The 144,179-nt window shown below is 48.5% G+C and overlaps 3 protein-coding genes across 3 annotated transcripts; all 3 read left to right on the top strand.

Annotated features, from left to right (window-relative positions):
• The first annotated feature begins 72,953 nt into the window (after positions 1-72,953).
• Positions 72,954-73,695, top strand: LOC146756944 (olfactory receptor 14C36-like). Its single transcript, XM_085523276.1, has one exon. It carries the CDS (start codon positions 72,997-72,999, stop codon positions 73,693-73,695), a length of 699 nt encoding a protein of 232 aa, XP_085379402.1. The 5' UTR covers positions 72,954-72,996.
• Positions 73,696-90,869: 17,174 nt separating this feature from the next.
• LOC146756943 (olfactory receptor 14J1-like) lies at positions 90,870-91,460 on the top strand. Its single transcript, XM_085523275.1, has one exon. The coding sequence runs from the start codon at positions 90,870-90,872 to the stop codon at positions 91,458-91,460; it is 591 nt and encodes a 196-aa protein (XP_085379401.1).
• A 16,160-nt stretch (positions 91,461-107,620) lies between these two features.
• LOC146756942 (olfactory receptor 14A16-like) lies at positions 107,621-137,851 on the top strand. Its single transcript, XM_085523274.1, has 3 exons — positions 107,621-108,378; positions 137,396-137,524; positions 137,592-137,851. Exons 1-3 carry the CDS (start codon positions 107,634-107,636, stop codon positions 137,849-137,851), a joined length of 1,134 nt encoding a protein of 377 aa, XP_085379400.1. The 5' UTR covers positions 107,621-107,633.
• Positions 137,852-144,179: the final 6,328 nt, after the last annotated feature.

The following is a 144,179-nucleotide window of genomic DNA, read 5'->3' as shown; positions in this document are numbered from 1 at the left end:
GCATCTTCTAAGGGCTTGTTCTTCAGGTCCAACTGACCAGCTGCAATGTGCAGCTTCAGTTGTTTCAAAGCAGACAGGAGATACTGATTCTCCAGGAGTTCCGCTAAGGAAAGATACTGGGTTGACAATATTAGTTACAATTATTTCTACATCATCCTGCTCTATCAGGATGGCCTGGTATTTTTGGGAATCTTTGGGCAGAGATCCAATGTCCCCCTTTTGCCTCCAATACAATAAACACTGTCTGAGATATTAAAACTGGTATCTTTTGGCCCAATGTAGATTTACAGGCTTCTAGAATATTGAGCACCAGTGCAGCCACCGCCCTCAGGCACCCTGGCCAACCCTTACTCACTTTATCAAGTTGTTTGGAGCTTTACGATCAGTCCATAGCTGTGTATCCAAAGTCAGCATCATCCTGTCATTCCTGGGAACGTATGGAGTTCCTTGGCAGTTTGCGGCTCAGGGGTTTGGCAGATGGCTTCTTTCCTGGCAGTCCTTAAGTTCCAAAGTCCAGCTGTAATCTCCCAAATATGTCACTTGCTGTTAGAGTTATTTGTGCTTTTCTGTAAACCAAGAAACTCAGCAAACTCACAGTCCATTATACAGTTCTCTTTTGTTGCCGTGGCATTCATGTGCTGCAGTAAAGTTCCACCCTGGGATGGAGGATCCCAGGTCTCAGTCTCACGAGTTGACCAGTTCTCAAAAATCATTAAGCTGTTCTCACAACCCTGGGTAATGCTGTCCTGGTTAACTGAGTCTCTTCTCCCAGTATTTGCCAAACCAGATAGAAGAAACATCCTTCAAATCCAGAAAGTAAACTCCACCTATTCATTCCTTAACTGGGTTAATAAAGTGCATGGATTTGCCACCACTGAGTGTATGCATTCAACAATTCTATTACTTGCCCTCAAGTCTTGTACCAAACTATTGCACTTGCTATCAAAAATTTTGCAAAATTGGAGTCCAAACTCCAAAAAGTTATCTATTATTTCTTCTATCCTTCTACAGTTACATATCCTTATGTTACAGGGCACCGCTTTATCCTGATTGGGCAATCTCTTGTTTTTAACTTCTATTCAGGGCTTCATGGGTGGCCCTGATGCCCACACCCCTAAGAGCATCATATTTGATATTGCTGTGACTCCTGGGGTACAACACTGTTTTTCCCCATTTGTGCTAAAGTCTGACTTACAGTTTTTAATCAGTCAATATTGTTGTACCCTTAGCTCCAGTTTTATTAAATTTCTTGCCAGAGCAACCTGGCAGGTACAAGAATTTCTGTATTCCTACTTAGTTTATATTTAATTAATCCAAAAAAAAAACGTAAACCTTTTCTTGTACTGTTACAAAACCATCTATGAGTAGTAAGAAGCACCCATATCCACCAGAAAATAAACCTCTTTATCCTGCTTCCCTAGATGCAATTTCCCGTTGCAGTTTGCACACTGCTTTCCTTCCAGTGGGGCGGAGCCCTCCCTGGGCACTTCAAGCCCCCACTCCCCCCACCTCTCTCTGAGGGGATCTCTGGGTCCTACGGCCCTATTCTGGCACCACAACAGTAACAGCTGTTATTATCACCAATTCCCTTACTATCTGTTTGTAAATCAGTTTTGTTTTGTTTTCATATCATTCACCTCTTTTCAGTCCTGACATCAATGTTATACCTTGACAGTCCTTCCTCCTCCAGCCTGTGTCTGTCCCAAACTTTCTCACTTTCCAAACTCTCATCATTACATAAACTACTAACATCCTATTTCAGTTTCACCTCCTTCTCTCCAGGTGTCCAGTGCTAACACTGGGATTTCAGGTTTCCTACATCTCTGCACATGAAGGCTATTCTCACTTCCATTGTCCCCTCCTCCCCACCTCCCCCCTTTTGCTTACAGCAACAGTCTCCATACCGGCTCTCTCTCACTCCAAGAGTTCTTGCAAGGGGGGGAAACAATACAGGGGGTTGCTCTCATACCAGCACAGATAAATTCACTTTCTCTTTAACCCTTTTTCCTTTGTACACGATTTCACTATTTGTACCGTCAGTTACACTTTGACACACCCTCAATTATACTTTTGTATACCAATAGCAATTACACTTTCTTATACCATCAAAGCAGTTTGTCCCATTCCCTTCAAACCCCACATATCAAACAGTACAATTTTTCAGTTTCCACAAACACCCCTAATACCATATAACTTTCCCTTAGCAATCCATATCATTCAATTCCTTGGGCTGTTCCACCCTTATCTTTATGGCCTTATTTCATGTTTTTCTTGATTCCCGATTTCATCTTTATCCCCTAGTTTTAATACAGTATTCTCAAAAAGTGGTACTGTCATCCTGGTTCTCTCTACCCCTGTCATCTTTAAGGCCTCATTTGTTAATTTGAGTCCTTACACCTTATGGGCCAGTGATGAATGAACTGTCCCAGTATCAACTAAATCCACAACTTCTTCCCCCTCAGGTCCCACTTTTATATTTACCAGGAGCTCCTGGTGGGACCAAAGTTTTGAAAGCCCCAGAAATTGATCTAATTGTTCTGCTTATAGGATCTTCAATTAAAGATTTCATTTCCTTCTTAAAATTTCTAATTTCTCCACTAGTGAGTGGGGAGTTTACATAGCATATTTGTCCTTGTCCCAGTGGGACCTCCCATAAGGGGTACACCGAAATGCTGGTACAGCTAGTGTCTGGGAAAGGAGAAATTTTTATGTCCCTTTTACATTGCTTTAATTCTCTCCTGAGCCCAGCATTCCCCCCCTTTTCTGTGAAATGTCCCTGTGTGCTTTACCATTTCCTCTTACTGGGGCACTGCCTGTCTCCCTTTGTGCTACATTGGGGTTATATGGGGGGGGAGATTCTCAGGAGGGTCCCATTTATTAGTTCCTTTTTCTAATTCCTCTCCTTCCTGGTCCGGGCCTTTTTCTTTTTACTAATAACAGGCTGATTTCTTGTATCCAACAGGCAGCATATTCTGATTCCTCCTTTGAAAAGAGGTTTTGTTCTTTACATATAAATTCGAGATCTGACAAACCCAACCTTCATCAGATCCGTATTTTGGCCAAATATTGATATTCCCTGTAGTGGCTCTCTAGGCCTTATCTGACACAATATTTAAACATCTTTTCCTTATCCTTTTTCCTGGTTTTGGGATCATTTTAACCCGTCCTCCAACTCATACACTAACCACCAATGATTACATTATTTGATGAGGGTGTTCTTGCTTAGAGTCCCTCCCGGTTCCCCAGAAATATCCCTCCAACATGCCAATATACATCCTAAGAGACTTTCTTAGGTATCTCTTTCCCTTATGTTCGTACAAACACGAGGAGGGGGAACAATGGTTCAAAAACAAATTTCGTAAAGTTAACATGTTAATGCGGAGGTAACACAACCCTACTGTTTCTCTAATCTGGATCATTATCACATTTAAACCGCGGTATTTTCTACAACAAAAGCAACAGGTTCTCGATAATAATTGTGGTTTGCCTTTTGTGGGCTTTTTCCCCCACCCGACTGCATATGCACTTCACTAATATGTGCGTTACAATTGCCACAATACTAACAACAATTAATAAGACAAAAACATCGTAACAAATACAAAAACATCGCAACATATAGAACATAGAGGTGTTTCGCTTCGTCCGTCCCCGGCCGTTTCCCTCGCGGGAGGACGGAACCGCGGGTCGGGACTCCGCACTCGCCCCGTAGCTGTGCTGCGTCTCACTCACAACCACACTCACACAGATTGCACAAGACCGGTCTAGTATCTTTCCCAAGGGGCTATCTTTGGGCACAGTGTTAGGGACCCTTTTACCCTGTTATATGGAGCTCCTATTACCCATCCCTCCAGAGTGCTACTGTGAACTACCCAGCTCACAGGCTCCCACACTCCGATTCTCGGATTTTTGGGCCCAATCCCTCGGGAGCACCCGCTCCGTCTCTGGGATTAAATAGGGGTGTACTGCTGGCACTTCGTCAAGTGCCAGCAGGGTACCGTACACCAACAGCTCCCACCCGAGACTCTCGCTTTCAGCACCGCAGCCGCTTCGTCCGTCTCCGGCTGAGCCCCTTGCGGGACAACGGAACCGCGGATTGGGACTCCGCACTCAATTCGCACTAGAAGTGCGTCTCAGTCACACACACTCAAGAGTCTCAACCCAAGATAAGAATTTAATTCCCTTACCTTGATCCGTGCACGAATTTTCCGGGTCTGCAAGGGTTAACACCTGTGCCTGCCTAGCCCCTTGGCTTTCACAGAGTCCGTCCTTTATGTAACAATCTCGGCTTCCTATCGGCTGTCCTGAGAAGTCACCGCACCACCCAGATTGGACCGCTAAAATCAGCGGAGTGCACTTATCCTGTCCAGTGCAGTGGGGAACACCCCAAGAAGCGATAATGACTCCGGACGAGCCCCCAAATTGTTGGAAATATCCTCAATAAATTTTGGTCAGGACGGTATCTCTGATAAAAAGCAGTTTTTATTTGCGATTGCAATGGCGGGCGCTCTGATTGCAGAAGCGCCCCTATGGACATGATGTTACAGTTTTTATACCTTTTCTCCCATATGTTTTCCCCTCCCCTCTCCCCTTTGGTTGGGTATTACAGGTTACAATTTTACCCGAGGTTTGCATTTGTTAATTACATTCTGAAATTTGTTAGTTCACTTGATATCTTGTCAGTCGCCATCCTGCTGTTTCTGTCTCCAAGATGTCTCGGTACTCTTATCGTATTGATATGTTGATTCCCTTCAAAGCTTCTTCCATTCTGTCCCAGACGCCTTTGTTAAACAAAGAGCCGGGGGGAGGTGGGGGTGGTGGTGATTCCAGTCCTTCCCGATATCTCTTCAGGCACATCCTTAGGTATTTTCACAACTTGTATATTTTTACAATGCGTACAACAAAACACTAAAACATACATTGTTGCTAGTTTATACAGGCATATTGTTAGTTCTATTTCAGACAGCTGGACAGACAGGAGCTGCAGTCTTTGTACCTAATAACTTCTACCTAATAACTACAAACTGCTTCACTTATATAATGAGACCTTGAAATAAAATATTCTCATCTTATTCTAAATGCAGAAACAACATTTGATTCCCTCAGTGCAAAACCGCAGAAGTAAACATCCTAATTGAAAATCATCACTGGACATAGCTGGACTGGATAGCTCATCTATGGTATCAGTGTGCAGAAGGTGGCACACAGATATTAGACCGATCGTGGGTCTTGGAGGTGACGTAGCAGCACGGACACACCATAGGCATGGCTTTGCTGAAGGCCCTGTGCTGCATTTGCAGCTGCATGTGAATTCACCAGACAGCCAGGGCTATCGCCTCTCTGGCCCTCAGCTGATGCCCAGGAAAGAGGTGTCTATCTCAGGGATTTCCCACACGGTTTACAAGCACTGGCACACATCAGGAGCAGCCCAGGCATGGTGGGCATCACACAGTGTCTGTGTGTGAGCAGCTGCCTCTCCGCTGAAGGACCGAGGACTCAGAGCAGGAGCTCACATGCAGGCAACTCCTTGTGCACTTCTGAACTCAACCAGAGGAATCCCAGGTACTGAGATTCTTTGGGGAGCTGAATCCCATTTCAGCTCCAGGATTTCTGTCAAGGGATGAGACTCCTGCATTGCCTCAGCTGGATCACTGTCCTGCACAGGGAAAGTCCAAACCTCACCTCCCTTGTCTGGGTGCCCTCATCAAATGATCTGTGGGAGCACTCCCTATATGTCTCCAATCAGTCACTGACCACTGGACATGTGGTGGTTAATTGAGAGAATTTCATCACACAGTCATGATGCTGTTGTCTTTCAGGAGCTGTTGGCCGTGAGGACCCAGGGACATGTCAGGGGAGATGAGTGGGAAGGATAAAAATGACATAATCTGTTGGTGAGCTGGGCCGGGCTCCTGGGGCACAGGGAGCTCATAAAAGTGGGCAGAGCTGCAGAGAGACAGCTGTGCCCAGGAGCAGCTCTTGTGCACAGCACAGCCTGCAGCTGACAGAAGCAGAGGAGAGAAACTGGAGAGAGCTTCCAGGATGTGTGTGATGTGAGAGGGCTGCGTGCTGTCTGCAGGAGAGACCATGACAAGGTAAGTCTCACTGCAGACCGTGAGCTGCTTTTCAAAAGGGTTAACTTAATTTGGGATATCCCATAGCAGAACTGGATGTAGGCACTGCATGTTTCTTTACTGTAGAAAAAGTCTTCTGCTACAGCTGATGGAATCTATACTGCAGTGTCAGAGCACAGCCCTGATGGCTGCATGTCCCAGCAGGGCTGCAGGCTGTGCAGCCGGGGCTGCAGGCGGGTGCCCAGGGCTGTCCTGCAGAGCAGGGTCCCTGCTGTGCCCCAGGGGCTGTGTGCCGGGTATGGGACTCTGCCGCCTGCCAGGCTCAGCACTCAGCCTGCCCGTGGAGCTGCCCAGGGCGCTGCGGGGAGATGTGTGGGGGGAAGGAGCCCCCCCGCAGGGCTTGTGCTGCCACAGCTGCTGCCTGGGGCAGGGGAACACAGCTCCACTGCACAACTGAATGTTTATGATGGTGTTTCGTTTGAGTATAGCCAAGGCAGGGGGTTTCCTTTTCCTGTTCTGAGGGAATCTTAATTTTCAGTAGACATGGATAATTCACTTAATCTGCAAACAGGCAGTTTTTTAGGATTCACACTGAATGGCACAGAGGCTGCTTTTGGGGCTCTAAGAGCAGTTGGGTTAAAGATATGAGACATGAAGCACGTGAAAATATCCAGGGAGGAGGGATAAGAAAAGAAGATGAAGGTTAGAGCTCCATATGCTGCTTCTACTTAAGGAATGCTGTAATATATGAAATTTAATGCAAGTAATGGTACTAAATGTACACTGTTGTAGGAGAATGAAAACATTTCATACTATAGCAGGAGGAGTGTCTCTGAGAATGGTCTGGACTTGTCATTATCTTCTGCACTCTGAACAGGACTCCAAGCCCAACAACAGCAGATGCCCAACAGCAGCTCCATCAGCGAGTTACTCCTGCTGCCTTTGGGAGACACGCGGCAGCTGCAGCTCCTGCACTTCTGGCTCTTCCTGGGCATCTACCTGGCTGCCCTCCTGTGCAACGGCCTCATCAGCACAGCCGTAGCCTGCGACCGTCGCCTGCACACCCCCATGTACTTCTTCCTCCTCAACCTTGCCCTCCTCGACCTGGGCTGCATCTCCACCACTCTCCCCAAAGCCATGGCCAACGCCCTCTGGCACACCAGGGCCATCTCCTACGCAGGATGTGCTGCACAGCTCTTTTTCTTTACCTTCTTCATGTCAGCAGAGTATTCCCTTCTCACCATCATGTCCTATGACCGCTACGTTGCCATCTGCAAGCCCCTGCACTACGGGACCTTGATGGACAGCAGAGCTTGTGCCACCATGGCAGCAGCTGCCTGGGGCACTGGTATTCTCAATTCTCTGCTGCACACTGCCAGTACATTTTCACTGCCTCTCTGCCAAGGCAATGTTGTCAACCAGTTTTTCTGTGAAATCCCCCAGATCCTCATACTCTCCTGCTCAGAATCAAATCTCAGGGAAACTGTGTTTCTCAATTTTAGTATCAGTTTAGTATTTGGCTGCTTTGTTTTCATAGTGGTGTCGTATGTGCAGATCTTCATGGCCGTGCTGAGGATGCCCTGTGAGCAGGGATGGCACAAAGCCTTCTCCACATGCCTCCCTCACCTGGCCGTGGTCTCCCTCTTTCTCAGCACTGGCTTTTTTGCCTACCTGAAGCCCCCGTCCATTTCCTCCCCACTCCTGGATCTGACAGTGGCACTTCTGTACGCAGTGGTTCCTCCAACACTGAACCCTGTTATCTACAGCATGAGGAACAGGGAGATCAAGCACGCTCTCAGGAAGGTGTTGCAATATGCACTATTCCAGCTTCCATAAAATGCACAATTTCCTCATAGGATTCCCAGTGATGGTTTTTTATGTTCTATGCATCTTTGGTTGTTTGATTACGTGAGATATAGCAATTTAAAAAAAAAAAATAAATAAATAAAAAAATAAAAAAATTTATCTCATAAATAAAAATGTATTCCACTTCTTTCTAACCTAATTTCCATTTTTTCACTCCAAGAGCGCATGTAAACATGTAACCGGATTCCCTGAATACGTTTGAAGATACCTAAAATGTTTCCAAAAAAAAACATTTGCTTAGCTTTTCTATTTTCCTACTTTGTCTGGATTTGGGGAGGTACAGCCACAGACAGTAGCTCAACATGGTCTTTTCATTTTTGATCTCTTTACACCACCACAGTGCTCTCGAGCCCTCTCATTTGTGCAGTCCTGAAGGTCTTGTGTGTCTCACGACTGTCCTGTTGCCTCTATAGCAGAAATCGAGGGCTGCAGTCAGTAGCCGGCAATATGAACAGGTCTGTCAGAGCTGGTCTCCTTGCTGGCACTGCCATAACAAGAGGGCCCCTTTAGAGCAGGACCAGAGAACTGGAGGCCTCTTCCAAAGCTGGTGTAAGGAATATACCTCAGGAGCTGCTCCCTGAGAAAACTTCAAGATCTTATTTTGCTCTTCAGTGTGTGATTGAATAGTCAGAGGATCAGATTGAATAGTCCCAAGGAGATCAGTAAGTGACTCGGGGCAGTGCTGTGGTTTAAAGTTTATGGGTTGAGACAAATAGAAAAAGAAAAGGATAATAATTATGACAAATGTATTAATAGATATATAATATATTTATTATATTTTCACACATATACAACGTACGCAGTTGCAAATATATATGCACAGATACTAATACACATGCATATCTGTTTGCAAGTCCAGGACTAGTTGCAGGGGTTTTAACAGCCACAGGGTTCACTGTAGGAGCTGAAGTGGCTGTTGGGCTGTTGCAGGAGTTGAAGTGACCTCAGAGTTCATTGCCAGAGCTGGATTCACCACAGGACCTGTGACTAAGTTGGAGCAGCCACTGGGCTCATTGGAAAGGTTGGAGCCACTGCAGCGCAGTACTTCCTCCCTTGGGAGGAATTTGTTGCATTTTCTTATTACCATACTTGGAACAGCTGCAGGACCCGTAGCAGGAGCTCATTATGAGGGGTGGCGTGACAGCGAGATCTGTTCCAGAGCATGGAACAACTGCAGGATGTGTAGCAAAACCTTGGAGCTGCAGCAGGGTCTGTGACTGGAGTTGCAGAGGCTGCAGCACTGTCAGCATTTCCAGCTCTCTGGATCTGGCACACTGCAGTCATGTGTGCCTCTTAGGGGTTACCAAAGCCACAGCAGACCTGCCCCCAATATTCTACCAGTTTCTCAGGATCCTGCAGTTGCTCGGAGATGAGGTTCCAAAGCCCTGGGGGTTCCCACCGCTCCAGGCATCTGCCGAGACCGTCCCACACCCCCTGCCATGCAGAGCCTTCTCACCTTGGCGCAGATCTCTCACTGATATTCCTGAATAATTGTTTAACCTCAATCATAGATTCATAAAATCACCAAGGTTGGAAAAGGCCTAAAAGATCATCCAGTCCAACCGTTCACCTATTACCTATAGCTCCCACTAAACCATGTCCCTCAACACAACATCCAGTCACTCCTTGAACACCCCCGGACTCACAGAGGCGACAATGTAAATTGTGTAATTCCTACACAGCAGCCTTTCCTCATCTTCCTTGCCCATCCATCATGAAGTGTCAGTGAATAGTGAAAAGGGACCCCATAGTAGATGAAAAGAGAACACTTTGCTACAGAAAGGGAAAGGGGGCCTCACTAAGGCAAAGGGTAGTTACAGATAGATAGTTTATGTTAAGGTGGAGCAGAGAGAGGGGGAATTGCAGACGCTACGCTTGAGAAAACAAGGGGATGAAGGCCATGAAGATCAGGGTGGAACAGCCCGAGAACAGTGTGGTGATTAGATGTCCACAGAGCAACTGGAACCAGGTTGGGGGGTGCCCCTCCTGAAGGGTCGAAAGTTTACGGGGAGGAAGATGATGAGCTTTCATCCCACAACCACCCCCACAACTCACTACACATGCACAAGGGGGGAGGGACTGCATGCTAATGGGGTCTGAGGAATGTAATGAATATGTATCCCAATTCCTGCCAACTACTGATGATGTATTAGTTCAGCCTGTATCTGTTGCACGCTTTCTCCTGACGGTGTGCAAGTGAGGTGGAGCTACCCCCCTTGCACCAGGGTGTGTGTGCATCACTCATTAAACATACCTGCTTTATAACTACTTGGTGGTTATGGGGTTTGATTCCGCAAGTCACCATCTCTAGGGCCATCCTGCTCTATTGCCTGCTCCATTATCGGGGTGATAAGTGCATCAAGGCCTTTATATGGGACCTCATTCATCCCAATGACAACGGGAAGGCCGGCAAGCAACAAGGTATGTGCGACCCATAAGTGTGACCCCATAGGGGCCAATGGGGACCCCAGCCCCATAAGTGGGAACACAGACCCATAAGTGAGGATCCAGACCCATAAGTCTGTCCCCAGAATCAAAAGTGTGACCCAAAACCACATAACTATGATTCTAGCCCTGTAAGTGTGACCCCATAGGGGCCAATGTGGGCCCCAGACCCATAAGTGTGACCCGTAAGTGAGGCTCCAGCCCCATAAGTGGGTCCTCAGACCCATAAGTGTGGCCACAGCCCCATAACTATAGACTTGGAGATGTCCCCAGCCCCATAGGTGGGTCTCCAGACACATAAGTGTGAACACAGACCCATAAGTCTGGCCCCAACCCCATAACTATAGATTTGGAGAGGTCTCCAGACCCATAAGTGAGGCTCCAGACCCATAAGTGGGTCCCTAGACCCATAAGTGTGAAGACAGACCTGTAAGTGTGACCACAAACCCCATTTATATGGGGCCTCATTCACCCCAATGACAACGGGAAGGTCGGCAAGCAACAAGGTGAGTGCGACCCATAAGTGGGACCCCATAGGGGTCAATGGGGACCCCAGCCCCATAAGTGGGAACACAGACCCATAAGTGTGACCCCAAACCCCATAAGTATGATTCTAGCCCCATAAGTGATACCCCAAACCCCATAAGTGCCTCTGCAGCCCCATAAGTGTGACCCATAAGAGAGGCTCCAAACCCATAAGTGTGACCCCATAGGGGTCAATGGGGACCCCAGCCCCATAAGTGTCACCCAAAGCCCCCTAAATGAGACCCTATGAAACTTTGAGATGTCCCCAGCCTCATAAATGTGACCCATAAGTGTGGCTCCAGCCCCATAACTTCATCCCCAGCCCCATAAGTGTGACCCCATAAAGGCCAGTTGGGACCCCAGCCCCATAAGTGGGAACACAGGCCCATAAGTGTGACCCAAAACACCATAACTATAGACTTGGAGATGTCCCCAGACCCATAAGTGGGTCTCCAGACACATAAGTGTGACCCCATAGGGGCCAATGGGGACACCAGCCCCATAAGTGGGAACACAGACCCATAAGTATGACCCAAAACACCATAACTATAGACTTGAGATGGCCCCAGCCCCATAAGTGGCTGTCCAGATCCATAAGTGGGACCCAAAACCCCATAACTGAGTTCCTAAATGTGAATCCATAAGTGGGACTCCAGCCCCATAAGTGAGGCTCCAGACCCATAAGTGAGGCTCCAGACCCATAAGTGTGACCCCATAGGGGCCAGTGGGGACCCCAGCCCCATAACTGCATCCCCAGCCCCATAACTGTAACCCAAACCCAATAACTGAGACCCTAAAGACTTGGAGATGTCCCCAGCCTCATAAGTGTGACCCCATAGGTGCCAATGGGGACCCCAGCCCCATAACTGGGAACACAGACCCATAAGTGTGACCCATAAGTGCCTCCCCAGCCCCATAAGTGCGTCCCCAACCCCATCAGTGTGACCTCATAGAAGCCAATGGAGACCCCAGCCCCATAAGTCCATCCCTAGCCACATAAGTGTGACCAAAAACCCCATAACTGAATCTTCAGCCTGATAACTGTGTCCCCAGCCCCATAACTATAGACTTAGAGATGTTCCCAGCCCCATAAGTGTGACCCATAAGTGCATCCCCAGGCCCAAAATGGGTACCCAGCCCCATAAGTGTTACCCATAACTGAGTCCCCAGCCCCATAAGTGGGAACACAGCCCCATAAGTGCCTCCTCAGCCCCATAAGTGTGACCCACAAGTGAGGCTCCAGCCCCATAAGTGTGACCCATAACTACATCCCCATCCCCATAACTGAGTCCCCAGCACCATAAGTGGGTCCCCAGCCCCATAAGTGTGACACCATAGGGGCCAAATGGGGACCCCAGCCCCATAAGTGGTTCCCCAGCCCCATAATTGTGTCCCCAGCCCTGTAAGTGTGACCCCATAACTACATCCCCAGCCCCATAAGTGGGAACACAGCCCCATAAGTGCCTCCCCAGCCCCATAAGTGTATCACCAGACCCAAAAGTGTGTTCCATAAGTGAGGCTCCAGCCCCATAAGTGTGACCCCAACCCCATAATCGTGTTCCTAAGTACCTCCCCAGCCACATAAGTGGGAACACAGCCCCATAGCTGCGTCCCCAGCCCAATAAGTGGGTCTCCAGCCCCATAATTGTGACCTATAACTGCATCCCTAGCCCCACATCTGAGTCCGCAGCTCCATAAGTGTGACCCGGGCCCCATAAGTGTGACCCATAAGTGAGGCTCCAGCCCCATAATTGGGTCCTCAGACCCATAAGTGGAACCCCAGACCCCTAACTGCGTCTTCAGCCCCATAAGTGTGGCCCATAACTACATCCCCAGCCCCTTAAGTGTGACCCATATCTGCATTCCCAGCCCCATAAGTGTGACCCGTAACTGCATCTCCAGCCCCATAACTGAGTCCCCAGCCCCATAAGTGTGTCCCCAGCCCCATAAGTGCATCCTCAGCCCCAGAAGTGTGACCAGTAAGTGTAGCCCCATAGGGACAAAGGGGGACCCAAGCCCCATAAGTGTGACCCCAGCCCCAAAAGTGTGACCCATAAGTGCCTCCCCAGCCCCATAAGTGCCTCCCCAGCCTCTGCAACTCTTGGCACAGACCCTGCAGCAGCTCCAAGGTTTTGCTACACGTTCTGCACTTACTCCACACTCTGGACAGATCCCACTGTCACTCCACCCCTCATAATGAGCTCTGCAGTCACTCCTGCTACAGGTCCTGTAGCTGTTCCATGTATTGATATAAGAAAATGAAACAAATTCCTCCCAAGGGAGGTGCACTGTGCCAGGAGGTTCAGCCCTGTGGTCACTCCTACCCCTCCAATGAGCCTAGTGGCTGCTCCAAATTCGTCACATGTCCTGTGGTGGTTCCAGCTCTGGCAATGAACTCTGGGGTCGGTACAACTCCAGCAACAGCCTGAAAGTCAGTACAGCTCCTACAGTGAACCCTCTGTCTGTTAAAACCCCTGCAACTAGTCCTGGACTTGTAAACAGATAAACATAGTGATTAGTTCATATATGATTGCAACTGCATATGTTGTATATGTGTGAAAATACACTAAATATATTATATATGTATAAATACATTTGTCATAATTATTAGCTTTTTCTCTTTATCTCAACCCATAAAATTTAAACCACAGCACTGCCCCAAGTCTCTTACTGATCTTTTTGGGACTATTCAGTCTGATCCGGTCACGCACTGAAGAGCACCAGAATATCTTGAGGATTTCTCAGAGAGCAGCTCCTCAGGTATATTCCTTACACCAGCTTTGGAAGAGGACTCCAGTTCTCTGGCCCTGCTCTAAAGGGGCCCTCTTGTTATGGCAGTGCCAGCAAGGAGACCAGCTCTGACAGACCTGTTCATATTGCCGGCTACTGACTGCAGCACTGGATTTCTGCTGTAGAGGCAACAGGACAGTCGTGAGACACACAAGACCTTCAGGACTGCACAAATGAGAGGGCTCGAGAGCACTGTGGTGGTGTAAAGAGATCAGAAATGAGAAGAGCACGTTGAGCTGCTGTCTATGGCTGTACATCCCCAAATCCAGACAAAGTAGGAAAACAGAAAACCTAAGCAAATGTCTTTTTTGAAAAGATTTTAGGTATCTTCAAACGTATTCAGGGAATCCGGTTACATGTTTACATGAGCTCTTGGAGTGAAAAAATGGAAATTAGGTAGGAAAGAATTGTAATACATTTTTATTTATGAGTTCAATTTTTATTATTTTTTTTTTACGTTGCTATATCTCACGTAATCAAACAACCAAAGATGCACAGAACATAAAGAACCATCACTGGGAATCCTATGAGGAAGTTGTGCATTTTATGGAAGCTGGAATAGTTTGTACTGCAACACCTTCCTGAGAGCATGCTTGATCTCCCTGTTCCTCATGCTGTAGATAATAGGGTTCAGTGTTGGAGGAACCACTGTGTACAGAAGTGCCACTGTCAGATCCAGGAGTGGGGAGGAAATGGTCGGCGGCTTCAGGTAGGCAAAAGCGCCAGTGCTGACAAGTAGGGAGACCACGGCCAGGTGAGGAAGGCATGTGGAGAAGGCTTTGGTCCGTCCCTGCTCAGAGGGCATCCTCAGCACTGCCAGGAAGATCTGCACATAGGACACCACTATGAAAACAAAGCAGCCAAAGGCTAAAATGACACTAAAAATGAGAAACACAATTTCCCTGAGATTTGAGTCTGAGCAGGAGAGCTTGAGGATCTGGGGGATTTCACAGAAAAACTGGTTGACAACATTGCCTTGGCAGAGAGGCAGTGAAAAAGTACTGGCAGTGTGCAGCAGGGAATAGAGAACCCCAGTGCCCCAGGCAGCTGCTGCCATGGTGGCACAAGCTCTGCTGTCCATCAAGGTCCCGTAGTGCAGGGGCTTGCAGATGGCAACATAGCGGTCATAGGACATGATGGTGAGAAGGGAATACTCTGCTGACATGAAGAAGGTAAAGAAAAAGAGCTGTGCAGCACATCCTGTGTAGGAGATGGCCCTGGTGTCCCAGAGGGCGTTGGCCATGGCTTTGGGGAGAGTGGTGGAGATGCAGCCCAGGTCGAGGAGGGCCAGGCTCAGGAGGAAGAAGTACATGGGGGTGTGCAGGCGGCGGTCGCAGGCTACGGCTGTGCTGATGAGGCCGTTGCCCAGGAGGGCAGCCAGGTAGATGCCCAGCAAGAGCCAGAAGTGCAGGAGCTGCAGCTGCCGCGTGTCTGCCAACGGCAGCAGGAGGAACTCGCTGATGGAGCTGCTGTTGGACATCTGCTGTTGTTGGGCTTGGAGTCCTGTTCAGAGTGCAGAAGATAATGACAAGTCCAGACAATTCTCAGAGACACTCCTCCTGCTATACTATGAAATGTTTTTATTCTCCTACAACAGTGTACATTTAGCACTTCTGTACGCAGTGGTTCCTCCAACACTGAACCCCCTCGTCTACAGCATGAGAAACAGTGAGATCAAGCACGCTCTCAGGAAGGTGTTGCAATACGCACTATTCCAGCTTCCATAAAATGCACAATTTCCTCATAGGATTCCCAGTGATGGTTCTTTATGTTCTATGCATCTTTGGTTGTTTGATTACGTGAGATATAGCAACGTAAAAAAAAAAATAAATAAATAAAAAATTAAAAAATTGATCTCATAAATAAAAATGTATTACAATTCTTTCCTACATAATTTCCATTTTTTCACTCCAAGAGCTCATGTAAACATGTACCCGGATACCCTGAATACGTTTGAAGATACCTAAAATGTTTCCAAAAAAAAAATTTGCATAGGTTTTCATTCTTCATACTTTGTCTGGATTTGGGGAGGTACAGCCACAGACAGCAGCTCAATGTGCTCTTTTCATTTCTGATCTCTTTACACCACCACAGTGCTCTCGAGCCCTCTCATTTGTGCAGTCCTGAAGGTCTTGTGTGTCTCACGACTGTCCTGTTGCCTCTACATCAGCAATCCAGTGCTGCAGTCAGTAGCCGGCAATATGAACAGGTCTGTCAGAGCTGGTCTCCTTGCTGGCACTGCCATAACAAGAGGGCCCCTTTAGAGCAGGACCAGAAAACTGGAGGCCTCTTCCAAAGCTGGTGTAAGGAATATACCTCAGGAGCTGCTCCCTGAGAAAACTTCAAGATCTTATTTTGCTCTTCAGTGTGTGACCGGATCAGATTGAATAGTCCCAAGGAGATCACTATGTGACTCGGGGCAGTGCTGTGGTTTAAAGTTTATGGGTTGAGACAAAGAGAAAAAGAAAAGGATAATAATTATGACAATTGTATTAATAGATATATATTTATTATATTTTCACACATATACAACATACGCAGTTGCAAACATATATGCACAGATACTAATACACATGCATATCTGTTTGCAAGTCCAGGACTAGTTGCAGGGGTTTTAACAGCCTCAGGGTTCACTGTAGGAGCTGAAGTGGCTGTCGGGCTGTTGCAGGAGTTGAAGTGACCTCAGAGTTCATTGCCAGAGCTGGATTCACCACCGGACCTGTGACTAAGTTCGAGCAGCCACTGGGCTCATTGGAAAGGTTGGAGCCACTGCAGCGCAGTACTTCCTCCCTTGGGAGGAATTTTTTGCATTTTCTTATTACCATACTTGGAACAGCTACAGGACCCGTAGCAGGAGTGACTGCAGAGCTCATTATGAGGGGTGGAGTGACAGCGGGATCTGTCCCAGAGCATGGAGCAACTGCAGGATGTGTAGCGAAACCTTGGAGCTGCTGCAGGGTCTGTGCCAGGAGTTGCAGAGGCTGCAGCACTGTCAGCATTTCCAGCTCTCTGGATCTGGCACACTGCAGTCATGTGTGCCTCTTAGGGGTTACCAAAGCAACAGCAGACCTGTCCCCAATATTCTACCAGTTTCTAAGGATCCTGCAGTTGCTCGGAGATGAGGTTCCAAAGCCCTGGGGGTTCCCACCGCTCCAGGCATCTGCCGAGACCGTCCCACACCCCCTGCCATGCAGAGCCTTCTCACCTTGGCGCAGATCTCTCACTGATATTCCTGAATAATTGTTTAACCTCAATCATAGATTCATAAAATCACCAAGGTTGGAAAAGGCCTAAAAGATCATCCAGTCCAACCGTTCACCTATTACCTATAGCTCCCACAAAACCATGTCCCTCAACACAACATCCAGTCACTCCTTGAACACCCCCGGACTCACAGAGGCGACAATGTAAATTGTGTAATTCCTACACAGCAGCCTTTCCTCATCTTCCTTGCCCATCCATCATGAAGTGTCAGTGAATAGTGAAAAGGGACCCCATAATAGATGAAAAGAGAACACTTTGCTACAGAAAGGGAAAGGGGGCCTCACTAATGCAAAGGGTAGTTACAAATAGATAGTTTATGTTAAAAGGGTCAGAGAGAGGGGGAATAGCAGACGCTAAGCTTGAGAAAACAAGGGGATGAAGGCCATGAAGATCAGGGTGGAACAGCCCGAGAACAGTGTGGTGATTAGATGTCCACAGAGCAACTGGAACCAGGTTGGGTGGTGCCCATCCTGAAGGGTCGAATGTTTACGGTGAGGAAGATGATGAGCCTTCATCCCACCACCACCCCCACAACTCACTACACATGCACAAGGGGGGAGGGACTGCATGCTAATGGGGTCTGAGGAATGTAATGAATATGTATCCCAATTCCTGCCAACTACTGATGATGTATTAGTTCAGCCTGTATCTGTTGCACGCTTTCTCCTGATGTTTTACAAGTGAAGTGGAGCTACCCCCCTTGCACCAGGGTGTGTGTGCATCACTCATTAAACATACCTGCTTTAGAACTACTTGGTGGTTATGGGGTTTGATTCCGCAAGTCACCATCTCTAGGGCCATCCTGCTCTATTGCCTGCTCCATTATCGGGTGATGAGTCCATCAAGGCCTTTATATGGGACCTCATTCATCCCAATGACAACAGGAAGGCCGGCAAGCAACAAGGTATGTGCGACCCATAAGTGTGACCCCATAGGGGCCAATGGAGACCCCAGACCCATAAGTGTGACCCATAAGTGAGGCTCCAGCCCCATAAGTGGGTCCTCAGACCCATAAGTGTGGCCACAGCCCCATAACTATAGACTTGGAGATGTCCCCAGCCCCATAAGTGGGTCTCCAGCCCCATAAGTGTGAACACAGACCCGTAAGTGTTGCCCCAACCCCATAACTATAGATTTGGAGAGGTCTCCAGACCCATAAGTGAGGCTCCAGACCCATAAGTGGGTCTCTAGACCCATAAGTGTGAACACAGACCCATAAGTGTGACCACAAACCCCATTTATATGGGGCCTCATTCACCCCAATGACAACGGGAAGGCTGGCAAGCAACAAGGTGAGTGCGACCCATAAGTGGGACCCCATAGGGGTCAACGGGGACCCCAGCCCCATAAGTGGGAACACAGACCCATAAGTGTGACCACAAACCCCATAAGTACGATTCTAGCCCCATAAGTGATACCCCAAACCCCATAAGTGCCTCCGCAGCCCCATAAGTGTGACCCATAAGAGAGGCTCCAAACCCATAAGTGTGACCCCATAGGGGCCAATGGGGACCCTAGCCCCATAAGTGTCACCCAAAGCCCCCTAACTGAGACCCTATGAAACTTTGAGATGTCCCCAGCCTCATAAATGTGACCCATAAGTGTGGCTCCAGCCCCATAACTTCATCCCCAGCCCCATAAGTGTGACCCCATAAAGGCCAGTGGGGACCCCAGCCCCATAAGTGGGAACACAGACCCATAAGTATGACCCAAAACACCATAACAATAGACTTGGAGATGTCCCCAGCCCCATAAGTGGGTCTCCAGACCCATAAGTGTGACCCCATAGGGGCCAATGGGGACCCCAGCCCCATAAGTGGGAACACAGACCCATAAGTATGACCCAAAACACCATAACTATAGACTTGCAGATGGCCCCAGCCCCATAAATGGGTGTCCAGACCCATAAGTGGGACCCAAAACCCCATAACTGAGTTCCTAAGTGTGAATCCAGCCCCATAAGTGGGACTCCAGCCCCATAAGTGAGGCTCCAGACCCATAAGTGAGGCTCCAGACCCATAAGTGTGACCCCATAGGGGCCAATGGGGACCCCAGCCCCATAACTGCATCCCCAGCCCCATAACTGTAACCCCAACCGCATAACTGAGACCCTAAAGACTTGGAGATGTCCCCAGCCTCATAAGTGGGACCCCATAGGGGTCAATGGGGACCCCAGCCCCATAACTGCATCCCCAGCCCCATAACTGTAACCCCAGCCCCATAACTGAGACCCTAAAGACTTGGAGATGTCCCCAGCCTCATATGTGTGACCCCATAGGGGCCAATGGGGACCCCAGCCCCATAACTGGGAACACAGACCCATAAGTGTGACCCATAAGTGCCTCCCCAGCCCCATAAGTGCGTCCCCAACCCCATCAGTGTGACCTCATAGAAGCCAATGGGGACCCCAGCCCCATAAGTCCATCCCTAGCCACATAAGTGAGACCCAAAACCCCATAACTGAATCTTCAGCCTGATAACTGTGTCCCCAGCCCCATAACTATAGACTTAGAGATGTTCCCAGCCCCATAAGTGTGACCCATAAGTGCATCCCCAGGCCCATAAGTGGGTCCCCAGCCCCATGAGTGTGACCCACAAGTGAGGCTCCAGCGCCATAAGTGTGACCCATTACTACATCCCCATCCCCATAACTGAGTCCCCAGCCCCATAAGTGGGTCCCCAGCCCCATAAGTGTGACCCATAAGTGTGACCCCATAGGGGCCAAATGGGGACCCGAGCCCCATTAGTGGTTCCCCAGCCGCATAAATGTGTCCTCAGCCCCGTAAGTGTGAACCCATAACTACATCCCCAGCCCCATAAGTGGAAACAGAGCCCCATAAGTGTATCACCAGCCCCATAAGTGTGTTCCATAAGTGAGGCTCCAGCCCAATAAGTGTGACCCCAACCCCATAACTGTGTTCTTAAGTGCCTCCCCAGCCCCATAAGTGTTACCCATAACTGAGTCCCCATCCCAATAAGTGGGTCTCCAGCCCCATAAATGTGACCTATAACTGCATCCCTAGCCCCATATCTGAGTCCCCAGCCCCATAAGTGTGACCCGGGCTTCATAAGTGTGACCCATAAGTGAGGCTCCAGCCCCATAAGTGGGTCCTCAGACCCATAAGTGGGACCCCAGACCCATAACTGCGTCTTCAGCCCCATAAGTGTGGCCCATAACTACATCCCCAGCGCCCTAAGTGTGACCCATATCTGCATTCCCAGCCCCATAAGTGTGACCCATAACTGCATTCCCAGCCCCATAACTGAGTCCCCAGCCCCATAAGTGTGTCCCCAGCCCCATAAGTGCATCCTCAGCCCCATAAGTGTGATCAATAAGTGTAAACCCATAGGGACCAATGAGGACCCCAGCCCCATAAGTGCATCCCCAGCCCCACCAGTGAGACCCCAAACTTCATAACTGCATCTCCAGCCCTATAAGTGTGACCCATAAGTGGTTCCCCAGCCCCATAGGTTCATCTCCAGCCCCATAAGTGCACCCCCAGCCCCATACCTGCATCCCCAATCCCATAACTGCCTCTCCAGCCCCATAAGTGGGAACACAGACCCATATCTGAGTACCCAGCCCCATAACTGCATCCCCAGCCCCATTAGTGTGTCTTCAGCATCCTCAAGGGGAAGAGAGCTGGATCTGCTGACAGTGCTGCAGCCTCTGCAACTCTTGGCACAGACCCTGCAGCAGCTCCAAGGTTTTGCTACACGTTCTGCACTTACTCCACACTCTGGACAGATCCCGCTGTCACTCCACCCCTCATAATGAGCTCTGCAGTCACTCCTGCTACAGGTCCTGTAGCTGTTCCATGTATTGCTATAAGAAAATGAAACAAATTCCTCCCAAGGGAGGAAGTACAGCCCTGTAGTGGCTCCAGCCCCTCCAATGAGCCCAGTGGCTGCTCCAATTTAGTCACAGGTCCTGTGGTGATTCCAGCTCTGGCAATGAACTCTGAGGTCGCTTCAACTCCTGCAACAGCCAGACAGCCACTTCAGCTCCTATAATGAACCCTCTGGCTGTTAAAACCCCTGCAACTAGTCCTGGACTTGCAAACAGATATGCATGTGTATTAGTACCTGTGCATATATGCTTGCAACTGCATATGTTGTATATGTGTGAAAATATGCTAAATATATTATATATGTATAAATACATTTCTCATAATTATTATCCTTTTCTTTTTCTCTTTGTCTCAACCAATAAAATTTAAACCACAGCACTGCCCTGAGACGCTTACGGGTCTCCTTGGGACTATTCAATTTGATCTGGTCACACACTGAAGAGCACCATAAGATCTCGAGGTTTTCTCATGGAGCAGCTCCTCAGGTATATTCCTTACACCAGCTTTGGAAGAGGCCTCCCTCCAGTTCTCTGGACCTGCTCTAAAGGGGCCCTCTTGTTATGGCAGTGCCAGCAAGGAGACCAGCTCTGACAGACCTGTTCATATTGCCGGCTACTGACTGCAGCACTGGATTGCTGCTGTAGAGGCAACAGGACTGTCGTGAGACACACAAGACCTTCAGGACTGCACAAATGAGAGGGCTCGAGAGCACTGTGGTGGTGTAAAGAGATCAGAAATGAAAAGAGCACGTTGAGCTGCTGTCTGTGGCTGTACATCCCCGAATTCAGACAAAGTAGGAAAAAAGAAAAGCTAAGTAAAAGTCTACTTTGAAACCTTTTTAGGTATCTTTTAACATATTCGTGGAATCTGGATACATGTTTACATGAGCTCTTGGGGTGAAAAAATGGAAATTAGGTAGGAAAAAAGTGTAATACATTTTTATTTATAAGTTCAATAACATTTTTTTTTGCACGTTCCTATATCTCACACAATCAAACAATCAAAGATGCATAAAACATGAAGAACCATCACTGGGAATCCTATGAGGAAGCTGTACATTTTATGGAAGCTGGAATAGTGTGTATTGCAACATCTTCCTGAGAGCGTGCTTGATCTCCCTGTTCCTCATGCTGTAGATGAGGGGGTTCACTGCTGGAGGAACCACTGCGTACAGAAGTGCCACTGTCAGATCCAGGAGTGGGGAGGAAATGGAGGGGGGCTTCAGGTAGGCAAAAGCGCCAGTGCTGACAACTAGGGAGACCACAGCCAGGTGAGGAAGGCATGTGGAAAAGGCTTTGTGCCGTCCCTGCTCACAGGGCATCCTCAGCACGGCCATGAAGATCTGCACGTAGGACACCACTATGAAAACAAAGCAGCCAATGCCTAAACTCACACCAAAAAAGAGAAACACAACTTCCCTGAGATTTGATTCTGAGCAGGAGAGTTTGAGGATCTGGGGGATTTCACAGAAAAACTGGTTGACAACATTGCCTTGGCAGAGAGGCAGTGAAAACGTACTGGCAGTGTGCAGCAGAGAATTGAGAACCCCAGCGCCCCAGGCAGCTGCTGCCATGGTGGCACAAGCTCTGCTGTCCATCAAGGTCCCGTAGTGCAGGGGCTTGCAGATGGCAACGTAGCGGTCATAGGACATGATGGTGAGAAGGGACAACTCTGCTGAGATGAAGAAGAAAATGAAAAAGAGCTGTGCAGCACATCCTGTGTAGGAGATGGCCCTGGTGTCCCAGAGGGCGTTGGCCATGGCTTTGGGGAGAGTGGTGGAGATGCTGCCCAGGTCGAGGAGGGCCAGGTTGAGGAGGAAGAAGTACATGGGGGTGTGCAGGCGGCGGTCGCAGGCTACGGCTGTGCTGATGAGGCCGTTGCCCAGGAGGGCAGCCAGGTAGATGCCCAGGAAGAGCCAGAAGTGCAGGAGCTGCAGCTGCCGCGTGTCTGCCAACGGCAGCAGGAGGAACTCGCTGATGGAGCTGCTGTTGGGCATCTGCTGCTCCTGGGCTTGGAGTCCTGTTCAGAGCGCAGATGATAATGACAAGTCACGACCATTCTCTGAGGCATTCCTCTTGCTATACTATGAAATGTTTTTATTCTCCTACAACAGTGCACATTTAGCACCATTACTTGCATTTAATTTCCTGTCGTTCAGCATTCCTTAAGCAGAAGCAGCATATGGAGCTCTGACCTTCCTCTTATTTTCTTATCCCTTCTCCCTGGATATTTTCATCTGTTTCATGTCTCATATATTTACCCCAAGTGCTCTTAGAGCCCCCTACCCCAGCTTCTGTGGCATTCAGTTTCAGTTAGAAAATGCTGCCTGTTTGTAGGATACGTGAATTATTCATGCCTACAGAAAATGATGATAATTCCATCCTTTGAGAAAGGGGAGACTGAAAGCGCATCATGTGTGACTGTTCACAAAATAAGCAATTGATCGACAAAAAATTCTCAGAACTCCTATTGCCCCTTTTAGATTTCTGACTCCAAACCTCTTTGCCTCAGAACAGGAAATGAAAACCCCCTGCCTTGGCTCTCCTCTTGCAAAGGGCCCTCACAAACATACTGTTGTGCAGTGGAGCTGTGATCCCCTGCCCCAGGCAGCAGCTGTGGCAGCACAAGCCCTGCCGGGGGGCTCCTTCCCCCCACACCACACGTCTCCCCGCAGCGCCCTGGGCAGCTCCCCGGGCAGGCTGAGTGCTGAGCCTGGCAGGCGGCAGAGTCCCATACCCGGCACACAGCCCCTGGGGCACAGCAGGGACCCTGCTCTGCAGGACAGCCCTGGGCACCCGCCTGCAGCCCCGGCTGCACAGCCTGCAGCCGTGCTGGGACACGCAGCCCTCAGGGCTGTGCTCTGACACTGCAGCACAGAAGCCCTCAGCTGGAGCAGAAGACTTTTCCCACAGTAAAGAAACATGCAGTGCCTGCAGACGGATCTGCTATGGGATATCCCAAATTAAGTTAACCCTCTATGAAAAGCAGCTCATGGTCTGCAGTGAGACTTACCTTGTCATGGTCTCTGAGCAATGCTCCTGCGGAGAGCACGCAGCCCTCTCACACCACACACATCCTGGAAGCTCTCTCCAGTTTCTCTCCTCTGCTTCTGTCACCTGCAGGCTGTGCTGTGCACAAGAGCTGCTCCTGGGCACAGCTGTCTCTCTGCAGCTCTGCCCACTTTTATGAGCTCCCTGTGTCCCAGGAGCCCAGCCCAGCTCAGCAACAGATTATGTCATTTTTATCCTTCCCACTCATCTCCCCTGACACGTCCCTGGGTCCTCACGGCCAACAGCTCCTGAAAGACAACAGCATCATGAATTTCTCTCAATTAACCACCACATGTCCAGTGGTCAGTGACTGATTGGAGACATATGGGAGTGCTCCCACAGATCGTTTGATGAGGGCACCCAGACAAGGGAGGTGAGGTTTGGACTTTTTCTGTGCTGGACAGTGATCCAGCTGAGGCAGTGCAGGAGTCTCATCCCTTGACAGAAATCCTGGAGCTGAAATTGGATTCAGCTCCCCAAAGAACCACAGGACCTGGGTTTCCTCTGGTTCAGTTCAGAAGTGCACAAGGAGTTGCCTGCATGTGAGCTCCTGCTCTGAGTCCTCGGTCCTTCAGCAGGGAGGCAGCTACTTACACACAGACACTGGGTGATGCCCAAGTGCCTGGGCTGCTCCTGATGTGTGCCAGTGCTTGTAAACTGTGTGGGAAATCCCTGAGATAGACACCTCTTTCCTGGGCATCAGCTGAGGGCCAGAGAGGGGATAGCACTGGCTGTCTGGTGAATTCACATGCAGCTGCAAAAGCAGCACAGGGCCTTCAGCAAAGCCATGCCTATGGTGTGTCCGTGCTCCTACATCACCTCCAAGACCCACGATCGGTCTAATGTCTGTGTGCCACCTTCTGCACACTGATACCATAGATGAGCTGCAGGCCTGAGCTCCTGTTTGGACCACAGGAACACAGTTTAATGGCTTCCACAACTGCACTGTATTGCAAGGGGATACAGAGTCTTTACAATGGTTGGACTAGGAGGTGGACTAGGAGTCAAGGAAGAGCGACAGCCCTCTGTGAGAGTGCACTGAGCTCTGCCTGGGGATGGAAGAGCAGCCAGGTCAGAGCTAATGGAAATGTCAAAGAGAGGATTCCTGCAGTGTCTGTTTTTGGCTTCTTGATCATGGAGAGCAAGTGGAAGTTGCCCTCTGCAGACACATGGGAGTCTCATGTTGTCTAACCTGTGTCCTGTTTGGGAGAGTTTTGCACTGCAGTATCAACTGCAGGGACAGCACAGCAGGGCATGTGCCATCCAGCAGATCCACGGAGAGCACAGATGGCAGCTTCTTGACCAAGCCATGGAGGAACCAAAGAGGAGAGGTTCTCTGCTGGATCTCATACTCTCCGGCAATGAAGGTCTGGTGGGAACTGTGAAGGTCAAAGGGGCATCAGGCCAAGTTCAAGACGCAAACAGATCTCTTTTCATTTATTTATTTATTTATTTATTTATTTATATTTTGGCCATAAGCTTAAAAGATATTCATATATGTCAATAAAATTGAGACAAATAATTGAAAACAAAGATTGAAATCAATGAAAATGTGTTAACCCTTCTTAACATGAGAAAATCTCATGAGTCTTGTTCCATTTTAAGTTGTAAATATGAATCTTTGAGCTTATTTGATGTCTTCTTTTTTATTATTATCTTTTTTTTTTTTTTTTTTTTTTCTGAAACTACTATGTTTTTCCAGAACTGTGTTTGCTGGACACAAATGCCTTCAGGTTCAGGGACACAGACAGCAGTGCCAGTGCCAATGCCCTGTGACTAAATCCTGGCGTCACCACTGCTCTTCCCTGCTGCCTATTTGATGTCCCTCATCCTCCAGGTGTCTCCAGTTTTCCTCAATAAATGGCCGTGGTTCAGGGCATGTTTTCAGCAGGCCATTTAGACACACGCTCCTGCCACAGCCTGCCAGATTTCCCTATCCCTTGCTCTTTGTTCAGTCAGATACCTCCCAATTATCTGTCTGATTTCTGACTTTTTGTGGGATGACACAAATTTGCTCCATCTCGCCAAAGTCTGATGGACTGTGTTGTCAACTCCTTCACCATGATTCTATCAATCCCTTCCTGCCTTTTCTTTTTCTCTTTCTTTATCTTTTTCTATGCCGTTTTCTTCTCCATTTCCTTTTCCTTCTCCTTTTCAATTTCCATATCCTTTTTATTATTTTCCTTTTCTTTTTAGTATTTCACTTTTTTTTTCTTTTTCACTTTCTCTTTATTTTCATGCTTTAAAAAATCGTTAATTCTGAAAGATGTTCATTAAGTCAGTAAAAGTGAAAAAAAGATTTGAAGACATAGATAGAAATCAGTAAGAATGTGTTAACCCATCTCAGTGTGTGAAATACTCACGAGTCCTGTTCAGTTTTAAGTTGATACCTCCCAGCTCCCTGGCTGATCTATCCCAGAGAGATTACTGGAATTTGCTCCATTCCTCAAAAGTCTGTTGTCAAGTCCTTCACTGTGATTCTATCTATCCCATCCTATCTGTGTCTAACTCATTTCTTGAGGAAATAGTCCCTGTGAAACATAAACCTCAATAGAAGCAGCTTGGACATGGCATGCAGTTGATCACTGTGTTTTACTGTTCATTCAATTGCATCACCTTTCCTTCTGTTTGTTGGCCATAAATGAAGAGAAATCTTTCTTTTTCTGTGTGCAGCTGGTTCTCTGTGGAAAGCCAGTGGGAGTTGGTACAAAGGAGGTTTAACACTGAGCGGGTGATGGCGGAGGAGAAGAGTGATGTGAGGAAAAGTGATGCAAGTCCCATGGGGCCAATGAGAGTAGAAGAGGGGTGGGGAGGTTGAGGAGGAACTTTGTCCACACAGCAACAGAATAGAACTCATTGGGAACATCCTGGATTGGCATCCGTTGCAAAGTGCTTCTTTAACTTCTTGTATAAAACAAACTATAAATAAACAGACATTAAATGCATTTTGGATTCTTGCTCTTTAAGCTCTTTCCATTTTGCTGAACACATTCTGAAAACCTGAAGAAGAGAACAGGAAGGCACAAGGCACAAGAGGCTCTTTAGTTTATAATGGGCCCCAGGGTGCATTTGGTGCTGAGTCCATCAACCTCCAGTGCAGAGAGAAGTTTGCACAAAGAACTCAGCACGACAAAGACAGAAGTACCAGTGAAGTTTCTTGGAGTATTAATGGGCCCACTGAGGAACATTAACAAGCAAGCTTCCCAACGGACTTGTTAGAGCAGATGATTGGAAGCCATGACTATAGGCAAAGGCACTGGCATGGTGGCTCTGATGCTTAGAAAATCCTCCTTTGTCTTAACAAGAAAACAGAACAAGCCCTGATTCCCAGACTCTTGGCAGGGAGATCCTGTCTCTCATGTTGGTTCAGGGCCCATCCTGGAGCAGTGGGATGGAGGTTCTGGAGTTAAATGAACATTTTCCAAAGGGAAAGGAGAACTTTATATATAGTTAGCATGTATGTAGTATATCAGGACAAGTTTCTATGAGAATGGTCGTGACTTGTCATTACCTTCTGCGCTCTGAACAGGACTCCAAGCACAACAACAGCAGATGCCCAACAGCAGCTCCATCAGCGAGTTCCCCCTGCTGCCGTTGGTAGACACGCGGCAGCTGCAGCTCCTGCACTTCTGGCTCTTGCTGGGCATCTACCTAGCTGCCCTCCTGGGCAACGGCCTCATCAGCAAAGGAGCAGCCACAGGACGTGTAGCAAAACTTTGGATCTACTGCAGGGTCTGTGCCAGGAGTTGCAGAGGCAGCAGCACTGTCAGCAGATCCAGCTCTCTGGATCTGGCACACTGCAGCCATGTGTGCCTCTTAGGGGTTACCAGAACCACAGCAGACCTGCCCCAAATATTCTACCAGATTATCAGGATCCTGCAGTTTCTCAGAGATGAAGTTTCAAAGCACTGGGGGTGCCCACCACTCCAGGCAGCTGCCCAGACGGTCCCACACCACCTGCCATGCAGAGCCTTCTCACCTTGGGGCAGATCTCTCACTGATCTTCCTGAATAATGTTTAACCTCAATCATAGATTCATAGAATCACCAAGGTTGGAAAAGGCCTAAAAGATCATCCAGTCCAACCGTTCACCTATTACCTATAGCTCCCACTAAACCATGTCCCTCAACACAACATCCAGTCACTCCTTGAACAACCCCGGACTCACAGAGGCGACAATGTAAATTGTGTAATTCCAACACAGCAGCCTTTCCTCATCTTCCTTGCCCATCCATCATGAAGTGTCAGTGAATAGTGAAAAGGGACCCCATAGTAGATGAAAAGAGAACACTTTGCTACAGAAAGGGAAAGGGGGCCTCACTAATGCAAAGGGTAGTTACAGATAGATAGTTTATGTTAAAAAGGTCAGAGAGAGGGGGAATAGCAGACGCTAAGCTTGAGAAAACAAGGGGATGAAGGCCATGAAGATCAGGGTGGAACAGCCCGAGAACAGTGTGGTGATTAGATGTCCACAGAGCAACTGGAACCAGGTTGCGGGGTGCCCCTCCTGAAGGGTCGAAAGTTTACGGTGAGGAAGATGATGAGCCTTCATCCCATGACCACCCCCACAACTCACTACACATGCACAAGGGGGGAGGGACTGCATGCTAATGGGGTCTGAGGAATGTAATGAATATGTATCCCAATTCCTGCAAACTATTGATTATGTATTAGTTCAGCCTATATCTATTGCACGCTTTCTCCTGACGTTGTGCAAGTGAGGTGGAGCAACCCCCCTTGCACCAGGGTGTGTGTGCATCACTCATTAAACATACCTGCTTTAGAACTACTTGGTGGTTATGGGGTTTGATTCCGCAAGTCACCATCTCTAGGGCCATCCTGCTCTATTGCCTGCTCCATTATCGGGGTGATGAGTCCATCAAGGCCTTTATATGGGACCTCATTCATCCCAATGACAACGCGAAGGCCGGCAAGCAACAAGGTAAGTGCGACCCATAAGTGTGACCCCATAGGGGCCAATGGGGACCCCAGACCTATAAGTGTGACCCATAAGTGAGGCTCCAGCCCCATAAGTGGGTCCTCAGACCCATAAGTGTGGCCACAGCCCCATAACTATAGACTTGGAGATGTCCCCAGCCCCATAAGTGGGTCTCCAGCCTCATAAGTGTGAACACAGACCCATAAGTGTGGCCCCAACCCCATAACTATAGATTTGGAGAGGTCTCCAGACCCATAAGTGAGGCTCCAGACCCATAAGTGGGTCCCTAGACCCATAAGTGTGAACACAGACCCATAAGTGTGACCACAAACCCCATTTATATGGGGCCTCATTCACCCCAATGACAACGGGAAGGCTGGCAAGCAACAAGGTGAGTGCGACCCATAAGTGGGACCCCATAGGGGTCAACGGGGACCCCAGCCCCATAAGTGGGAACACAGACCCATAAGTGTGACCCCAAACCCCATAAGTACGATTCTAGCCCCATAAGTGATATCCCAAACCCCATAAGTGCCTCCGCAGCCCCATATGTGTGACCCATAAGAGAGGCTCCAAACCCATAAGTGTGACCCCATAGGGGCCAATGGGGACCCTAGCCCCATAAGTGTCACCCAAAGCCCCCTAACTGAGACCCTATGAAACTTTGAGATGTCCCCAGCCTCATAAAGTGACCCATAAGTTTGGCTCCAGCCCCATAACTTCATCCCCAGCCCCATAAGTGTGACCCCATAAAGGCCAGTGGGGACCCCAGCCCCATAAGTGGGTCTCCAGACCCATAAGTGTGACCCCATAGGGGCCAATGGGGACCCCAGCCCCAGAAGTGGGAACACAGACCCATAAGTATGACCCAAAACACCATAACAATAGACTTGGAGATGTCCCCAGCCCCATAAGTGGGTGTCCAGACCCATAAGTGGGACCCAAAACCCCATAACTGAGTTCCTAAGTGTGAATCCAGCCCCATAAGTGGGACTCCAGCCCCATAAGTGAGGCTCCAGACCCATAAGTGAGGCTCCAGACCCATAAGTGTGACCCCATAGGGGCCAATGGGGACCCCAGCCCCATAACTGCATCCCCAGCCCCATAACTGTAACCCCAACCGCATAACTGAGACCCTAAAGACTTGGAGATGTCCCCAGCCTCATAAGTGTGACCCCATAGGGGCCAATGGGGACCCCAGCCCCATAACTGGGAACACAGACCCATAAGTGTGACCCATAAGTGCCTCCCCAGCCCCATAAGTGCGTCCCCAACCCCATCAGTGTGACCTCATAGAAGCCAATGGAGACCCCAGCCCCATAAGTCCATCCCTAGCCGCATAAGTGTGACCCAAAACCCCATAACTGAATCTTCAGCCTGATAACTGTGTCCCCAGCCCCATAACTATAGACTTAGAGATGTTCCCAGCCCCATAAGTGTGACCCATAAGTGCATCCCCAGGCCCATAAGTGGGTCCCCAGCCCCATGAGTGTGACCCACAAGTGAGGCTCCAGCCCCATAAGTGTGACCCATAACTACATCCCCATCCCCATAACTGAGTCCCCAGCCCCATAAGTGGGTCCCCAGCCCCATAAGTGTGACCCATAAGTGTGACCCCATAGGGGCCAAATGGGGATCCGAGCCCCATTAGTGGTTCCCCAGCCCCATAAATGTGTCCTCAGCCCCGTAAGTGTGAACCCATAAGTACATCCCCAGCCCCATAAGTGGAAACACAGCCCCATAAGTGTATCACCAGCCCCATAAGTGTGTTCCATAAGTGAGGCTCCAGCCCCATAAGTGTGACCCCAACCCCATAACTGTGTTCCTAAGTGCCTCCCCAGTCCCATAAGTGTTACCCATAACTGAGTCCCCAGCCCAATAAGTGGGTCTCCAGCCCCATAAGTGTGACCTATAACTGCATCCCTAGCCCCATATCTGAGTCCCCAGCCCCATACGTGTGACCCGGGCCCCATAAGTGTGACCCATAAGTGAGGCTCCAGCCCCATAAGTGGGTCCTCAGACCCATAAGTGGGACCCCAGACCCATAACTGCATCTTCAGCCCCATAAGTGTGGCCCATAGCTACATCCCCAGCCCCTTAAGTGTGACCCATATCTGCATTCCCAGCCCCATAAGTGTGACCCGTAACTGCATCTCCAGCCTCATAACCGAGTCCCCAGCCCCATAAGTGTGTCCACAGCCCCATAAGTGCATCCTCAGCCCCATATGTGTGACCAGTAAGTGTAACCCCATAGGGATCAATGAGGACATCAGCCCCATAAGTGTGACCCCAGCCCCAAAAGTGTGACCCATAAGTGCCTCCCCAGCCCCATAAGCGCATCCCCAGCCCCACAAGTGAGACCCCAAACTTCATAACTGCATCTCCAGCCCCTTAAGTGTGACCCATAAGTGGTTCCCCAGCCCCATAGGTTCATCTCCAGCCCCATAAGTGCACCCCCAGCCCCATACCTGCATCCCCAATCCCATAACTGCCTCTCCAGCCCCATAAGTGGGAACACAGACCCATATCTGAGTACCCAGCCCCATAACTGCATCCTCAGCCCCATAAGTGTGTCTTCAGCATCCTCAAGGGGAAGAGAGCTGGATCTGCTGACAGTGCTGCAGCCTCTGCAACTCTTGGCACAGACCCTGCAGCAGCTCCAAGGTTTTGCTACACGTTCTGCACTTACTCCACACTCTGGACAGATCCCGCTGTCACTCCACCCCTCATAATGAGCTCTGCAGTCACTCCTGCTACAGGTCCTGTAGCTGTTCCATGTATTGCTATAAGAAAATGAAACAAATTCCTCCCAAGGGAGGAAGTACAGCCCTGTAGTGGCTCCAGCCCCTCCAATGAGCCCAGTGGCTGCTCCAATTTAGTCACAGGTCCTGTGGTGATTCCAGCTCTGGCAATGAACTCTGAGGTCGCTTCAACTCCTGCAACAGCCAGACAGCCACTTCAGCTCCTATAATGAACCCTCTGGCTGTTAAAACCCCTGCAACTAGTCCTGGACTTGCAAACAGATATGCATGTGTATTAGTACCTGTGCATATATGCTTGCAACTGCATATGTTGTATATGTGTGAAAATATGCTAAATATATTATATATGTATAAATACATTTCTCATAATTATTATCCTTTTCTTTTTCTCTTTGTCTCAACCGATAAAATTTAAACCACAGCACTGCCCTGAGACGCTTACGGGTCTCCTTGGGACTATTCAATTTGATCTGGTCACACACTGAAGAGCACCAGAAGATCTCGAGGTATTCCCATGGAGCAGCTCCTCAGGTATATTCCTTACACCAGCAATGGAAGAGGCCTCCCTCCAGTTCTCTGGACCTGCTCTAAAGGGGCCCTCTTGTTATGGCAGTGCCAGCAAGGAGACCAGCTCTGACAGACCTGTTTATGTTGCCGGCTACTGACAGCAGCCCTGGATTGCTGATGTAGAGGCAACAGGACTGTCGTGAGACACACAAGACCTTCATGACTGCACAAATGAGAGGGCTCGAGAGCACTGTGGTGGTGTAAAGAGATCAGAAATGAAAAGAGCACGTTGAGCTGCTGTCTGTGGCTGTACATCCCCGAATTCAGACAAAGTAGGAAAAAAGAAAAGCTAAGTAAAAGTCTATTTTGAAACCTTCTTAGGTATCTTTTAACATATTCGTGGAATCTGGATACATGTTTACATGAGCTCTTGGAGTGAAAAAATGGAAATTAGGTAGGAAAAAAGTGTAATACATTTTTATTTATAAGTTCAATAACTTTTTTTTTTTTGCACGTTCCTATATCTCACGTAATCAAACAATCTAACATGCATAAAACATGAAGAACCATCACTGGGAATCCTATGAGGAAGTTGTGCATTTTATGGAAGCTGGAATAGTGTGTATTGCAACATCTTCCTGAGAGCGTGCTTGATCTCCCTGTTCCTCATGCTGTAGATAACAGGGTTCACTGCTGGAGGAACCACTGCGTACAGAAGTGCCACTGCCAGATCTAGGAGTGGGGATAAAATGGACGGGGGCTTCAGGTAGGCAAAAGCGCCAGTGCTGACAACTAGGGAGACCACGGCCAGGTGAGGGAGGCACGTGGAGAAGGCTTTGTGCCGTCCCTGCTCAGAGGGCATCCTCAGCACAGCCATGAAGATCTGCACGTAGGACACCACTATGAAAACAAAGCAGCCAATGCCTAAACTCACACCAAAAAAGAGAAACACAACTTCCCTGAGATTTGATTCTGAGCAGGAGAGCTTGAGGATCTGGGGGATTTCACAGAAAAACTGGTTCACAACATTGCCTTGGCAGAGAGGCAGTGAAAACGTACTGGCAGTGTGCAGCAGGGAATTGAGAACCCCAGTGCCCCAGGCAGCTGCTGCCATGGTGGCACAAGCTCTGCTGTCCATCAAGGTCCCGTAGTGCAGGGGCTTGCAGATGGCAACATAGCGGTCATAGGACATGATGGTGAGAAGGGAATACTCTGCTGAGATGAAGAAGAGAAAGAAAAAGAGCTGTGCAGCACATCCTGTGTAGGAGATGGCCCTGGTGTCCCAGAGGGCGTTGGCCATGGCTTTGGGGAGAGTGGTGGAGATGCAGCCCAGGTCGAGGAGGGACAGGTTGAGGAGGAAGAAGTACATGGGGGTGTGCAGGCGGCGGTCGCAGGTTACGGCTGTGCTGATGAGGCCGTTGCCCAGGAGGGCAGCCAGGTAGATGCCCAGGAAGAGCCAGAAGTGCAGGAGCTGCAGCTGCCGCGTGTCTGCCAACGGCAGCAGGAGGAACTCGCTGATGGAGCTGCTGTTGGGCATCTGCTGTTGTTGGGCTTGGAGTCCTGCTCAGAGTGAAGAAGGTAATGACAAGTCCAGACCACTCTCAGAGACACTCCTCCTGCTATACTATGAAATGTTTTTATTCTCCTTCAACAGTGTACATTTAGCACCATTACTTGCATTTAATTTCATATATTTCAGCATTCCTTAAGCAGAAGCAACATATGGAGCTCTGACCTTCCTCTTATTTTCTTATCCCTTCTCCCTGGATATTTTCATCTGTTTCATGTCTCATATATTTACCCCAAATGCTCTTAGAGCCCCCTACCCCAGCTTCTGTGGCATTCAGTTTCAGTTAGAAAATGCTGCCTGTTTGTAGGATAAGTGAATTATTCATGCCTACAGAAAATGATGATAATTCCATCCTTCGAGAAAGGGGAGACTGAAAGCAAATAATGTGTGACTGTTCACAAAACAAGCAATTGATCGACAAAAAATTCTCATAACTCCTATTGATCCTTTTAGATTTCTGACTCCAAACCTCTTTGCCTCAGAACAGGAAATGGAAACCCCTTGCCTTCGCTATCCTCTTGCAAAGGGCCCTCAGAAACATTCAGTTGTGCAATGGAGCTGTGATCCCCCTGCCCCATGCAGCAGCTGTGGCAGCACAAGCCCTGCCGGGGGGCTCCTTCCCCCCACACGTCTCCCTGCAGCGCCCTGGGCAGCTCCCCGGGCAGGCTGAGTGCTGAGCCTGGCAGGCGGCAGAGTCCCATACCCGGCACACAGCCCCTGGGACACAACAGGGACCCTGCTCTGCAGGACAGCCCTGGGCACCCGCCTGCAGCCCCGGCTGCACAGCCTGCAGCCGTGCTGGGACATGCAGCCCTCAGGGCTGTGTTCTGACACTGCAGTACAGATGCCATCAGCTTGAGCAGAAGACTTTTTCTACAGTAAAGAAACATGCAGTGCCTACATCCAGATCTGCTATGGGATATCCCGAATTAAATTAACCCTCTATGAAAAGCAGCTCACGGTCTGCAGTGAGACTTACCTTGTCATGGTCTCTCCTGCAGAGAGCACGCAGCCCGCTCACACCACACACATCCTGGAAGCTCTCTCCAGTTTCTCTCCTCTGCTTCTGTCAGCTGCAGGCTGTGCTGTGAACAAGAGCTGCTCCTGGGCACAGCTGTCTCTCTGCATCTCTGCCCACTTTTATGAGCTCCCTGTGTCCCAGGAGCCCGGCCCAGCTCAGCAACAGTTGATGTCATTTTTATCCTTCCCACTCGTGTCCCCTGACACGTCTCTGGGTCCTCATGGTAAACAGCTCCTGAAAGACAACAGTATCATGACTGTGCGTTGAAATTCGCTCAATTAACCACCACATGTCCAGTGGTCAGTGACTGATTGGAGACATATGGGAAGTGCTACCAGAGTTCGTTTGATGAAGCACAAAGGGCACCCATACAAGGAAGGCGAGGTTTGGACTTTCCCTGTGCAGGACAGTGATCCAGCTGAGGCAGTGCAGGAGTCTCATCCCTTGACAGAAATCCTGGAGCTGAAATGGGATTCAGCTCCCCACAGAACCACAGGACCTGGGATTCCTCTGGTTCAGTTCAGAAGTGCACAAGGAGTTGCCTGCATGTGAGCTCCTGCTCTGAGTCCTCGGCACTTCAGCGGGGACGCAGTTGCTTACACACAGACACTGGGTGATGCCCACCATGCCTGGGCTGCTCCTGATGTGTGCCAGTGCTTGTAAACCATGTGGGAAGTCCCTGTGATAGACACCTCTTTCCTGGGCATCAGCTGAGGGCCAGAGAGGGGATAGCACTGGCTGTCTGGTGAATTCACATGCAGCTGCAAGAGCAGCACAGGGCCTTCAGGAAAGCCATGCCTATGGTGTGTCCGTGCTGCTACGTCACCTGCAAGACCCACGATCGGTCTAATGTCTGTGTACCACCTTCTGCACACTGATACCATAGATGAGCTATCCAGTCCAGCTATGTCCAGTGATGCTTTTCAATTAGGATATTTACTTCTGCGGTTTTGCACTAATGCAAATACAGACACATAAGAAACTACAAATCTTGGTAGAGCTGCAGGCCTGAGCTCCTGTTTGGACCATGGGCACACAGTTTAATGGCTTCCACAACTTAACTGTAGCGCAAGGGGGATACAGAGTCTTTAGGATGGATGGGCGAGGAGTCAAGGAAGGGCGACTGCCCTCTGTGAGAGTGCACTGAGCTCTGCCTTGGGAAGGAAGAGCAGCCAGGTTGGAGCTAATGGAAATGGCCAACAGAGGAGACCATCAGTGTCTGTTCCTGGCTTCTTGATTATAGAGAGCAATTGGAAGGTGCCCTCTGCAGACAGATGGGTTTAACATGTTGTCAGGCCATTTTCCTCTTTGGGAGCTGTGAAGAGTGTTTATGCAGAATGGCTTCATGAGAAAGGACATGAAGAGATTCCACTAGTTAAATTGTAAAAGAATGAACGTGATTAAAGACAAAGACGGTCTATTCTAGGGCCGATCACGGGCTAGGCAGCTGAGAAGAAATCAGGATGTAAAAAGACAGGGTATGTAGCTAATGACGAAATATGTATCTAGAGGCAAGGACGGCCTGAGGGAAAAGCAAGATGTGTAGCAAGGTGTAGACAGAGCTGCAAAGAAAATGTATCTATAAGACTAACCACAAAGGTCAGATGAAGTAATGTCTAATTCACCAATCCTGAGCTTAACTTTTGCAATATGCATGAACTTATTACTGATTGTATAAATGAGATGCTGTAATACCTAATAAACGAGACTTGTTGACTATGATAGCATGAGACTTGTCTCCCGCGGTTACTTCCAACAAATGGTGACCCTCGACGTGATAAGGAAAAAAGGGCTGCCACGGGTGAAGAACTGCGTTGGGTTCGGGTCCCGCAGCTAGACGGACGACGAAAGAGCTAAAATTGGAGCTCCGCGTCTCGAGTGACCACACAGGTGGGCTCGACCGATACGTGCTGCCGAAGCCTGGAGGGCTGCAACGGTACCGACGTGAGTAAATATGGACAGGCAAGCAGCATATGATTTATTTTCCGCTTTTCTTAGGCGGAGACAGTTTAAGGGGGTAGACTTGGAAAAGGAACTCCCTAAGTTATTAGTGTATGGGTATGCTAAAGGGTTATTTCAGAATCCGCATTTAGTGCATGATCTTGCTGAGTGGCGTAAATTTGGAGATGCAATTTTTCAGGGAATGATCGATGGGGAGAAAATGGCTAAAAAATGCGGGAAGTGGTGGCGTGTGGTTTATAATGATTTGTTGCAATATCAGGCAGAAAAGGAAGCGGAAGAGCAAGCTAGTGCTGTGCAGGGGAGGAATAAGAATTATAATGAATGGTCAGATTGCCCGGGGCCCCCTGCTGTGTCCACCGTAAAGTTTCCGCCGGCCGCCGAGCCTGCATTGCCAGCGGCTGCGGAGCCGAGTGCCCCGTCTCCGTCTCCCTGCACGTCTGTATCAGACGAGCCGCCTGCATCGACCATGGCGCTACAGCCGGCCCCCTCGACCCCCCTTTGCAATGAGCCGCTCCCTGGGGCACAGAGTGACCTGGCGGCCGTCGCGCGGGAGCAGGGGGATGCTTGGGCTGCGCTGGCGCGGGATTGTTTAGAGGCGGGAGACGGTGAGGGGTTGGAAGCGGTGCCACAGATGGTGCTGTCGGTGGGGTATTCGCCTAATGCTGCAGGTGGGACACAGGCTGCTATCAGTGCTTTAGATTGGAAGTTGTTGTCACAATTGCGGTCTACGGTCAGTCAGTTTGGAGTAAAAAGTGAGCCAGCGAGACGGATACTGGATTATATCTGGAGTACTCAGGTTTTGTTGCCATCTTGATTGTGGGGCTATAGCTAGGTTGATTTTTTCGCAGCACCAACAACTGCTATTTAATGCTTATTGGGAAGAGATGTGCCAACAGAGAGTTGTGATAGTTAGGCAGCCTGGAGATCCCTTCTATAATGTCACCGTTGAAGAACTTCTAAGGGTGGGTCCTTTCATCCGGACGGAGGCCCAGGCTTTATTAGGACCAGCTAAATGTAGGGAGTCAATGTATCTGGCCAGGCAGGCTATGGATAAGATCAAAGCACCAGGTGGGCTGCCGTCTTATATGGGAATCCGGCAGGGAAGAAATGAGGAATTTGGAGCGTTTCTAGATAAGGTAGCCGGAGCCATAGAGAAGGCTGGAGTACCAGAGTACATGAGGGAAATAATGCTAAAACATTGTGCACTTCAAAATTGTAATGCTACAGCTCATGGCATTCTAAGTACTTTGAGGAGTAACTGGACAATAGAGGAGGCGTTAGACAGACTATCGAGCGTGCCCACGGGGGCTCAGGCTTTCATAGTTGAGGCTATTAAAGAGCTAGGGGCAGGATTAAAGGCACAGGCTGAGGCTTCTCAGAATCAAGTGTTAGCAGCCCTTGCACCCCTCCAAGCTGCAGTCGCTACAAGCCCACGCTTGCAGAACAGCTTCCTCATGAAATGTTTCCGTTGTGAACAAACTGGCCACATCCCTCACGAGTGCCAAGCCACTGGAATTTGGTGCAGCAAGTGTCAATCCAACACCCACAACGCTGCTGTATGCTATAGGAAGTCGGGAAACGTGAGAAGCAGCGCACGAAAGAACAGCGGCCGCGCTCCGACACAAGCTGCCGTTCCCAGCCAGCGGCCGCCTGCCCCCCCGCACACGTCGCTCGCCGCGTTGTCGGTCTCTACAGCACCCCCGCCCTCTGCTTCGCCCACGTCGTTCTCTACACCTCGCCATGCCGCCCCTCCCTCGTCCTGCGCGGCTGTGTCTCTGCAGCCCGTGTGTAACGTGGTTAAAGACACGGATGGACTGAAACCAGGGGATTGTTGTGACCCAGGTCCAGTAGATCCAGAAAGAGAATCGGACGCATTTCCTCCTGATGATACTTTGAAGGCAGCAGGAATGACAAATTTCCCTACAGCGTACTGTGATGTCTTAGAGCAATGCAGAGAAGAAACAATATTAAGGGGTGATGCTGACACGTTGCAAACCTTTCCTAATCAGGTCCCCCATTTGGAATCCCTGCCTTATGAGGCAGTGAAGGAGCTAAGGGAGTCAGTGAGAACATACAGAGTTCAGTCAGCCTTTACATACAATCTTTTGGTTACAAACAGTGACACTTACGCTATGACCCCTCACGATTGGAAAATTGCGTTAAGAATGATCCTCTCTCCTATGCAATACACCGTGTTTGTGACAGAATATCAGCTACATAATTTGACTGATACCTCTTTGCCTCAGACTCGGACAAATCCATGTGGCACAGCACCTCTTCAACTGTGTCAGACAAATGTCACTCACATTCCTGAATTTGGCCGTCTAAAATATGCACATGTAACAATAGATATTCATTCTTCTTACATATTTGCCACAGCACATACAGGTGAACTCAGTCATGACACCCGTAAATACTGGTTATCTGCTTATGCTGCTATGGGAATCCCACATACTACAAAAACAGATAATAGGCCTGCGTATACCTCTAAGGCCACTCAAACTTTCCTCCAAGAAGGGTGTGTTAAACATACTACAGCCATTGCTCATTCTCCCACTGGACAAGCTATCACTGAGCACATTTATCAAACATTGAAATCCATTCTTATTATTAAACAAAAAAGGGGGAATATGGGAGACACACTACAAGAAATATTATGCAAGGTTTTGCTTGTTTTGTTTGTGCTGAATTTTTTGAATCGTGTTCATAGAGATACAGATTATGTGGATCGTCATTTTGAGGCTTCCCCGGTGCTAAAAGAACAGCCTATGGTTAATGTTTGGAATATGGCCACAGGACTTTGGGACTGTCCTCTACCACTGACAACTTGGGGTTGTGAATATGCTCATATTTCCACAAGGACTGGCCCTACGTGGGTTCCAGCATGATATCTTCGGTCTCATCTGAAGGCAGAAAATAGCATCCAGCCTTTATAGTAATTGTAATTGTGTGTTTCTTACTTAGTGGTATTGCTTTGTAACTTGCTGTGTTATAGATAATATTAGTAGTAGTTTGACATAGTGTGTGATTTTCTGTTTTACCAATGCAGTCTCAAGATTTAGAGTTTAAGGCATTAGCTAGGATGTTGTGTGCTTCTTCTATTTTAGTAATAGATCAGATGTGTATTAAACAGGATTTGATGTAATCAATGCTAGAATCTACAGGAATAGATCTTTTAATATTTTAGTACTGTTTGGTTATGATGTTATTAGCCTATTAATTAGCTTTTCTTAATTTGCAAAGACAAAACCTGGAAAGGAATTCTAGTCAAGGAGATGACCCTGTATCATAGAATAGATACCTCTTTTACATCCAATTAATTGGGATCTGAAAACATAACCATGCATCATTTTAGACAAAAGTGCACGTTAATAGAACTAAATTTGATAGTTTATTCTGTTTTCCAAGCAGGTGTTCCACTTGGGCTCTATATCACGCAATGGCCATGCAGATGTGGTGTACAACTGGAAGAAATCCTTCAGACCCTGAATGCAGGAGAGAATCTGTGATGGGTGAGAGAGGAAATGTGCACCTTGAAGCAGGGGACGCCCTGCTGGCACTACCTGTCACATCCACCAACAACATGGCTTGCTGTTTCTCAAGGGTCAATAAGTATTAATGCCCCTAGTGATACTCTAGTACATTTGTCCTCTAAAATTGGTTCTATTTGACATGCTACTTCATAAAATTGCACAATCATTAATCAATTATTAGCCCGGATAACTCAGTTGGTAGAGCATGGTTATGAGCATCTTAAAAGCATTTATTGCACAAATTTTAGTGGTCATTAAAATCAATATATCAGAGTATATAAAAATTGAAGACTTTTCCTGATCAGTTACAGATTAACACAATGGGACCCTCACGGATTTATTTTCAGGTTGCAGAAACTTAGGTTGCAGTACAAACATGTTTGTTCTTTTTAGTAGGTTTAACAGTAATGTTGTTGTGTTGTATTTGACTTGTCTCTTTTTTCACTTTTAGAGTATTGTCAATCAAGGTCTTGATTGAGTTATAATAGTTACGTTATTAATTTAAGTAGTGTTTTTACTCTATAGGCAGAATCTTGGAATTGTTGTAATACAAGAAGAATTTTATGGATCAGCAGCCATGGATCGAGATAAGGAGTTCACAGAGCAGCAGCTATGGAGCAGGATAAAACTACATGAGAACTAATTGAACAATTGAACTGAACTGCTTATTAAATATGATTAATCGGTCGTTAAACTGAGCCTTTTCATTTTAAAAGAAAACGGGGGAAATGTGGAGAGTGTTTATGCAGAATGGCTTCATGAGAAAGGACATGAAGAGATTCCACTAGTTAAATTGTAAAAGAATGAACGTGATTAAAGACAAAGACGGTCTATTCTAGGGCCGATCATGGGCTAGGCAGCTGAGAAGAAATCAGGATGTAAAAAGACAGGGTATGTAGCTAAAGATGAAATATGTATCTAGAAGCAAGGACGGTCTAAGGGAAAAGCAAGATGTGTAGCAAGGTGTAGACAGAGCTGCAAAGAAAAAGTATCTATAAGACTAACCACAAAGGTCAGATGAAGTAATGTCTAATTCACCAATCCTGAGCTTAACTTTTGCAATATGCATGAACTTATTACTGATTGTATAAATGAGATGCTGTAACACCTAATAAACGAGACTTGTTGACCATGATAGCATGAGGATTGAAGACAAAGATCAAGAACAAATGGGTTTAACATGTTGTCAGGCCATTGTCCTCTTTGGGAGCCTTTTTCACTCCAGTATCTGCTGCAGGGACAGCACAGCAGGGCATGTGCCATCCAGCAGATCCCCGGAGAGCACAGATGGGAGATTCTTGACCAAGCTGTGGAGGAACCAAAGTGGAGAGATTCTCTGCTGGATCTCATGCTATCCAGCATGGAAGGTCTGGTGGGAATTATAAAGGTCAAAGGAGCATCAGGCCAAGTGCAAGATGCTAATGTATCTCTTTTTATTTATCTATTTATTTATTTATTTTGAGGGTGTAAGCTTAGAAGATGTTCATAAATGTCAATAAAATTGAGACAAAGGATTGAAGACAAAGATCAAAATCAGTGAGAACGTGTTAACCCTTCTCAACATGAGAAATTCTCATGAGTCTTCTTCCATTTTAAGTTGTAAATATGAATCTTTGAGGTGATTTGATGTCCTTTTTTCCTTTTTTTTTTTTTCTTGTTCTTTTTCTGAAACTACGATGTTTTCCAGAACTGTTTTTGCTGGGCACAAATGCCTTCAGGTTCAGAGACACAGACAGCGGTGCCAGTGCCAATGACCTGTGACTATAGCCTGGCGCCCTCCGCTGATTTTCCCTGCTGCCTATTTGATGTCCCTCATCCTCCAGGTGTCTCCAGCTCTGTTGGAAGTAACCGCGGGAGACAAGTCTCATGCTATCATGGTCAACAAGCCTCGTTTATTAGGTGTTACAGAATCTCATTTATACAGTCAGTAATAAGTTCATGCATATTGCAAAAGTTAAGCTCAGGATTGGTGAATTAGACATTACTTCATCTGACCTTTGTGGTTAGTCTTATAGATACTTTTTCTTTGCAGCTCTGTCTACACCTTGCTACACATCTTGCTTTTCCCTCAGGCCGTCCTTGCCTCTAGATACATATTTCGTCATTAGCTACATACCCTGTCTTTTCACATCCTGATTTCTTCTCAGCTGCCTAGCCCGTGATCGGCCCTAGAATAGACCATCTTTGTCTTCAGTCACGTTCATTCTTTCACAATTTAACTAGTGGAATCTCTTCATGTCCTTTCTCATGAAGCCATTCTGCATAAACATTATCCACACAGATCTCCTAAATAAATGGCCGTGGTTAAGGGCATGTTTTCAGCAGGCCATTTAGACACACGCTCCTGTCACAGCCTGCCAGATTTCCCCATCCCTTGTCTTTGTTCAGTCAGATACCTCCCAATTATCGGTCTGATTTCTGACTTTTAGGGGGATGACTCAAATTTGCTCCATCTCACCAAAGTCTGATGGACTGTGTTGTCAACTCCTTCACCGTGATTCTATCCCTTCCTATCTTTTCATTTTCTCTTTCTTTTTCTTTTGTTATGTCGTTTTCTTCTCCTTTTCCTTTTAATTTTCCTTTTCCTTTCATCCTTTATCTTTCTTTTTTTTTTTTTTTCTTTTTCTCTTTCTCTTTCTCTCTTTTTAATTTATCATGCTCAGTGTGTGAAATACTCACAAGTCCTGTTCAGTTTTAAGTTGATACGTCCCAGCTCCCTGGCTGATCTATCCCAGGGGGATTACTGGAATTTGCTCCATTCCTCAAAAGTCTGTTGTCAACTCTTTCACCGTGATTCTATCTATCCCATCCTATCTGTGTCTAACTCATTTCTTGAGGAAATAGTCCCTGTGAAACATAAACCTCAATAGAAGCAGTTTGGACATGGCATGCAATTGATCACTGTGTTTTACTGTTCATTCAATTGCATCACCTTTCCTTCTGTTTGTTGGCCATAAATAAAGAGAATTCTTTCTTTTTCTGTGTGCAGCTGGTTCTCTGTGGAAAGCCAGTGGGAGTTGGTACAAAGGAGGTTTAACACTGAGCAGGTGACAACAGAGAAGAGTGATGTGAGGAAAAGTGATGCAAGTCCCATGGGGCCAATGAGAGTAGAAGAGGGGTGGGGAGGTTGAGGAGGAACTTTGTCCACACAGCAACAGAATAGAACTCATTGGGGACATCCTGCATTGACATCAGTTGCAAAGTGCTTCTTTAACTTCTTATATAAAACAAACTATAAATAAACAGACATTAAATGCATTTTGGATTCTTGCTCTTTAAGCTCTTTCCATTTTGCTGAACACGTTCTGAAAACCTGAAGAAGAGAACAGGAAGGCACAAGGCACAAGAGGCTCTTTAGTTTATAATGGGCCCCAGGGTGCATTTGGTGCTGAGTCCATCAACCTCCAGTGCAGAGAGAAGTTTGCATAAAGTACTTGGCAAGACAAAGTCAGAAGTAACAGTGAAGTTTCTTGGAGTATTAATGGGCCCACTGAGGGCCATTAGCAAGCAAGCTTCCCAAGGGACTAGTTAGAGCAGATAATTGGAAGCCATGACTCCAGTCAGGCAAAGGCACTGGCATGGTGGCTCTGATGCTAAGAAAATCCTCCTTTGTCATAAAAAGCAAACAGGACAAGACCTGATTCCCAGACCCTTGGCATGGAGATCCTGTCTCTCTTGTTAGCTCAGGGCACTTCTAGGGGCAGTGGGATGGAGGTCTATATGATGTCAAGTGAAAGACATGGGAAGGGAAGATCCCAGGCTCTGCATGTGTTGCAGAAATGCTGTCGAGTTCATAACCCACATGTGCCCTGTGTCTCATCACAGGATGTGGGATGTGAGAAGGGCCCCGTCTGAACAAGCAGTCAATCCCAATGTAACTCTGAATCTACTGATTAAGTATTACGTAAATAGGCTGACACTCATTAAATAGGATAATAAAAAAGGCTTTTGAAATTACGTTAAGAATAATATGAAGACTAGTGAGACTGTGAGTCCCTACTAAGAGAGGGAGGTGTTCTGGTAACAATGGGGGTTGTTGAAAAGGTGGAGATACTGAAGGCCTACTTTGCTTCTGTCTTCAGTGTAAAAGCTCTCCTTCAGGAATCCCAGACCCTGGAGCTTAGTGAGAGGGTATGGGGAATGGAGGACTTGCCTTTAGTCAAGGTAGAGTTGGCCCATGAGCGCCTAGGCCACAACAATGTTCAGAAATCCATGTGTGCTGAGAGAGCTGGCAGAGATGACTGCAGAACCACTCTCTATCATCTTTGAGAGGTCTTGGAGAATGGGGGAGGTTCCTGAAGACTGGAGGATAGCCAGTGTCAATCCTGTCTTCAAAAATGTGTATGAAGGAAGATCTGGGTAACTACAGGCCAGAGAGCCTCACCTCTGTCCCTGGAAAGGCGATGGAACAGCTTGTGCTGAATGCCATCTTCAGACAGTTGGAAGAAAAGGAGGTTATCAGGAGTTGTCAGCATGGGTTTACCAAGTGGAGGTCATGTGTGACCAACCTGGTAGCCTTCTATAACACTGTTGCTGGCTGGGTGGATGGGGAGAGAGCGGTAGATGTTGTCTACCTTGATTTCAGCAAGGCTTTTGATACTGTCTCCCACAATATCCTTATCACAAAGATAAGGAAATGTGGGAAAGATGAGTGAACAGTGAGGTGGGCTGAGGACTGTCTGACTGACAGAGCACAGAGGGTGGTCGTTGTCAAAGCAGAGTCCATTTGGAGACCTGTAAGGAGCGGTGTTCCCCAGGTGTTGGTGCTGAGCCTGGTCTTGTTCAGCTTCTTCATAAGTGACCTTGACAAGGGGATAGTGGCCACCCTCAGCAAGTTTGCTGATGATTGGCTGACACGCCTGAAGGCTGTGCTGCCATTCAGCGAGACCTGGACAGGCTGGATAGATGTGCAGCAAGAAACCAGACGAGGTTCAATGAAAGCAAGTGTAGAGTGTTGCACTTAGGAAGGAATAATTGCACACACCAGGACAGTTTGGGGATGAGCTGCTGGAGAGGAGCTCTGTAGAGAGGGACCTGGGTGTCGTGATGTCAGTGTGTGGAAATATGAGTAGGGGAACTGAACAGAAACTGGAGCATAGGAAGTTCTGCACGAATTTGTGCAAGAACTTCTTTATGGTGAGGGTGATGGAGCACTGGAACAGGCTACCCGAGGGGGTTGTGTTGTATCCTTCACTGGAGATATTCAAGACCCGCCTGGACGCCCACCTGTGTGCCTACCTGGTGTTCCCCACGGGTCTGTGCTGGGGCCTGTCCTCTTCAATATTTTTATTGATGACCTGGATGAGGGCACTGAGTGCATCCTATGTAGGTTTGCTGATTTCACCAAATTGGCTGGGAGTGTTGACCTGTCTGTCATTAGCAAGGACCTACTGAAGGATCTGGACAGGCTGGAGATCTGGGCTGAAGCCAATGGGATGAGTTTCACCAAGACCAAATGCCACGTCCTGAACTTTGGGCATGGACTGCCAAGGGTGTGGGGATGGATACACCGACCCTGGAGGTGTTCCAGGAATTGCTGGATGTTGTGTTGAGGGCCATGGTTTAGCGGGAGCTATTGGTGATAGGTGAATAGTTGGACTGGATAATCTTTTAGGTCATTTCCAACCTTGGTGTTTCTATGATTCTATGGTATCCTGTCCCTGTCTGTGTGCTCCTTTTTGCTTTAGCAAACACTCTCTGAGAGGCTTCACCACATGTCAGGAATTTGTCACTGATCACATGAAATCTGTTATTAAATTCAACAGATTCCAAAGCACAGTCATGATGCTGTTGACATTCAGAAACTGCTGGCCATGATGATGTAGGGAAATCTCAGGGGAGACAAGTGGGAAGGATAAAAATGACATCCTCTACTGCTCAGCTGGGTTGGGCTCCTAAAACACTGGGAGCTCATAAAAGTGGGCAGAGATGTAGAGAGACAGCTGTGCGCAGGAGCAGCTCTTGTGCACAGCACAGCCTGCAGGTGACAAAAAGAGAGGAGAGAAATTGGAGTGAGCTTACAAGATATGTACTGTGTGAGCGGGCTGTGTGCTCTATGAAGGAGCATTGCTCACAGACCACAACACGGTAAGTCTCATGCAGTAGGCAATGCAGCTGCTTTAAATAGAGGGTTGACAAAATATGCGACATTCCATAGCAGATTGGCTGCAGGTAATGCATGTTTCTTTACTGTGGGAAAAGCCTTCTGGTCCAGCTGAGGGCTTCCGTGCTGCAGCATAAGAGCTACGGGGTGTGTGGGGGGGGGGGAGCTGCATGTCCCAGCACGGCTGCAGGCTGTGCAGCCGGGGCTGCAGGCGGGTGCCCAGGGCTGTCCTGCAGAGCAGGGTCCCTGCTGTGCCCCAGGGGCTGTGTGCCGGGTATGGGACTCTGCCGCCTGCCAGGCTCAGCACTCAGCCTGCCCGGGGAGCTGCCCAGGGCGCTGCGGGGAGATGTGTGGTGTGGGGGGAAGGAGCCCCCCGGCAGGTCTTGTGCTGCCACAGCTACTGCCTGGGGCAGGGGATCACAGCTCCACTACACAACAGTATGTTTGTGATGGTGTTTCGTTTGAGGATAGCTAAGGCAGGGGGTTTCCTTTTCCTGTTCTCAGGGAATCTTAATTTTCAGTAGACATGGATAATTCACTTAATCTGCAAACAGGCAGTTTTTTAGGATTCACACTGAATGGCACAGAGGCTGTTTTTGGGGCTCTAAGAGCAGTTGGGTTAAAGATTTGAGACATGAAGCACATGAAAATATCCAGGGAGGAGGGATAAGAAAAGAAGAGGAAGGTTAGAGCTCCATATGCTGCTTCTGCTTAAAGAATCCTGAACAACATGAAATTAAATGCAGGTAATGGTGCTAAATGTACACTGTTGTAGGAGAATAAATACATTTCATAGTATAGCAAGAGGAATGCCTCAGAGAGTGGTCTGGACTTGTCATTATCTTCTGCACTCTGAACAGGACTCCAAGCCCAGGAACAGCAGATGCCCAACAGCAGCTCCATCAGCGAGTTCCTCCTGCTGCCGTTGGCAGACACGCGGCAGCTGCAGCTCCTGCACTTCTGGCTCTTCCTGGGCATCTACCTGGCTGCCCTCCTGGGCAACGGCCTCATCAGCACAGCCGTAGCCTGCGACCGCCGCCTGCACACCCCCATGTACTTCTTCCTCCTCAACCTGTCCCTCCTCGACCTGGGCTGCATCTCCACCACTCTCCCCAAAGCCATGGCCAACGCCCTCTGGGACACCAGGGCCATCTCCTACACAGGATGTGCTGCACAGCTCTTTTTCTTTCTCTTCTTCCTCTCAGCAGAGTATTCCCTTCTCACCATCATGTCCTATGACCGCTACGTTGCCATCTGCAAGCCCCTGCACTACGGGACCTTGATGGACAGCAGAGCTTGTGCCACCATGGCAGCAGCTGCCTGGGGCACTGGGGTTCTCTATTCCCTGCTGCACACTGCCAGTACGTTTTCACAGCCTCTCTGCCAAGGCAATGTTGTCAACCAGTTTTTCTGTGAAATCCCCCAGATCCTCAAACTCTCCTGCTCAGAATCAAATCTCAGGGAAGTTGTGTTTCTCTTTTTTGGTGTGAGTTTAGGCATTGGCTGCTTTGTTTTCATAGTGGTGTCCTACGTGCAGATCTTCATGGCTGTGCTGAGGATGCCCTGTGAGCAGGGACGGCACAAAGCCTTCTCCACATGCCTCCCTCACCTGGCCGTGGTCTCCCTAGTTGTCATCACTGGCGCTTTTGCCTACCTGAAGCCGCCGACCATTTCCTCCCCACTCCTGGATCTGGCAGTGGCACTTCTGTACGCAGTGGTTCCTCCAACACTGAACCCTGTTATCTACAGCATGAGGAACAGGGAGATCAAGCACGCTCTCAGGAAGGTGTTGCAATTATCACTGTTCCAGCTTCCATAAAATGCACATCTTCCTCATAGGATTCCCAGTGATGGTTCTTTATGTTCTATGCATCTTTGGTTGTTTGATTACGTGAGATATAGCAACGTAAAAAAAAAAAAAAAAAATTGAACTCATAAATAAAAATGTATTACAATTCTTTCCTACCTAATTTCCATTTTTTCACTCCAAGAGCTCATGTAAACATGTAACCAGATTCCCTGAATACGTTTGAAGATACCTAAAATGTTTTCAAAAAAGACATTTTTTTAGGTTTTCTTTCTTCTTACTTTGTCTGGATTTGGGGAGGTACAGCCACAGACAGCAGCTCAACGTGCTCTTTTCATTTCTGATCTCTTTACACTGACACAGTGCTCTCGAGCCCTCTCATTTGTGCAGTCCTGAAGGTCTTGTGTGTCTCATGACAGTCCTGTTGCCTCTACAGCAGTAATCCAGTGCTGCAGTCAGTAGCCGGCAATATGAACGGCTGTGTCAGAGCTGGTCTCCTTGCTGGCACTGCCATAACAAGAGAGCTGCTTTAGAGTAGGACCAGAGAACTGGAGGGAGGCCTCTTCCATTGCTGGTGTAAGGAATATACCTCAGGAGCTGCTCCCTGAGAAATCCTCAAGATCTTCTTGTGCTCTTCAGTGTGTGACCAGATAAACTGAATAGTCCCAAGGAGATCAGTAAGAGACTTGGGGCAGTGCTGTGGTTTAAATTTTATGGGTTGAGATAAAGAGAAAAAGAAAAAGATATTAATTATAACAAATGTATTTATACATATATAATACATTTAGTGTATTTTCACACGTATACAACATATGCAGTTGCAATCATATATGAACTAATCCGTATGTTTATCTGTGTGCAAGTCCAGGAGTAGTTGCAGGGGTTTTAACAGCCAGAGGGTTCACTGTAGGAGCTGTACTGACTTTCAGGATGTTGCTGGAGTTGAAGCGACCTCAGAGTTCATTGCCAGAGCTGGAACCACCACAGGACATGTGACGAAGTTGGAGCAGCCACTGGGCTCATTGGAGGAGTTGGAGTGACCACAGGGCTGAACCTCCTGGCACAGTGCACCTCCCTTGGGAGGAATTTGTTTCATTTTCTTATAGCAATACATGGAACAGATACAGGACCCGTAGCAGGAGTGACTGCAGAGCTCATTATGAGGGGTGGAGTGACAGCGGGATCTGTCCAGAGTGTGGAGTAAGTGCAGAACGTGTAGCAAAACCTTGGAGCTGCTGCAGGGTCTGTGCCAAGAGTTGCAGAGGCTGCAGCACTGTCAGCAGATCCAGCTCTCTTCCCCTTGAGGATGCTGAAGACACACTTATGGGGCTGGGGATGCAGTTATGGGGCTGGGGACTCAGATATGGGTCTGTGTTCCCACTTATGGGATTGGGGATGCAGGTATGGGGCTGGGAGTGCACTTATGGGGCTGGAGATGAACCTATGGGGCTGGGGAACCACTTATGGGTCACACTTACGGGGCTGGGTACAGGTATGTCAACCAGGGACCCCCATAGTGTCCCCATTGGGGTCACAATTATGGGGCTGGAGATGCAGTTATGAAGTTTGGGGTCTCAATTGTGGGGCTGGGGATGCACTTATGGGGATGGGGAGGCACTTATGGGTCACACTTTTGGGGCTGGGGTCACACTTATGGGGCTGGGGTCCCCCTTGGTCCCTATGGGGTTACACTTATTGGTCACACATATGGGGCTGAGGATGCACTTATGGGGCTGGGGACACACTTATGGGGCTGGGGACTCAGTTATGAGGCTGGAGATGCATTTACGGGTCACACTTATGGGGCTGGGAATGCAGATATGGGTCACACTTAAGGGGCTGGGGATGTAGCTATGGGCCACACTTATGGGGCTGAAGACGCAGTTATGGGTCTTGGGTCCCACTTATGGGTCTGAGGACCCACTTATGGGGCTGGAGCCTCACTTATGGGTGACATTTATGGGGCCGGGGTCACACTTATGGGGCTGGGGACTCAGATATGGGGCTAGGGATGCAGTTATAGGTCACACTTATGGGGCTGGAGACCCACTTATTGGGCTGGGGACGCAGTTATGGGGCTGTGTTCCCACTTAAGGGGCTGGGGACTCAGTTATGGGTAACACTTATGGGGCTGGGGAGGCACTTAGGAACACAGTTATGGGGTTGGGGTCACACTTATGGGTCTGGAGCCTCACTTATGGAACACACTTATGGGGCTGGTGATACACTTATGGGGCTGGGGAGGCACTTATGGGGCTGTGTTTCCACTTATGGGGCTGGGGATGTAGTTATGGGGTCACACTTACGGGGCTGGGGACACATTTATGGGGCTGGGGAACCACTTATGGGGCTCGGGTCCCCATTTGGCCCCTATGGGGTCACACTTATGGGTCACACTTATGGGGCTGGGGACTCAGTTATGGGGATGGGGATGTAGTTATGGGTCACACTTATGGGGCTGGAGCCTCACTTATGGGTCACACTTACGGGGCTGGGGAGGCACTTATGGGGCTGTGTTCCCACGTATGGGGCTGGGGACTCAGTTATGGGTAACACTTATGGGGCTGGGGACCCACTTATGGGCCTGGGGATGCACTTATGGGTCACACTTATGCGGCTGGGAACATCTCTAAGTCTATTGTTATGGGGCTGGGGACACAGTTATCAGGCTGAAGATTCAGTTATGGGGTTTTGGGTCACACTTATGCGGCTAGGGATGGACTTATGGGGCTGGGGTCCCCACTGGCCTTTATGGGGTCACACTTATGGGGCTGGGGATGAAGTTATGGGGCTGGAGCAACACTTATGGGTCACATTTATGAGGCTGGGGACATCTCAAAGTTTCATAGGGTCTCAGTTAGGGGGCTTTGGGTGACACTTATGGGGCTAGGGTCCCCATTGGCCCCTATGGGGTCACACTTATGGGTTTGGAGCCTCTCTTATGGGTCACACTTATGGGGCTGCGGAGGCACTTATGGGGTTTGGGGTGTCACTTATAAGGCTAGAATCGTACTTATGGGGTTTGGGGTCACACTTATGGGTCTGTGTTCCCACTTATGGGGCTGGGGTCCCCGTTGACCCCTATGGGGTCCCACTTATGGGTCGCACTCACCTTGATGCTTGCCAGCCTTCCCGTTGTCATTGGGATGAATGAGGCCCCATATAAATGGGGTTTGTGGTCAAACTTATGGGTCTGTGTTCACACTTATGGGTCTAGGGACCCACTTATGGGTCTGGAGCCTCACTTATGGGTCTGGAGACCTCTCCAAATCTATAGTTATGGGGTTGGGGCCACACTTATGGGTCTGTGTTTACACTTATGGGGCTGGATACCCACTTATGGGGCTGGGGACATCTCCAAGTCTATAGTTATGGGGCTGTGGCCACACTTATAGCATGAGGACCAACTTATGGGGCTGGAGCCTCACTTACAAGTCACACTTATGGGTCTGGGGCCCACATTGGCCCCTATAGGGTCACACTTACGGGGCTAGAATCATAGTTATGTCGTTTTGGGTCACACTTATGATTCTGGGGACACACTTATGGGTCTGGATCCTCACTTTTGGGTCTGTGTTCCCACTTATGGGGCTGGGGTCCCCATTGGCCCCTATGGGGTCATACTTATGGGTCGCACTTACCTTGTTGCTTGCCGGCCTTCCTGTTGTCATTGGGATGAATGAGGTCCCATATAAAGGCCTTGATGGACTCATCACCCCGATAATGGAGCAGGCAATAGAGCAGGATGGCCCTAGAGATGGTGACTTGCGGAATCAAACCCCATAACCACCAAGTAGTTCTAAAGCAGGTGTGTTTAATGAGTGATGCACACACACCCTGGTGCAAGGGGGGTAGTTCCACCTCACTTGCACACCGTCAGGAGAAAGCGTGCAACAGATACAGGCTGAACTAATACATCATCAGTAGTTGGCAGGAGTTGGGATACATATTCATTACATTCCTGAGACCCCATAAGCATGCAGTCCCTCCCCCCTTGTGCATGTGTAGTGAGTTTTGGGGGTGGTGGTGGGATGAAGGCTCATCATCTTCCTCCCCGTAAACTTTCGACCCTTCAGGAGGGGCACCCCCCAACCTGGTTCCAGCTGCTCTGTGGACATCTAATCACCACGCTGTTCTCGGGCTGTTCCACCCTGATCTTCATGGCCTTCATCCCCTTCTTTTCTCAAGCTTAGCGTCTGCTATTCCCCCTCTCTCTGACCCCCTTAACATAAACTATCTATCTGTAACTACCCTTTGCCTTAGTGAGGCCCCCTTTCCCTTTCCGTAGCAAAGTGTTCTCTTTTCATCTACTATGGGGTCCCTTTTCACTATTCACTGACACTTCATGATGGATGGGCAAGGAAGATGAGGAAAGGCTGCTGCCCTTTGTGAGAGTGCACTGAGCTCTGCCTGGGGATGGCAGAGGAGCCAGCTGAGAACTGATGGAAAAGGCACAAAGAGGAGAGCGGCAGATTCTGTTCCTTGCTTCCTGATCAGGAAGAACAAGAGGAGGAGGACAGGCAGGAATCTGAGTTACAGCTCAGATGGAATTGTCTTCAGACTGCCTGCTATGGTGCAGTGTTTTGGTTCTAGGAGAAAACCATTGATAACACTCTGGTGTTTACAGCTGCTGCTAAGCAGTGTTGTATGGAGCCAAGGCCATGATCAGTGGAGGGCACATGGAGCTGGGAGGGAACAGAGTGAGGACAGCTGACTGAAAGTGGCCAAAGGGACGTTCTCTATCAGCTGACAGCAAGCAGAAATTGTATTGAAAGGGGTGGGAGCTCATCTCAGTCTCTTCACTGCCCAGAGCCCAGCTGAGCATCAGTCTGGTGGTGCTGAGCAAGTGCTTGTGCATCAGTTGTTACATACAATTCCATATCAAGAGATATATAGTAATAAATATTACTCCTCTCATTTTATCTCTCTTAGTAAATTGCTTTGTTACAACCCACACGATGTACTTTTTTTTCCCAGTTCTCATCCCCATCCCACTGGGAATGGGGCAGTGCACAAAGCACTGTGTGCTGCTGAGCCACATGTTGGGTTCAACAACCACCATCATTTTGGTGCTCGATTTGAGGCTCCAAGGGTTGAGATAACAGCACAACTGTCCAGAGTGAGATAATACAGGGCTTTGTGGGAATTGGAGAACTGCTGGCCATGATGCTGATAGTTTCCCTGTTTGTGGAGCTTGCTGAGTCTTCTCACACAGAATCACAGAATCACAGAATTACCCGGGTTGGAAGGGACCTCAAGGATCATGTAGTTCCAACCCCCCTGCCTGGCAGGGCCACCAAACATACACCTTTACTAGATCAGGTTGCCCAGGGCCCCGTCCAACCTGGCCTTGAACACCTCCAAGGACGGGGCATCCACAACCTCACTGGGCAGCCTGTTCCAGGACCTAACCACTCTTCTAGTAAAGAACTTTCCCCTAACATCCAACCTAAATCTTCCCTCCTTCAACTTAAACCCTTTCCCCTAGTCCTGCTATTATCAGCCCTTTCGAAGAGTTTACTCCCTTCCTGGAGTAAAGGCTGCAATGAGGTCGCCCCGCAACCTTCTCTTCTCCAGGCTGAACAAACCCAACTCCCTCAGCCTGTCCTCATAGGGGAGGTGCTCCAGCCCCCTGATCATCTTTGTGGCCCTCCTCTGGACCCTTTCCAAAATCTCCATATCTTTTTTGTACTGAGGGCTCCACACCTGGACACAGTACTCCAGATGGGGCCTCACAAGAGCAGAGTAGAGAGGGACGATCACCTCCCTATCCCTGCTGACCACCCCTCTCCTGATGGAGCCCAGGATCCCATTTGCTTTCCGGGCTGCCAGAGCGCACTGCTGGCTCATTCTCATGAATGAGCATTCATTCTCATGAAGCTGCATTGCACAGCTCCTTGCTTTTGCTTGTTTTCCCTGCTGCATTATTTGTCACCTCTGGATTCTGGATTAGGGTATTTATTTTGCTATGCTTTTTGACACTGGTTTGTATCATGATAAAATTGGCAGCTTACAAAGTGAAGTTTTGTGCACAGTCAGCTCTGTGGTCATCTTTGGGTTTTGGAAGTCATATTGTCGATATGATTAGGAATTACACATTTTACATTGTCTTCTCTGGGAGCCCAGGGGTGTTCAAGGAGTGACTGGATGTTGTGTTGAGGGACATGGTTTAGTGGGAGCTATTGGTAATAGGTGAACAGTTGGATTGGATGTTCTTTTAGGCCTTTTCTAACCTTGGTGGTACTAGGATTCTAGGATTGAAGTTAAAAAATTATTCAGGAATATCAGTGAGAGATCTGCCCCAAGGTGAGAAGGCTCTGCATGGCAGGGGGTGTGGGACGGTCTGGGCAGCTGCCTGGAGAGGTGGGAACCCCCAGGGCTTTGGAACTTCATCTCTGAGCAACTGCAGGATCCTGTGAACCTGGTAGAATATTGGGGACAGGTCTGCTGTGGTTCTGGTAATTCCCCAAGAAACACAGATGACTGCAGTGTGCCAGATCCAGAGAGCTGGAAATGCTGACAGTGCTGCAGCCTCTGCAACTCCTGGCATAGACCCTGCAGTAAATCCAAAGTTTTGCTACACGTTCTCTGGCTGCTCCATGCTCTGGGACAGGTCCCGCTGTCATTCCACCCCTCATAATGAGCTCTGCAGTCACTCCTGCTACAGGTCCTGTAGCTGCTCTAAGTATTGCTATAAGAAAATAAAACAAATGCTTCCCAAGGGAGGTGCACTGTGCCAGGAGGTACAGCACTGTGGTCACTCCAATCCCTCCGATGAGCCCAGTGGCTGCTCCAACTTCAATCACAGGTCCTGCGGTGATTCCAGCTCTGGCAATGAGCTCTGCAGTTGCTCCAAATCCTGAAATAGGAAAAAAGCCTCTCCAGTTTCTATAGTGAACCTTGAGACTGTTGAAACCCCTGCAACAGGTTCTGGACTTGCACACAGATATGCATATAAACTATTATCTTCTATGTATGATATGTATATGTATTAGTATATGCATATGTGTTAGCAACTGCCTATATTGTATATATGTGAAAATATTCTATATATATATGTATATATGCATTTATCATACTTATAATCTTTTTCTTTTTATCTTGTCCTTAAACCACAAATTCTAAACCTCAGCACTGCCTTGAGTCCCTTACAAATCTCCTTGGGACTTCTGAATCTATCCCTGCCAGTCAGTGAAATGCACCAGAAGATTTCAAGGTCTTCTCAGGGAGCAGCTCCTGAGGTATATTCCTTACACCAGCTTTGGAAGAGGCCTCCAGTTCTCTGGCCCTGCTCTAAAGGAGCCCTCTTGTTACGGCAGTGCCGGCAAGGAGACCAGCTCTGACAGACCTGTTCATATTGCCGGCTACTGACTGCTGTCCTGTAGTGCTGCTGTAGAGAACAGGATTGTTGGGAGACATAGAAGACCTTCAGGCCTGCAAAAATGAGAGGACTTGAGAGCACTGTGGTGGTGTAAAGAGATCAGAAATGAAAAGAGCACGTTGAGCTGCTGTCTGTGGCTGTACCTACCCAAATCCAGACAAAGTATGAAGACAGAAAACCTAAGCAAATGTCTTTTTTGAAAACATTTTAGGTATCTTCTAACATATTAAGGGAATCTGGATACATGTTTACATGAGCTCTTGGAGTGAGAAAATGGAAAACAGGTAGAAAAGAAATAAGTTCTAATTATATATTCAATAACTTTTTTTTTTTTTTTTTTTTTTCACGCGTAGCTATATCTTACATAATCAAACAACTAAAGATACATAAAATATAGAGAACCAAAAGTGGGAATCCTATGAGGAAGTTGCCTACCTGAAGCCCCCCTCCATTTCCTCTTCACTCCTGGATCTGACAGTGGCACTTCTGTACTCAGTCATTCCTCCAACACTGAACCCTGTCATCTACAGCATGAGGAACAGGGAGATCAAGCATGCTCTCAGGAAGGTGTTGCAATACACACTATTCCAGCTTCCATAAAATGCACAACTTCCTCATAGGATTCCCAGTGATGGTTCTTTATGTTCTATGCATCTTTGGTTGTTTGATTAAGTGAGATGTAGCAACGTAAAAAAAAAAAAAAAATTGAACTCATAAATAAAAATGTATTACAATTCTTTCCTACCTAATTTCCATTTTTTCACTCCAAGAGCTCATGTAAACATGTAACCAGATTCCCTGAATATGTTTGAAGATACCTAAAATGTTTTCAAAAAAGACATTTGCTTAGGTTTTCTTTCTTCTTACTTTGTCTGGATTTGGGGAGGTACAGCCACAGACAGCAGCTCAACGTGCTCTTTTCATTTCTGATCTCTTTACACCACCACAGTGCTCTCGAGCCCTCTCATTTGTGCAGTCCTGAAGGTCTTGTGTGTCTCATGACAGTCCTGTTGCCTCTACAGCAGAAATCGAGGGCTGCAGTCAGTAGCCGGCAATATGAACGGCTGTGTCAGAGCTGATCTCCTTGCTGGCACTGCCATAACAAGAGGGCCCCTTTAGAGAAGGGCCAGAGAACTGGAGGCCTCTTCCAAAGCTGGTGTAAGGAATCTACCTCAGGAGCTGCTCCCTGAGAAATCCTCGAGATCTTCTGGTGCTCTTCAGTGTGTGACCAGATCAAATTGAATAGTCCCAAGGAGACCCGTAAGCGTCTCAGGGAAGTGCTGTGGTTTAAAGTTTATGGGTTGAGACAAAGAGAAAAAGAAAAGGATAATAATTATGACAAATGTATTTATAAATATATAATTAGTATATTTTCACACATATACAATATATTCTGTTGCAAACATATATGCACAGATACTAAATACATATGCATATCTGTTTGCAAGTCCAGGACTAGTTGCAGGGGTTTTAACAGCCTCAGGGTTCACTGCAGGAGCTGAAGTGGCTGTCGGGCTGTTGCAGGAGTCAAAGTGACCCCAGAGTTCATTGCCAGAGCTGGAATCACCACAGGAACTGTGACTAAGTTGGAGCAGCCAATGGGCTCATTGGAGAGGTTGGAGTGACCACAGGGCTGAACCTCTTGGCACAGTGCACCTCCCTTGGGAGGAATTTGTAGGATTTTCTTTTTACCATACCTGGAACAGCTACAGGACTTGTAGCAGGAGTGACTGCAGAGCTCATTATGAGGGGTGGAGTGAAAGTGGGATCTGTCCAGAGCTTGGAACAACTGCAGGTGGCAAAAACTTCAAACTGCTGCAGGGTCTATGCCAGGAGTTGCAGAGGTCGCAGCACTGTCAGCATTTCCAGGTCACTGAATCTGGCACACTGCAGTCATGTATGTTTTTTGGGGAAGTACCAGAGCCACAGGAGACCTGCCCCCAATATTCTACCAGGTTCACAGGATCCTGCAGTTGCTCGGAGATGACGTTCCAAAGCCCTGGGGGTGCCCACCTCTCCAGGCAGCTGCCCAGACCGTCCCACACCCCCTGCCATGCAGAGCCTTCTCACCTTGGGGCAGATTTCTCACTGATATTCCTGAATAATGTTTAACCTCAATCCTAGAATCCTAGTACCACCAAGGTTAGAAAGGCCTAAAAGATCATCCAGTCCAACCGTTCACCTATTACCAATAGCACCCACTAAACCATGTCGTTCAACACAATATCCAGTCACACCTTGAACACCCCCGGGCTCCCAGAGAAGTCAATGTCAAATGTGTAATTCTTAATCATACTAACAGTATTACTTCCAAAACCCAAAGATGACCACAGAGCTGACTGTGCACAAAATTTCATTTGTCAGCTGCCAATTTTTTCATGATACAAATCAATGTCAAACAGCATAGCAAAATAAATACCCTAATCCAGCATCCAGAGTTGACAAATAATGCAGCAGGGAAAAAAAGCAAAAGCAAGGAGCTGTGCATTGCAGCTTCATGAGAAGACTCAACAAGCTCCACGGGGCCCTGGGCAACCTGATCTAGTAAAGGTGTATGTTTGGTGGCCCTGCCAGGCAGGGGGGTTGAAACTACATGATCCTTGAGGTCCCTTCCAACCCGGGTAATTCTGTGATTCTGTGATTCTGTGTGAGAAGACTCAGCAAGCTCCACAAACAGGGAAACTATCAGCATCATGGCCAGCAGTTCTCCAATTCCCACAAAGCCCTGTATTATCTCACTCTGGACAGTTGTGCTGTTATCTCAACCCTTGGAGCCTCAAATCGAGCACCAAAATGATAGTGGTTGTTGAACCCAACATGTGGCTCAGCAGCACACAGTGCTTTGTGCACTGCCCCATTCCCAGTGGGATGGGGATGAGAACTGGGAAAAAAAAGTACATCGTGTGGGTTGTAACAAAGCAATTTACTAAGAGAGATAAAATGAGAGGAGTAATATTTATTACTATATATCTCTTGATATGGAATTGTATGTAACAACTGATGCACAAGCACTTGCTCAGCACCACCAGACTGATGCTCAGCTGGGCTCTGGGCAGTGAAGAGACTGAGATGAGCTCCCACCCCTTTCAATACAATTTCTGCTTGCTGTCAGCTGATAGAGAACGTCCCTTTGGCCACTTTCAGTCAGCTGTCCTCACTCTGTTCCCTCCCAGCTCCATGTGCCCTCCACTGACCATGGCCTTGGCTCCGTACAACACTGCTTAGCAGCAGCTGTAAACACCAGAGTGTTATCAATGGTTTTCTCCTAGAACCAAAACACTGCACCATAGCAGGCAGTCTGAAGACAATTCCATCTGAGCTGTAACTCAGATTCCTGCCTGTCCTCCTCCTCTTGTTCTTCCTGATCAGGAAGCAAGGAACAGAATCTGCCGCTCTCCTCTTTGTGCCTTTTCCATCAGTTCTCAGCTGGCTCCTCTGCCATCCCCAGGCAGAGCTCAGTGCACTCTCACAAAGGGCAGCAGCCTTTCCTCATCTTCCTTGCCCATCCATCATGAAGTGTCAGTGAATAGTGAAAAGGGACCCCATAGTAGATGAAAAGAGAACACTTTGCTACGGAAAGGGAAAGGGGGCCTCACTAAGGCAAAGGGTAGTTACAGATAGATAGTTTATGTTAAGGGGGTCAGAGAGAGGGTGAATAGCACACGCTAAGCTTGAGAAAAGAAGGGGATGAAGGCCATGAAGATCAGGGTGGAACAGCCCGAGAACAGCGTGGTGATTAGATGTCCACAGAGCAACTGGAACCAGGTTGGGGGGTGCCCCTCCTGAAGGGTCGAAAGTTTACGATGAGGAAGATGATGAGCTTTCATCCCACCACCACCCCCACAACTCACTACACATGCATAAGGGGGGAGGGACTGCATGCTAATGGGGTCTGAGGAATGTAATGAATATGTATCCCAATTCCTGCCAACTACAGATGATGTATTAGTTCAGCCTATATCTGTTGCACGCTTTCTCCTGACGGTGTGCAAGTGAGGTGGAACTACCCCCCTTGCACCAGGGTGTGTGTGCATCACTCATTAAACACACCTGCTTTAGAACTACTTGGTGGTTATGGGGTTTGATTCCGCAAGTCACCATCTCTAGGGCCATCCTGCTCTATTGCCTGCTCCATTATCGGGGTGATGAGTCCATCAAGGCCTTTATATGGGACCTCATTCATCCCAATGACAACAGGAAGGCCGGCAAGCAACAAGGTAAGTGCGACCCATGTGTGACCCCATAGGGGCCAATGGGGACCCCAGCCCCATAAGTGGGAACACAGACCCAAAAGTGAGGATCCAGACCCATAAGTGGGTCCCCAGAATCATAAGTGTGACCCAAAACCACATAACTATGATTCTAGCCCTGTAAGTGTGACCCCATAGGGGCCAATGTGGGCCCCAGACCCATAAGTGTGACCCATAAGTGAGGCTCCAGCCCCATAAGTGGGTCCTCAGACCCATAAGTGTGGCCACAGCCCCATAACTATAGACTTGCAGATGTCCCCAGCCCCATAAGTGGGTCTCCAGCCCCATAAGTGTGAACACAGACCCATAAGTGTGGCCCCAACCCCATAACTATAGATTTGGAGAGGTCTCCAGACCCATAAGTGAGGCTCCAGACCCATAAGTGGGTCCCTAGACCCATAAGTGTGAACACAGACCCATAAGTTTGACCACAAACCCCATTTATATGGGGCTTCATTCATCCCAATGACAACGGGAAGGCTGGCAAGCAACAAGGTGAGTGCGACCCATAAGTGGGACCCCATAGGGGTCAACGGGGACCCCAGCCCCATAAGTGGGAACACAGACCCATAAGTGTGACCCCAAACCCCATAAGTACGATTCTAGCCCCATAAGTGACACCCCAAACCCCATAAGTGCCTCCGCAGCCCCATAAGTGTGACCCATAAGAGAGGCTCCAAACCCATAAGTGTGACCCCATAGGGGCCAATGGGGACCCTAGCCCCATAAGTGTCACCCAAAGCCCCCTAACCGAGACCCTATGAAACTTTGAGATGTCCCCAGCCTCATAAATGTGACCCATAAGTGTGGCTCCAGCCCCATAACTTCATCCCCAGCCCCATAAGTGTGACCCCATAAAGGCCAGTGGGGACCCCAGCCCCATAAGTGGGAACACAGACCCGTAAGTGTGACCCAAAACCCCATAACTATAGACTTGGAGATGTCCCCAGCCCCATAAGTGGGTCTCCAGACCCATAAGTGTGACCCCATAGGGGCCAATGGGGACCCCAGCCCCATAAGTGGGAACACAGACCCATAAGTATGACCCAAAACACCATAACTATAGACTTGGAGATGGCCCCAGCCCCATAACTGGGAACACAGACCCATAAGTGGGACCCAAAACCCCATAACTGAGTTCCTAAGTGTGAATCCAGCCCCATAAGTGGGACTCCAGCCCCATAAGTGAGGCTCCAGACCCATAAGTGAGGCTCCAGAACCATAAGTGTGACCCCATAGGGGCCAATGGGGACCCCAGCCCCATAACTGCATCCCCAGTCCCATAACTGTAACCCCAACCCCATAACTGAGACCCTAAAGACTTGGAGATGTCCCCAGCCTCATAAGTGGGACACCATAGGGGCCAATGGGGACCCCAGCCCCATAACTGGGAACACAGACCCATAAGTGTGACCCATAAGTGCCTCCCCAGCCCCATAAGTGCGTCCCCAACCCCATCAGTGTGACCTCATAGAAGCCAATGGGGACCCCAGCCCCATAAGTCCATCCCTAGCCGCATAAGTGTGACCCAAAACCCCATAACTGAATCTTCAGCCTGATAACTGTGTCCCCAGCCCCATAACTATAGACTTAGAGATGTTCCAAGCCGCATAAGTGTGACCCATAAGTGCATCCCCAGGCCCATAAGTGGGTCCCCAGCCCCATAAGTGTTACCCATAACTGAGTCCCCAGCCCCATAAGTGGGAACACAGCCCCATAAGTGCCTCCCCAGCCCCATGAGTGTGACCCACAAGTGAGGCTCCAGCCCCATAAGTGTGACCCATAACTTCATCCCCATCCCCATAACTGAGTCCCCAGCCCCATAAGTGGGAACACAGCCCCATAACTGTGTCCCCAGCCCCATAAGTTGGTCTCCAGCCCCATAAGTGTGACCTATAACTGCATCCCTAGCCCCATATCTGAGTCCCCAGCCCCATAAGTGTGACCCCAGCCCCATAAGTGTGACCCATAAGTGAGGCTCCTGCCCCATAAGTGGGTCCTCAGACCCATAAGTGGGACCCCAGACCCATTACTGCGTCTTCAGCCCCATAAGTGTTATCCAAAACTACATCACCAGCCCCGTAACTGATTCCCCATCCCATAAGTGTGTCCCCAGCCCCATAAGTGCATCCTCAGCCCCATAAGTGTGACCAAGAAGTGTAACCCCATAGGGACCAATGAGGTCCCCAGCCCCATAAGTGTGACCCCAGCCCCTAATTGTGACCCATATGTGCCTCCCCAGCCTCATAAGTGCATCCCCAGCCCCACAATTGAGACCCCAAACTTCATAACTGCATCGCCAGCCCCATAAGTGTGACCCCAATGGGAACACTATGGGGGTCCCTGGTTGACATACCTGTACCCAGCCCCGTAAGTGTGACCCATAAGTTGTTCCCCAGCCCCATAGGTTCATCTCCAGCCCCATAAGTGCACCCACAGCCTCATACCTACATCCCCAATCCCATAACTGCCTCTCCAGCCCCATAAGTGGGAACACAGACCCATATCTGAGTACCCAGCCCCATAACTGCATCCCCAGCCCCATTAGTGTGTCTTCAGCATCCTCAAGGGGAAGAGAGCTGGATCTGCTGACAGTGCTGCAGCCTCTGCAACTGTTGGCACAGACCCTGCAGCAGCTCCAAGGTTTTGCTACACGTTCTGCACTTACTCCACACTCTGGACAGATCCCGCTGTCACTCCACCCCTCATAATGAGCTCTGCAGTCACTCCTGCTACAGGTCCTGTATCTGTTCCATGTATTGCTATAAGAAAATGAAACAAATTCCTCCCAAGGGAGGTGCACTGTGCCAGGAGGTTCAGCCCTGCGGTCACTCCAACCCCTCCAATGAGCCCATTGGCTGCTCCAACTTCGTCACAGTTCCTGTGGTGGTTCCAGCTCTGGCAATGAACTCTGAGGTCGCTACAACTCCAGCAACAGCCTGAAAGTCAGTACAGCTCCTACAGTGAACCCTCTGGCTGTTAAAACCCCTGCAACTCGTCTTGGACTTGCAAACAGATAAGCATAGTTCATATATGTTTGCAACTGCATGTTTTATATGTGTGAAAATATACTAAAGATAATATATATATAAATAAATTAATCATAAATATATTCCTTTTCTTTTTCTCTTGATCTCAACCCATAAAATTTAAACCACGGCACTGCCCTGAGACCCTTACAGATCTCCTTGTGACTAGTCAATCTCTCCCAGTCATGCAGTGAAGAGCAACAAAAGATCTCAAAGACTTCTCAGGGAGCAGCTCCTAAGGTAGATTCCTTACATCAGCATTGGAAGAGGCCTCCAGTTCTCTGGTCCTGCTCTAAAGGGGCCCTCTTGTTATGGCAGTGCCAGCAAGGAGACCAGCTCTGACACAGCTATTCATATTGCCGGCTACTGACTGCAGCCCCGGAGTGCTGCTGTAGAGGCAACGGGTCTGCTGTGAGACACACAAGACCTTCAGGCCTGTACAAATAAGAGGACTCAAATCCTCTGTGCATTGTGGCAGTGTAAAGAGGGGAGGAATGAAAAGAGCACGTTGTGCTCCTATCTGTGCCTGTACTTCCCTCAGATCCAGGCAAAGTTGGATAAGAGAAGAGCTAAGGAAAAGTGTATTTTGAATGCTTTTTATTTTTCACTTGGCCTATTTGGGGAATTCGGTTCCATGTTTACATGAGCTCTATGAGTGAGAAAATGGAAAGTAGGTGGGAAAGACATGAACTAAATTTTTATTTATTTATATGTTCATTAACTTTTTTTTGTGGGTTACTATATCACACACAATCAATCAAAGATGCAGAAAACATAAAGAACCATAACTGGGAATCCTGTGAGGAAGATGTGCAGTTTATGGAAGGTAGAATAGTGCATAATGCAATAACTTCATGAGAGGGTTCTTGATCTCCCTGTTCCTCATGCTGTAGATAATAGGGTTCAGTGTTGGAGGAATGACTGCGTACAGAAGTGCCACTGTCAGATCCAGGAGTGGGGAAGAAATGGAGGGGGGCTTCAGGTAGGCAAAAGCGCCAGTGCTGAGAAACAGGGAGACCACAGCCAGGTGAGGGAGGCATGTGGAGAAGGCTTTGTGCCGTCCCTGCTCAGAGGGTATCCTCAGCACAGCCATGAAGATCTGCACATAGGACACCACTATGAAAACAAAGCACCCAAGCTCCAAAGGCACACAAAATAGAGTAAGCCCAACTTCCCTGAGATTTGATTCTGAGCAGGAGAGTTTGAGGATCTGGGGGATTTCACAGAAAAACTGGTTCACAATGTTGCCTTGGCAGAGAGGTAGTGAAAACGTACTGTGCAGCAGGGAATAGAGAAGCACAGCGCCCCAGGCAGCTGCTGCCATGGTGGCACAAGCTCTGCTGTCCATCAAGGTCCCGTAGTGCAAGGGCTTGCAGATGGCAACGTAGCGGTCATAGGACATGATGGTGAGAAGGGACAACTCTGCTGAGAGGAAGAAGAGAAAGAAAAAGAGCTGTGCAGCACATCCTGTGTAGGAGATGGCCCTGGTGTCCCAGAGGGCATTGGCCATGGCTTTGGGGAGAGTGGTGGAGATGCAGCCCAGGTCGAGGAGGGACAGGTTGAGGAGGAAGAAGTACATGGGGGTGTGCAGGCGGCGGTTGCAGGCTACGGCTGTGCTGATGAGGCCGTTGCCCAGGAGGGCAGCCAGGTAGATGCCCAGCAAGAGCCAGAAGTGCAGGAGCTGCAGCTGCCGTGTGTCTGCCAACGGCAGCAGGAGGAACTCGCTGATGGAGCTGCTGTTGGGCATCTGCTGTTCCTGGGCTTGGAGTCCTGTTCAGAGCGCAGAAGATAATGACAAGTCCAGACCATTCTCAGAGACACTCCTTATGCTATACTATAATATGAAATGTTTTCATTCTCCTACAACAGTGTACATTTAGCACCATTACTTGCATTTAATTTCATTTCGTTCAGCATTCCTTCCATAATTCCAGAAGCAGCATATGGAGCTCTAACCATTCCTCTTACTTCCTTACCTCATCCCGTCTCCCTGGATGTTTTCATCTGTTTTCTGCCTCATGTCTTTACCCCAACTGCTCTTAGCACCCTAAAGTAGCCTCTGTGCCATTCAATTTCAGTTAGAATAAGCTGCCTGCTTGCAGCTAAAGTAAATTATTCTTGCCTACATAAAATGATGATTATTAAAATTGTTTCCATCCATCAAAAAATGGGAGACTGGAAGCACATCATGTGTGAGTTTTACAAAACAAGCAACTGACTGACGAAAAATTCTCAAAAGTGTGACTGCTACTTTCTGCCTCCAATTTGTTTTGCCTCAGAACGGGAAATGGAAATCCCCTGCCTTGGATCTCCTCTTCCATGGGCCCTAAAAACAGAGTTGTGCAATGCATCTGTGATCCCCTGCCCCAGGCAGCAGCTGTGGCAGCACAAGCCCTGCCGGGGGGCTCCTTCCCCCCACACCACAAGTCTCCCCGCAGCGCCCTGGGCAGCTCCCCGGGCAGGCTGAGTGCTGAGCCTGGCAGGCGGCAGAGTCCCATACCCGGCACACAGCCCCTGGGGCACAGCAGGGACCCTGCTCTGCAGGACAGCCCTGGGCACCCGCCTGCAGCCCCGGCTGCACAGCCTGCAGCCGTGCTGGGACATGCAGCCCCCCCCCTACACACACCCCGTAGCTCTTATGCTGCAGCACAGAAGCCCTCAGGTGGAGCAGAAGTCTTTTATCCACAGTAAAGAAACATGCATTACCTGCAGCTAATATGCTATGGAATGTCCCAGATTTAGTTAACCCTCAGTTAAAATCATCTGCATTGCCTACTGCATGAGACTTACCGTGTCATGGTCTGTGAGCAATGCTCCTTCAGAGAGTTTGCAGCCCGCTAACACAGTACATAACTTGTAAGCTCAATCCAATTTCTCTCCTCTCCTTCTGTCACCTGCAGGCTGTGTTGTGCACAAGGGCTGCTCCTGGGCACAGCTGTCTCTCTGCAGCTCTGCTCACTTTTATGAGATCTCTGTGTCCCAGGACAAGCAAGCAGCAGATGATGACACTTTTGACCTTCTCAGTCATCTCCCATGACAAGTCTCCGGGTCCTCATGGCCAACAGCTCCTGAAAGACAACTGCATCATGACTGTGCGTTGAAATTCGCAAAATTAACCACCACATGACAAGTGGTCAGTGACTGATTGGAGACATATAGGGAGTGCTACCAGAGTTTGTTTGATGAAGCACAAACGGCACCCAGACAAGGATGGGGAGGTTCAGACTTTCCCTGTGCAGGACATTGATCCAGCTGAGGCAGTGCAGGAGTCTCATCCCTTGACAGAAATCCTGGAGCTGAAATGGGATTCAGCTCCCCAAAGAACCACAGGAGCTGGGATTCCTCTGGTTCAGTTCAGAAGTGCACAAGGAGTTGCCTGCATGTGAGCTCCTGCTCTGAGTCCTCGGTCCTTCAGCAGGGACGCAGCTGCTCACACACAGACACTGTGTGATGCCCACCAGGCCTGGGCTGCTCCTGATGTGTGCCAGTGCTTGTAAACCATGTGGGAAGTCCCTGAGATAGACACTTCTTTCCTGGGCATCAGCTGAGGGCCAGAGAGGGGATAGCACCGGTTGTCTGGGGAATTCAAATGCAGCTGCATGAGCAGCACAGGGCCTTCAGCAAAGCCATGCATATGGTTTGTCCGTGCTGCTACGTCACCTCCAAGACCCACGATCGCTCTAATGTCTGTGTGCCACCTTCAGAGTCTTTAGGATGGATGGGCGAGGAGTCAAGGAAGGGCGACTGCCCTCTGTGAGAGTGCACTGAGCTCTGCCTGGGGATGGAAGAGCAGCCAGGTCAGAGTTAATGGAAATGGCAAACAGAGGAGACCATCAGTGTCTGTTCCTGGCTTCTTGATCATAGAGAGCAATTGGAAGGTGCCCTCTGCAGACAGATGGGTTTAACATGTTGTCAGGCCATTTCCCTCTTTGGGAGCCTTTTTCACTCCAGTATCTGCTGCAGGGACAGCACAACAGGGCATGTGCCATCCAGCAGATCCGTGGAGAGCACAGATGGAAGATTCCTGACCAAGCTGTGGAGGAACCAAAGTGGAGAGATTCTCTGCTGGATCTCATGCTCTCCAGCATGGAAGGTCTGGTGGGAATTATAAAGGTCAAAGGGGCATCAGGCCAAGTGCAAGATGCTAATATATCTCCTTTATTTATTTATTTATTTATTTTGAGGGTGTAAGCTTAGAAGATGTTCATAAATGTCAATAAAATTGAGACAAAGGATTGAAGACAAAGATCAAAATCAATGAGAACGTGTTAACCCTTCTCAACATGAGAAATTCTCATGAGTCTTGTTCCATTTTAAGTTGTAAACATGAATCTTTGAGGTGATTTGATGTTTTATTTTTTCTTTTTTTTTTTCTTTTTCTTTTTCTGAAACTACGATGTTTTCCAGAATTGTTTTTGCTGGGCACAAATGCCTTCAGGTTCAGAGACACAGACAGCGGTGCCAGTGCCAATGACCTGTGACTATAGCCCGGCGCCTGCCGCTGATTTTCCCTGCTGCCTATTTGATGTCCCTCATCCTCCAGGTGTCTCCAGTTCTCCTCAATAAATGGCCGTGGTTAAGGGCATGTTTTCAGCAGGCCATTTAGACACACGCTCCTGTCACAGCCTGCCAGATTTCCCCATCCCTTGTCTTTGTTCAGTCAGAAACCTCCCAATTATCAGTCTGATTTCTGACTTTTAGGGGGATGACCCAAGTTTGCTCCATCTCACCAAAGTCTGATGGACTGTGTTGTCAACTCCTTCACCGTGATTCTATCCCTTCCTATCTTTTCATTTTCTCTTTCTTTTTCTTTTGCTATGTCTTTTTCTTCTCCTTTTCCTTTTAATATTCCTTTTCCTTTCATTCTTTATCTTTCTTTTTTTTTTTTTTCTTTTTCTCTTTCTCTTTCTCTCTTTTTAATTTTTCATGCTCAGTGTGTGAAATACTCACAATTCCTGTTCAATTTTACGTTGATACCTCCCAACTCCCTGGCTGATCTATCCCAGGGAGATTACTGGAATTTTCTCCATTCCTCAAAAATCTGTTGTCAAGTCCTTCACTGTGATTCTATCTATCCCATCCTATCTGTGTCTAACTCATTTCTTGTGCAAATATTCCCTATGAAAGATAAACCTCAATAGAAGCAGTTTGGAAATGGCATGCAATTGATCACTCTGTTTTTCTGTTCATTCAATTGCATCACCTTTCCTTCTGTTTGTTGGCCATAAATAAAGAGAAATCTTTCTTTTTCTGTGTGCAGCTGGTTCTCTGTGGAAAGCCAGTGGGAGTTGGTACAAAGGAGGTTTAACACTGAGCGGGTGACGGCAGAGGAGAAGAGTGATGTGAGGAAAAGTGATGCAAGTCCCATGGGGCCAATGAGAGTAGAAGAGGGATGGGGAGGTTGAGGAGGATCTTTGTCCACACAGCAACAGAACAGAACTCATTGGGGACATCCTGCATTGACATCAGTTGCAAAGTGCTTCTTTAACTTCTTGTATAAAACAAACTATAAATAAACAGACATTAAATGCATTTTGGATTCTTGCTCTTTAAGCTCTCTCCATTTTGCTGAACACGTTCTGAAAACCTGAAGAAGAGAACAGGAAGGCACAAGGCACAAGAGGCTCTTTAGTTTATAATGGGCCCCAGGGTGCATTTGGTGCTGAGTCCATCAACCTCCAGTGCAGAGAGAAGTTTGCATAAAGTACTTGGCAAGACAAAGTCAGAAGTAACAGTGAAGTTTCTTGGCGTATTAATGGGCCCACTGAGGGCCATTAGCAAGCAAGCTTCCCAAGGGACTAGTTAGAGCAGATAATTGGAAGCCATGACTCCAGTCAGGCAAAGGCACTGGCATGGTGGCTCTGATGCTAAGAAAATCCTCCTTTGTCATAAAAAGCAAACAGGACAAGACCTGATTCCCAGACCCTTGGCAGGGAGATCCTGTCTCTCATGTTGGCTCAGGGCACTTCCTGTGGCAGTGGGATGGAAATCTATATGATGTTAAGTGAAAGACATGGGAAGGGAAGATCCCAGGCTCTGCATGTGTTGCACAAATACTGTCAAGTTCATAACCCACATGTGCACTGTGTCTCATCACAGGATGTGGGATGTGAGAAGGGCCCCGCCTGAACAAGCAGTCAATCCCAATGTAACTCTGAATCTCTGATCTCTCAGTTCCAGTGCCCTCCTGTGCACACCCTCCCATAGTTTGATGCACTTGATCTTCTGCGGTGCCCAGAAGTGCACCCAGTGCTCCAGGTGAGGCTGCAGCAGTGCAGAGCAGACAGGGACGACCCTTTCCCTCACCCAGATGGCAATAACTTACTTGATGCACTTTATGGGACCATTGGCCTTCCAGTCAGCTGTCATGACTCTTAACTTACTTAGATGCAATTGAAATGAGAGCCCAGAGCATACTAAGGTGTCATCATTGAAAGAACGTAGGTGTTCCACAGCTTTGAAATGCCTTGGACTCCAGAGTATGCCAGAGATGGAGCAGAACAGAAGATCTGCCTCTTCTGTAGTGAGCTCATCCATTTAGTAAGCAGAATAACACTACATGCTACATGGGGACAGTTGCTCTACTCTGCTCTGCTCTGCTTTGCTCTGCTTGCAGGGGAATGGAGCGGGGGGTTGCTCTCATGTCAGTGCAGATAAACTCACTTTCTCTTTAACCCTTTTTCCTCTGTGAACTATTCCACTATTTGTACCCTCAGATACACTTCCACATTCCCTCAACAACACTTCCATATGCCATTAACAATTATGCTTTCTTATACCATAAGAACAGTTTGTCAAACAATACAGTACTTCAGTTCCCATAAACACCGTTAATACCATATATCTTTCCATTAACAGTTAGTATTCTTCAGTGATAAACACCTTGCCACAGAACCAGCACTGACTGGCCCTCCTCCCTTCTCACGCTTCCTCACAGGCAGAACATAGTATTACGTAAATGGGTTGACACTCATTAAATAGGATAATAAAAAAGGCTTTTGAAATTACGTTAAGAATAATATGAAGACTAGTGAGACTGTGAGTCCCTACTTAGTGAGGGAGGTGTTCTGGTAATGGGGGTTGTTGAGAAGGTGGAGATACTGAAGGCCTACTTTGCTTCTGTCTTCAGTGTAAAAGCTCTCCTTCAGGAATCCCAGACCCTGGAGCTTAGTGAGAGGGTATGGGGAATGGAGGACTTGCCTTTAGTCAAGGTAGAGTTGGCCCATGAGCGCCTAGGCCACAACAATATTGAGAAATCCATGTGTGCTGAGGGAGCTGGCAGAGATGACTGCAGAACCACTCTCTATCATCTTTGAGAGGTCTTGGAGAATGGGGGAGGTGCCTGAAGACTGGAGGATAGCCAGTGTCAATCCTGTCTTCAAAAATGTGTATGAAGGAAGATCTGGGTAACTACAGGCCAGAGAGCCTCACCTCTGTCCCTGGAAAGGCGATGGAACAGCTTGTGCTGAATGCCATCTTCAGACAGTTGGAAGAAAAGGAGGTTATCAGGAGTTGTCAGCATGGGTTTACCAAGTGGAGGTCATGTGTGACCAACCTGGTAGCCTTCTATAACACTGTTGCTGGCTGGGTGGATGGGGAGAGAGCCGTAGATGTTGTCTACCTTGATTTCAGCAAGGCTTTTGATACTGTCTCCCACAATATCCTTATCACAAAGATAAGGAAATGTGGGAAAGATGAGTGAACAGTGAGGTGGGTTGAGGACTGTCTGACTGACAGAGCACAGAGGGTGGTCGTTGTCAAAGCAGAGTCCATTTGGAGACCTGTAAGTAGCGGTGTTCCCCAGGTGTTGGTGCTGAGCCTGGTCTTGTTCAGCTTCTTCATAAGTGACCTTGACAAGGGGATAGTGGCCACCCTCAGCAAGTTTGCTGATGATTGGCTGACACGCCTGAAGGCTGTGCTGCCATTCAGCGAGACCTGGACAGGCTGGATAGATGTGCAGCAAGAAACCAGACGAGGTTCAATGAAAGCAAGTGTAGAGTGTTGCACTTAGGAAGGAATAATTGCACACACCAGGACAGTTTGGGGAATGAGCTGCTGGAGAGGAGCTCTGTAGAGAGGGACCTGGGTGTCGTGATGTCAGTGTGTGGAAATATGAGTAGGGGAACTGAACAGAAACTGGAGCATAGGAAGTTCTGCACGAATTTGTGCAAGAACTTCTTTATGGTGAGGGTGATGGAGCACTGGAACAGGCTACCAGAGGGGGTTGTGTTGTATCCTTCACTGGAGATATTCAAGACCCGCCTGGACGCCCACCTGTGTGCCTACCTGGTGTTCCCCGGGGGTCTGTGCTGGGGCCTGTCCTCTTCAATATTTTTATTGATGACCTGGATGAGGGCACTGAGTGCATCCTATGTAGGTTTGCTGATTTCACCAAATTGGCTGGGAGTGTGGACCTGTCTGTCATTAGCAAGGACCTACTGAAGGATCTGGACAGGCTGGAGATCTGGGCTGAAGCCAATGGGATGAGTTTCACCAAGACCAAATGCCACGTCCTGAACTTTGGGACCTGGCATGGACTGCCAAGGGTGGGGGTGGATTCACCGACCCTGGAGGTGTTCCAGGAATCACTGGACGTTGTGTTGAGGGCCATGGTTTAGTGGGAGCTATTGGTGATAGGTGAACAGCTGGACTGGATGAACTTTTAGGTCATTTCCAACCATGGTGTTTCTATGATTCTATGGTATCCTGTCCCTGTCTGTGTGCTCCTTTTTGCTTTAGCAAACACTCTCTGAGAGGCTTCACCACATGTCAGGAATTTGTCACTGATCACATGAAATCTGTTGTTAAATTCAACAGATTCCAAAGCACAGTCATGATGCTGTTGACATTCAGAAACTGCTGGCCATGATGATGTAGGGAAATCTCAGGGGAGACAAGTGGGAAGGATAAAAATGACATCCTCTACTGCTCAGCTGGGTTGGGCTCCTAAAACACTGGGAGCTCATAAAAGTGGGCAGAGATGTAGAGAGACAGCTGTGCCCAGGAGCAGCTCTTGTGCACAGCACAGCCTGCAGGTGACAAAAAGAGAGGAGAGAAATTGGAGTGAGCTTACAAGATATGTACTGTGTGAGCGGGCTGTGTGCTCTATGAAGGAGCATTGCTCACAGACCACAACACGGTAAGTCTCATGCAGTAGGCAATGCAGCTGCTTTTAATAGAGGGTTAACAAAATATGCGACATTCCATAGCAGATTGGCTGCAGGTAATGTATGTTTCTTTACTGTGGGAAAAGCCTTCTGGTCCAGCTGAGGGCTTCTGTGCTGCAGCATAAGAGCTACGGGGTGTGTGGGGGGGGGGGAGCTGCATGTCCCAGCACGGCTGCAGGCTGTGCAGCCGGGGCTGCAGGCGGGTGCCCAGGGCTGTCCTGCAGAGCAGGGTCCCTGCTGTGCCCCAGGGGCTGTGTGCCGGGTATGGGACTCTGCCGCCTGCCAGGCTCAGCACTCAGCCTGCCCGGGGAGCTGCCCAGGGCGCTGCGGGGAGAGGTGTGGGGGGTAGGAGCCCCCCGGCAGGGCTTGTGCTGCCACAGCTACTGCCTGGGGCAGGGGATCACAGCTCCACTGCACAACAGTATGTTTGTGATGGTGTTTCGTTTGAGGATAGCTAAGGCAGGGGGATTCCTTTTCCTGTTCTCAGGGAATCTTAATCTTCAGTAGACATGGATAATTCACTTAATCTGCAAACAGGCAGTTTTTTAGGATTCACACTGAATGGCACAGAGGCTGTTTTTGGGGCTCTAAGAGCAGTTGGGTTAAAGATTTGAGACATGAAGCACATGAAAATATCCAGGGAGGAGGGATAAGAAAAGAAGAGGAAGGTTAGAGCTCCATATGCTGCTTCTGCTTAAAGAATCCTGAACAACATGAAATTAAATGCAGGTAATGGTGCTAAATGTACACTGTTGTAGGAGAATAAATACATTTCATAGTATAGCAAGAGGAATGCCTCAGAGAGTGGTCTGGACTTGTCATTATCTTCTGCACTCTGAACAGGACTCCAAGCCCAGGAACAGCAGATGCCCAACAGCAGCTCCATCAGCGAGTTCCTCCTGCTGCCGTTGGCAGACACGCGGCAGCTGCAGCTCCTGCACTTCTGGCTCTTCCTGGGCATCTACCTGGCTGCCCTCCTGGGCAACGGCCTCATCAGCACAGCCGTAGCCTGCGACCGCCGCCTGCACACCCCTATGTACTTCTTCCTCCTCAACCTGGCCCTCCTCGACCTGGGCTGCATCTCCACCACTCTCCCCAAAGCCATGGCCAACGCCCTCTGGGACACCAGGGCCATCTCCTACACAGGATGTGCTGCACAGCTCTTTTTCTTTCTCTTCTTCCTCTCAGCAGAGTATTCCCTTCTCACCATCATGTCCTATGACCGCTATGTTGCCATCTGCAAGCCCTTGCACTACGGGACCTTGATGGACAGCAGAGCTTGTGCCACCATGGCAGCAGCTGCCTGGGGCACTGGGGTTCTCTATTCCCTGCTGCACACTGCCAGTACGTTTTCACTGCCTCTCTGCCAAGGCAATGTTGTCAACCAGTTTTTCTGTGAAATCCCCCAGATCCTCAAACTCTCCTGCTCAGAATCAAATCTCAGGGAAGTTGTGTTTCTCTTTTTTGGTGTGAGTTTAGGCATTGGCTGCTTTGTTTTCATAGTGGTGTCCTACGTGCAGATCTTCATGGCTGTGCTGAGGATGCCCTGTGAGCAGGGACGGCACAAAGCCTTCTCCACATGCCTCCCTCACCTGGCCGTGGTCTCCCTAGTTGTCAGCACTGGCGCTTTTGCCTACCTGAAGCCGCCGACCATTTCCTCCCCACTCCTGGATCTGGCAGTGGCACTTCTGTACGCAGTGGTTCCTCCAACACTGAACCCTGTTATCTACAGCATGAGGAACAGGGAGATCAAGCACGCTCTCTGGAAGGTGTTGCAATTATCACTGTTCCAGCTTCCATAAAATGCACATCTTCCTCATAGGATTCCCAGTGATGGTTCTTTATGTTCTATGCATCTTTGGTTGTTTGATTACGTGAGATATAGCAACGTAAAAAAAAAAAATTAAAATTGAACTCATAAATAAAAATGTATTACACTTCTTTCCTACCTAATTTCCATTTTTTCACTCCAAGAGCTCATGTAAACATGTAACCAGATTCCCTGAATACGTTTGAAGATACCTAAAATGTTTTCAAAAAAGACATTTGCTTAGGTTTTCTTTCTTCTTACTTTGTCTGGATTTGGGGAGGTACAGCCACAGACAGCAGCTCAACGTGCTCTTTTCATTTCTGATCTCTTTACACTGACACAGTGCTCTCGAGCCCTCTCATTTGTGCAGTCCTGAAGGTCTTGTGTGTCTCATGACAGTCCTGTTGCCTCTACAGCAGCAATCCAGTGCTGCAGTCAGTAGCCGGCAATATGAACGGCTGTGTCAGAGCTGGTCTCCTTGCTGGCACTGCCATAACAAGAGAGCTGCTTTAGAGTAGGACCAGAGAACTGGAGGGAGGCCTCTTCCATTGCTGGTGTAAGGAATATACCTCAGGAGCTGCTCCCTGAGAAATCCTCAAGATCTTCTTGTGCTCTTCAGTGTGTGACCAGATAAACTGAATAGTCCCAAGGAGATCAGTAAGAGACTTGGGGCAGTGCTGTGGTTTAAATTTTATGGGTTGAGATAAAGAGAAAAAGAAAAAGATATTAATTATAACAAATGTATTTATACATATATAATACATTTAGTGTATTTTCACACGTATACAACATATGCAGTTGCAATCATATATGAACTAATCCGTATGTTTATCTGTGTGCAAGTCCAGGAGTAGTTGCAGGGGTTTTAACAGCCAGAGGGTTCACTGTAGGAGCTGTACTGACTTTCAGGATGTTGCTGGAGTTGAAGCGACCTCAGAGTTCATTGCCAGAGCTGGAACCACCACAGGACATGTGACGAAGTTGGAGCAGCCACTGGGCTCATTGGAGGAGTTGGAGTGACCACAGGGCTGAACCTCCTGGCACAGTGCACCTCCCTTGGGAGGAATTTGTTTCATTTTCTTATAGCAATACATGGAACAGATACAGGACCCGTAGCAGGAGTGACTGCAGAGCTCATTATGAGGGGTGGAGTGACAGCGGGATCTGTCCAGAGTGTGGAGAGTAAGTGCAGAACGTGTAGCAAAACCTTGGAGCTGCTGCAGGGTCTGTGCCAAGAGTTGCAGAGGCTGGGGAGGCACTTATGGGTCACACTTTTGGGGCTGGGGTCACACTTATGGGGCTGGGGTCCCCCTTGGTCCCTATGGGGTTACACTTACTGGTCACACTTATGGGGCTGAGGATGCACTTATGGGTCTGGGGACACACTTATGGGGCTGGGGACTCAGTTATTGGGCTGGAGATGCAGTTACGGGTCACACTTATGGGGCTGGGAATGCAGATATGGGTCACACTTAAGGGGCTGGGGATGTAGTTATGGGCCACACTTATGGGGCTGAAGACGCAGTTATGGGTCTGGGGTCCCACTTATGGGTCTGAGGACCCACTTATGGGTCTGGAGCCTCACTTATGGGTCACACTTATGGGGCCCGGGTCACACTTATGGAGCAGGGGACTCAGATATGGGGCTTGGGATGCAGTTATAGGTCACACTTATGGGGCTGGAGACCCACTTATGGGGCTAGAGACGCAGTTATGGGGCTGTGTTCCCACTTATGTGGCTGGGGATGTAGTTATGGGTAACACTTATGGGGCTGGGGAGGCACTTAGGAACACGATTATGGGGTTGGGGTCACACTTATGGGGCTGGAGCCTCACTTATGGAACACACTTTTGGGTCTGGTGATACACTTATGAGGCTGGGGAGGCACTTATGGGGCTGTGTTCCCACTTATGGGGCTGGGGATGTAGTTATGGGGTCACACTTACGGGGCTGGGGACACATTTATGGGGCTGGGGAACCACTTATGGGGCTGGGGTCCCCATTTGGCCCCTATGGGGTCACACTTCTGGGGCTGGGGACCCACTTATGGGGCTGGGGACTCAGTTATGGGGATGGGGATGTAGTTATGGGTCACACTTATGGGGCTGGAGCCTCACTTGTGAGTCACACTTATGGGGCTGGGGAGGCACTTATGGGGCTGTGTTCCCACTTATGGGGCTGGGGACTCAGTTATGGGTAACACTTATGGGGCTGGGGACCCACTTATGGGCCTGGGGATGCACTTATGGGTCACACTTCTGGGGCTGGGAACATCTCTAAGTCTATAGTTATGGGGCTGGGGACACAGTTATCAGGCTGAAGATTCGGTTATGGGGTTTTGGGTCACACTTATGCGGCTAGGGATGGACTTATGGGGCTGGGGTCTCCATTGGCTTCTATGAGGTCACACTGATGGGGTTGGGGACGCACTTATGGGGCTGGGGAGGCACTTATGGGTCACACTTATGGGTCTGTGTTCCCAGTTATGGGGCTGGGGTCCCCATTGGCCCCTATGGGGTCACACTTATGGGTCTGGAGCCTCACTTATGGGTCTGGAGCCTCACTTATGGGGCTGGAGTCCCACTTATGGGGATGGATTCACACTTAGGAACTCAGTTATGGGGTTTTGGGTCCCAATTATGGGTCTGGACACCCACTTATGGGGCTGGGGACATCTCCAAGTCTATAGTTATGGTGTTTTGGGACATACTTATGGGTCTGTGTTCCCACTTCTGGGGCTGGGGTCCCCACTGGCCTTTATGGGGTCACACTTATGGGGCTGGGGATGAAGTTATGGGGCTGGAGCCACACTTATGGGTCACACTTATGGGGCTGGAGACCCACTTATGGGGCTGGGGACTCAGTTATGGGGATGGGGATGTAGTTATGGGTCACACTTATGGGGCTGGAGCCTCACTTGTGAGTCACACTTATGGGGCTGGGGAGGCACTTATGGGGCTGTGTTCCCACTTATGGGGCTGGGGACTCAGTTATGGGTAACACTTATGGGGCTGGGGACCCACTTATGGGCCTGGGGATCCACTTATGGGTCACACTTATGGGGCTGGGAACATCTCTAAGTCTATAGTTATGGGGCTGGGGACACAGTTATCAGGCTGAAGATTCGGTTATGGGGTTTTGGGTCACACTTATGCGGCTAGGGATGGACTTATGGGGCTGGGGTCTCCATTGGCTTCTATGAGGTCACACTGATGGGGTTGGGGACGCACTTATGGGGCTGGGGAGGCACTTATGGGTCACACTTATGGGTCTGTGTTCCCAGTTATGGGGCTGGGGTCCCCATTGGCCCCTATGGGTTCACACTTATGGGTCTGGAGCCTCACTTATGGGTCTGGAGCCTCACTTATGGGGCTGGAGTTCCACTTATGGGGATGGATTCACACTAAGGAACTCAGTTATGGGGATTTGGGTCCCAATTATGGGTCTGGACACCCACTTATGGGGCTGGGGACATCTCCAAGTCTATAGTTATGGTGTTTTGGGACATACATATGGGTCTGTGTTCCCACTTATGGGGCTGGGGTCCCCACTGGCCTTTATGGGGTCACACTTATGAGGCTGGGGATGAAGTTATGGGGCTGGAGCAACACTTATGGCTCACATTTATGAGGCTGGGGACATCTCAAAGTTTCATAGGGTCTCGGTTAGGGGGCTTTGGGTGACACTTATAAGGCTAGGGTCCCCATTGGCCCCTATGGGGTCACACTTATGGGTTTGGAGCCTCTCTTATGGGTCACACTTTATGGGGCTGCGGAGGCACATGGGGTTTGGGGTATCACTTATGGGGCTAGAATCGTACTTATGGGGTTTGGGGTCACAATTATGGGTCTGTGTTCCCACTTATGGGGCTGGGGTCCCCATTGACCCCTATGGGGTCCCACTTATGGGTCGCACTCACCTTGTTGCTTGCCGGACTTCCCGTTTTCATTGGGGTGAATGAGGCCCCATATAAATGGGGTTTGTGGTCACACTTATGGGTCTGTGTTCACACTTATGGGTCTAGGGACCCACTTATGGGTCTGGAGCCTCACTAATGGGTCTGGAGACCTCTCCAAATCTATAGTTATGGGGTTGGGGCCACACTTATGGGTCTGTGTTCACACTTATGGGGCTGGAGACCCACTTATGGGGCTGGGGACATCTCCAAGTCTATAGTTATGGGGCTGTGGCCACACTTATGGGTCTGAGGACCCACTTATGGGGCTGGAGCCTCACTTACGGGTCACACTTATGGGTCTGGGGCCCACATTGGCCCCTATGGGGCCACACTTACAGGGATAGAATAATAGTTATGTGGTTTTGGGTCACACTTATGATTCTGGGGACCCACTTATGGGTCTGGATCCTCACTTATGGGTCTGTGTTCCCACTTATGGGGCTGGGGTCCCCATTAGTCCCTATGGGGTCACACTTATGGGTCGCACTTACCTTGTTGCTTGCCGGCCTTCCCGTTGTCATTGGGATGAATGAGGTCCCATATAAAGGCCTTGATGGACTCATCACCTGATAATGGAGCAGGCAATAGAGCAGGATGGCCCTAGAGATGGTGACTTGCGGAATCAAACCCCATAACCGCCAAGTAGTTATAAAGCAGGTATGTTTAATGAGTGATGCACACACACCCTGGTGCAAGGGGGGTAGCTCCACCTCACTTGCACACCGTCAGGAGAAAGCGTGCAACAGTTATAGGCTGAACTAATACATCATCAATAGTTTGCAGGAATTGGGATACATATTCATTACATTCCTCAGACCCCATTAGCATGCAGTCCCTCCCCCTTTATGCATGTGTAGTGAGTTGTGGGGGTGCTCGTGGGATGAAGGCTCATCATCTTCCTCCCCGTAAACTTTCGACCCTTCAGGAGGGGCACCCCCCAACCTGGTTCCAGTTGCTCTGTGGACATCTAATCACCACGCTGTTCTCAGGCTGTTCCACCCTGATCTTCATGGCCTTCATCCCCTTGTTTTCTCAAGCTTAGTGTCTGCTATTCACCCTCTCTCCAATAAGCAAAATAAATACCCCCCTTAACATAAACTATCTATCTGTAACTACCCTTTGCCTTAGTGAGGCCCCCTTTCCCTTTCTGTAGCAAAGTGTTCCCTTTTCATCTACTATGGGGTCCGTTTTCACTATTCACTGACACTTCATGATGGATGGGCAAGGAAGATGAGGAAAGGCTGCTGCCCTTTGTGAGAGTGCACTGAGCTCTGCCTGGGGATGGCAGAGGAGCCAGCTGAGAACTGATGGAAAAGGCACAAAGAGGAGAGCGGCAGATTCTGTTCCTTGCTTCCTGATCAGGAAGAACAAGAGGAGGAGGACAGGCAGGAATCTGAGTTACAGCTCAGATGGAATTGTCTTCAGACTGCCTGCTATGGTGCAGTGTTTTGGTTCTAGGAGTAAACCACTGATAACACTCTGATGTTTACAGCTGCTGCTAAGAAGTGTTGTAAGGAGCCAAGGCCATGGTCAGTGGAGGGCACATGGAGCTGGGAGGGAACAGTGAGGACAGCTGACTGAAAGTGGCCAAAGGGACGTTCTCTATCACCTGACAGCAAGCAGAAAATGTATTGAAAGGGATGGGAGTTCATCTCAGTCTCTTCACTGCCCAGAGCCCAGCTGGGCATCAGACTGGTGGTGCTGAGCAAGAGCTTGTGCATCACTTGTTACATACGATTCCATATCAACAGATATATAGTGATAACTATTACTCCTCTCATTTTATCTCTCTTAGTAAATTGCTTTGTTACAACCCACACGATGTACTTTTTTTTCCCAGTTCTGTTCCCCATCCGACTGGGAATGGGGCAGTGCACAAAGCACTGTGTGCTGCTGAGCCACATGTTGGGTTCAACAACCACCATCATTTTGGTGCCTGATGTGAGGCTCCAAGGGTTGAGATAACAGCACAACTGTCCAGAGTGAGATAACACAGGGCTTTGTGGGAGCTGGAGAACTGCTGGCCATGACGCTGATAGTTTCCCTGTTTGTGGAGCTTGCTGAGTCTTCTCATGAAGCTGCATTGCACAGCTCCTTGCTTGCTGCTTGTTTTCCCTGCTGCATTATTTGTCAACTCTGGATGCTGGATTAGGGTATTTATTTTGCTATGCTTTTTGACCTTGATTTGTATCATGATAAAATTGGCAGCTGACAAATGAAATTTTGTGCACAGTCAGCTCTGTGGTCATCTTTGGTTTTTGGAAGTAATATTGTTGGTATGATTAGGAATTACACATTTGACATTGACTTCTCTGGGAGCCCAGGGCTATTCAAGGACTGACTGGATATTGTGTTGAGGGACATGGTTTAGTGGGAGCTATTGGTAATAGGTGAACGGTTGGACTGGATGATCTTTTAGGCCTTTTCTAACCTTGGTGGTACTAGGATTCTAGGATTGAGGTTAAACATTATTCAGGAATATCAGTGAGAGATCTGCCCCAAGGTGAGAAGGCTCTGCATGGCAGGGGGTGTGGGACCGTCTTGGCAGCTGCCTGGAGAGGTGGGCACCCCCAGGGCTTTGGAACTTCATCTCTGAGCAACTGCAGGATCCTGTGAACCTGGTAGAATATTGGGGACAGGTCTGCTGTGGTTCTGGTAATTCCCCAAGAAACACAGATGACTGCAGTGTGCCAGATCCAGAGAGCTGGAAATGCTGACAGTGCTGCAGCCTCTGCAACTCCTGGCACAGACCTTGAAGCAGTTCCAAGGTTTTGCTACATGCCCTGTAGTGTCTCCATGCTCTGTGACAGATCCTGCTGTCACTCCACCCCTCATAATGAGCTCTGCAGTCACTCCTGCTACAGGTCCTGTAGCTGTTCTAAGTTTTGCTATAAGAAAATGAAACAAATGCCTCTCAGGTGTGGTGCGCTGTGCCAGGAGGAACAACCCTGTGGTCACTCTAAACCTACCAATGAGCCCAGTGGCTGCTAAAACTTCAGTCCCATGTCCTGTGGTGATTCCAGCTCTGGCAATGACCTCTGCAGTTACTCCAACTCCTGCAACTGCCCGACAGTCTCTTCAGTTCCTACAGTGAAGCCTATGGCTGTTAAAACCCCTGCAACTAGTCCTGGACTTGCAAACAGCTAAACATAGGGATTAGTTCATAAATGTTTGCAACTGCATATGTTGTATATGTGTGAAAATACACTAAATATATTATATATGTATAAATACATTTGTCATAATTATTATCCTTTTCTTTTTCTCTTTGTCTCAACCCATAAAATTTAAACCACAGCACTGCCCCGAGACGGTTACGGGTCTCCTTGGGATTATTCAATTTGATCCGGTCACGCACTGAAGAGAAATAGAAGATCTTGAGGACTTCTCAGGGAGCAGCTCCTGAGGTATATTCCTAACACCAGCTTTGGAAGAGGCCTCCAGTTCTCTGGGCCTGCTCTGAAAGGGCCTTCATGTTATGGCACTGCCAGCAAAGAGATCAGCTCTGACACAGCCGTTCATATTGGCAGCTACTGACTGCAGCCCTGGATTGCTGCTGTAGAAGCAACAAGACTGTCATGAGACCCACAAGACCTTCAGGCCTGCACAAATGAGAGGACTTGAGAGCACTGTGTCAGTGTAAAGACATCAGAAATGAGAAGAGCACATTGAGCTGATGTCTGCGGCTGTACCTCCCCAAATCCAGACAAAGTAGGAAAAAACAAACAAAAAAAAAAGCTAAGTAAAAGTCTATTTTGAAACATTTTAGGCATCTTATAACGTATTCGGAAAATCTGGTTACATGTTTACATGAGCTAATGGAGTGAGAAAATGGAAATTAGGTAGGAAAGAAGTGAAATACATTTTTATAAATAAGTTCAATAACATTATTTCTCACGTTGCTATATCTTACATAATCAAACAGACAAAGATGCATAAAACATAAAGAACCATCACTGGGAATCCTATGAGGAAGTTGTGCATTTTATGGAAGCTGGAATAGTGTGTATTGCAACACCTTCCTGAGAGCGTGCTTGATCTCCCTGTTCCTCATGCTGTAGATAATAGGGTTCAGTGTTGGAGGAACCACTGCGTACAGAAGTGCCACTGTCAGATCCAGGAGTGGGTAGGAAATGGAGGGGGGCTTCAGGTAGGCAAAAAAGCCAGTGCTGAGAAACAGGGAGACCACAGCCAGGTGAGGGAGGCACGTGGAGAAGGCTTTGTGCCGTCCCTGCTCACAGGGCATCCTCAGCACTGCCAGGAAGATCAGCACATAGGACACCACTATGAAAACAAAGCAGCCAAAGGCTAAAATGACACTAAAAATGAGAAACACAATTTCCCTGAGATTTGATTCTGAGCAGGAGAGCTTGAGGATCTGGGGGATTTCACAGAAAAACTGTTTCACTACATTGCCTTGGCAGAGAGGCAGTGAAAACGTACTGGCAGTGTGCAGCAGGGAATTGAGAACCCCAGTGCCCCAGGCAGCTGCTGCCATGGTGGCACAAGCTCTGCTGTCCATCAAGGTCCCGTAGTGCAGGGGCTTGCAGATGGCAATGTAGCGGTCATAGGACATGATGGTGAGAAGGGACAACTCTGCTGAGATGAAGAAGAGAAAGAAAAAGAGCTGTGCAGCACATCCTGCGTAGGATATGGTCCTGGTGTCCCAGAGGGCGTTGGCCATGGCTTTGGGGAGAGTGGTGGAGATGCAGCCCAGGTCGAGGAGGGCCAGGTTGAGGAGGAAGAAGTACATGGGGGTGTGCAGGCGGCGGTCGCAGGCTACGGCTGTGCTGATGAGGCCGTTGCCCAGGAGGGCAGCCAGGTAGATGCCCAGCAAGAGCTAGAAGTGCAGGAGCTGCAGCTGCCGCGTGTCTCCCAATGGCAGCAGGAGGAACTCGCTGATGGAGCTGCTGTTGGGCATCTGCTGTTGTTGGGCTTGGAGTCCTGCTCAGAGTGCAGAAGATAATGACAAGTCACGACCATTCTCAGAGACACTCCTCCTGCTATACTATGAAATGTTTTCATTCTCCTACAACAGTATACATTTAGCACCATTACTTGCATTTAATATCATAAATTTCAGCATTCCGTAGGCAGAATCAGCATTTGGAGCTCTAACCATTCCTCTTACTTACTTACCTCATCCTGTCTCCCTGGATATTTTCATCTGTTTCCTGTCTCATGTCTTTATCCCAACTGCTCTTAGCGCCCCAAAAGCAGCCTCTGTGCCATTTAAATTCAGTTAGAAAAAGTTACCTGTTTGCAGCTAAAGTGAATTATTCATACCTACAGAAAATGATGATAATTAATATTGTTTCCATCCTACAAAAAATGGGAGACTGGAAGCACAACATGTGTGAATTTTACAAAACAAGCAACTGACTGATGAATAATTCTCTGAAGTGTGACTGCCACTTTCTGCCTACAATTCGTTTTTCCTCAGAACAGGAAATGGAAATCCCCTGCCCTGGATCTCCTCTTCCAAGGGCCCTAGGAAACAGAGCTGTGCAATAGATCTGTGATCCCCCTGCCCCAGGCAGCAGCTGTGGCAGCACAAGCCCTGCCGGGGGGCTCCTTCCCCCCACACCACACGTCTCCCCGCAGCGCCCTGGGCAGCTCCCCGGGCAGGCTGAGTGCTGAGCCTGGCAGGCGGCAGAGTCCCATACCCGGCACACAGCCCCTGGGGCACAGCAGGGACCCTGCTCTGCAGGACCGCCCTGGGCACCCGCCTGCAGCCCCGGCTGCACAGCCTGCAGCCGTGCTGGGACATGCAGCTCCCCCCCCCACACACACCCCGTAGCTCTTATGCTGCAGCACGGAAGCCCTCAGCTGGACCAGAAGGCTTTTTCCACAGTAAAGAAAGATGCATTACCTGCAGCCAATCTGCTATGGAATGTTGCATATTTTGTTAACCCTCTATTAAAAGCAGCTGCATTGCCTACTGCATGAGCCTTACCGTGTTGTGGTCTGTGAGCAATGCTCCTTCATAGAGCTCACAGCCCGCTCACACAGTACATATCTTGTAAGCTCACTCCAATTTCTCTCCTCTCTTTCTGTCACCTGCAGGCTGTGCTGTGCACAAGAGCTGCTCCTGGGCACAGCTGTCTCTCTACGTCTCTGCCCACTTTTATGAGCTCCCTGTGTTTTAGGAGCCCAACCCAGCTGAGCAGTAGAGGATGTCATTTTTATCCTTCCCACTTGTCTCCCCTGAGATTTCCCTGCATCATCATGGCCAACAGTTCCTGAAAGTCAACAGCATCATGACTGTGCTTTGAAATCTGTTGAATTTAACACCAGATTTCTAGTGGTCAGTGACTAATTCCTGACATGTGGTGAGGCCTCTCAGAGAGTGTTTGCTCAAAGAGGGCACTCATACAAGTACAGGATATCATAGAATCATAGACTCATAGAATCACCAAGTTTGGAAAAGATTTAAAAGATCATTCAGTCCAGCTGTTCACCTATCACCAATAGCTCCCACTAAACCATGTCCATCAACACAACGTCCAATCATTCTTTGAACGCCTCTAGGGTCGGTGAATCCACCACCCCCCTGGGCAGTCCATTCCAGGTCCCAAAGTTCAGGACTTGGCATCTGGTCTTGGTGAACCTCATCCCATTGGCTTCATCCCAGCTCTCCAGCCTGTCCAGATCCCTCAGTAGGGCCTTGGTAACTTCAGGCAGATCTACACTCCCAGCTAATTTGTTGTAGTTTGCAAACCTACATAGGATGCACTCAATGACCTCATCCAGGTCATCAGTAAAGGTTCTGAAGAGGACAGGCCCCAGCACAGACCCCTGGGGAACACCAGGTAGGCACACAGGTAGGAGTCCAGGCTGGTCTTGAATACCTCCGGAGAAAGGGACTCCCCAACCCCTTGTGCAGCCTGTTCCAGGGCTCTGTCACCCTCACTGTAAAGATTTTCCTGCACACATTTGTGCAGAACTTCCTATTCTCCAGTTTCTGACCATTTCCCCTTGTCTTGTCTCCACAGACTGCTGAAAAGAGCCTGGTCTCTTCTCTTTGACCCCACACCTCAGATTTGAGCACTGACATGAGAGCAACCCCCTGCACCTTTCCCTGCAAGCAGAGCATCACAGAGCAGAGACAAAGTCCCCATGTATCATGCAGTGTTATTCTGCTTACCAATAGAAGAGGCCCGTCTTTCTCTATGCTCCATCTGTGGCATACTCCAGAGTTCAAGGCATTGCAAAGCTATGGCACATCTACGTTCTTGCAATGATGACACCTTAGTATGCTCTGGGCTCTCATTTCAATTGCATCTAAATAAGTCTAGGGTCATACCAGTTGATGGGAAGCTGGCAAATGTTGTCTCATTGTAAGGAAGAGCAAGAAAGATGACACGGGCAATTACGGACTTGTCAGTCTCACTCCAGTGCCTGGTAAAAGTATGGAGAAAATGATGGTGGGAGTTATGGACAAACAGCTGAAGGACAATTCTGTCATTGGTTGCAGCCAATGCAAGTTCCCGAGGGGAAGGTCCTGTTTAACTTCTGATTCCTTTATGACATGATTATCCATTTAGCTGACCAAGGGAAGCCAGCTGATGTTATCCCTGAGGATTTCAGTAGAGTTTTTGAGACTACTCACAGCACCCTTCTGGGCAGAATGTCCTGCATACGGCTAGACAGAAACGGAATGTGGTGGGTGAACAGTTGGCCAATATGTCAGGCCAAACAGACTATAGTAATTGTGTTTCATCAGGCAGGTAGCTGGTCATTGTCAGGGTTCCCCAGGGCTCCATTTTAGGGCCACTTCTCTTTCATGTTTTTGTGGATGACTTGCATGCAGGACTAGAAGATGTTCTGAGCAAGTTTGCTGATGAGACCAGATGAGGAGGTGCTGTTGCCTCCACTGAGGGTGGAGAGAACTTGCAGAGAGATGTGGACAAGTCAGAGAAATGGGTACCAGTTGGTACTAAGCACCAAGTGCATAAAGCATTACAAGAACAAGTGCCTGATTGTGCATTTTGGTAGGGGCAACACTGGACATACACACTGACTGGATATGGGACATTGGAGGGTGGTCTGACTGAAAAGGATTGGGGTGGGGGTCCTGGTCAGCATCAAATTGAATGTGAGTCAGCAGTGTGCCCAGACAGCCAGGAAGGCCAATGCTCCCCTAAAGTGCATCAAACAATTTATTGCTATCTGGGTAAGGGAAAGGATTGTCTCCCTCTGCTCTGCGCTGCTGCAGCCTCACCTGGAGCACTGGGTGCACTTCTGGGCACCGCAGAAGATAAAGTGCATCAAACTATGGGAGAGTGTGCACAGGAGGGCACTGGAACTGAGAGATCAGAGATTCAGAGTTACATTGGGATTGACTGCTTGTTCAGACGGGGCCCTTCTCACATCCCACATCCTGTGATGAGACACAGGGCACATGTGGGTTATGAACTTGACAGCATTTCTGCAACACATGCAGAGCCTGGGATCTTCCCTTCCCATGTCTTTCACTTAACATCATATAGATTTCCAACTCACTGCCACAGGAAGTGCCCTGAGCCAACATGAGAGACAGGATCTCCATGCCAAGGGTCTGGGAATCAGGGCTTGTCCTGTTTGCTTTTTAAGACAAAGGAGGATTTTCTTAGCATCAGAGCCACCATGCCAGTGCCTTTGCCTGACTGGAGTCATGGCTTCCAATTATCTGCTCTAACTAGTCCCTTGGGAAGCTTGCTTGCTAATGGCCCTCAGTGGGCCCATTAATACTCCAAGAAACTTCACTGTTACTTCTGACTTTGTCTTGCCAAGTACTTTATGCAAACTTCTCTCTGCACTGGAGGTTGATGGACTCAGCACCATATGCACCCTGGGGCCCATTATAAACTAAAGAGCCTCTTGTGCCTTGTGCCTTCCTGTTGTCTTCTTCAGGTTTTCAGAACGTGTTCAGCAAAATGGAGAGAGCTTAAAGAGCAAGAATCCAAAATGCATTTAATGTCTGTTTATTTATAGTTTGTTTTATACAAGAAGTTAAAGAAGCACTTTGCAACTGATGTCAATGCAGAATGTCCCCAATGAGTTCTATTCTGTTGCTGTGTGGACAAAGTTCCTCCTCAACCTCCCCACCCCTCTTCTACTCTCATTGGCCCCATGGGACTTGCATCACTTTTCCTCACATCACTCTTCTCCTCTGCCGTCACCCGCTCAGTGTTAAACCTCCTTTGTACCAACTCCCACTGGCTTTCCACAGAGAACCAGCTGCACACAGAAAAAGAAAGATTTCTCTTTATTTATGGCCAACAAACAGAAGGAAAGGTGATGCAACTGAATGAACAGAAAAACACAGTGATCAATTGCATGCCACGTCCAAGCTGCTTCTATTGAGGTTTATCTTTCATAGGGAATATTTGCACAAGAAATGAGTTAGACACAGATAGGATGGGATAGATAGAATCACAGTGAAGGACTTGACAACAGATTTTTGAGGAATGGAGAAAATTCCAGTAATCTCCCTGGGATAGATCAGCCAGGGAGTTGGGAGGTATCAACGTAAAATTGAACAGGAATTGTGAGTATTTCACACACTGAGCATGAAAAATTAAAAAGAGAGAAAGAGAAAGAGAAAAAGAAAAAAAAAAAAAGAAAGATAAAGAATGAAAGGAAAAGGAAAATTAAAAGGAAAAGGAGAAGAAAACGACATAGCAAAAGAAAAAGAAAGAGAAAATGAAAAGATAGGAAGGGATAGAATCACGGTGAAGGAGTTGACAACACAGTCCATCAGACTTTGGTGAGATGGAGCAAACTTGAGTCATCCCCCTAAAAGTCAGAAATCAGACCGATAATTGGGAGGTGTCTGACTGAACAAAGACAAGGGATGGGGAAATCTGGCAGGCTGTGATAGGAGCGTGTGTCTAAATGGCCTGCTGAAAACATGCCCTTAACCATGGCCATTTATTTAGGAGAGCTGGAGACACCTGGAGGATGAGGGACATCAAATAGGCAGCAGGGAAAATCAGCGGCAGGCGCCAGGCTATAGTCACAGGTCATTGGCACTGGCACCACTGTCTGTGTCTCTGAACCTGAAGGCATTTGTGCCCAGCAAAAACAATTCTGGAAAACATCGTAGTTTCAGAAAAAGAACAAGAAAAAAAAAAAAAGGAAAAAAGGACATCAAATCACCTCAAAGATTCATATTTACAACTTAAAATGGAAGAAGACTCATGAGAATTTCTCATGTTGAGAAGGGTTAACACGTTCTCATTGATTTTGATCTTTGTCTTCAATCCTTTGTCTCAATTTTATTGACATTTATGAACATCTTCTAAGCTTACACCTTCAAAATAAATAAATAAATAAATAAAAAGAGATACATGAGCATCTTGCACTTGGCCTGATGCCCCTTTGACCTTTAGAATTCCCACCAGACCTTCCATGCTGGAGAGCATGAGATCCAGCAGAGAATCTCTCCACTTTGGTTCCTCCACAGCTTGGTCAAGAATCTCCCATCTGTGCTCTCCACGGATCTGCTGGATGGCACATGCCCTGCTGTGCTGTCCCTGCAGCAGATACTGGAGTGAAAAAGGCTCCCAAAGAGGACAATGGCCTGACAACATGTTAAACCCATCTGTCTGCAGAGGGCACCTTCCAATTGCTCTCTATGATCAAGAAGCCAGGAACAGACACTGATGGTCTCCTCTGTTTGCCATTTCCATTAGCTCTGACATGGCTGCTCTTCCTTCCCAAGGCAGAGCTCAGTGCACTCTCACAGAGGGCAGTCGCCCTTCCTTGACTCCTCGCCCATCCATCCTAAAAACTCTGTATCCCCCTTGCGCTACAGTGCAGTTGTGGAAGCCATTAAACTGTGTTCCCATGGTCCAAACAGGAGCTCAGGCCTGCAGCTCTACCAAGATTTCTAGCTTATTGTGCGTTGGTGTTTGCATTAGTGCAAAACCACAGAAGTAATCATCCTAATTGAAAATCATCACTGGACATAGCTGGACTGGATAGCTCATCTATGGTATCAGTGTGCAGAAGGTGGCACACAGACATTAGAGCGATTGTGGGTCTTGGAGGTGACGTAGCAGCACGGACACACCATAGGCATGGCTTTGCTGAAGGCCCTGTGCTGCTTTTGCAGCTGCATGTGAATTCACCAGACAGCCAGGGCTATCGCGTCTCTGGCCCTCAGCTGATGCCCAGGAAAAAGGTGTCTATCTCAGGGATTTCCCACACGGTTTACAAGCACTGGCACACATCAGGAGCAGCCCAGGCATGGTGGGCATCACACAGTGTCTGTGTGTGAGCAGCTGCTTCCCGGCTGAAGGACCGAGGACTCAGAGCAGGAGCTCACATGCAGGCAACTCCTTGTGCACTTCTGAACGGAACCAGAGGAATCCCAGGTCCTGTGGGTGTTTAGGGAGCTGAATCCCATTTCAGCTCCAGGATTTCTGTCAAGGGATGAGACTCCTGCACTGCCTCAGCTGGATCACTGTCCTGCACAGGGAAAGTCCAAACCTCACCTCCCTTGTCTGGGTGCCCTCATCAAACGATCTGTGGGAGCACTCCCCATATGTCTCCAATCAGTCACTGACCACTGGACATGTGGTGGTTAATTGAGAGAATTTCATCGCACAGTCATGATGCTGATGTCTTTCAGGAGCTGTTGGCTGTGAGGACCCAGGGACATGTCAGGAAAGATGAGTGGGAAGGATAAAAATGACATCATCTGTTGCTGAGCTGGGCTGGGCTCCTGGGACACAGGGAGCTCATAAATGTGGGCAGAGCTGCAGAGAGACAGCTGTGCCCAGGAGCAGCTCTTGTTCACAGCACAGCCTGCAGCTGAAAGAAGCAGAGGAGAGAAACTGGAGAGAGCTTCCAGGATGTGTGTAGTGTGAGCAGGCTGCGTGCTCTCTGCAGGAGAGACCATGACAAGGTAAGTCACACTGCAGACCGTGAGCTGCTTTTCACAGAGGGTTAACTTAATTTGGGATATCCCATAGCAGATCTGGATGTAGGCACTGCATGTTTCTTTACTGTGTTAAAAGCCTTCTGCTCCAGCTGAGGGCTTCTGTACTGCAGTGTCAGAACACAGCCTTGAGGGCTGCATGTCCCAGCACGGCTGCAGGCTGTGCAGCCGGGGCTGCAGGCAGGTGCCCAGGGCTGTCCTGCAGAGCAGGGTCCCTGCTGTGCCCCAGGGGCTGTGTGCCGGGTATGGGACTCTGCCGCCTGCCAGGCTCAGCACTCAGCCTGCCCGGGGAGCTGCCCAGGGCGCTGCGGGGAGACGTGTGGGGGGAAGGAGCCCCCCGGCAGGTCTTGTGCTGCCACAGCTGCTGCCTGGGGCAGGGGATCACAGCTCCACTGCACAACTGAATGTTTCTGAGGGTACTTTGCAAGAGGAGAGCCAAGGCAGGGGGTTTCCATTTCCTGTTCTGAGGCAAAGAGGTTTGGAGTCAGAAATCTAAAAGGGGCAATAGGGGTTCTGAGAATTTTTTGTCGATCAATTGCTTGTTTTGTGAACATTCACACATGATGCGCTTTCAGTCTCCCCTTTCTCGAAGGATGGAATTATCATCATTTTCTGTAGGCATGAATAATTCACTTATCCTACAAACAGGCAGCATTTTCTAACGGAAACTGAACGACGCAGAAGCTGGAGTATGGGGCTCTAAGAGCACTTGGGGTAAATATATGAGACATGAAACAGATGAAAATATCCAGGGAGAAGGGATAAGAAAATAAGAGGAAGGTCAGAGCTCCATATGCTGCTTCTGCTTAAGGAATGCTGAACGACATGAAATTAAATGCATGTAATGGTGCTAAATGTACACTGTTGTAGGAGAATGAAAACATTTCATAGTATAGCAAGAGGAATGCCTCAGAGAATGGTCTGGACTTGTCATTATCTTCTGCGCTCTGAACAGGACTCCAAGCCCAACAACAGCAGATGCCCAACAGCAGCTCCATCAGTGAGTTCCTCCTGCTGCCGTTGGCAGACACGTGGCAGCTGCAGCTCCTGCACTTCTGGCTCTTGCTGGGCATCTACCTGGCTGCCCTCCTGGGCAACGGCCTCATCAGCACAGCCGTAGCCTGCGACCGCCGCCTGCACACCCCCATGTACTTCTTCCTCCTCAACCTGGCCCTCCTCGACCTGGGCTGCATCTCCACCACTCTCCCCAAAGCCATGGCCAACGCCCTCTGGGACACCAGGGCCATTTCCTACGCAGGATGTGCTGCACAGCTCTTCATGTCCTATGACCGCTACGTTGCCATCTGCAAGCCCCTGCACTACGGGACCTTGATGGACAGCAGAGCTTGTGCCACCATGGCAGCAGCTGCCTGGGGCGCTGGGGTTCTCAATTCCCTGCTGCACACTGCCAGTACGTTTTCACTGCCTCTCTGCCAAGGCAATGTAGCGAAACAGTTTTTCTGTGAAATCCCCCAGATCCTCATACTCTCCTGCTCAGAATCAAATCTCAGGGAAACTGTGTTTCTCAATTTTAGTATCAGTTTAGTATTTGGCTGCTTCGTTTTCATAGTAGTGTCGTATGTGCAGATCTTCATGGCCGTGCTGAGGATACCCTCTGAGCAAGGACGGCACAAAGCCTTCTCCACATGCCTCCCTCACCTGGCCGTGGTCTCCCTATTTCTCAGCACTGGCTTTTTTGCCTACCTGAAGCCCCCGACCATTTCCTCCCCACTCCTGGATCTGACAGTGGCACTTCTGTACTCAGTCATTCCTCCATCACTGAACCCTGTTATCTACAGCATGAGGAACAGGGAGATCAAGCACGCTCTCAGGAAGGTGTTGCAATTATCACTATTCCAGCTTCCATAAAATGCACAACTTCCTCATAGGATTCCCAGTGATGGTTCTTTATGTTCTATGCATCTTTGGTTGTTTGATTACGTGAGATATAGCAACGTAAAAAAAAAAAAAAAAGAATATTGAACTCATAAATAAAAATGTATTACACTTCTTTCCTACCTAATTTCCATTTTTTCACTCCAAGAGCTCATGTAAACATGTAACCGGATTCCCTGAATACGTTTGAAAATACCTGAAATGTTTTCAAAAAAGACATTTGCTTAGGTTTTCTGTTTTCCTACTTTGTCTGGATTTGGGGAGGTACAGCCACAGACAGCAGCTCAACGTGCTCTTTTCATTTCTGATCTCTTTACACCACCACAGTGCTCTCGAGCCCTCTCATTTGTGCAGTCCTGAAGGTCTTGTGTGTCTCACGACTGTACTGTTGCCTCTACATCAGCAATCCAGTGCTGCAGTCAGTAGCCGGCAATATGAACAGGCCTGTCAGAGCTGGTCTCCTTGCTGGCACTGCCATAACAAGAGAGCTGCTTTAGAGTAGGACCAGAGAACTGGAGGGAGGCCTCTTCCAAAGCTGGTGTAAGGAATATACCCGAGGAGCTTCTCCCTGAGAAAACCTCGAGATCTTCTATTGCTCTTCAGTGTGTGACCAGATCAAATTGAATAGTCCCAAGGAGACCCGTAAGCGTCTCGGGGAAGTGCTGTGGTTTAAAGTTTATGGGTTGAGAAAAAGAGAAAAAGAAAAAGAATAATAATTATGACAAATGTATAATATATTTATTATATTTTCACACATATACAACATACGCAGTTGCAAACATATATGCACAGATACTAATAAACATGCATATCTGTTTGCAAGTCCAGGACTAGTTTCAGGGGTTTTAACAGCCAGAGGGTTCACTGTAGGAGCTGTACTGACTTTCAGGCTGTTGCTGGAGTTGAAGCAACCACAGAGTTCATTGCCAGAGCTGGAACCACTACAGGACATGTGACAAAGTTGGAGCAGCCACTGGGCTCATTGGAGGGGTTGGAGTGACCACAGGGCTGAACCTCCTGGCACAGTGCACCTCCCATGGGAAGAATTTGTAGGATTTTCTTATTACCATACCTGGAACAGCTACAGGACCTGTAGCAGGAGTGACTGCAGAGCTCATTATGAGGGGTGGAGTGACAGCGGGGTCTGTCCTACAGCTTGGAACAACTGCAAGACACGTGGCAAAAACTTGTACTGCTGCAGGGTCTGTGCCAGGAGTTGCAGAGGTCGCAACACTGTCAGCATGTCCAGCTCTCTGGATCTGGCACACTGCAGTCATGTGTGTTTTTTGGGGAATTACCAGAGCCACAGCAGACCTGCCCCCAATATTCTACCAGGTTCTCAGGATCCTGCAGTTGCTCAGAGATGAAGTTCCAAAGCCCTGGGGGTGCCCACCTCTCCAGGCAGCTGCCCAGACCGTCCCATACCCCCTGCCATGCAGAGCCTTCTCACCTTGGGGCAGATCTCTCACTGATATTCCTGAATAATTGTTTAACCTCAATCCTAGAATCCTAGAACCACCAAGGTTAGAAAAGGCCTAAAAGATCATCCAGTCCAACCGTTCACCTATTACCAATAGCACAACACAATATCCAGTCACACCTTGAACACCCCCGGGCTCCCAGAGAAGTCAATGTCAAATGTGTAATTCCTAATCATACCAACAGTATTACTTCCAAAACCCAAAGATGACCACAGAGCTGACTGTGCACAAAATTTCATTTGTCAGCTGCCAATTTTATCATGATACAAATCAAGGTCAAACAGCATAGCAAAATAAATACCCTAATCCAGCATCCCGAGTTGACAAATAATGCAGCAGGGAAAACAAGCAGCAAGCAAGGAGCTGTGCAATGCAGCTTCATGAGAGGACTCAGCAAGCTCCACAAACAGGGAAACTATCAGCATCATGGCCAGCAGTTCTCCAGCTCCCACAAAGCCCTGTGTTATCTCGATCTGGACAGATGTGCTGTTATCTCAACCCTTGGAGAATCACATCAGGCACCAAAATGATGGTGGTTGTTGAACCCCACATGTGGCTCAGCAGCACACAGTGCTCAGTGCACTGCCCCATTCCCAGTGGGATGGGGATGAGAACTGGGAAAAAAAAGTACATCGTATGGGTTGTAACAAAGCAATTTACTAAGAGAGACAAAAGGAGAGGAGTAGTAGTTATCACTATATATCCGTTGATATGGAATTGTATGTAACAACTGATGCACAAACACTTGCTCAGCACCACCAGACTGATGCTCAGCTGGGCTCTGGGCAGTGAAGAGACTGAGATGAACTCCCACCCCTTTCAATACAATTTCTGCTTGCTGTCAGCTGATAGAGAACGTCCCTTTGGCCACTTTCAGTCAGCTGTCCTCACTCTGTTCCCTCCCAGCTCCATGTGCCCTCCACTGACCATGGCCTTGGCTCCATACAACACTGCTTAGCAGCAGCTGTAAACATCAGAGTGTTATCAATGGTTTTCTCTTAGAACCAAAACACTGCACCATAGCAGGCAGTCTGAAGACAATTCCATCTGAGCTGTAACTCAGATTCCTGCCTGTCCTCCTCCTCTTGTTCTTCCTGATCAGGAAGCAAGGAACAGAATCTGCCGCTCTCCTCTTTGTGCCTTTTCCATCAGTTCTCAGCTGGCTCCTCTGCCATCCCCAGGCAGAGCTCAGTGCACTCTCACAAAGGGCAGCAGCCTTTCCTCATCTTCCTTGCCCATCCATCATGAAGTGTCAGTGAATAGTGAAAAGGGACCCCATAGTAGATGAAAAGGGAACACTTTGCTACAGAAAGGGAAAGGGGGCCTCACTAAGGCAAAGGGTAGTTACAGATAGATACTTTATGTTAAGGGGGAGCTGAGAGAGGGGGAATTACAGACGCTAAGCTTGAGAAAAGAAGGGGATGAAGGCCATGAAGATCAGGGTGGAACAGCCCGAGAACAGTGTGGTGATTAGATGTCCACAGAGCAGCTGGAACCAGGTTGGGGGGTGCCCCTCCTGAAGGGTCGAAAGTTTACGGTGAGGAAGATGATGAGCCTTCATCCCACCACCACCCCCACAACTCACTACACATGTGTAAGGGGGGAGGGACTGTATGCTAATGGGGTCTGAGGAATGCAGTGAATATGTATCCCAATTCCTGCCAACTACTGATGATGTATTAGTTCAGCCTGTATCTGTTGCACGCTTTCTCCTGACGGTGTGCAAGTGAGGTGGAGCTACCCCACTTGCACCAGGGTGTGTGTGCATCACTCATTAAACATACCTGCTTTATAACTACTTGGTGGTTATGGGGTTTGATTCCGCAAGTCACCATCTCTAGGGCCATCCTGCTCTATTGCCTGCTCCATTATCGGGGTGATGAGTCCATCAAGGCCTTTATATAGGACCTCATTCATCCCAATGACAACGGGAAGGCCGGCAAGCAACAAGGTAAGTGCGACCCATAAGTATGACCCCATAGGGTCCAATGGGGACCCCAGCCCCATAAATGGGAACACAGACCCATAAGTGAGGATCCAGACCCATAAGTGGGTCCCCAGAATCATAAGTGTGACCCAAAACCACATAACTGTGATTCTAGCCCCGTAAGTGTGACCCCATAGGGGCCAATGTGGGCCCCAGACCCATAAGTGTGACCCGTAAGTGAGGCTCCAGCCCCATAAGTGGGTCCTCAGACCCATAAGTGTGGCCACAGCCCCATAACTATAGACTTGGAGATGTCCCCAGCCCCATAAGTGGGTCTCCAGCCCCATAAGTGTGAACACAGACCCATAAGTGTGGCCCCAACCCCATAACTATAGATTTGGAGAGGTCTCCAGACCCATTAGTGAGGCTCCAGACCCATAAGTGGGTCCCTAGACCCATAAGTGTGAACACAGACCCATAAGTGTGACCACAAACCCCATTTATATGGGGCCTCATTCACCCCAATGACAACGGGAAGGCTGGCAAGCAACAAGGTGAGTGTGACCCATAAGTGGGACCCCATAGGGGTCAACGGGGACCCCAGCCCCATAAGTGGGAACACAGACCCATAAGTGTGACCCCAAACCCCATAAGTATGATTCTAGCCCCAAAAGTGATACCCCAAACCCCATAAGTACCTCCGCAGCCCCATAAAGTGTGACCCATAAGAGAGGCTCCAAACCAATAAGTGTGACCCCATAGGAGCCAATCGGGACCCTAGCCCCATAAGTGTCACCCAAAGCCCCCTAACTGAGACCCTATAAAAATTTTGAGATGTCCCCAGCATCATAAATGTGACCCATAAGTGTGGTTCCAGCCCCATAACTTCATCCCCAGCCCCATAAGTGTGACCCCATAAAAAACAGTGGGGACCCCAGCCCTATAAGTGGGAACACAGACCCATAAGTGTGACCCCATAGGGGCCAATGGGGACCCCAGCCCCATAAGTGGGAACACAGACCCATAAGTATGACCCAAAACACCATAACTATAGACTTGGAGATGGCCCCAGCCCCATAAGTGGGTGTCCAGACCCATAAGTGGGACCCCAAACAGCATAACTGAGTTCCTAAGTGTGAATCCAGTCCCATAAGTGGGACTCCAGCCCCATAAGTGAGGCTCCAGAGCCATAAGTGAGGCTCCAGACCCATAAGTGTGACCCCATAGGGGCCAATGGGGACCCCAGCCCCATAACTGCATCCCCAGCCCCATAACTGTAACCCCAACCCCATAACTGAGACCCTAAAGACTTGGAGATGTCCCCAGCCTCATAAGTGTGACCCCATAGGGGCCAATGGGGACCCCAGCCCCATAACTGGGAACACAGCCCCGTAAGTGCCTCCCCAGCTTAATAAGAGGGTCTCCAGCCCCATAAGTGTGACCTATAACTGCATCCCTAGCCCCATATCTGAGTCCCCAGCCCCATAAGTGTGACCCATAAGTGAGGCTCCAGCCCCATAAGTAGGTCCTCAGACCCATAAGTGGGACCCCAGACCCATAACTGCGTCTTCAGCCCCATAAGTGTGGCCCATAACTACATCCCCGGCCCCTTAAGTGTGACCCATATCTGCATTCCCAGCCCCATAAGTGTGACCAATAACTGGATCTCCAGCCCCATAAGTGTGACCTTAATGGGGACACTATGGGGGTCCCTGGTTGACATACCTGTACCCAGCCCCATAAGTGTGACCCATAAGTGGTTCCCCAGCCCCATAGGTTCATCTCCAGCCCCATAAGTGCACCCACAGCCGCATACCTGCATCCCCAATCCCATAACTGCATCCCCAGCCCCATAAGTGGGAACACAGACCCATATCTGAGTCCCCAGCCCCATAAGTGTGTCTTCAGCATCCTCAAGGGGAAGAGAGCTGGATCTGCTGACAGTGCTGCAGCCTCTGCAACTCTTGGCACAGACCCTGCAGCAGCTCCAAGGTTTTGCTACACGTGCTGCACTTACTCCACACTCTGGACAGATCCCGCTGTCACTCCACCCCTCATAATGAGCTCTGCAGTCACTCCTGCTACAGGTCCTGTAGCTGTTCCATGTATTGCTATAAGAAAATGAAACAAATTCCTCCCAAGGGAGGTGCACTGTGCCAGGAGGTTCAGCCCTGTGGTCACTCCAACCCCTCCAATGAGCCCAGTGGCTGCTCCAACTTCGTCACATGTCCTGTGGTGGTTCCAGCTCTGGCAATGAACTCTGGGGTCACTTCAACTCCAGCAACAGCCTGAAAGTCAGTACAGCTCCTACAGTGAACCCTCTGGCTGTTAAAACCCCTGCAACTAGTCCTGGACTTGCAAACAGATAAACATAGGGATTAGTTCATATATGATTGCAACTGCATATGTTGTATATGTGTGAAAATACACTAAATATATTATATATGTATAAATACATTTCTCATAATTATTATCTTTTTCTTTTTCTCTTTATCTCAACCCATAAAATTTAAACCACAGCACTGCCCCAAGTCTCTTACTGATCTCCTTGGGACTATTCAGTTTATCCGGTCACGCACTGAAGAGCACCACAAGATCTTGAGGATTTCTCAGGGAGCAGCTCCTGAGGTATATTCCTTACACCAGCTTTGGAAGAGGCCTCCAGTTCTCTGGTCCTGTTCTAAAGGGGCCCTCTTGTTACGGCAGTGCCAGCAAGGAGACCAGCTCTGACAGACCTGTTCATATTGCCAGCTACTGACTGCAGCACTGGATTTCTGCTGTAGAGGCAACAGGACAGTCGTGAGACACACAAGACCTTCAGGACTGCACAAATGAGAGGGCTTCAGAGCACTGTGGTGGTTTAAAGAGATCAGAAATGAGAAGAGCACGTTGAGCTGCTGTCTGTGGCTGTACATCCCCAAATCCAGACAAAGTAGGAAAACAGAAAACCTAAGCAAATGTCTTTTTTGAAAAGATTTTAGGTATCTTCAAACGTATTCAGGGAATCCGGTTACATGTTTACATGAGCTCTTGGAGTGAAAAAATGGAAATTAGGTAGGAAAGAAGTGTAATACATTTTTATTTATGAGTTCAATTTTTATTATTTTTTTTTATTTTACGTTGCTATATCTCACATAATCAAACAACCAAAGATGCATAAAACATAAAGAACCATCACTGGGAATCCTATGAGGAAGTTGTGCATTTTATGGAAGCTGGAATAGTGTGCATTGCAACACCTTCCTGAGAGCGTGCTTGATCTCCCTGTTCCTCATGCTGTAGATAACAGGGTTCAGTGTTGGAGGAACCACTGCGTACAGAAGTGCCACTGTCAGATCCAGGAGTGGGGAGGAATTGGATGGTGGCTTCAGGTAGGCAAAAAAGCCAGTGCTGACAAGTAGGGAGACCACAGCCAGGTGAGGGAGGCACGTGGAGAAGGCTTTGTGCCGTCCCTGCTCACAGGGCATCCTCAGCACGGCCATGAAGATCTGCACATAGGACACCAATATGAAAACAAAGCAGCCAAAGGCTAAAATGACAATAAAAATGAGAAACACAATTTCCCAGAGATTTGATTCTGAGTAGGAGAGCTTGAGGATCTGGGGGATTTCACAGAAAAAGTGCTTGACAACATTGCCTTGGCAGAGAGGCAGTGAAAATGTACTGGCAGTGTGCAGCAGGGAATAGAGAACCCCAGTGCCCCAGGCAGCTGCTGCCATGGTGGCACAAGCTCTGCTGTCCATCAAGGTCCCGTAGTGCAGGGGCTTGCAGATGGCAACGTAGCGGTCATAGGACATGATGGTGAGAAGGGAATACTCTGCTGAGAGGAAGAAGAGAAAGAAAAAGAGCTGTGCAGCACATCCTGTGTAGGAGATGGCCCTGGTGTCCCAGAGGGCATTGGCCATGGCTTTGGGGAGAGTGGTGGAGATGCTGCCCAGGTCGAGGAGGGCCAGGTTGAGGAGGAAGAAGTACATGGGGGTGTGCAGGCGGTGGTCGCAGGCTACGGCTGTGCTGATAAGGCCGTTGCCCAGGAGGGCAGCCAGGTAGATGCCCAGGAAGAGCCAGAAGTGCAGGAGCTGCAGCTGCCGCGTGTCTGCCAACGGCAGCAGGAGGAACTCGCTGATGGAGCTGCTGTTGGGCATCTGCTGTTGTTGGGCTTGGAGTCCTGCTCAGAGTGCAGAAGGTAATGACAAGTCCAGACCATTCTCAGAGACACTCCTCCTGCTATACTATGAAATGTTTTCATTCTCCTACAACAGTGTACATTTAGCACCATTACTTGCCTTTAATTTCATATATTTCAGCATTCCTTAAGCAGAAGCAGCATATGGAGCTCTAACCTTCCTCTTCTTTTCGTACCCTCCTCCCTGGATATTTTCATGTGCTTCATGTCTCATATCTTTAACCCTACTGCTCTTAGAGCCCCAAAAATAGCTTCTGTGCCATTCAGTGTGAATCCTAAAAATCTGCATGTTTGCAGATTTAGTGAATTATCCATGTCCACTGAAGATTAAGATTCCCTCAGAACAGGAAAAGGAAACCCCCTGCCTTGGCTATCCTGAAACAAAACATCATCAGAAACATTCAGTTCTGCAGTGGAGCTGTGATCCCCTACCCCAGGCAGCAGCTTTGGCAGCACAAGCCCTGCCGGGGGGCTCCTTCCCCCCACACGTCTCCCCGCAGCGCCCTGGGCAGCTCCTCGGGCAGGCTGAGTGCTGAGCCTGGCAGGCGGCAGAGTCCCATACCCGGCACACAGCCCCTGGGGCACAGCAGGGACCCTGCTCTGCAGGAAAGCCCTGGGCACCCGCCTGCAGCCCCGGCTGCACAGCCTGCAGCCATGCTGGGACAAGCAGCTCCCCCCCACACACACACCCCGTAGCTCTCACATGCATTACCTGCAGCCGATCTGCTATGGGATGTCGCATATTTTGTCAACCCTCTATTAAAAGCAGCTGCATTGCCTACTGCATGAGACTTACCGTGTTGTGGTCTGTGAGCAATGCTCCTTCATAGAGCTCACAGCCCGCTCACACAGTACATATCTTGTAAGCTCACTCCAATTTCTCTCCTCTCTTTCTGTCACCTGCAGGCTGTGCTGTGCACAAGAGCTGCTCCTGGGCACAGCTGTCTCTCTACATCTCTGCCCACTTTTATGAGCTCCCTGTGTTTTAGGAGCCCAACCCAGCTGAGCAGGAGAGGATGTCATTTTTATCCTTCCCACTTGTCTCCCCTGAGATTTCCCTGCATCATCATGGCCATCAGTTCCTGAAAGTCAACAGCATCATGACTGTGCTTTGAAATCTGTTGAATTTAACAACAGATTTCAGGTGGTCAGTGACAAATTCCTGACATGTGGTGAAGCCTCTCAGAGAGTGTTTGCTAAAGCAAAAAGGAGCACACAGACAGGGACAGGATACCATAGAATCATAGAAACACCAAGTTTGGAAAAGATTAAAAAGATCATTCAGTCCAGCTGTTCAACTATCACCAATAGCTCCCACAAATCCATGGCCCTCAACACAACGTCCAATGATTCCTGGAACACCTCCAGGGTCAGTGTATCCACCCCCACCCTTGGCAGTCCATGCCAGGTCCCAAAGTTCAGGACGTGGCATTTGGTCTTGGTGAAACTCATCCCATTGGCTTCAGCCCAGATCTCCAGCCTGTCCAGATCCTTCAGTAGGTCCTTGCTAATGACAGACAGGTCCACACTCGCAGCCAATTTGGTGAAATCAGCAAACCTACATAGGATGCACTCAGTGCCCTCATCCAGGTCATCAATAAAAATATCGAAGAGGACAGGCCCCAGCACAGACCCGTGGGGAACACCAGGTAGGCACACAGGTGGGCGTCCAGGCGGGTCTTGAATATCTCCAGTGAAGGATACAACACAACCCCCTCGGGTAGCCTGTTCCAGTGCTCCATCACCCTCACCATAAAGAAGTTCTTGCACAAATTCGTGCAGAACTTCCTATGCTCCAGTTTCTGTTCAGTTCCCCTACTCATATTTCCACACACTGACATCACGACACCCAGGTCCCTCTCTACAGAGCTCCTCTCCAGCAGCTCATTCCCCAAACTGTCCTGGTGTGTGCAATTATTCCTTCCTAAGTGCAACACTCTACACTTGCTTTCATTGAACCTCGTCTGGTTTCTTGCTGCACATCTATCCAGCCTGTCCAGGTCTCGCTGAATGGCAGCACAGCCTTCAGGCGTGTCAGCCAATCATCAGCAAGCTTGCTGAGGGTGGCCACTATCCCCTTGTCAAGGTCACTTATGAAGAAGCTGAACAAGACCAGGCTCAGCACCAACACCTGGGGAACACCGCTACTTATAGGTCTCCAAATGGACTCTGCTTTGACAACGACCACCCTCTGTGCTCTGTCAGTCAGACAGTCCTCAACCCACCTCACTGTTCACTCATCTTTCCCACATTTCCTTATCTTTGTGATAAGGATATTGTGGGAGACAGTATCAAAAGCCTTGCTGAAATCAAGGTAGACAACATCTACCGCTCTCTCCCCATCTACCCAGCCAGCAACAGTGTTATAGAAGGCTACCAGGTTGGTCACACATGACCTCCACTTGGTAAACCCATGCTGACAACTCCTGATAACCTCCTTTTCTTCCAACTGTCTGAAGATGGCATTCAGCACAAGCTGTTCCATCGCCTTTCCAGGGACAGAGGTGAGGCTCTCTGGCCTGTAGTTACCCAGATCTTCCTTCATACACATTTTTGAAGACAGGATTGACACTGGCTATCCTCCAGTCTTCAGGCACCTCCCCCATTCTCCAAGACCTCTCAAAGATGATAGAGAGTGGTTCTGCAGTCATCTCTGCCAGCTCCCTCAGCACACATGGATTTATGAGTATTGTTGTGGCCTAGGCGCTCATGGGCCAACTCTACCTTGACTAAAGGCAAGTCCTCCATTCCCCATACCCTCTCACTAAGCTCCAGGGTCTGGGATTCCTGAAGGAGAGCTTTTACACTGAAGACAGAAGCAAAGTAGGCCTTCAGTATCTCCACCTTCTCAACAACCCCCATTACCAGAACATCTCCCTCACTTAGTAGGGACCCACCGTCTCACTAGTCTTCATATTATTCTTAACGTAATTTCAAAAGCCTTTTTTATTATCCTATTTAATGAGTGTCAACCCATTTACGTAATACTATGTTCTGCCTGTGAGGAAGCGTGAGAGGGAGGAGGGCCAGTCAGTGCTGGTTCTGCGGCAAGGTGTTTATCACTGAAGAATACTAACTGTTAATGGAAAGATATATGGTATTAACGGTGTTGATGGGAACTGAAGAACTGTATTGTTTGACAAACTGTTCTTATGGTATAAGAAAGCATAATTGTTAATGGCATATGGAAGTGTTGTTGAGGGAATGTGGAAGTGTATCTGAGGGTACAAATAGTGGAATAGTTCACAAAGGAAAATGTTTAAAGAGAAAGTGAGTTTATCTGCACTGACATGAGAGCAACCCCCCGCTCCATTCCCCTGCAAGCAGAGCAAAGCAGAGCAGAGCAGAGTAGAGCAACTGTCCCCATGTAGCATGTAGTGTTATTCTGCTTACTAAATGGATGAGCTCACTACAGAAGAGGCAAATCTTCTGTTCTGCTCCATCTCTGGCATACTCTGGAGTCCAAGGCATTTCAAAGCTATGGAACACCTACGTTCTTTCAATGATGACACCTTAGTATGCTCTGGGCTCTCATTTCAATTGCATCTAAGTAAGTTAAGAGTCATGACAGCTGACTGGAAGGCCAATGGTCCCCTAAAGTGCATCAAGTAAGTTATTGCCATCTGGGTGAGGGAAAGGGTCGTCCCTGTCTGCTCTGCACTGCTGCAGCCTCACCTGGAGCTGGAGCACTGGGTGCACTTCTGGGCACCGCAGAAGATCAAGTGCATCAAACTATGGGGGAGTGTGCACAGGAGGGCACTGGAACTGAGAGATCAGAGATTCAGAGTTACATTGGGATTGACTGCTTGTTCAGACGGGGCCCTTCTCACATCCCACATCCTGGGATGAGACACAGGGCACATGTGGGTTATGAACTCGACAGCATTTCTGCAACACATGCAGAGCCTGGGATCTTCCCTTCCCATGTCTTTCACTTAACATCATACAGACCTCCATCCCACTGCCCCAGGAAGTGCCCTGAGCCAACATGAGAGACAGGATCTCCATGCCAAGGGTCTGGGAATCAGGTCTTGTCCTGTTTGCCTTTTAAGACAAAGGAGGATTTTCTTAGCATCAGAGCCACCATGCCAGTGCCTTTGCCTGACTGGAGTCATGGCTTCCAATTATCTGCTCTAACTAGTCCCTTGGGAAGCTTGCTTGCTAATGGCCCTCAGTGGGCCCATTAATACTCCAAGAAACTTCACTGTTACTTCTGACTTTGTCTTGCCAAGTACTTTATGCAAACTTCTCTCTGCACTGGAGGTTGATGGACTCAGCACCAAATGCACCCTGGGGCCCATTATAAACTAAAGAGCCTCCTGTGCCTTGTGCCTTCTTGTTGTCTTCTTCAGGTTTTCAGAACGTGTTCAGCAAAATGGAGAGAGCTTAAAGAGCAAGAATCCAAAATGCATTTAATGTCTGTTTATTTATAGTTTGTTTTATACAAGAAGTTAAAGAAGCACTTTGCAACTGATGTCAATGCAGGATGTCCCCAATGAGTTCTATTCTGTTGCTGTGTGGACAAAGTTCCTCCTCAACCTCCCCACCCCTCTTCTACTCTCATTGGCCCCATGGGACTTGCATCACTTTTCCTCACATCACTCTCCTCTGCCGTCACCCGCTCAGTGTTAAACCTCCTTTGTACCAACTCCCACTGGCTTTCCACAGAGAACCAGCTGCACACAGAAAAAGAAAGAATTCTCTTCATTTATGGACAACAAACAGAAGGAAAGGTGATGCAATTGAATGAACAGTAAAACACAGTGATCTACTGCATGCCATGTCCAAACTGCTTCTATTGAGGTTTATGTTTCACAGGGACTATTTCCTCAAGAAATGAGTTAGACACAGATAGGATGGGGTAGATAGAATCACGGTGAAAGAGTTGACAACAGACTTTTGAGGAATGGAGCAAATTCCAGTAATCTCTCTGGGATAGATCAGCCAGGGAGCTGGGAGGTATCAACTTAAAACTGAACAGGACTCGTGAGTATTTCACACACTGAGATGGGTTAACACATTCTTACTGATTTCTATCTATGTCTTCAAATCTTTTTTTCACTTTTACTGACACTAACGAACATCTTTCAGAATTAATGATTTTTTAAAGCATGAAAATAAAGAGAAAGTTAAAAAGAAAAATAAAAGAGAAATAGTAAAAGGAAAGGGAAAATAATAAAAAGGTTATGGAAATTGAAAAGGAGAAGGAAAAGGAAATGGAGAAGAAAACGGCATAGAAAAAGATATAGAAAGAGATAAAGAAAAGGCAGGAAGGGATTGATAGAATCACGGTGAAGGAGTTGACAACACAGTCCATCAGACTTTGGCGAGATGGAGCAAATTTGTGTCATCCCACAAAAAGTCAGAAATCAGACCGATAATTGGGAGGTATCTGACTGAACAAAGACAAGGGATGGGGAAATCTGGCAGGCTGTGACAGGAGCGTGTGTCTAAATGGCCTGCTGAAAACATGCCCTTAACCACAGCCATTTATTTAGGAGAGCTGGAGACACCTGGAGGATGAGGGACATCAAATAGGCAGCAGGGAAGAGCAGTGGTGACGCCAGGATTTAGTCACAGGGCATTGGCACTGGCACCGCTGTCTGTGTCCCTGAACCTGAAGTCATTTGTGTCCAGAAAACACAGTTCTGGAAAAACATAGTAGTTTCAGAAAAAAAAAAAAAAAAAAAAAAAAGACATCAAATAAGCTCAAAGATTCATATTTACAACTTAAAATGGAACAAGACTCATGAGATTTTCTCATGTTAAGAAGGGTTAACACATTTTTATTGATTTCAATCTTTGTTTTCAATTATTTGTGTCAATTTTATTGACGTTTATGAACATCTTTTAAGCTTACAGACAAAATATAAATTAATAAATAAATAAATAAATAAATAAATGAAAAGAGATCCATTTGCGTCTTGAACCTGGCCTGATGCCCCTTTGACCTTCACAGTTCCCACCAGACCTTCATTGCCGGAGAGTATGAGATCCAGCAGAGAACCTCTCCTCTTTGGTTCCTCCATAGCTTGGTCAAGAATCTGCCATCTGTGCTCTCCATGGATCCGCTGAATGGCACATGCCCTGTTGTGCTGTCCCTGCAGTTGATACTGCAGTGCAAAATTCTCCCAAACAGGACACAGGTTAGACAACATGAGACTCCCATGTGTCTGCAGAGGGCAACTTCCACTTGCTCTCCATGATCAAGAAGCCAAAAACAGACACTGCAGGAATCCTCTCTTTGAAATTTCCATTAGCTCTGACCTGGCTGCTCTTCCATCCCCAGGCAGAGCTCAGTGCACTCTCACAAAGGGCAGTCGCTCTTCCTTGACTTCTTGTCCAACCATTGTAAAGACTCTGTATCCCCTTGCAATACAGTGAAGTTGTGGAAGCCAATTAACTCTGTCCCTGTAATCCAAACAGGAGCTCAGGCCTGCAGCTCATCTATGGTATCAGTGTGCAGAAGGTGGCACACAGACATTAGACCGATCGTGGGTCTTGGAGGTGATGTAGCAGCACGGACACACCATAGGCATGGCTTTGCTGAAGGCCCTGTGCTGCTTTTGCAGCTGCATGTGAATTCACCAGACAGCCGGTGCTATCCCCTCTCTGGCCCTCAGCTGATGCCCAGGAAAGAGGTGTCTATCTCAGGGATTTCCCACACGGTTTACAAGCACTGGCACACAGCAGGAGCAGCCCAGGCATGGTGGGCATCACCCAGTGTCTGTGTGTAAGCAGCTGCTTCCCGGCTGAAGGACCGAGGACTCAGAGCAGGAGCTCACATGCAGGCAACTCCTTGTGCACTTCTGAACGGAACCAGAGGAATCCCAGCTCCTGTGGGTGTGTAGGGAGCTGAATCCCATTTCAGCTCCAGGATTTCTGTCAAGGGATGAGACTCCTGCACTGCCTCAGCTGGATCACTGTCCTGCACAGAGAAAGTCCAAACCTCACCTCCCTTGTCTGGGTGCCCTCATCAAACGATCTGTGGGAGCACTCCCCATATGTCTCCAATCAGTCACTGACCACTGGGCATGTGGTGGTTAATTGAGAGAATTTCATCGCACAGTCATGATGCTGTTGTCTTTCAGGAGCTGTTGGCCGTGAGGACCCAGGGACGTGTCAGGGGAGATGAGTGGGAAGGATAAAAATGACATCATCTGTTGCTGAGCTGGGCTGGGCTCCTGGGACACAGGGAGCTCATAAAAGTGGGCAGAGATGCAGAGAGACAGCTGTGCCCAGGAGCAGCTCTTGTGGACAGCACAGCCTGCAGGTGACAGAAGGAGAGGAGAGAAACTGGAGAGAGCTTGCAGGATGTGTGTGGTGTGAGCGGGCTGCGTGCTCTCCGCAGGAGCATTGCTCATAGACCATGACAAGGTAAGTCTCCTGCATGCCGTGAGTTGCTTTTCATAGAAGGTTAACTTAATTTGGGATATCCCAGAGCAGATCCGTCTGCAGGCACTGCATGTTTCTTTACTGTGGGAAAAGCCTTCTGCTCCAGCTGAGGGCATCTGTACTGCAGTGTCAGAGCACAGCCCTGAGGGCTGCGTGTCCCAGCACGGCTGCAGGCTGTGCAGCCGGGGCTGCAGGCGGGTGCCCAGGGCTGTCCTGCAGAGCAGGGTCCCTGCTGTGCCCCAGGGGCTGTGTGCCGGGTATGGGACTCTGCCGCCTGCCAGGCTCAGCACTCAGCCTGCCCGGGGAGCTGCCCAGGGCGCTGCGGGGAGACGTGTGGGGGGAAGGAGCCCCCCGGCAGGGCTTGTGCTGCCACAGCTGCTGCCTGGGGCAGGGGATCACAGCTCCACTGCACAACTGAATGTTTCTGAGGGCCCTTTGCAAGAGGAGAGCCAAGGCAGGGGGTTTTCATTTCCTGTTCTGAGGCAAAGAAGTTTGGAGTCAGAAATCTAAAAGGGGCAATAGGAGTTCTGAGAATTTTTTGTCGATCAATTGCTTGTTTTGTGAACAGTCACACATGATGCGCTTTCAGTCTCCCCTTTCTCAAAGGATGGAATTATCATCATTTTCTGTAGGCATGAATAATTCACGTATCCTACAAACAGGCAGCATTTTCTAACTGAAACTGAATGCCACAGAAGCTGGGGTAGGGGGCTCTAAGAGCACTTGGGGTAAATATATGAGACATGAAACAGATGAAAATATCCAGGGAGAAGGGATAAGAAAATAAGAGGAAGGTCAGAGCTCCATATGCTGCTTCTGCTTAAGGAATGCTGAACGACATGAAATTAAATGCATGTAATGGTGCTAAATGTACACTGTTGTAGGAGAATGAAAACATTTCATAGTATAGCAAGAGGAATGCCTCAGAGAATGGTCCTGACTTGTCATTATCTTCTGCACTCTGAACAGGACTCCAAGCCCAACAACAGCAGATGCCCAACAGCAGCTCCATCAGCGAGTTCCTCCTGCTGCCGTTGGCAGACACGTGGCAGCTGCAGCTCCTGCACTTCTGGCTCTTGCTGGGCATCTACCTGGCTGCCCTCCTGGGCAACGGCCTCATCAGCACAGCCGTAGCCTGCGACCGCCGCCTGCACACCCCCATGTACTTCTTCCTCCTCAACCTGGCCCTCCTCGACCTGGGCTGCATCTCCACCACTCTCCCCAAAGCCATGGCCAACGCCCTCTGGGACACCAGGGCCATCTCCTACACAGGATGTGCTGCACAGCTCTTTTTCATTTTCTTCTTCATCTCAGCAGAGTTGTCCCTTCTCACCATCATGTCCTATGACCGCTACGTTGCCATCTGCAAGCCCCTGCACTACGGGACCTTGATGGACAGCAGAGCTTGTGCCACCATGGCAGCAGCTGCCTGGGGCACTGGGGTTCTCAATTCCCTGCTGCACACTGCCAGTACGTTTTCACAGCCTCTCTGCCAAGGCAATGTTGTCAACCAGTTTTTCTGTGAAATCCCCCAGATCCTCAAACTCTCCTGCTCAGAATCAAATCTCAGGGAAGTTGTGTTTCTCTTTTTTGGTGTGAGTTTAGGCATTGGCTGCTTTGTTTTCATAGTGGTGTCCTATGTGCAGATCTTCATGGCTGTGCTGAAGATGCCCTCTGAGCAGGGACGGCACAAAGCCTTTTCCACATGCCTTCCTCACCTGGCCGTGGTCTCCCTAGTTGTCAGCACTGGCGCTTTTGCCTACCTGAAGCCCCCGTCCATTTCCTCCCCACTCCTGGATCTGACAGTGGCAATTCTGTACTCAGTGGTTCCTCCAGCAGTGAACCCCCTCATCTACAGCATGAGGAACAGGGAGATCAAGCACGCTCTCAGGAAGATGTTGCAATGCACACTATTCCAGCTTCCATAAAATGTACAGCTTCCTCATAGGATTCCCAGTGATGGTTCTTCATGTTTTATGCATCTTTGATTGTTTGATTGTGTGAGATATAGGAACGTGCAAAAAAAAACGTTATTGAACTTATAAATAAAAATCTATTACACTTTTTTCCTACCTAATTTCCATTTTTTCACTCCAAGAGCTCATGTAAACATGTAACCAGATTCCACGAATATGTTAAAAGATACCTAAAAAGGTTTCAAAATAGACTTCTACTTAGCTTTTCTTTTTTCCTACTTTGTCTGGATTTGGGGAGGTACAGCCACAGACAGCAGCTCAACGTGCTCTTTTCATTTCTGATCTCTTTACACCACCACAGTGCTCTCGAGCCCTCTCATTTGTGCAGTCCTGAAGGTCTTGTGTGTCTCACGACTGTCCTGTTGCCTCTACAGCAGCAATCCAGTGCTGCAGTCAGTAGCCGGCAATATGAACAGGTCTGTCAGAGCTGGTCTCCTTGCTGGCACTGCCGTAACAAGAGGGCCCCTTTAGAGCAGGTCCAGAGAACTGGAGGCCTCTTCCAAGGCTGGTGTAAGGAATATACCTGAGGAGCTGCTCCATGAGAATACCTCGAGATCTTCTGGTGCTCTTCAGTGTGTGACCAGATCAAATTGAATAGTCCCAAGGAGATCAGTAAGAGACTCGGGGCAGTGCTGTGGTTTAAATTTTATGGGTTGAGATAAAGAGAAAAAGAAAAAGATAATAATTATGACAAATGTATTTATACATATATAATATATTCAGTGTATTTTCACACATATACAACATATGCAGTTGCAAACATATATGAACTAATCCCTGTGTTTATCTGTTTGCAAGTCCAGGACTAGTTGCAGGGGTTTTAACAGCCAGAGGGTTCACTGTAGGAGCTGTACTGACTCAGGCTGTTGCTGGAGTTGAAGCGACCTCAGAGTTCATTGCCAGAGCTGGAACCACCACAGGAACTGTGACGAAGTTGGAGCAGCCACTGGGCTCATTGGAGGGGTTGGAGTGACCACAGGGCTGAACCTCCTGGCACAGTGCACCTCCCTTGGGAGGAATTTGTTTCATTTTCTTATAGCAATACATGGAACAGCTACAGGACCTGTAGCAGGAGTGACTGCAGAGCTCATTATGAGGGGTGGAGTGACAGCAGGATCTGTCCAGAGTGTGGAATAAGTGCAGAACGTGTAGCAAAACCTTGGAGCTGCTGCAGGGTCTGTGCCAAGAGTTGCAGAGGCTGCAGCACTGTCAGCAGATCCAGCTCTCTTCCCCTTGAGGATGCTGAAGACACACTTATGGGGCTGGGGATGCAGTTATGGGGCTGGGGACTCAGATATGGGTCTGTGTTCCCACTTATGGGACTGGAGAGGCAGTTATGGGATTGGAGATGCAGGTATGGGGCTGGGGGTGCACTTATGGGGCTGGAGATGAACCTATGGGGCTGGGGAACCACTTATGGGTCACACTTACGGGGCTGGGTACAGGTATGTCAACCAGGGACCCCCATAGTGTTCCCATTGGGGTCACACTTATGGGGCTGGAGATGCAGTTATGAAGTTTGGGGTCTCACTTGTGGGGCTGGGGATGCACTTATGGGGCTGGGGAGGCACTTATGGGTCACACTTTTGGGGCTGGGGTCACACTCATGGGGCTGGGGTCCTCATTGGTCCCTATGGGGTTACACTTATTGATCACACTTATGGGGCTGAGGATGCATTTATGGGGCTGGGGACACACTTATGGGGCTGGGGACTCGGTTATGGGGCTGGAGATGCAGTTATGGGTCACACTTATGGGGCTGGGAATGCAGATATGGGTCACACTTAAGGGGCTGGGGATGTAGTTATGGGCCACACTTATGGGGCTGAAGACGCAGTTATGGGTCTGGGGTCCCACTTATGGGTCTGAGGACCCACTTATGGGGCTGGAGCCTCACTTATGGGTCACACTTATGGGGCCCGGGTCACACTTATGGGGCTTTGGACTCAGATATGGGGCTAGGGATGCAGTTATAGGTCACACTTATGGGGCTGGAGACCCACTTATTGGGCTGGGGACTCAGTTATGGGTAACACTTATGGGGCTGGGGAGGCACTTAGGAACACATTTATGGGGTTGGGGTCACACTTATGGGGCTGGAGCCTCACTTATGGAACACACTTATGGGGCTGGTGATACACTTATGGGGCTGGGGAGGCACTTATGGGGCTGTGTTTCCACTTATGGGGCTGGGGATGTAGTTATGGGGTCACACTTACGGGGCTGGGGACACATTTATGGGGCTGGGGAACCACTTGTGGGGCTGGGGTCCCCATTTGGCCCCTATGGGGTCACACTTATGGGTCACACTTATGGGGCTAGGGACCCACTTATGGGGCTGGGGACTCAGTTATGGGGATGGGGATGTAGTTATGGGTCACACTTATGGGGCTGGAGCCTCACTTGTGGGTCACACTTATGGGGCTGGCGACCCACTTATGGGCCTGGGGATGCACTTATGGGTCACACTTATGGGGCTGGGAACATCTCTAAGTCTATAGTTATGGGGCTGGGGACACAGTTATCAGGCTGAAGATTCAGTTATGGGGTTTTGGGTCACATTTATGCGGCTAGGGGTGGACTTATGGGGCTGGGGTCCCATTGGCCCCTATGGGGTCACACTTATGACGCTGGGGACATCTCCAAGTCTTTAGGGTCTCAGTTATGGGGTTGGGGTTACAGTTATGGGGCTGGGGATGCAGTTATGGGGCTGGGGTCCCCATTGGCCCCTATGGGGTCACACTTATGGGTCTGGAGCCTCACTTATGGGTCTGGAGCCTCACTTATGGGGCTGGAGTCCCACTTATGGGGCTGGATTCACACTTAGGAACTCAGTTATGGGGTTTTGGGTCCCACTTATGGGTCTGGACACCCACTTATGGGGCTGGGGCCATCTCCAAGTCTATAGTTATGGTGTTTTGGGTCATACTTATGGGTCTGTGTTCCCACTTATGGGGCTGGGGTCCCCATTGGCCCCTATGGGGTCACACTTATGGGTCTGTGTTCCCACTTATAGGGCTGGGGTCCCCACTGGCCTTTATGGGGTCACATTTATGGGGCTGGGGATGAAGTTATGGGGCTGGAGCCACACATATGGGTCACATTTATGAGGCTGGGAACATCTCAAAGTTTCATAGGGTCTCAGTGAGGGGGCTTTGGGTGACACTTATGGGGCTAGGGTCCCGATTGGCTCCTATGGGGTCACACTTATTGGTTTGGAGCCTCTCTTATGGGTCACACTTTATGGGGCTGCGGAGGCACTTATGGGGTTTGGGGTATCACTTTTGGGGCTAGAATCATACTTATGGGGTTTGGGGTCACACTTATGGGTCTGTGTTCCCACTTATGGGGCTGGGGTCCCCGTTGACCCCTATGGGGTCCCACTTATGGGTCACACTCACCTTGTTGCTTGCCAGCCTTCCCGTTGTCATTGGGGTGAATGAGGCCCCATATAAATGGGGTTTGTGGTCACACTTATCGGTCTGTGTTCACACTTATGGGTCTAGGGACCCACTTATGGGTCTGGAGCCTCAGTTATGGGTCTGGAGACCTCTCCAAATCTATAGTTATGGGGTTGGGGCCACACTTATGGGTCTGTGTTCACACTTACGGGGCTGGAGACCCACTCATGGGGCTGGGGACATCTCCAAGTCTATAGTTTTAAGGCTGTGGCCACACTTATGAGTCTGAGGACCCACTTATGGGGCTGGAGCCTCACTTACGGGTCACACTTATGGGTCTGGGGCCCACATTGGCCCCTATGGAGTCACACATACGGGGCTAGAATCATAGTTATGTGGTTTTGGGTCACACTTATGATTCCGGGGACCCACTTATGGGTCTGGATCCTCACTTATGGGTCTGTGTTCCCACTTATGGGGCTGGGGTCCCCATTGGCCCCTATGGGGTCACACTTATGGGTCGCACTTACCTTGTTGCTTGCCGGCCTTCCCATTGTCATTGGGATGAATGAGGTCCCATATAAAGGCCTTGATGGACTCATCACCTGATAATGGAGCAGGCAATAGAGCAGGATGGCCCTAGAGATGGTGACTTGCGGAATCAAACCCCATAACCACCAAGTAGTTATAAAGCAGGTATGTTTAATGAGTGATGCACACACACCCTGGTGCAAGGGGGGTAGCTCCACCTCACTTGCACACCGTCAGGAGAAAGCGTGCAACAGATACAGGCTGAACTAATACATCATCAGTAGATGGCAGGAATTGGGATACATATTCATTACATTCCTGAGAATCCATTAGCATGCAGTCCCTCCCCCCTTGTGCATGTGTAGTGATTTGTGGGGGTGCTCGTGGGATGAAGGCTCATCATCTTCCTCCCCGTAAACTTTCGACCCTTCAGGAGGGGCACCCCCCAACCTGGTTCCAGTTGCTCTGTGGACATCTAATCACCACACTGTTCTCGGGCTGTTCCACCCTGATCTTCATGGCCTTCATCCCCTTCTTTTCTCAAGCTTAGCATCTGCTATTCCCCCTCTCTCTGACCCCCTTAACATAAACTATCTATCTGTAATTACCCTTTGCCTTAGTGAGGCCCCCTTTCCCTTTCTGTAGCAAAGTGTTCTCTTTTCATCTACTATGGGGTCCCTTTTCACTATTCACTGACACTTCATGATGGATGGGCAAGGAAGATGAGGAAAGGCTGCTGCCCTATGTGAGAGTGCACTGAGCTCTGCCTGGGGATGGCAGAGGCGTCAGCTGAGAACTGATGGAAAAGGCACAAAGAGGAGAGCGGCAGATTCTGTTCCTTGCTTCCTGATCAGGAAGAACAAGAGGAGGAGGACAAGCAGGAATCTGAGTTACAGCTCAGATGGAATTGTCTTCAGACTGCCTGCTATGGTGCAGTGTTATGGTTCTAAGAGAAAACCACTGATAACACTCTGATGTTTAAAGCTGCTGCTAAGCAGTGTTGTACGGAGCCAAGGCCATGGTCAGTGGAGGGCACATGGAGCTGGGAGGGAACAGAGTGAGGACAGCTGACTGAAAGTGGCCAAAGGGACGTTCTCTATCAGCTGACAGCAAGCAGAAATTGTATTGAAAGGGGTGGGAGCTCATCTCAGTCTCTTCGCTGCCCAGAGCCCAGCTGAGCATCAGTCTGGTGGTGCTGTGCAAGTGCTTGTGCATCAGTTGTTACATACAATTCCATATCAAGAGATATATAGTGATAACTATTACTCCTCTCATTTTATCTCTCTTAGTAAATTGCTTTGTTACAACCCACACGATGTACTTTTTTTTCCCAGTTCTCATCCCCATCCCACTGGGAATGGGGCAGTGCACAAAGCACTGTGTGCTGCTGAGCCACATGTTGGGTTCAACAACCACTATCATTTTGGTGCTCGATTTGAGGCTCCAAGGGTTGAGATAACAGCACAAATGTCCAGAGTGAGATAATACAGGGCTTTGTGGGAATTGGAGAACTGCTGGCCATGATGCTGATAGTTTCCCTGTTTGTGGAGCTTGCTGAGTCTTCTCACACAGAATCACAGAATCACAGAATTACCCGGGTTGGAAGGGACCTCAAGGATCATGTAGTTCCAACCCCCCTGCCTGGCAGGGCCACCAAACATACACCTTTACTAGATCAGGTTGCCCAGGGCCCCGTCCAACCTGGCCTTGAACACCTCCAAGGACGGGGCATCCACAACCTCACTGGGCAGCCTGTTCCAGGACCTAACCACTCTTCTAGTAAAGAACTTTCCCCTAACATCCAACCTAAATCTTCCCTCCTTCAACTTAAACCCTTTCCCCTAGTCCTGCTATTATCAGCCCTTTCGAAGAGTTTACTCCCTTCCTGGAGTAAAGGCTGCAATGAGGTCGCCCCGCAACCTTCTCTTCTCCAGGCTGAACAAACCCAACTCCCTCAGCCTGTCCTCATAGGGGAGGTGCTCCAGCCCCCTGATCATCTTTGTGGCCCTCCTCTGGACCCTTTCCAAAATCTCCATATCTTTTTTGTACTGAGGGCTCCACACCTGGACACAGTACTCCAGATGGGGCCTCACAAGAGCAGAGTAGAGAGGGACGATCACCTCCCTATCCCTGCTGACCACCCCTCTCCTGATGGAGCCCAGGATCCCATTTGCTTTCCGGGCTGCCAGAGCGCACTGCTGGCTCATTCTCATGAATGAGCATTCATTCTCATGAAGCTGCATTGCACAGCTCCTTGCTTTTGCTTGTTTTCCCTGCTGCATTATTTGTCACCTCTGGATTCTGGATTAGGGTATTTATTTTGCTATGCTTTTTGACACTGGTTTGTATCATGATAAAATTGGCAGCTTACAAAGTGAAGTTTTGTGCACAGTCAGCTCTGTGGTCATCTTTGGGTTTTGGAAGTCATATTGTCGATATGATTAGGAATTACACATTTTACATTGTCTTCTCTGGGAGCCCAGGGGTGTTCAAGGAGTGACTGGATGTTGTGTTGAGGGACATGGTTTAGTGGGAGCTATTGGTAATAGGTGAACAGTTGGATTGGATGTTCTTTTAGGCCTTTTCTAACCTTGGTGGTACTAGGATTCTAGGATTGAAGTTAAAAAATTATTCAGGAATATCAGTGAGAGATCTGCCCCAAGGTGAGAAGGCTCTGCATGGCAGGGGGTGTGGGACGGTCTGGGCAGCTGCCTGGAGAGGTGGGCACCCCCAGGGCTTTGGAACTTCATCTCTGAGCAACTGCAGGATCCTGTGAACCTGGTAGAATATTGGGGACAGGTCTGCTGTGGTTCTGGTAATTCCCCAAGAAACACAGATGACTGCAGTGTGCCAGATCCAGAGAGCTGGAAATGCTGACAGTGCTGCAGCCTCTGCAACTCCTGGCATAGACCCTGCAGTAAATCCAAAGTTTTGCTACACATTCTCTGGCTGCTCCATGCTCTGGGACAGATCCCGCTGTCATTCCACCCCTCATAATGAGCTCTGCAGTCACTCCTGCTACAGGTCCTGTAGCTGCTCTAAGTGTTGCTATAAGAAAATAAAACAAATGCTTCCCAAGGGAGGTGCACTGTGCCAGGAGGTACAGCACTGTGGTCACTCCAATCCCTCCGATGAGCCCAGTGGCTGCTCCAACTTCAATCACAGGTCCTGTGGTGATTCCAGCTCTGGCAATGAGCTCTGCAGTTGCTCCAAATCCTGAAATAGGAAAAAAGCCTCTCCAGTTTCTATAGTGAACCTTGAGACTGTTGAAACCCCTGCAACAGGTTCTGGACTTGCAAACAGATATGCATATAAACTATTATCTTCTATGTATGATATGTATATGTATTAGTATATGCATATGTGTTAGCAACTGCCTATATTGTATATATGTGAAAATATACTATATATATATGTATATATGCATTTATCATACTTATAATCTTTTTCTTTTTATCTTGTCCTTAAACCACAAATTCTAAACCTCAGCACTGCCTTGAGTCCCTTACAAATCTCCTTGGGACATCTGAAACTATCCCTGCCAGTCAGTGAAATGCACCAGAAGATTTCAAGGTCTTCTCAGGGAGCAGCTCCTGAGGTATATTACTTACACCAGCTTTGGAAGAGGCCTCCAGTTCTCTGGCCCTGCTCTAAAGGAGCCCTCTTGTTACGGCAGTGCCGGCAAGGAGACCAGCTCTGACAGACCTGTTCATATTGCCGGCTACTGACTGCTGTCCTGTAGTGCTGCTGTAGAGAACAGGACTGTTGGGAGACATAGAAGACCTTCAGGCCTGCAAAAATGAGAGGACTTGAGAGCACTGTGGTGGTGTAAAGAGATCAGAAATGAAAAGAGCACGTTGAGCTGCTGTCTGTGGCTGTACCTACCCAAATCCAGACAAAGTATGAAGACAGAAAACCTAAGCAAATGTCTTTTTTGAAAACATTTTAGGTATCTTCTAACATATTCAGGGAATCTGGATACATGTTTACATGAGCTCTTGGAGTGAGAAAATGGAAAACTCTGCTGAGAGGAAGAAGAGAAAGAAAAAGAGCTGTGCAGCACATCCTGCGTAGGAGATGGCCCTGGTGTCCCAGAGGGCATTGGCCATGGCTTTGGGGAGAGTGGTGGAGATGCAGCCCAGGTCGAGGAGAGCCAGGTTGAGGAGGAAGAAGTACGTGGGGGTGTGCAGGCGGCGGTCGCAGGCTACGGCTGTGCTGATGAGGCCGTTGCCCAGGAGGGCAGCCAGGTAGATGCCCAGCAAGAGCCAGAAGTGCAGGAGCTGCAGCAGCTGCGTGTCTGCCAACGGCAGCAGGAGGAACTCGCTGATGGAGCTGCTGTTGGGCATCTGCTGTTGTTGGGCTTGGAGTCCTGCTCAGAGTGCAGAAGATAATGACAAGTCAGGACCATTCTCTGAGGCATTCCTCTTGCTATACTATGAAATGTTTTCATTCTCCTACAACAGTGTACATTTAGCACCATTACATGCATTTAATTTCATGTCGTTCAGCATTCCTTAAGCAGAAGCAGCATATGGAGCTCTGACCTTCCTCTTATTTTCTTATCCCTTCTCCCTGGATATTTTCATCTGTTTCATGTCTCATATATTTACCCCAAGTGCTCTTAGAGCCCCATACCCCAGCTTCTGTGGCATTCAGTTTCAGTTAGAAAATGCTGCCTGTTTGTAGGATAAGTGAATTATTCATGCCTACAGAAAATGATGATAATTCCATCCTTCGAGAAAGGGGAGACTGAAAGCGCATCATGTGTGACTGTTCACAAAACAAGGAATTGATCGACAAAAAATTCTCAGAACTCTTATTGCCCCTTTTAGATTTCTGACTCCAAACCTCTTTGCCTCAGAACAGGAAATGAAAACCCCCTGCCTTGGCTCTCCTCTTGCAAAGGGCCCTCAGAAACATTCAGTTGTGCAGTGGAGCTGTGTTCCCCTGCCCCAGGCAGCAGCTGTGGCAGCACAAGCCCTGCCGGGGGGCTCCTTCCCCCCACTCCACGTCTCCCCGCAGCGCCCTGGGCAGCTCCCCGGGCAGGCTGAGTGCTGAGCCTGGCAGGCGGCAGAGTCCCATACCCGGCACACAGCCCCTGGGGCACAGCAGGGACCCTGCTCTGCAGGACAGCCCTGGGCACCCGCCTGCAGCCCCGGCTGCACAGCCTGCAGCCGTGCTGGGACATGCAGCCCTCAGGGCTGTGTTCTGACACTGCAGTACAGATGCCATCATCTGGAGCAGAATACTTTTTCTACAGTAAAGAAACATGAAGTGCCTACATCCAGATCTGCTATGGGATATCCCAAATTAAGTTAACCCTCTATGAAAAGCAGCTAACGGTCTGCAGTGAGACTTACCTTGTCATGGTCTCTCCTGCAGAGAGCACGCAGCCCGCTCACACCACACACATCCTGGAAGCTCTCTCCCGTTTCTCTCCTCTCCTTCTGTCACCTGCAGGCTGTGCTGTGCACAAGAGCTGCTCCTGGGCACAGCTGTCTCTCTGCAGCTCTGTCCACTTTTATGAGCTCCCTGTGCCCCAGGAGCCCGGCCCAGCTCAGCAACAGATTATGTCATTTTTATCCTTCCCACTCATCTCCCCTGACACGTCCCTAGGTCCTCATAGCAAACAGCTCATGAAAGACAACAGCATCATGACTGTGCGATGAAATTCTCTCAATTGACCACCACATGTCCAGTGGTCAGTGACTGATTGGAGACATATAGGGAGTGCTTCCACAGATCATTTGATGAGGGCACCCAGACAAGGGAGGTGAGGTTTGGACTTCCCCTGTGCAGGACAGTGATCCAGCTGAGGCAGTGCAGGAGTCTCATCCCTTGACAGAAATCCTGGAGCTGAAATGGGATTCAGCTCCCTACACACCCACAGGACCTGGGATTCTTCTGGTTCCATTCAGAAGTGCACAAGGAGTTGCCTGCATGTGAGCTCCTGCTCTGACTCCTCGGTCCTTCAGCCGGGAAGCAGCTGCTCACACACAGACACTGTGTGATGCCCAATGCCTGGGCTGCTCCTGATGTGTGCCAGTGCTTGTAAACCGTGTGGGAAGTCCCTGAGATAGACACGTCTTTCCTGGGCATCAGCTGAGGGCCAGAGATGCGATAGCACCGGCTGTCTGGTGAATTCACATGCAGCTGCAAGAGCAACACAGGGCCTTCAGCAAAGCCATGCCTATGGTGTGTCCGTGCTGCTATGTCACCTCCAAGACCCACGATCGGTCTAATGTCTGTGTGCCACCTTCTGTACACTGATACCATAGATGAGCTATCCAGTCCAGCTATGTCCAGTGATGATTTTCAATTAGGATATTTACTTCTGCGGTTTTGCACTAATGCAAACACCAACACACAATAAGCTAGAAATCTTGGTAGAGCTGCAGGCCTGAGCTCCTGTTTGGACCATGGGAACACAGTTTAATGGCTTCCACAATGTGGGAATCAAATCTTGTTTCTGCATTTAGAATAAGATAAAAATATTTTATTTCAATGTCTCATTATATATGTGAAGCAATTTGTAGTTATTAGGTAGAAGTCACAGGTACAAAGACTGCAGCTCCTGTCTGCCCAGCTGTCTGAAATAGAACTACTGGTTTTTGGTGCTGGACAAATAAGACCTGAGTAATAAAGGATCCAAAGAGGAGAAGTTAAAATAATTAACAATAATTAACAATATGCCTGTATAAACTAGCAACAATGTATGTTTTAGTGTTTTGTTGTACGCATTGTAAAAATACCTAAGGATGTGCCTGAAGAGATATCGGGAAGGACTGGAATCACCCCCCCCACCCCCCGGGCTCTTTGTTTAACAAAGGCCTCTAGGACAGAATGGAAGAAGCTTTGAAGGGAATCAACATATCAATACGATAAGAGTACCGAGACACCTTGGAAACAAAAACAGCAGGATGGCGACTGACAAGATAGCAAGTGAACTAACAAATTTCAGAATGTAATGCAAACCTCGGGTAAAATTGTAAACTGTAATGCCCAACCAAAGGGGAGAGGGGAGGGGAAAACATATGGGAGAAAAGGTATAAAAACTGTAACATCATGTCCATAGGTGCACTTCTGCCATCAGGGTGCCCACCATTGCAATCACGAATAAAAACTGCTTTTTATCAGAGATACCGTCCTGACCAAAAATTATTGAGGATATTTCCAACAACAACTTCACTGTAGCGCAAGGGGGATACAGAGTCTTTAGGATGGATGGGAGAGGAGTCAAGGAAGGGCGACTGCCCTCTGTGAGAGTGCACTGAGCTCTGCCTGGGGATGGAAGAGCAGCCATGTCAGAGCTAATGGAAATGGCCAACAGAGGAGACCATCAGTGTCTGTTCCTGGCTTCTTGATCATAGAGAGCAATTGGAAGGTGCCCTCTGCAGACAGATGGGTTTAACATGTTGTCAGGCCATTGTCCTCTTTGGGAGCCTTTTTCACTCCAGTATCTGCTGCAGGGACAGCACAGCAGGGCATGTGCCATCCAGCAGATCCCTGGAGAGCACAGATGGGAGATTCTTGACCAAGCTGTGGAGGAACCAAAGTGGAGAGATTCTCTGCTGGATCTCATGCTCTCCAGCATGGAAGGTCTGGTGGGAATTATAAAGGTCAAAGAAGCATCAGGCCAAGTGCAAGATGCTAATGTATCTCTTTTTATTTATTTATTTATTTATTTTGAGGGTGTAAGCTTAGAAGATGTTCATAAATGTCAATAAAATTGAGACAAAGGATTGAAGACAAAGATCAAAATCAATGAGAACGTGTTAACCCTTCTCAACATGAGAAATTCTCATGAGTCTTCTTCCATTTTAAGTTGTAAATATGAATCTTTGAGGTGATTTGATGTCCTTTTTTTTCTTTTTTTTTTTTTTTCTTTTTCTTTTTCTGAAACTACGATGTTTTCCAGAATTGTTTTTGCTGGGCACAAATGCCTTCAGGTTCAGAGACACAGACAGCGGTGTCAGTGCCAATGACCTGTGACTATAGCCCGGCGCCTGCCGCTGATTTTCCCTGCTGCCTATTTGATGTCCCTCATCCTCCAGGTGTCTCCAGTTCTCCTCAATAAATGGCCGTGGTTAAGGGCATGTTTTCAGCAGGCCATTTAGACACACGCTCCTGCCGCAGCCTGCCAGATTTCCCCATCCCTTGTCTTTGTTCAGTCAGATACCTCCCAATTATCGGTCTGATTTCTGACTTTTAGGGGGATGACTCAAGTTTGCTCCATCTCACCAAAGTCTGATGGACTGTGTTGTCAACTCCTTCACCGTGATTCTATCCCTTCCTATCTTTTCATTTTCTCTTTCTTTTTCTTTTGCTATGTCGTTTTCTTCTCCTTTTCCTTTTAATTTTCTTTTTCCTTTCATCCGTTATCTTTCTTTCTTTTTTTTCTTTTTCTCTTTCTCTTTCTCTCTTTTTAAGTTTTCATGCTCAGTGTGTTAAATACTCACAAGTCCTGTTCAGTTTTAAGTTGATACGTCCCAGCTCCCTGGCTAATCTATCCCAGGGGGATTACTGGAATTTGCTCCATTCCTCAAAAGTCTGTTGTCAACTCTTTCACCGTGATTCTATCTATCCCATCCTATCTGTGTCTAACTCATTTCTTGAGGAAATAGTCCCTGTGAAACATAAACCTCAACAGAAGCAGTTTGGACATGGTATGCAGTTGATCACTGTGTTTTACTGTTCATTCAATTGCATCACCTTTCCTTCTGTTTTTTGTCCATAAATGAAGAGAAATATTTCTTTTTCTGTGTGCAGCTGGTTCTCTGTGGAAAGCTAGTGGGAGTTGGTACAAAGGAGGTTTAACACTGAGCGGGTGACAACAGAGAAGAGTGATGTGAGGAAAAGTGATGCAAGTCCCATGGGGCCAATGAGAGTAGAAGAGGGGTGGGGAGGTTGAGGAGGAACTTTGTCCACACAGCAACAGAATAGAACTCATTGGGGACATCCTGCATTGACATCAGTTGCAAAGTGCTTCTTTATCTTCATGTATAAAACAAACTATATATAAACAGACATTAAATGCATTTTGGATTCTTGCTCTTTAAGCTCTCTCCATTTTGCTGAACACGTTCTGAAAACCTGAAGTAGAGAACAGGAAGGCACAAGGCACAAGAGGCTCTTTAGTTTATAATGGGCCCCAGGGTGCATTTGGTGCTGAGTCCATCAACCTACAGTGCAGAGAGAAGTTTGCATAAAGTACTTGGCAAGACAAAGTCAGAAGTAACAGTGAAGTTTCTTGGAGTATTAATGGGCCCACTGAGGGCCATTAGCAAGCAAGCTTCCCAAGGGACTAGTTAGAGCAGATAATTGGAAGCCATGACTCCAGTCAGGCAAAGGCACTGGCATGGTGGCTCTGATGCTAAGAAAATCCTCCTTTGTCTTAAAAAGCAAACAGGACAAGACCTGATTCCCAGACCCTTGGCAGGGAGATCCTGTCTCTCATGTTGGCCCAGGGCACTTCCTGGGGCAGTGAGTTGGAAATCTATATGATGTTAAGTGAAAGACATGGGAAGGGAAGATCCCAGGCTCTGCATGTGTTGCAGAAATGCTGTCAAGTTCATAACCCACATGTGCCCTGTGTCTCATGACAGGATGTGGGATGTGAGAAGGGCCCCGTCTGAACAAGCAGTCAATCCCAATGTAACTCTGAATCTCTGATCTCTCAGATCACACTCCCCCATAGTTTGATGCACTTGATCTTCTGCGGTGCCCAGAAGTGCACCCAGTGCTCCAGCTCCAGGTGAGGCTGCAGCAGTGCAGAGCAGACAGGGACGACCCTTTCCCTCACCCAGATAGCAATAACTTACTTGATGCACTTTAGGGGACCATTGGCCTTCCAGTCAGCTGTCATGACTCTTAACTTACTTAGATGCAATTGAAATGACAGCCCAGAGCATACTAAGGTGTCATCATTGAGACATGAAGAGACAAAGAACGTAGGTGTTCCATAGCTTTGAAATGCCTTGGACTCCAGAGTATGCCAGAGATGGAGCAGAACAGAAGATTTGCCTCTTCTGTAGTGAGCTCATCCATTTAGTAAGCAGAATAACACTACATGCTACATGGGGACAGTTGCTCTACTCTGCTCTGCTCTGCTTTGCTCTGCTTGCAGGGGAATGGAGCGGGGGGTTGCTCTCATGTCAGTGCAGATAAACTCACTTTCTCTTTAAACATTTTCCTTTGTGAACTATTCCACTATTTGTACCCTCAGATACACTTCCACATTCCCTCAACAACACTTCCATATGCCATTAACAATTATGCTTTCTTATACCATAAGAACAGTTTGTCAAACAATACAGTACTTCAGTTCCCATAAACACCGTTAATACCATATATCTTTCCATTAACAGTTAGTATTCTTCAGTGATAAACACCTTGCCACAGAACCAGCACTGACTGGCCCTCCTCCCTCTCACGCTTCCTCACAGGCAGAACATAGTATTACGTAAATGGGTTGACACTCATTAAATAGGATAATAAAAAAGGCTTTTGAAATTACGTTAAAAATAATATGAAGACTAGTGAGACTGTGAGTCCCTACTAAGTGAGGGAGGTGTTCTGGTAATGGGGGTTGTTGAGAAGGTGGAGATACTGAAGGCCTACTTTGCTTCTGTCTTCAGTGTAAAAGCTCTCCTTCAGGAATCCCAGACCCTGGAGCTTAGTGAGAGGGTCTGGGGAATGGAGGACTTGCCTTTAGTCAAGGTAGAGTTGGCCCATGAGCGCCTAGGCCACAACAATATTCAGAAATCCATGTGTGCTGAGGGAGCTGGCAGAGATGACTGCAGAACCACTCTCTATCATCTTTGAGAGGTCTTGGAGAATGGGGGAGGTGCCTGAAGACTGGAGGATAGCCAGTGTCAATCCTGTCTTCAAAAATGTGTATGAAGGAAGATCTGGGTAACTACAGGCCAGAGAGCCTCACCTCTGTCCCTGGAAAGGCGATGGAACAGCTTGTGCTGAATGCCATCTTCAGACAGTTGGAAGAAAAGGAGGTTATCAGGGGTTGTCAGCATGGGTTTACCAAGTGGAGGTCATGTGTGACCAACCTGGTAGCCTTCTATAACACTGTTGCTGGCTGGGTGGATGGGGAGAGAGCGGTAGATGTTGTCTACCTTGATTTCAGCAAGGCTTTTGATACTGTCTCCCACAATATCCTTATAACAAAGATAAGGAAATGTGGGAAAGATGAGTGAACAGTGAGGTGGGTTGAGGACTGTCTGACAGACAGAGCACAGAGGGTGGTCGTTGTCAAAGCAGAGTCCATTTGGAGACCTGTAAGTAGCGGTGTTCCCCAGGTGTTGGTGCTGAGCCTGGTCTTGTTCAGCTTCTTCATAAGTGACCTTGACAAGGGGATAGTGGCCACCCTCAGCAAGTTTACTGATAATTGGCTGACACGCCTGAAGGCTGTGCTGCCATTCAGCGAGACCTGGACAGGCTGGATAGATGTGCAGCAAGAAACCAGACGAGGTTCAATGAAAGCAAGTGTAGAGTGTTGCACTTAGGAAGGAATAATTGCACACACCAGGACAGTTTGGGGAATGAGCTGCTGGAGAGGAGCTCTGTAGAGAGGGACCTGGGTGTCGTGATGTCAGTGTGTGGAAATATGAGTAGGGGAACTGAACAGAAACTGGAGCATAGGAAGTTCTGCACAAATTTGTGCAAGAACTTCTTTATGGTGAGGGTGATGGAGCACTGGAACAGGCTACCCGAGGGGGTTGTGTTGTATCCTTCACTGGAGATATTCAAGACCCGCCTGGACGCCCACCTGTGTGCCTACCTGGTGTTCCCCGGGGGTCTGTGCTGGGGCCTGTCCTCTTTGATATTTTTATTGATGACCTGGATGAGGGCACTGAGTGCATCCTATGTAGGTTTGCTGATTTCACCAAATTGGCTGCGAGTGTGGACCTGTCTGTCATTAGCAAGGACCTACTGAAGGATCTGGACAGGCTGGAGATCTGGGCTGAAGCCAATGGGATGAGTTTCACCAAGACCAAATGCCACGTCCTGAACTTTGTGACCTGGCATGGACTGCCAAGGGTGGGGGTGGATTCACCGACCCTGGAGGAGTTCCAGGAATCACTGGACGTTGTGTTGAGGGCCATGGTTTAGTGGGAGCTATTGGTGATAGGTGAACAGCTGGACTGGATGATCTTTTAGGTCATTTCCAACCATGGTGTTTCTATGATTCTATGGTATCCTGTCCCTGTCTGTGTGCTCCTTTCTGCTTTAGCAAACACTCTCTGAGAGGCTTCACCACATGTCAGGAATTTGTCACTGATCACCTGAAATCTGTTGTTAAATTCAACAGATTCCAAAGCACAGTCATGATGCTGTTGACATTCAGAAACTGCTGGCCATGATGATGTAGGGAAATCTCAGGGGAGACAAGTGGGAAGGATAAAAATGACATCCTCTACTGCTCAGCTGGGTTGGGCTCCTAAAACACAGGGAGCTCATAAAAGTGGGCAGAGATTTAGAGAGACAGCTGTGCCCAGGAGCAGCTCTTGTGCACAGCACAGCCTGCAGCTGACAGAAAGAGAAGAGAGAAATTGGAGTGAGCTTACAAGATATGTACTGTGTGAGCGGGCTGTGAGCTCTATGAAGGAGCATCGCTCACAGACCACATCACGGTAAGTCTCATGCAGTAGGCAATGCAGCTGCTTTTAATAGAGGGTTAACAAAATATGCGACATTCCATAGCAGATTGGCTGCAGGTAATGCATGTTTCTTTACTGTGGAAAAAGCCTTCTGGTCCAGCTGAGGGCTTCTGTGCTGCAGCATAAGAGCTACGTTGTGTGTGTGTGGGGGGGAGCTGCATGTCCCAGCACGGCTGCAGGCTGTGCAGCCGGGGCTGCAGGCGGGTGCCCAGGGCTGTCCTGCAGAGCAGGGTCCCTGCTGTGCCCCAGGGGCTGTGTGCCGGGTATGGGACTCTGCCGCCTGCCAGGCTCAGCACTCAGCCTGCCCGGGGAGCTGCCCAGGGCGCTGCAGGGAGAGGTGTGGGGGGAAGCAGCCCCCCGGCAGGGCTTGTGCTGCCACAGCTGCTGCCTGGGGCAGGGGGATCACAGCTCCACTACACAACAGTATGTTTGTGATGGTGTTTCGTTTGAGGATAGCCAAGGCAGGGGGTTTCCTTTTCCTGTTCTGAGGGAATCTTAATTTTCAGTAGACATGGATAATTCACTCAATCTGCAAACAGGCAGTTTTTTAGGATTCACACTGAATGGCACAGAGGATGTTTTTGGGGCTCTAAGAGCAGTTGGGTTAAAGATATGAGACATGAAGCACATGAAAATATCCAGGGAGGATGTATAACAAAAGAAGAGGAAGGTTAGAGCTCCATATTCTTCTTCTGCTTAAGGAATGCTGAAATACATGAAATTAAATGCAAGTAATGGTGCTAAATGTACACTGTTGTAGGAGAATAAATACATTTCATAGTATAGCAAGAGGAATGCCTCAGAGAGTGGTCTGGACTTGTCATTATCTTCTGCACTCTGAGCAGGACTCCAAGCCCAACAACAGCAGATGCCCAACAGCAGCTCCATCAGCGAGTTCCTCCTGCTGCCGTTGGCAGACACGCGGCAGCTGCAGCTCCTGCACTTCTGGCTCTTGCTGGGCATCTACCTGGCTGCCCTCCTGGGCAACAGCCTCATCAGCACAGCCGTAGCCTGCGACCACCGCCTGCACACCCCCATGTACTTCTTCCTCCTCAACCTGGCCCTCCTCGACCTGGGCTGCATTTCCACCACTCTCCCCAAAGCTATGGCCAACGCCCTCTGGGACACCAGGGCCATCTCCTACACAGGATGTGCTGCACAGCTCTTTTTCATTTTCTTCTTCCTCTCAGCAGAGTATTCCCTTCTCACCATCATGTCCTATGACCGCTACGTTGCCATCTGCAAGCCCCTGCACTACGGGACCTTAATGGACAGCAGAGCTTGTGCCACCATGGCAGCAGCTGCCTGGGGCACTGGGGTTCTCTATTCCCTGATGCACACTGCCAGTACGTTTTCACTGCCTCTCTGCCAAGGCAATGTTGTCAACCAGTTTTTCTGTGAAATCCCCAGATCCTCAAACTCTCCTGCTCAGAATCAAATCTCAGGGAAGTTGTGTTTCTCTTTTTTGGTGTGAGTTTAGGCATTGGCTGCTTTGTTTTCATACTGGTGTCGTATGTGCAGATCTTCATGGCTGTGCTGAGAATGCCCTGTGAGCAGGGACGGCACAAAGCCTTTTCCACATGCCTTTCTCACCTGGCCGTGGTCTCCCTATTTGTCAGCACTGGCGCTTTTGCCTACCTGAAGCCGCCGACCATTTCCTCCCCACTCCTGGATCTGACAGTGGCACTTCTCTACGCAGTGGTTCCTCCAGCAGTGAACCCCCTCATCTACAGCATGAGGAACAGGGAGATCAAGCACGCTCTCAGGAAGATGTTAAAATTATCACTATTCCAACTTCCATAAAATGCACAACTTCCTCATAGGATTCCCAGTGATGGTTCTTTATGTTCTATGTATCTTTGTTTGTTTGATTACGTGAGATATAGCAACATAAAAAAAAAAAAAAAAAAAAAATTGAACTCATAAATAAAAATGTATTACAATTCTTTCCTACCTAATTTCCATTTTTTCACTCCAAGAGCTCATGTAAACATGTAACCAGATTCCCTGAATACATTTGAAGATACCTGAAATGTTTTCAAAAAAGACATTTGCTTAGGTTTTCTTTCTTCATACTTTGTCTGGATTTGGGGAGGTACAGCCACAGACAGCAGCTCAACGTGCTCTTTTCATTTCTGATCTCTTTACACCACCACAGTGCTCTCGAGCCCTCTCATTTGTGCAGTCCTGAAGGTCTTGTGTGTCTCACGACTTTCCTGTTGCCTCTACAGCAGCAATCCAGGGCTGCTGTCAGTAGCCAGCAATATGAACAGGTCTGTCAGAGCTGGTCTCCTTGCTGGCACTGCCATAACAAGAGGGCCCCTTTAGAGCAGGGCCAGAGAACTGGAGGCCTCTTCCAAAGCTGGTGTAAGGAATATACCTTAGGAGCTGCTCCCTGAGAAATCCTCAAGATATTCTGGTGCTCTTCAGTGCGTGACCGGATAAACTGAACATTCCCAAGGAGATCAGTAAGAGACTCGGGGCAGTGCTGTGGTTTAAATTTTATGGGTTGAGATAAAGAGAAAAAGAAAAAGATAATAATTATGACAAATGTGTTTATACATATATAATATATTTAGTGTATTTTCACACATATACAACATATGCAGTTGCAAACATATATGAACTAATCCCTATGTTTATCTGTTTGCAAGTCCAGGACTAGTTGCAGGGGTTTTAACAGCCATAGGGTTCACTGTAGGAGCTGTACTGACTTTCAGGCTGTTGCTGGAGTTGAAGTGACCCCAGAGTTCATTGCCAGAGCTGGAACCACCACAGGACATGTGACGAAGTTGGAGCAGCCACTGGGCTCATTGGAGGGGTTGGAGTGACCACAGGGCTGAACCTCCTGGCACAGTGCACCTCCCTTGGGAGGAATTTGTTTCATTTTCTTATAGCAATACATGGAACAGCTACAGGACCCATAGCAGGAGTGACTGCAGAGCTCATTATGAGGGGTGGAGTGACAGCGGGATCTGTCCAGAGTGTGGAGTAAGTGCAGAACGTGTAGCAAAACCTTGGAGCTGCTGCAGAGTCTGCTCCAACAGTTGCAGAGGCTGCAGCACTGTCAGCAGATCCAGCTCTCTTCCCCTTGAGGATGCTGAAGACACACTTATGGGGCTGGGGATGCAGTTATGGGGCTGGGGACTCAGATATGGGTCTGTGTTCCCACTTATGGGGCTGGGGATGCAGTTATGGGATTGGGGATGCAGGTATGGGGCTGGGAGTGCACTTATGGGGCTGGAGATGAACCTATGGGGCTGGGGAACCACTTATGGGTCACACTTATGGGGCTGGGTACAGGTATGTCAACCAGGGACCCCCATAGTGTCCCCATTGTGGTGACACTTATGGGGCTTGAGATGCAGTTATGAAGACTGGGGTCTCACTTGTGGGGCTGGGGATGCACTTATGGGGCTGGGGAGGAACTTATGGGTCACACTTATGGGGCTGAGGATGCACATATGGGGCTGGGGACACACTTATGGGGCTGGGGACTCAGTTATGAGGCTGGAGATGCAGTTACGGGTCACGCTTATGGGGCTGGGAATGCAGATATGGGTCACACTTAAGGGGCTGGGGATGTAGTTATGGGCTACACTTATGGGGCTGAAGACGCAGTTATGGGTCTGGGGTCCCACTTATGGGTCTGAGGACCCACTTATGGGGCTGGAGCCTCACTTATGGGTCACACTTATGGGGCCGGATCACACTTATGGGGCTGGGGATGCACTTATGGGGCTGTGTTCCCACTTATGGGGCTGGGGACTCAGTTATGGGTAACACTTATGGGGCTGGGGACCCAATTATGGGCCTGGGGATGCACTTATGGGTCACACTTCGGGGGCTGGGAACATCTCTAAGTCTATAGTTATGGGGCTGGGGACACAGTTATCAGGCTGAAGATTCAGTTATGGGGTTTTGGGTCACACTTATGCGGCTAGGGATGGACTTATGGGGCTGGGGTCCCCATTGGCTTCTATGAGGTCAAACTGATGGGGTTGGGGACTCACTTATGGGGCTGGGGAGGCACTTATGGGTCACACTTATGGGTCTGTGTTCCCAGTTATGGGGCTGGGGTCCCCACTGGCCCCTATGGTGTCCCACTTATGAGGCTGGGGACATCTCCAAGTCTTTAGGGTCTCAGTTATGGGGTTGGGGTTACAGTTATGGGGCTGGGGATGCAGTTATGGGGCTGGGGTCCCCATTGGCCCCTATGGGGTCACACTTATGGGTCTGGAGCCTCACTTATGGGTCTGGAGCCTCACTTATGGGGCTGGAGTCCCACTTATGGGGCTGGATTCACACTTAGGAACTCAGTTATGGGGTTTTGGGTACAACTTATGGGTCTGGACACCCACTTATGGGGCTGGGGCCATCTCCAAGTCTATAGTTATTGTGTTTTCGGTCATACTTATGGGTCTGTGTTCCCACTTATGGGGCTGGTGTCCCCATTGGCCCCTATGGGGTCACACTTATGGGTTTGGAGCCTCTCTTATGGGTCAAACTTATGGGGCTGCGGAGGCACTTATGAGGTCTGGGGTGTCACTTATGGGGCTAGAATCATACTTATGGGGTTTGGGGCCACACTTATGGGTCTGTGTTCCCACTAATGGGGCTGGGGTCCCCATTGGCCACTATGGGGTCACACTTACGGGGCTAGAATCATAGTTATGGGGTTTTGGGTCACACTTATGGGTCTGGGGGCCCACTTATGGGTCTGGATCCTCACATATTGGTCCCACTTATGAGTCTGTGTTCCCACTTATGGGGCTGGGGTCCCCATTGGCCCCTATGGGGTCACACTTATGGGTCGCACTTACCTTGTTGCTTGCCGGCCTTCCCGTTGTCATTGGGATGAATGAGGTCCCATATAAAGGCCTTGATGGACTCATCACCCCGATAATGGAGCAGGCAATAGAGCAGGATGGCCCTAGAGATGGTGACTTGCGGAATCAAACCCCATAACCACCAAGTAGTTATAAAGCAGGTATGTTTAATGAGTGATGCACACACACCCTGGTGCAAGGGGGGTAGCTCCACCTCACTTGCACACCGTCAGGAGAAAGCGTGCAACAGATACAGGCTGAACTAATAGATCATTATGTTGGCAGGAATTGGGATACATATTCATTACATTCCTCAGACCCCATTAGCATGCAGTCCCTCCCCCCTTGTGCATGCGTAGTGAGTTGTGGGGGTGGTCATGGGATGAAGGCTCATCATCTTCCTCATCGTAAACTTTCGACCCTTCAGGAGGGGCACCCCCCAACCTGGTTCCAGTTGCTCTGTGGACATCTAATCACCACGCTGTTCTCGGGCTGTTCCACCCTGATCTTCATGGCCTTCATCCCCTTGTTTTCTCAAGCTTAGCGTCTGCTATTCCCCCTCTCTCAGCTCCCCTTAACAAAAACTATCTATCTGTAACTACCCTTTGCCTTAGTGAGGCCCCCTTTCCCTTTCTGTAGCAAAGTGTTCTCTTTTCATCTACTATGGGGTCCCTTTTCACTATTCACTGACACTTCATGATGGATGGGCAAGGAAGATGAGGAAAGGCTGCTGCCCTTTGTGAGAGTGCACTGAGCTCTGCCTGGGGATGGCAGAGGAGCCAGCTGAGAACTGATGGAAAAGGCACAAAGAGGAGGGCGGCAGATTCTGTTCCTTGCTTCCTGATCAGGAAGAACAAGAGGAGGAGGACAGGCAGGAATCTGAGTTACAGCTCAGATGGAATTGTCTTCAGACTGCCTGCTATGGTGCAGTGTTTTGGTTCTAGGAGAAAACCATTGATAACACTCTGGTGTTTACAGCTGCTGCTAAGCAGTGTTGTACGGAGCCAAGGCCATGGTCAGTGGAGGGCACATGGAGCTGGGAGGGAACAGAGTGAGGACAGCTGACTGAAAGTGGCCAAAGGGACGTTCTCTATCAGCTGACAGCAAGCAGAAATTGTATTGAAAGGGGTGGGAGTTCATCTCAGTCTCTTCACTGACCAGAGCCCAGCTGTGCTTCAGTCTGGTGCTGAGCAAGAGCTTGTGCATCAGTTGTTACATACGATTCCATATCAATGGATATATAGTGATAACTATTACTCCTCTCCTTTTATCTCTCTTAGTAAATTGCTTTGTTACAACCCACACGATGTACTTTTTTTTCCCAGTTCTGTTCCCCATCCCACTGGGAATGGGGCAGTGCACTGAGCACTGTGTGCTGCTGAGCCACATGTTGGGTTCAACAACCACCGTCATTTTGGTGCCTGATGTGAGGCTCAAAGTGTTGAGATAACAGCACATCTGTCCAGAGCGAGTTAACACAGGGCTTTGTGGGAGTTGGGAACTGCTGGCCATGATGCTGATAGTTTCCCTGTTTGTGGAGCTTGCTGAGTCCTCTCATGAAGCTGCATTGCACAGCTCCTTGCTTGCTGCTTGTTTTCCCTGCTACATTATTTGGCAACTCAGGATGCTGGATTAGGGTATTTATTTAGCTATGCTGTTTGACACTGGTTTGTATCATGATAAAATTGGCAGCTGACAAATGAAATTTTGTGCACAGTCTGCTCTGTGGTCATCTTTGGGTTTTGGAAGTAATACTGTTGGTATGATTAGGAATTACACATTTGACATTGACTTCTCTGGGAGCCCAGGGCTATTCAAGGTGTGACTGGACATTGCGTTGAGGGACATGGTTTAGTGGGAGCTATTGGTAATAGGTGAACGGTTGGACTGGATGATCTTTTAGGCCTTTTCTAACCTTCGTGATTCTATGAATCTAGGATTGAGGTTAAACATTATTCAGGAATATCAGTGAGAGATCTGCCCCAAGGTGAGAAGGCTCTGCATGGCAGGGGGTGTGGGACCGTCTGGGCAGCTGCCTGGAGAGGTGGGCACCACCAGGGCTTTGGAACTTCATCTCCGAGGAACTGCAGGATCCTGCGAAACTGGTAGAATATTGGGGGCAGGTCTGCTGTGGTTCTGGTAATTCCCCAAAAAACACACATGACTGCAGTGTGCCAGATTCAGTGACCTGGAAATGTTGACAGTGCTGTGACCTCTGCAACTCCTGGCACAGAACCTGCAGCAGTTTGAAGTTTTTGCCACGTGTCCTGCAGTTGTTCCAAGCTGTAGGACAGATCCCGCTGTCACTCCACCCCTCATAATGAGCTCTGCAGTCACTCCTGCTACGGGTCCTGTAGCTGTTCCAGGGATGGTAATAAGAAAATCCTACAAATTCCTCCCAGGGGAGGTGCACTGTGCCAGGAGGTTCAGCCCTGTGGTCACTCCAACCCCTCCAATGAGCCCATTGGCTGCTTCAGCTTAGTCACATGTCCTGTGGTGATTCCAGCTCTGGCAATGAGCTCTGAGGTCACTTCGACTCCTGCAACAGTCAGACAGCCACTTCAGCTCCTACAGTGAACCTCCTGGCTGTTAAAACCCCTGCAACTAGTCCTGGACTAGTATCTGCAAACAGATATGCATATGTATTTAGTATCTGTGCATATATGTTTGCAACTGAATATGTTGTATATGTGTGAAAATATACTAATTATATATTTATAAATACATTTCTCATAATTATTATCCTTTTCTTTTTCTCTTTGTCTCAACCCATAAACTTTAAACCACAGCACTGCCATGAGACGCTTACGGGTCTCCTTGGGACTATTCAATTTGATCTGGTCACACACTGAAGAGCACCAGAAGATCTCGAGGTTTTCTCAGGGAGTAGCTCCTGAGGTAGATTCCTTACACCAGCTTTGGAAGAGGACTCCAGTTCTCTGGACCTGCTCTAAAGGGGCCCTCTTGTTATGGCAGTGCCAGCAAGGAGATCAGCTCTGACACAGCCGTTCATATTGCCAGCTACTGACTGCAGCACTGGATTGCTGCTGTAGAGGCAACAGGACAGTCGTGAGACACACAAGACCTTCAGGACTGCACAAATGAGAGGACTTGAGAGCACTTTGGTGGTGTAAAGAGATCAGAAATCAAAAGAGCACGTTGAGCTGCTGTCTGTGGCTGTACCTCCCCAAATCCAGACAAAGTAGGAAAACAGAAAACCTAAGCAAATGTCTTTTTTGAAAACATTTTAGGTATCTTCAAACGTATTCAGGGAATCTGGATACATGTTTACATGAGCTCTTGGAGTGAAAAAATGGAAATTAGTTAGGAAAGAATTGTAATACATTTTTATTTATGAGTTCAATTTTATTTATTTATTTATTTATTTATTTATTTTTTACGTTGCTATATCTCAAGTAATCAAACAACCAAGATGCATAGAACATTAAGAACCATCACTGGGAATCCTATGAGGAAATTGTGCATTTTATGGAAGCTGGAATAGTGTGTATTGCAACACCTTCCTGAGAGCATGCTTGATCTCCCTGTTCCTCATGCTGTAGATAAATGGGTTCAGTGTTGGAGGAATGACTGAGTACAGAAGTGCCACTGTCAGATCCAGGAGTGGGGAGGAAATGGTCGGGGGCTTCAGGTAGGCAAAAAAGCCAGTGCTGAGAAAGAGGGAGACCACAGCCAGGTGAGGGAGGCATGTGTAGAAGGCTTTGTGCCGTCCCTGCTCACAGGGCATCCTCAGCACGGCCATGAAGATCTGCACATACGACACCACTATGAAAACGAAGCAGCCAAATACTAAACTGATACTAAAATTGAGAAAAACAGTTTCCCTGAGATTTGATTCTGAGCAGGAGAGTATGAGGATCTGGGGGATTTCACAGAAAAACTGTTTCACTACATTGCCTTGGCAGAGAGGCAGTGAAAACGTACTGGCAGTGTGCAGTAGAGAATTGAGAACCCCAGCGCCCCAGGCAGCTGCTGCCATGGTGGCACAAGCTCTGCTGTCCATCAAGGTCCCGTAGTGCAGGGGCTTGCAGATGGCAACGTAGTGGTCATAGGACATGATGGTGAGAAGGGAATACTCTGCTGAGAGGAAGAAGAGAAAGAAAAAGAGCTGTGCAGCACATCCTGTGTAGGAGATGGCCCTGGTGTCCCAGAGGGCATTGGCCATGGCTTTGGGGAGAGTGGTGGAGATGCAGCCCAGGTCGAGGAGGGCCAGGTTGAGGAGGAAGAAGTACATGGGGGTGTGGAGGCGGCGGTCGCAGGCTACGGCTGTGCTGATGAGGATGTTGCCCAGGAGGGCAGCCAGGTAGATGCCCAGCAAGAGCCAGAAGTGCAGGAGCTGCAGCTGCCGCGTGTCTGCCAACGGCAGAAGGAGGAACTCACTGATGGAGCTGCTGTTGGGCATCTGCTGTTGTTGGGCTTGGAGTCCTGTTCAGAGTGCAGAAGATAATGACAAGTCCAGACCATTCTCAGAGACACTCCTCCTGCTATAGTATGAAATGTTTTCATTCTCCTACAACAGTGTACATTTAGCACCATTACCTGCCTTTAATTTCATATATTTCAGCATTCCTTAAGCAGAAGCAGCATATGGAGCTATAACCTTCCTCTTCTTTTCTTATCCCTCCTCCCTGGATATTTTCACGTGCTTCATGTCTCATATCTTTAACCCAACTGCTCTTAGAGCCCCAAAAGCAGCCTCTGTGCCATTCAGTGTGAATCCTAAAAAACTGCCTGTTTGCAGATTAAGTGAATTATCCATGTCTACTGAAAATTAAGATTCCCTCAGAACAGGAAAAGGAAACCCCCTGCCTTCTTTTGTAGAGAAAAGAAAGTAAAAGTGAAGCAGTTTGTAGTTATTAGGTAGAAGTTATTAGATATGACAAGTCCAGACCATTCTCAGAGACACTCCTTATGCTATACTATGAAATATTTTCATTCTCCTACAACAGTGTACATTTAGCACCATTACTTGCCTTTAATTTCATATATTACAGCATTCCTTAAGTAGAAGCAGCATATGGAGCTCTAACCTTCATCTTCTTTTCTTATCCCTCCTCCCTGGATATTTTCATGTGCTTCATGTCTCATATCTTTAACCCAACTGCTCTTAGAGCCCCAAAAGCAGCCTCTGTGCCATTCAGTGTGAATCCTAAAAAACTGCCTGTTTGCAGATTAAGTGAATTATCCATGTCTACTGAAAATTAAGATTCCCTCAGAACAGGAAAAGGAAACCCCCTGCCTTGGCTATACTCAAACGAAACACCATCATAAACATTCAGTTGTGCAGTGGAGCTGTGTTCCCCTGCCCCAGGCAGCAGCTGTGGCAGCACAAGCCCTGCGGGGGGGCTCCTTCCCCCCACTCGTCTCCCCGCAGCGCCCTGGGCAGCTCCCCGGGCAGGCTGAGTGCTGAGCCTGGCAGGCGGCAGAGTCCCATACCCGGCACACAGCCCCTGGGGCACAGCAGGGACCCTGCTCTGCAGGACAGCACTGGACACCCGCCTGCAGCCCCGGCTGCACAGCCTGCAGCCATGCTGGGACATGCAGCCATCAGGGCTGTGCTCTGACACTGCAGTATAGATTCCATCAGCTGGAGCAGAAGACTTTTTCTACAGTAAAGAAACATGCAGTGCCTACATCCAGATCTGCTATGGGATATCCCAAATTAAGTTAACCCTCTTTGAAAAGCAGCTCACGGTCTGCAGTGAGACTTACCTTGTCATGGTCTCTCCTGCAGACAGCACGCAGCCCTCTCACACCACACACATCCTGGAAGCTCTCTCCAGTTTCTCTCCTCTGCTTCTGTCACTTGCAGGCTGTGCTGTGCACAAGAGCTGCTCCTGGGCACAGCTGTCTCTCTGCATCTCTGCCCACTTTTATGAGCTCCCTGTGCCCCAGGAGCCCGGCCCAGCTCAGCAACAGATTATGTCATTTTTATCCTTCCCACTCATCTCCCCTGACATGTCCCTGGGTCCTCATGGCCAACAGCTCCTGAAAGACAACAGCATCATGACTGTGCGATGAAATTCTCTCAATTAACCACCACATATCCAGTGGTCAGTGACTTATTGGAGACATATAGGGAGTGCTCCCACAGATCATTTGATGAGGGCACCCAGAGAAGGGAGGTGAGGTTTGGACTTTCCCTGTGCAGGACAGTGATCCAGCTGAGGCAATGCAGGAGTCTCATCCCTTGACAGAAATCCTGGAGCTGAAATGGGATTCAGCTCCCCAAAGAATCTCAGTACCTGGGATTCCTCTGGTTGAGTTCAGAAGTGCACAAGGAGTTGCCTGCATGTGAGCTCCTGCTCTGAGTCCTCGGTCCTTCAGCGGGGAGGCAGCTGCTCACACACAGACACTGTGTGATGCCCAAGTGCCTGGGCTGCTCCTGATGTGTGCCAGTGCTTGTAAACCGTGTGGGAAATCCCTGAGATAGACACCTCTTTCCTGGGCATCAGCTGAGGGCCAGAGAGGCGATAGACCTGGCTGTCTGGTGAATTCACATGCAGCTGCAAATGCAGCACAGGGCCTTCAGCAAAGCCATGCCTATGGTGTGTCCGTGCTGCTACGTCACCTCCAAGACCCACGATCGGTCTAATATCTGTGTGCCACCTTCTGCACACTGATACCATAGATGAGCTATCCAGTCCAGCTATGTCCAGTGATGATTTTCAATTAGGATGTTTACTTCTGCGGTTTTGCACTGAGGGAATCAAATGTTGTTTCTGCATTTAGAATAAGATGAGAATATTTTATTTCAAGGTCTCATTATATAAGTGAAGCAGTTTGTAGTTATTAGGTAGAAGTTATTAGGTACAAAGACTGCAGCTCCTGTCTGTCCAGCTGTCTGAAATAGAACTAACAATATGCCTGTATAAACTAGCAACAATGTATATTTTAGTGTTTTGTTGTACGCATTGTAAAAATATACAAGTTGTGAAAATACCTAAGGATGTGCCTGAAGAGATATCGGGAAGGACTGGAATCACCACCACCCCCACCTCCCCCCGGCTCTTTGTTTAACAAAGGCGTCTGGGACAGAATGGAAGAAGCTTTGAAGGGAATCAACATATGAATACGATAAGAGTACCGAGACATCTTGGAGACAGAAACAGCAGGATGGCGACTGACAAGATATCAAGTGAACTAACAAATTTCAGAATGTAATTAACAAATGCAAACCTCGGGTAAAATTGTAACCTGTAATACCCAACCAAAGGGGAGAGGGGAGGGGAAAACATATGGGAGAAAAGGTATAAAAACTGTAACATCATGTCCATAGGGGCGCTTCTGCAATCAGAGCGCCCGCCATTGCAATCGCGAATAAAAACTGCTTTTTATCAGAGATACCGTCCTGACCAAAATTTATTGAGGATATTTCCAACAATTTGGGGGCTCGTCCGGAGTCATTATCGCTTCTTGGGGTGTCCCCCACTGCACTGGACAGGATAAGTGCACTCCGCTGATTTTAGCGGTCCTGTCTGGGTGGTGAGGTGACTTCTCAGGACAGCCGATAGGAAACCGAGATTGTTACATAAAGGACGGACTCTGTGAAAGCCAAGGGGCTAGGCTGGCACAGGTGTTAACCCTTGCAGACCCGGAAAATTCGTGCACGGATCAAGGTAAGGGAATTTAATTCTTATCTTGGGTTGAGACTCTTGAGTGTGTGTGACTGAGACGCACTTCTAGTGCGAATTGAGTGCGGAGTCCCAATCCGCGGTTCCGTTGTCCCGCGAGGGGCACGGCCGGAGACGGACGAAGCGGCTGCAGTGCTGAAAGCGAGAGTCTCGGGTGGGAGCTGTTGGTGTACGGTACCCTGCGCACTTGACGAAGTGCCAGCAGTACACCCCTATTTAATCCCAGAGACGGAGCGGGTGCTCCCGAGGGATTGGGCCCAAAAATCCGAGAATCGGAGTGTGGGAGCCTGTGAGCTGGGTAGTTCACAGTAGCACTCCGGAGGGATGGGTAATAGGAGCTCCGTATAACAGGGTAAAAGGGTCCCTAACACTGTGCCCAAAGATAGCCCCTTGGGAAAGATACTAGACCGGTCTTGTGCAATCTGTGTGAGTGTGGTTGTGAGTGAGACGCAGCACAGCTACGGGGCGAATGCGGAGTCCCGACCCGCGGTTCCGTCCTCCCGCGAGGGAAACGGCCGGGGACGGACGAAGCGAAACACCTCTATGTTCTATATGTTGCGATGTTTTTGTATTTGTTACGATGTTTTTGTCTTATTAATTGTTGTTAGTATTGTGGCAATTGTAACGCACATATTAGTGAAGTGCATATGCAGTCGGGTGGGGGAAAAAGCCCACAAAAGGCAAACCACAATTATTATCGAGAACCTGTTGCTTTTGTTGTAGAAAATACCGCGGTTTAAATGTGATAATGATCCAGATTAGAGAAACAGTAGGGTTGTGTTACCTCCGCTTTAACATGTTAACTTTACGAAATTTGTTTTTGAACCATTGTTCCCCCTCCTCGTGTGTGTACGAACATAAGGGAAAGAGATACCTAAGAAAGTCTCTTAGGATGTATATTGGCATATTGGAGGGATATTGCTGGGGAACCAGGAGGGACTCTAAGCAAGAACACCCTCATCAAATAATGTAATCATTGGTGGTTAGTGTATGAGTTGGAGGACGGGTTAAAATGATCCCAAAACCAGGAAAAGGGATAAGGAAAAGATGTTTAAATATTGTGTCAGATATGGCCTAGAGAGCCACTACAGGGAAAATCAATATTTGGCCAAAATACGGATCTGATGAAGGTTGGGTTTTTCAGATCTCGAATTTATATGTAAAGAACAAAACCTCTTTTCAAAGGAGGAAAGAGTTTTTAGGATTGGGCGAGGAGTCAAGGAAGGGCGACTGCCCTCTGTGAGAGTGCACTGAGCTCTGCCAGGGGATGGAAGAGCAGCCAGGTCAGAGCTAATGGAAATGGCCAACAGAGGAGACCATTAGTGTCTGTTCCTGGCTTCTTGATCATAGAGAGCAATTGGAAGGTGCCCTCTGCAGACAGATGGGTTTAACATGTTGTCAGGCCATTGTCCTCTTTGGGAGCCTTTTTCACTCCAGTATCTGCTGCAGGGACCGCACAGCAGGGCATGTGCCATCCAGCAGATCCCTGGAGAGCACAGATGGGAGATTCTTGACCAAGCTGTGGAGGAACCAAAGTGGAGAGATTCTCTGCTGGATCTCATGCTCTCCAGCATGGAAGGTCTGGTGGGAATTATAAAGCTCAAAGGCGCATCAAGCCAAGTGCAAGATGCTAATGTATCTCTTTTTATTTATTTATTTATTTATTTTGAGGGTGTAAGCTTAGAAGATGTTCATAAATGTCAATAAAATTGAGACAAAGGATTGAAGACAAAGATCAAAATCAATGAGAACGTGTTAACCATTCTCAACATGAGAAATTCTCATGAGTCTTGTTCCATTTTAAGTTGTAAATATGAATCTTTGAGGTGATTTGATGTCCTTTTTTTTCTTTTTTTTTTTTTTCTTTTTCTTTTTCTGAAACTACGATATTTTCCAGAATTGTTTTTGCTGGGCACAAATGCCTTCAGGTTCAGAGACACAGACAGCGGTGCCAGTGCCAATGACCTGTGACTATAGCCCGGCGCCTGCCGCTGATTTTCCCTGCTGCCTATTTGATGTCCCTCATCCTCCAGGTGTCTCCAGTTCTCCTCAATAAATGGCCGTGGTTAAGGGCATGTTTTCAGCAGGCCATTTAGACACACGCTCCTGTCACTGCCTGCCAGATTTCCCCATCCCGTGTCTTTGTTCAGTCAGATACCTCCCAATTATCAGTCTGATTTCTGACTTTTAGGGGGAAGACTCAAGTTTGCTCCATCTCACCAAAGTCTGATGGACTGTGTTGTCAACTCCTTCACCGTGATTCTATCCCTTCCTATCTTTTCATTTTCTCTTTCTTTTTCTTTTGCTATGTTGTTTTCTTCTCCTTTTCCTTTTAATTTTCCTTTTCCTTTTCATTTCATTCTTTATCTTTCTTTTTTTTTTTCTTTTTCTTTTTTTTTTTTCTCTCTTTTTAATTTTTCATACTCAGTGTGTGAAATACTCACAAGTCCTGTTCAATTTTACGTTGATACCTCCCAACTCCCTGGCTGATCTATCCCAGGGAGATTACTGGAATTTTCTCCATTCCTCAAAAATCTGTTGTCAAGTCCTTCACTGTGATTCTATCTATCCCATCCTATCAGTGTCTAACTCATTTCTTGTGCAAATATTCCCTATGAAAGATAAACCTCAATAGAATCAGCTTGGACATGGTATGCAGTTGATCACTGTGTTTTACTGTTCATTCAATTGCATCACCTTTCCTTCTGTTTGTTGGCCATAAATAAAGAGAATTCTTTCTTTTTCTGTGTGCAGCTGGTTCTCTGTGGAAAGCCAGTGGGAGTTGGTACAAAGTAGGTTTAACACTGAGCGGGTGACGGCAGAGGAGAAGAGTGATGTGAGGAAAAGTGATGCAAGTCCCATGGGGCCAATGAGAGTAGAAGAGGGGTGGGGAGGTTGAGGAGGAACTTTGTCCACACAGCAACAGAATAGAACTCACTAGGGACAACCTGCATTGACATCAGTTGCAAAGTGCTTCTTTAACTTCTTGTATAAAACAAACTATATATAAACAGACATTAAATGCATTTTGGATTCTTGCTCTTTAAGCTCTCTCCATTTTGCTGAACACGTTCTGAAAACCTGAAGAAGAGAACAGGAAGGCACAAGGCACAAGAGGCTCTTTAGTTTAGAATGGGCCCCAGGGTGAATTTGCTGCTGAGTCCATCAACCTCCAGTGCAGAGAGAAGTTTGCATAAAGTACTTGGCAAGACAAAGTCAGAAGTAACAGTGAAGTTTCTTGGAGTATTAATGGGCCCACTGAGGGCCATTAGCAAGCAAGCTTCCCAAGGGACTAGTTAGAGCAGATAATTGGAAGCCATGACTCCAGGCAGGCAAAGGCACTGGCATATTGGCTCTGCATGCTAAGAAAATCCTCCTTTGTCTTAAGAAGCAAACAGGACAAGACCTGATTCCCAGACCCTTGGCATGGAGATCCTGTCTCTCAATTTGGCTCAGGGCACTTCCTGTGGCAGTGAGTTGGAAATCTATATGATGTTCAGAGCATACTAAGGTGTCATCATTGAAAGAACGTAGGTGTTCCATAGCTTTGAAATGCCTTGGACTCCAGAGTATGCCAGAGATGGAGCAGAACAGAAGATTTGCCTCTTCTGTAGTGAGCTCATCCATTTAGTAAGCAGAATAACACTACATGCTACATGGGGACAGTTGCTCTACTCTGCTCTGCTCTGCTTTGCTCTGCTTGCAGGGGAATGGAGCGGGGGGTTGCTCTCATGTCAGTGCAGATAAACTCACTTTCTCTTTAACCCTTTTTCCTCTGTGAACTATTCCACTATTTGTACCCTCAGATACACTTCCACATTCCCTCAACAACACTTCCATATGCCATTAACATTTATGCTTTCTTATACCATAAGAACAGTTTGTCAAACAATACAGTTCTTCAGTTCCCATAAACACCGTTAATACCATATATCTTTCCATTAACAGTTAGTATTCTTCAGTGATAAACACCTTGCCACAGAACCAGCACTGACTGGCCCTCCTCCCTCTCACGCTTCCTCACAGGCAGAACATAGTATTACGTAAATGGGTGGACACTCATTAAAAAGGATGATAAAAAAGGCTTTTGAAATTACGTTAAGAATAATATGAAGACTAGTGAGACTCTGAGTCCCTACTAAGTGAGGGAGGTGTTCTGGTAATGGGGGTTGTTGAGAAGGTGGAGATACTGAAGGCCTACTTTGCTTCTGTCTTCAGTGTAAAAGCTCTCCTTCAGGAATCCCAGACCCTGGAGCTTAGTGAGAGGGTCTGGGGAATGGAGGGCTTGCCTTTAGTCAAGGTAGAGTTGGCCCATGAGCGCCTAGGCCACAACAATATTCAGAAATCCATGTGTGCTGAGGGAGCTGGCAGAGATGACTGCAGAACCACTCTCTATCATCTTTGAGAGGTCTTGGAGAATGGGGGAGGTGCCTGAAGACTGGAGGATAGCCAGTGTCAATCCTGTCTTCAAAAATGTGTATGAAGGAAGATCTGGGTAACTACAGGCCAGAGAGCCTCACCTCTGTCCCTGGAAAGGCGACGGAACAGCTTGTGCTGAATGCCATCTTCAGACAGTTGGAAGAAAAGGAGGTTATCAGGAGTTGTCAGCATGGGTTTACCAAGTGGAGGTCATGTGTGACCAACCTGGTAGCCTTCTATAACACTGTTGCTGGCTGGGTGGATGGGGAGAGAGCGGTAGATGTTGTCTACCTTGATTTCAGCAAGGCTTTTGATACTGTCTCCCACAATATCCTTATCACAAAGATAAGGAAATGTGGGAAAGATGAGTGAACAGTGAGGTGGGTTGAGGACTGTCTGACTGACAGAGCACAGAGGGTGGTCGTTGTCAAAGCAGAGTCCATTTGGAGACCTGTAAGGAGCGGTGTTCCCCAGGTGTTGGTGCTGAGCCTGGTCTTGTTCAGCTTCTTCATAAGTGACCTTGACAAGGGGATAGTGGCCACCCTCAGCAAGTTTGCTGATGATTGGCTGACACGCCTGAAGGCTGTGCTGCCATTCAGCGAGACCTGGACAGGCTGGATAGATGTGCAGCAAGAAACCAGACGAGGTTCAATGAAAGCAAGTGTAGAGTGTTGCACTTAGGAAGGAATAATTGCACACACCAGGACAGTTTGGGGAATGAGCTGCTGGAGAGGAGCTCTGTAGAGAGGGACCTGGGTGTCGTGATGTCAGTGTGTGGAAATATGAGTAGGGGAACTGAACAGAAACTGGAGCATAGGAAGTTCTGCACAAATTTGTGCAAGAACTTCTTTATGGTGAGGGTGATGGAGCACTGGAACAGGCTACCCGAGGGGGTTGTGTTGTATCCTTCACTGGAGATATTCAAGACCCGCCTGGACGCCCACCTGTGTGCCTACCTGGTGTTCCCCACGGGTCTGTGCTGGGGCCTGTCCTCTTCAATATTTTTATTGATGACCTGGATGAGGGCACTGAGTGCATCCTATGTAGGTTTGCTGATTTCACCAAATTGGCTGCGAGTGTGGACCTGTCTGTCATTAGCAAGGACCTACTGAAGGATCTGGACAGGCTGGAGATCTGGGCTGAAGCCAATGGGATGAGTTTCACCAAGACCAAATGCCACGTCCTGAACTTTGGGACCTGGCATGGACTGCCAAGGGTGGGGGTGGATTCGCCGACCCTGGAGGTGTTCCAGGAATCACTGTACGTTGTGTTGAGGGCCATGGATTTGTGTGAGCTATTGGTGATAGGTGAACAGCTGGACTGGATGATCTTTTAGGTCATTTCCAACCTTGGTGTTTCTATGATTCTATGGTATCCTGTCCCTGTCTGTGTGCTCATTTTTGCTTTAGCAAACACTCTCTGAGAGGCTTCACCACATGTCAGGAATTTGTCCCTGATCACCTGAAATCTGTTGTTAAATTCAACAAATTTCAAAGCACAGTCATGATGCTGTTGACTTTCAGGAACTGATGGCCATGATGATGCAGGGAAATCTCAGGGGAGACAAGTGGGAAGGATAAAAATGACATCCTCTACTGCTCAGCTGGGTTGGGCTCCTAAAACACAGGGAGCTCATAAAAGTGGGCAGAGATGTAGAGAGACAGCTGTGCCCAGGAGCAGCTCTTTTGCACAGCACAGCCTGCAGGTGACAGAAAGAGAGGAGAGAAATTGGAGTGAGCTTACAAGATATGTACTGTGTGAGCGGGCTGTGAGCTCTATGAAGGAGCATCGCTCACAGACCACATCACGGTAAGTCTCATGCAGTAGGCAATGCAGCTGCTTTTAATAGAGGGTTAACAAAATATGCGACATTCCATAGCAGATTGGCTGCAGGTAATGCATGTTTCTTTACTGTGGAAAAAGCCTTCTGGTCCAGCTGAGGGCTTCTGTGCTGCAGCATAAGAGCTACATTGTGTGTGTTTGGGGGGGCCTGCATTTCCCAGCATGGCTGCAGGCTGTGCAGCCGGGGCTGCAGGCGGGTGCCCAGGGCTGTCCTGCAGAGCAGGGTCCCTGCTGTGCCCCAGGGGCTGTGTGCCGGGTATGGGACTCTGCCGCCTGCCAGGCTCAGCACTCAGCCTGCCCGTGGAGCTGCCCAGGGCGCTGCGGGGAGACGTGTGGTGTGGGGGGAAGCAGCCCCCCGGCAGGGCTTGTGCTGCCACAG

Source organism: Coturnix japonica, chromosome 24 (genome assembly GCF_054131305.1).
Source record: "Coturnix japonica strain WE chromosome 24, WE-NBRP24, whole genome shotgun sequence".
Taxonomy (NCBI): domain Eukaryota; kingdom Metazoa; phylum Chordata; class Aves; order Galliformes; family Phasianidae; genus Coturnix; species Coturnix japonica.
Note: the sequence above shows the minus strand (reverse complement) of the source record. Positions and strands in the feature narration are given on the sequence as shown.

What these genes read in the sequence shown, in the direction of transcription:
- LOC146756942 (XM_085523274.1), top strand. Translation starts at nt 107,634, where the DNA reads ATGTACTTCTTCCTCCTCAACCTGGCCCTCCTCGACCTGGGCTGCATC. An exon ending in TCTCAGGAAGATGTTGCAAT is followed by an intron (nt 108,379 to 137,395) that starts GCACACTATTCC and finishes CTGGGTGGTGAG; the next exon opens with GTGACTTCTCAGGACAGCCG. An exon ending in AAATTCGTGCACGGATCAAG is followed by an intron (nt 137,525 to 137,591) that starts GTAAGGGAATTT and finishes ACGCACTTCTAG; the next exon opens with TGCGAATTGAGTGCGGAGTC.
- LOC146756944 (XM_085523276.1), top strand. Translation starts at nt 72,997, where the DNA reads ATGGCCAACGCCCTCTGGGACACCAGGGCCATCTCCTACACAGGATGT.
- LOC146756943 (XM_085523275.1), top strand. Translation starts at nt 90,870, where the DNA reads ATGTCCTATGACCGCTACGTTGCCATCTGCAAGCCCCTGCACTACGGG.